General features: G+C 40.9%; 8 protein-coding genes and 1 non-coding gene across 28 annotated transcripts in view; 5 read left to right on the plus strand and 4 right to left on the minus strand.

The window, feature by feature from the left end:
* LOC117543044 (nuclear receptor coactivator 3-like) overlaps positions 1 to 17,960 on the minus strand; it is a 67,718-nt gene extending 49,758 nt beyond the window's left edge. For both annotated transcript variants that reach the window (XM_034211070.1, XM_034211069.1), the window contains exon 1: positions 17,847 to 17,960. The gene's annotated coding sequence lies outside the window, so the exon portion shown is untranslated. The remainder of the gene's footprint in view (positions 1 to 17,846) is intronic.
* Positions 17,961 to 25,304: 7,344 nt separating this feature from the next.
* On the minus strand, positions 25,305 to 33,795 carry zgc:113278 (uncharacterized protein LOC541528 homolog). Of its 2 annotated transcripts, none has more exons than XM_034211142.1 (11): positions 33,412 to 33,795; positions 32,517 to 32,577; positions 32,258 to 32,376; positions 31,476 to 31,592; positions 31,336 to 31,394; positions 30,849 to 30,924; positions 30,143 to 30,213; positions 29,509 to 29,613; positions 29,266 to 29,409; positions 28,983 to 29,143; positions 25,305 to 28,817 (listed from the first exon to the last, which is right to left on the minus strand). In XM_034211142.1, exons 1-11 carry the CDS (start codon positions 33,529 to 33,531, stop codon positions 28,744 to 28,746), a joined length of 1,107 nt encoding a protein of 368 aa, XP_034067033.1. In that variant the 5' UTR covers positions 33,532 to 33,795; the 3' UTR covers positions 25,305 to 28,743. The 2 variants fall into 2 exon arrangements, with proteins under 2 accessions (XP_034067033.1, XP_034067032.1); XM_034211141.1 differs by having other exon boundaries at positions 30,840 to 30,924.
* Positions 33,796 to 34,792: 997 nt separating this feature from the next.
* On the plus strand, positions 34,793 to 54,611 carry LOC117543002 (protein kinase C-binding protein 1-like). 17 transcript variants are annotated; one of them, XM_034210946.1, is made up of 23 exons: positions 34,793 to 35,006; positions 36,417 to 36,660; positions 36,756 to 36,991; positions 42,008 to 42,081; positions 42,671 to 42,834; positions 45,530 to 45,751; positions 46,212 to 46,325; positions 47,986 to 48,078; positions 48,214 to 48,301; positions 48,363 to 48,436; positions 48,539 to 48,616; positions 48,710 to 48,825; positions 48,945 to 49,420; positions 49,706 to 49,822; positions 49,930 to 50,103; positions 50,452 to 50,955; positions 51,505 to 51,963; positions 52,072 to 52,214; positions 52,300 to 52,380; positions 52,459 to 52,537; positions 52,648 to 52,952; positions 53,284 to 53,312; positions 53,399 to 54,611. In XM_034210946.1, exons 3-23 carry the CDS (start codon positions 36,978 to 36,980, stop codon positions 53,541 to 53,543), a joined length of 3,549 nt encoding a protein of 1,182 aa, XP_034066837.1. In that variant the 5' UTR covers positions 34,793 to 35,006; positions 36,417 to 36,660; positions 36,756 to 36,977; the 3' UTR covers positions 53,544 to 54,611. The 17 variants fall into 17 exon arrangements, with proteins under 17 accessions (XP_034066837.1, XP_034066852.1, XP_034066850.1 ...); XM_034210961.1 differs by having other exon boundaries at positions 52,648 to 52,887; XM_034210959.1 differs by having other exon boundaries at positions 51,619 to 51,963.
* trnak-cuu lies at positions 35,538 to 35,610 on the plus strand. The gene has a single exon. It is a non-coding gene; the product is annotated as a tRNA-Lys (tRNA).
* A 578-nt stretch (positions 54,612 to 55,189) lies between the features above and the next one.
* Positions 55,190 to 87,269, plus strand: si:ch73-181d5.4. Its single transcript, XM_034210937.1, has 16 exons — positions 55,190 to 55,317; positions 56,266 to 56,329; positions 56,515 to 57,673; positions 57,769 to 57,994; positions 59,479 to 59,778; positions 59,949 to 60,126; positions 74,246 to 74,783; positions 75,172 to 75,331; positions 75,485 to 75,601; positions 75,713 to 75,814; positions 75,920 to 76,088; positions 76,203 to 76,794; positions 76,918 to 77,071; positions 77,173 to 77,262; positions 77,361 to 77,556; positions 78,690 to 87,269. The coding sequence occupies exons 2-16, from the start codon at positions 56,284 to 56,286 to the stop codon at positions 86,780 to 86,782; spliced, it is 12,120 nt and encodes a 4,039-aa protein (XP_034066828.1). The 5' UTR covers positions 55,190 to 55,317; positions 56,266 to 56,283; the 3' UTR covers positions 86,783 to 87,269.
* A 2,220-nt stretch (positions 87,270 to 89,489) lies between these two features.
* On the plus strand, positions 89,490 to 96,403 carry LOC117543084 (transcription factor-like 5 protein). 2 transcript variants are annotated; one of them, XM_034211139.1, is made up of 7 exons: positions 89,490 to 89,519; positions 90,293 to 90,857; positions 90,958 to 91,084; positions 91,188 to 91,350; positions 91,443 to 91,629; positions 93,884 to 94,025; positions 94,985 to 96,403. In XM_034211139.1, exons 2-7 carry the CDS (start codon positions 90,301 to 90,303, stop codon positions 95,108 to 95,110), a joined length of 1,302 nt encoding a protein of 433 aa, XP_034067030.1. In that variant the 5' UTR covers positions 89,490 to 89,519; positions 90,293 to 90,300; the 3' UTR covers positions 95,111 to 96,403. The 2 variants fall into 2 exon arrangements, with proteins under 2 accessions (XP_034067030.1, XP_034067031.1); XM_034211140.1 differs by lacking the exon at positions 89,490 to 89,519 and adding an exon at positions 89,858 to 89,934.
* col9a3 (collagen, type IX, alpha 3) lies at positions 95,629 to 112,041 on the minus strand. Its single transcript, XM_034211137.1, has 32 exons — positions 111,718 to 112,041; positions 110,808 to 110,876; positions 109,460 to 109,495; positions 108,720 to 108,791; positions 108,474 to 108,527; positions 106,617 to 106,652; positions 105,218 to 105,241; positions 104,955 to 105,008; positions 103,844 to 103,897; positions 103,613 to 103,654; positions 103,453 to 103,509; positions 103,289 to 103,342; positions 102,882 to 102,935; positions 102,693 to 102,746; positions 102,527 to 102,580; positions 102,348 to 102,401; positions 102,216 to 102,269; positions 102,075 to 102,128; positions 101,919 to 101,972; positions 101,761 to 101,805; positions 101,618 to 101,671; positions 101,438 to 101,491; positions 100,730 to 100,783; positions 100,566 to 100,637; positions 99,700 to 99,735; positions 99,493 to 99,537; positions 98,929 to 98,961; positions 98,089 to 98,235; positions 97,931 to 97,985; positions 97,652 to 97,834; positions 97,183 to 97,260; positions 95,629 to 96,665 (listed from the first exon to the last, which is right to left on the minus strand). Exons 1-32 carry the CDS (start codon positions 111,781 to 111,783, stop codon positions 96,481 to 96,483), a joined length of 2,037 nt encoding a protein of 678 aa, XP_034067028.1. The 5' UTR covers positions 111,784 to 112,041; the 3' UTR covers positions 95,629 to 96,480.
* Positions 112,042 to 114,464: 2,423 nt separating this feature from the next.
* ogfr (opioid growth factor receptor) lies at positions 114,465 to 120,190 on the minus strand. Its single transcript, XM_034211234.1, has 7 exons — positions 119,875 to 120,190; positions 119,247 to 119,312; positions 117,831 to 117,912; positions 117,664 to 117,742; positions 117,086 to 117,152; positions 116,542 to 116,690; positions 114,465 to 116,210 (listed from the first exon to the last, which is right to left on the minus strand). The coding sequence occupies exons 1-7, from the start codon at positions 119,998 to 120,000 to the stop codon at positions 115,124 to 115,126; spliced, it is 1,656 nt and encodes a 551-aa protein (XP_034067125.1). The 5' UTR covers positions 120,001 to 120,190; the 3' UTR covers positions 114,465 to 115,123.
* Positions 120,191 to 139,136: 18,946 nt separating this feature from the next.
* Positions 139,137 to 141,674, plus strand: kcnk15 (potassium channel, subfamily K, member 15). Its single transcript, XM_034211165.1, has 2 exons — positions 139,137 to 139,646; positions 139,855 to 141,674. The coding sequence occupies exons 1-2, from the start codon at positions 139,349 to 139,351 to the stop codon at positions 140,856 to 140,858; spliced, it is 1,302 nt and encodes a 433-aa protein (XP_034067056.1). The 5' UTR covers positions 139,137 to 139,348; the 3' UTR covers positions 140,859 to 141,674.
* The last annotated feature ends 2,125 nt before the right edge of the window (positions 141,675 to 143,799 follow it).

Here is a 143,799-nt window from a genome sequence, read left to right on the forward strand (position 1 = left end):
TTTAATTTACTATATCAGTACTTTGTAGGATTATATGTACGTAATCTGTGCGACTTGTGCGTCCACATCTCCACGTGCAGTGCTGCATAAACATGGCTGAGTCAGCGATAACTTTCGAGGGGTCCCATTATTTTGAGTTCGTCCGAAGATTAGACAGGAATGTGACGGTGAGGTGCAAACTGTGTCCAGGCCAGAAGCTGTTATCCACTGCTGTAAACACCACGTCAAACCTCAACAAGCACCTGCAAAGAACACATGCTAAGGTGAAGCTAACGCACACGCTATTTGTGTTTGTTTATATCACGTAGTCTGTTCTTCTTCTCTGTCTTCCGGTTGTTGTGTGTTTTGAATGACAAATACACACTACCGCCGCCTGCTGGTAAGGAAAGTTATTGCCACTCACGCATGCGCAGTTCGTACGTGCTCGGCGAGTAATGTAACGAGTTATTTTATGTAGATAGTAACGAAGTAATGTAATATATCGGCAAAATATTTACAATAGCACATGTTTCAATGCTGATTGCTGAAATGTTACATTTATAATGTGTAGTTCAGGACCATGGACAATGCAGCTTCCTTGCATTGACAGTTCTCTGTGCTGAATTTCTGCTGAGTTTCCTTTGCCTTATTTTTTATTTTGTGACCTGTCTGGTTTAACTGAGTGTGTTGCTGTTTGATGAAGCCTAATTTGATAAAGTTTCAAATTAATTTCTGAAATATTTCGTTAATAAATATTTCATGAGTAATATAGTTGTCTTTGTCACATTTTATTTGGCATTAGTAAATAATTATGCACATTTACAGATATTTTACATGATATGAGTGATAACACGTGTTATAAGGGCTATTTTGCACAATAGGTGTGCCTTGAGATTTTTACTTGTCCTTTGGTGTGCCTTGGGCATAAAAAGTTTGGGAACCACTGCTTTAGAGGAAAACAAATACATTTAATAATCTGTGTTAAAGTCTTGCAAGAATATACAAGTTTACCCAATCTGGACATGCAAGAATGAACAGAATCATTTTTACATGATTAAGCTGCAAAAGTGTATCAAATCCTGAATGAGGGAGAGATGCCTCAGTGTTACCCCAGGGTTTAAGGTTACACTAGGTAAACGGACTGTTTGAGAAACACTTTAATTCAACTATGTCAACAGGTTGCCAATTTATCTGCTGCTTGAAATCTCTTAACCCCCATGTAACAGTAAAACCAGAAACTTTTCTTTTGTGCAGGAGAAGAAAACTAACTCTGAAGCAGATGAATGTTTGTGAACAAATCAACCTACTGTACCTCTGTACTTAACCCTTAGCCAAGACCTCGATTTGTTTTGTTGGTAAATACAAACTCTAAAAGCACTGAAAAACAAACACACCCTGCACAGTGTTTGCCGTAGAACCATAATGACACAGCAACAAGTAGCCCAACCCCTCCCCTTCACTCCAACTATATTTCTGTTCTTGTATGCAGCTGAAGTGTGTCAGGACAAAGGTTAAACTCAGCACAGTCACAAATTAGTACAGACTAGTCAAGAATTGAATATATGTGGGTGTTTCTGTGTAATGTGTTGGAAAAAGCTCAAGTACAGTGATATAATACATACAGCAGCAAAGCAAATAGTGTGAGATGATTTGCAGGTAAACTTTGTAACCAGTTTTCTCTTTACCCAGTCAAAACTTCTAAGTGTGTTTAACTATTTCACATAATACAGCCATGTCAGGCAACATTTGAGTTAACTCAAGGTGAGAGATAAACATTAACAGGATTAGTGTGTGCTACAAGTGAGTGCTTGTGCAACGCAATACTTGCAGCAGCCTTCAATTAATATTCAAAATTCAAAGTTCAGTCATTTAAAATAAACGTTATCTCACATTTCTGTCCTGTTCTACACCTGAAGTCCACTCCTGTTTACAATGTTTTAAACTGTTAAAAGTATTACAATGTTTAGTACTTTTAAACAACTAATTTCTTACAAAGTTTTATCCTATCATTACGGAAAGAGAATGTGTCAATACTTTTAGAGAGGCCTTACTTCAGGGAGGAGTAACTTGTTGGGGGAAAATGGAGACCCCTTTTTAACGAGTTGCTTGGTTTGGTTTAAATAGAGTGATTAGAATAGAGTGATCCAAAGTGATTATTTATCGATCACTGAAAGTGGTATTGAGCCATTTCCCTCCAATATTTCTCCTTGATAGTGGAGTTCTACAACTTAACCCAATAGATCAGAAACCCAGTTGAGTTCAGCTTTCAACCGCACAGTCCTCAGAGATCACTTCTCAATGTGAACCAGGTAACTTCACTTCGAGATAATCACAAGGGAGGATATTATATAAAACAAATTGTCAAGTCTACTCCCAAAAATTGTATAATCCGGTCTACCACTGTGCAGCGTTTGCCAGCTGGAAACTCATAAATCTTTTGCTTAAATCGCCCTTCCTGGATAATATTTCATCTCTCACTGGTACAGGTTTTTAATTTTTTATCGCAGTGCTATTTTGGGTCTGAACACCCGCTAAGCACACCTGGGCTCAGCGCTATGGGAACAGACCTCCAGACGGTACACAAGAGTCAGATTATGTGAAAGTTTCCCAACACAATAGAACACTTTGTTCTTTGCTAAACAACACTGACCAGAGCTAAAGGTCGTACTAGAAGTGTCCTCCAGGTAAATTATTAATGACTTGTTTTCTTTTCCTCCCTGTACCTCTCCCCTTTCTCTCGCTTTGATTGTTGTTTTCTCACTCTGGCTCGCTCTCATCCCCACCTTCTTTTTCTCCCTCTCTGTGTCCTCCCTCCCTCCTCTTCTTCTTTGTGTAAGTCTAGTGTGGAGATGGTGTTATTTTTAGCCCTGGTGAGATAGGGACAGAGATCGTGCTGGGCTAACACAAACTCTCCACAAGGCATTTACTGGAGGCCTGTCACTGACGTGTGAGAGAGGAACGGCTCTGAGTTGACACCAACTGTGTGTGTGTGTGTTTCCACCATGCATGTGTGTTTACTAGTAACTCAAAGACCAAACTAAGCCGGTTTCATTACAGTAGACGGTAAAGTCCCTGGGATAATAGACATTCACCATTTAAAGAATAGACATTGAATAGACATTCATAATTTAAAGGTACAATCTGATAAACAAAAGTGGGCAACAAAAATAACTGACAAAACAAGATTTCTGAGGAATTATGAAATTATAATGGTTTAACATATTTTTGTGGCTGAAGATGAGACGGTGATGATGTGTCGAGATGGAGATTTTGCCCGCTGGATGAGACCTCTTCAGTGTGATTGGGGTTTAAAGGTTTTATCTCTAGCTTTGATTTTCAAGATCATCAGCCTTATCTTTCACACATGCAATTTGCTTTCTGTATCACCTATGGCTGACAGTCTCTGAGCTGCTCAGACAACATAGACTTAAGTTAAAATCTTCAACAGTGTTGCTTATACGTACGACATCTTCTTTTTGATGTGTTGGACTGGTGGATGTCATTCAGCTTAGCCAAGTTTGCCAGTTTGTTAAGGGTGCATAGCATGGATGAAATGAGGGTGTTGACTTTTATTTTGCATCAGTCATTGGTGAATTTAGCAATTTCCCATTAAAGTTATGGGGTGAAAATTAAGTTAACGAAAGGACATTCACATTGGGATCAGATAACACTACATCCTTTTAATGCTGCCATTACTCTTTGTTAATGATATGAATACATATGGAATGTACAACCCACACAATTACAGATTTGGTTTCAAGTCTAGTTGAGCTAGAAATGTAATCCATACAAGCATGAAGCTGAGTCAGACGAAGGGGAAGGGAGGGGAATTGACTTTTTAACCAATAAAAAACGGTATAATACTAGAATCAGATCAGAAAAAAAACATATATACAAAATATACTTTGCATGCTTGAATTATGCTGTAAGCCCTCTTCTGTTTCCTAAGCACTACAATATATTGTAACAAGCAGATGTTACTGAAGTGTAAAAAAAAAAAGTGAAGCAGCTGCTTTGGTCAGGGACAAATTGGGTGATTTGCTGTGGTGTGGCATTTCATTCAAGTCCCAGTGACGCAGCATTTTGAGTCCATTTCACGTCTTTAATTTGTTGTGCCTTTGTCAAAACAGGATATTGAGCGGAGAGGAAATCCAATCTGACCCAACAGGAGATCTGTTACAGAGACTAAAATAGTTGTATTTATTGGAAGGGACAACAAAGCAATATTTCCAAAAATCCGGTTGAGGTATTTATTTTACTTCAAACATAATCATGCTCCTCAGTAAAAAAGGCCTGACCAGGACTTATATGTCTTTACTCATTGTATAATAGTTATAAACCGAGCTAGAAGAGTGACATTTTTCAGTTTCATTCACATCTGCCCGAGAAGATCGTTAAGAATCCAAAGGGCTGTGCCTATTTGTGCCGCAGTTTTTCAAAGAAGACTACGTAGTGTAGCAAATAGTTGGAGGGAAAGCATTTCCTTCATCACACTACAACTGAATCTAGCTGTAACATCACCATCAGTCAATCAGTCTTCCATCCGTTGGGATTGATACTCCATAAATATCACCAGCAGTCTTCTAGTCCTTCAGGCAAGCCGAGGCTGTTCACCTGAGTGGGCAGCCGGTCCAACAGGAGATGATATTTCACCCAGTGCATCGGGTCTAACTGAGACACAGGAATGTGAAGTAGAGTCTTAACACAAGCGATGCCTTCTTTTTGGATAAAGTCTGATTTGCTGAACAAGACCTACAAATACACAAACAACAGCTATACAAAGCTCCCAAAAGAGGAACAAGGGAAGAACTGGAATATTTGTCTCACATTGCATTAAATCAATATTTAAATTCTGGCCCCTTTCTCTCTAAGGAAAGCATGCAGATGTCACTGCCTGTTTACTACGACTGGGATCTCACAAGACTAACAGATTCTTTGTGAGGGAGCGAGGCGGTAGAAGAAAATGAGAAGGGTGGGGGTTAGAGAGGAAAAGCTGATTCAACCAAAGACACTGCCTGAGCTAAGGCAGATGAACGGAGGGCTTCTTCCCTCTTCAATGTTTTGCAGAAGAAAGTAACTCTGATAGTGCCCAATTTACAACAACATAAGAAATGCAGCAGTTAGAGTAAAGCCCTGCATGTCATGTGCATACTTTCAATATCTCCTTAGTCACATGTTTCACTGAGAAGTTTAAACGTCTCTTACCGAACAGTTTCGTTGGGTTAAAGACATTGATATCACCTATTGAGCCAAATTGGAATTAATCAATAGAGGGTCGGGGGCTGTAGAGAGTAGAGCTGAGAGAAAATCTACACATTACGTTTCTTACCATTGGGCAAGAATAAATTGGTAACCGGAACTAAAAATGTTAGCCGGATCAGTTCTTTATTTCTGTGGTAATGTGACTCACTGTGGAGGCTCTAGTATTTTCTCATTTGAATATATGTATTTACCTTTTGTGGTCCTGTTGTCAACTGGTTGTGCCATGCCCATGTATAAATTGTATGATAAAAAACGTTCTCTATTGAAGAATCCAGGTTGAAGGCAATAGTATAAGAGTTGCTATTACTGTGTTCATGTAAACCTGTAATAAGCATGGTTATTCACTCAGTAATATGTCTGGGAGATCATGTAGAACTGTTTATATGGAGAAAAAATATAAACAAATGCTGTTAGAACAAAGGTTGTAATCTTCAAAATTTTAAAAATGTTGACTGATGGCTTGGTGTCTTTTTTGTTGTGTGACTTTATAAGATACTCCAAAAACCAACAGAAACTTTGGGGAGGGGGGAAGTAAAAAGTCTTACGACATGAAATCATCTTTCTACTTTCCCAAATCTCCATTATTATTGAACCCTCGTGTTTCAGGCATATTCGAAATGGCTTGCCGGCTTGGCTCGAGGATGATTTAATTGATAATGCATGCTAAAATCCTTTTTATTGTTGTGTTGTTTTCAGTGGATCACAGGAAGACCAGCAACCACTTTGTGGAAGATAATGGCGATGCAAATAAAGTAGGGATTGCTAATGTTGTTATTCCTTATGCAAGGTGCTGTTGTGTACAGTGTGTTGTGGAGGTACGAATAAACAAGGCTCTGACATAACAGCACCAAAAGTGTGACCTCAGGGGGGGGAGGAGCCGCCAATCAGCGAAGCACGCTCAGCCCGGCCCGCTACTCCGCACCAAGGTGACGAGGTGGGGGTAGCAGACCTTGGAGTGCTCTCTCCTATCCTGAGATGAGTGATGCTGCTGCTGCTAGTGACACCGGAGAGCCTGGTGAATGAAGATGGTGGTGTGTATAAATGTGTGTGTGTGTGGCCACGGAAGAGTGATATAGGAGGTGTGGCGGCTGAGGGGACGGCAGGATGGGAGGGAGTTAAGTTGAGGAGGTGGTCACGTAACGGCCAGGTTCAGACAGAGTTGAAGCCACATGCTGGCTGTTCTGCAGCTGGTAACATTTACCTCAACTCCTACCCCATACATGTTTGTGTGAGCGTGTGTATGTGTGTGCAAGGGCAACTTAAGGAGCTCTAAAACACATAAACTAGGTCTGAATTTTTACAATGGAAAATAAGTTGAAAAAACAGTAGACACACACACACCCCTCTGAGGACCCCTTTAATAAGCATATATTACCTTACAGAAACGTTCTCCCTCCTCTCCCTAGAATCCAGCTCTGTTCAGCTCAGGGTTTACAAAAAGGTGACAGATTGTGTTTTTCTTACTCTCTTTTAAACAACGGCACATACATCGGCCCTAAACGATCACATCACTGACCACAAAAAGCGACATGATTCTTGACTGTTCTCCCTGGTCGGTGAAAATCCTGCTGAACTCTGTGTGCACCCTACGAAGAACAAAAAGAGAAACACAGAGAGAAAATCACCCTCCATGTTAGGCACTAGCACATGTTGCCTTTACACAATTTCATAGCAGATCAGTGGTCTTCTGCTTTCTCCCATTCATGTGCAGAGCAGCAATGCGAGGGAGATTTATAACACTGTGTGATTTTCAATGTTAACACATAAAAGTTAAAAAAATTAAGAGATAAATGTGGTTATTTATGTTGCGCTGAATTCATAAAGTTTAAATCCCACTAAGAGAATTACAGCTTGGACAACAAAAATAGGACCAAATTCTCACATTGTCATATAGCTTATAGCCAAGAATGTTGTCTCAATACTGTTATTATCCGGATAAGGAACATCTTAATCACATTAAGAGTTGTATCTGTGTTACAACATATGATTTGATTTGGCACAACTCAATAAAGATGTCTCTGCTTGCAGCGTCACTGGATGGCATTTCCACAGCTTTGGCTGCAATATCACAACAACTATTGGATAGATTTCCATGACATTTTGCACAGACATTCATGATCCCCTGAGGATAAAAAACATTGACTCGAAATCCCCTGGCTTCTGTTCTACCGCAATCGTGACATGGACATTTGAAGGTTTTAAGTGGGACGGTTAATCAACTATTAGACGGTTTGCTATGAAAATTGGTTTGAGATGTATTTAATTGTAATGACTTTGGTGAACCTGTGACTCCTTCATGTCAACTCTTTATGACCAAAACTATTCACATTGCCATCAGCCTCACGTCCAGTTTGTGCTTAACGCTAATTAGCTGATGTTGGCATATCATGCTAAACTAAGATGGTGCACAAGGTAAACATTATACCTGCATTGCTTCAGCATGTTAGCATCGTCACTGTGAGCAAGTTGCCAGTGTGGTTTACGGAGCTACAATTTTACAATTAATTAGGATTTTATTTGACTTAATTTCGCAAAGTGTAACATGAAATGTACTGGGGTCTTTAAGGTACATTGTAATGAGTCCAGTCACTGCTGGCAAACATTCAGCAGAGCCCAGAGGAGAGGAGAGTGGAGAGGAAAGGAGAGGAAAGGAGAGGAGAGGGGAGAGGAGAAGAGAGAAGAGGAGTGGAGAGGAAATGAGAGGAGAGGAAAGGAGAGGAGAAGAGAGAAGAGGAGTGGAGAGGAAATGAGAGGAGAGGAGAAGAGGAGTGGAGAGGAAATGAGAGGAGAGGAGGTGGAAGAAGCCCCAGGTAGCCTCACAGCAATGCACCATTAGAGAAAGGAAAACACAAAGCCAAGCTCTGCTGCGCGTTTCTTCTCTAGACACAGTATCCCTCTCTCTCCCACTGACCAGCTAAATATTTTATCAGCTGGCAAAATAACCTACTAGCCCCAAGGCCAGGGGTTCTTTTTTGTTTGTTTCTTTATTGAAGAAGGTAAGTGTGTGTATGTATTTCTATGTCTATGTGTGTGTGTTGGGGGGTGGGGGGGTGGGGGGCTGAGTTTGTTCACCGAACACTACGTCACAGAAGAGCTTTTGATTGGACACTTTGAAGTCGTTTTTTCTCTCGCTCTCTCTCGGTGTGCATCCTATGTGCAGCACGCTGCTCGGTTCAGAGCTGGATGAACGACCTTGAGCAGGCGCACAGGGCTGTGTTGCCATGGCAATGAAGCCTCGCACAACCAATAACAGCTGGATGCAACAGCACTCCCTGAATTTTAGCGGGAGTCGCCACGTTAATAAAACAACTCCACGTCTCCTCCCCCCGCCGCACGAGCGACCCCCGCCGGCAGCGCACACACACACACACACACACACACACACACACACACACACACACACACACACACACACACACACACACACACACACACACACACACACACACACACACACACACACACACACACACACACACACACACACACACACACACACACACACACACACACACACACACACACACACACCACACACACACACACACACACACACACACACACACACACACACACACACACACACACACACACACACACACACACACACACACACACACACACACACACCACACACACACACACACACACACACACACACACACACACACAAAAGAAGGCTGTGGTTGTACAAAGACAATATGTTTGATATTAACGCAGGAACTTGTTTAGCTTAAGTGCCATAATTTAGTAAAGAACATAAAAGACCTGGGCACCAGCTAGCTGCACACTGCAGGAAAAATAAATAAACTGTGAAGAAGAGGAAAGACGGAAATCAAGAATGAACCACAAGTGACAAAACAAAATGCAGAAATGGGAGAAGCGCACTGAGATGGGCACTTGACATTCCTTTCAAAGGAAAAAGCAGCAGAGGACATGAGCTGCACCGAGGCATTGTGGGGAAAGAAAGGAAACCGAAACCGAGGAATCACAGCAGACAGTTGTTCTGACGGTGCACCGGCTCATTCCTCTAACTCTGTTTGATATTTAGTTATTCCATTATCTCAGAAAAATATAATTAACTACTACCCAGCTCCTTAACTTTAGACAAACAAAATATGAATCCAAATATAATTGTCTACTGAAACAACAACACAAAGATCTGGAGCAGCAGAAAACAGTGACAGTAATTACTCACACTTCTCTTAGATCAATTTCAGACCAAAGCAACGACGTGACCCGTGTTTGCTGTTATTCTGAACGGGTCAGCGCCTGTAAAGTGACCTAGTTTCACAGCTCACTCGAGACCAGTGTTTAACGCAGGCCTGACATGAGCAGGATATACATATTAACTCAATAAAATGTAACAGTTATACATTTAAAGTATTATCTTTGTTCTCAATTCATCTGTAAAGAGAAAAGATAAATGGTAAAAAAAAAAAAAAGAGGGGTCAAAGATGATGTATACATTTCTTGTTTTGTCTGAGTAGCAGATTAAAATGTAAAGATATTTAATTTATAATAATAAAAAGCTTTTCCGATGCTGGGGAACATATTGGAATTGTTTGCAGGATGAACTGGACAATTACATTTATGTTTTTATTTATTTCACATATATAGCTTAATGGATAAACTCGGCTTATTTTGGTCAGGCACTTTTCATGTGAAACACGGCTGTTTGCTGATTGGTTGGTTAAACCCCTGTCATTGGTTGCTGTAGCTGTTGTCATTTCTTATACCTTAATTAAAAAGTGCAATGCAATTAATTTAGGCAGGGAAGATATTTGTCATGTTGGATGATTCATTAACCAGTTAAGCCCCGAGCCTGTTTTTCAGGTCTCAGGCTCGAAAATGACATTCCCAGAACAAATGGCTATATCTTCACTTCTAAAATGGGTTAAATGATAGAGTCCGTCCAAAAAAAAAACATTACTTATAGTGAAAACCACCCTTGAATGATGGGATCGGAGACTAAAAACTTTAGGAATCCAAACTATAACATATAATAAGTACCCTGTATCAAGATTGATGCAAAACAAGTGACATTTGACCCTTTTAAGAGAGATTTAGAAAAAATAAACACTTCTAGGGTCATTCGGGTGCATTTTCCATATCTCTGCCCCCCGTCGGTTGATTGTGATGATTGACACCTCTTTTTAATCTTTACAGCCAATAGAATCGAGGGGAAGTTCCTAAAATCCATCTAAACATTACCCATTGGTGAATGAGTGATGCGCAGCCAGAATGCCCAAAACCGGAAGCTGTCATACACTCGTAGCAGCCAATATGAAATCTCCGTTATTGACATAAATATGAAGATGGATTATCAGTAATTATTTCAAAGTGACACAGACACATTGGATTAACCTTCCGCAGCGTTTTATGCATTGTAATGCCATTGAGCATTGAACAGCAACGGTAGGACTTATTTTCCGTTTTGGTCCCGTAAAGCTACGTTGTGTGTTGTCTGGGTTTGCTTCCCCTGCCGCGAGTTTTGGTCGCTCAGTGATGATACTTATACCTAGGGATGGGTATCGTTAGGATTTTATCGATACCGATACTGCTTATCGATACTGGTATTTTTCGATACTCTTATCGATACTTTTCAATAATTTGGTGCTCAAAATTATAGACATGATTACAAGATGTGAAGATTAAACAACAGTCATTTTATTGTAATTTATTATTTAATGTAACTTTTTCAACGTCATACCAAGCAGGTATGAGTGTGTTTGACAGTGTGTCTCTGGAAGGGGGGCGGTAATTAGGGGCAGTTCATAAATCCATGTAAATATGACGTTGCGTGCGCACCTCTTAAACCGGAAGCTCCGGTTGGCTAACCATTATAATCCGTTTATTGCGTTTATTATTTATAATTGTAATTATGGATTATCAGTAATCATTTTAAAGTTACACAGAGACATTGGATTAACCGTTTTTATGAGAAAATGATGTAGAAAATATTGCTTTTGCCAGTTATGTGTTAAATTAGCCGTTAGCCCCTTTTGCTAAGTGTTGATTTAGACTCTAGAGAGGCTTCTCAATACTCAAATTTCCCCTCCTCGACTCCCCTCCTCGAGACTTAGACCCGCCCACAGGAGATGCGAGCGGAGGACCGAGGAGGGGAACCGAGGAGAGAGGAGGGGAAGCAGCAGACGTTTAAAGAAATGAGAACTCCTCTCCTCTGAGCGGTCATTTTAAAGAGACGTCCGTTCATTATTACGTGGCAACAGCTGCATCAGCTGTCGAGTGTTTTGTCATAGCGCTGTATCTCTGTTAGATCAGCTGAACATTGTTCCCCCACATATTTACTTTGAATTCATTGAGAGTGCGGTATAATGAGACAATAACAGGCTACAGATGCGGACACACACACACAAATATATTTATATAAATATATACAATTTAAAGTATGAGAGCACTCTCATAATAACGTAACACAATCAGAGACTGGATATATCCCCCCCCCCCTCTCTCTGGTCGCTGAAATGGGGAATTTAAATTACGGGCCAAAAGTTGTATTTACAAGTAGGCCTATTAAAAGTAAGCAGAGGACACCAAACCAACTGAGACCCGTCTGTCCGCCGCATTTACGCACTGTACAACACACACCTACACACTGTACCACACACACCTACAGCTCCAAAAGCATAAGCCGTTGTGCATTTTATTATGTGAAGCAATGGTCTTAGAAAAATATCGACTATTTGTTTGTAGATATCTACTAAACTAAAGCAAATAAAGAGAGTAGGCCTGTTATACTGAGGGATATATATTATATACACTGCTCTGCTTTCTGCATGGACCGTACAGCTGTTCTCTCTGGAAACATCGCGACGCGATGAGAGCAGTTTCTAAAATAATATCCAGGGGATGCATGCATAGCTGTCATTGGCTGAGATAAGTCCGGCCGTGCGTCACGCCTCCACCGTTCCCGGAAATGCATCCGTGGAGGAACCATCAGTGTATCCTCGGTTATAGCTCCTCCAGAGAGCCTCCTCGACGCTCGATGCTCGGTCCTCGGTGTGCATTTAGAGAAATGAGACGTCCTTTAAAATAGCGCGCTGAAATTCATTTCCGGGTCACTACCGGAGGACCGAGGACCGAGGAGTCGAGGAGGGGAAATTTGAGTATTGAGAAGCCTCTTAAGTGTTGGACTTCTGTTCCGTGTAGGTAAAATGGTTAATATCGTCTGTTAGCTGAGTTTTTCCCGTTAAGTGGGTATGCATCATTAATAGATTGTTAAATGTTAAGAAGCCCCGAGACGCTGTTTCTAGCAAGATGTTGCGTCTGCCCCTGCCCTGCTATGGTCTGCCCCCGGGAGTCTCACAATAATAAGAGCGCTGTTAGGAGAGATGATGAGTGGCATTCACAGTGGCAAATCAGAATGGTACTCAAACCGGATACGTCACACGGGATGACGGTTCCCAACCAACCAGAATTGTTTAAACTAAGGAAGTAGCGTAATTCATATACCGATAGCAGCACCGTTTGTCCAGCGGCTTAACGGTATACCAATACCGTCCAATCAGGTACCGGGACTGACTTAGTACCGGTTCTCGATACCCATCCCTACTTATACCCCTAGAATCTGTGGAATCTGAGTTTGCTAGCTGATATCTTGTTTGTGCAGATCCAATAAGTAAAAAGGTATCTCTACCGTGAGTTCTGTGCTAAGTGCGTTAGCATTTTTTCGCTCAGGGCTATTTCAGAGGCTTGGTATGACCCTTGTGTTTCGTTTAGCTAAAAATGGTTAATATTGTCTGATAGCTGAGTTTCTTCCAGTTAAGTGGGTATGACACATTCATTTGATGTTAATGGTCCCATGTCAGCTTTTCAGGTTATTACCCATCCCCTTGTGTGTTATGTAGGTTTTTATGCATGTCAACGGTCTGCAAAGTCACAAACCCACAAAGTACACCCTGTAGCGAGTACAACTCTAACACAGAAAATACCTTTCTATGCTGCCCCAGAACGCCTCGTTGGAGATTTCTCTTTTTCTTCCTGGGTACAGTGACGTGGCCATACCCAAATGGACCAATCCGTGGCGCTCTTCCTCCTCTTTTTCCTGGTGGTGATGTATATGAGGCACAAATGATAACAATCGAAGTGCAGTGCCAGAAGCGGTGTAGATGTGCTGTCTCATCCTGAGTAAACACAATGTTTATGTCCTTATATTATTCGTACTATATTAGACTTAAATACAACACAACCCGTAACTTCCATTTTACAAGAAAGTCTTTCATAATACAATTTTTGGTGATATTCCTCTCGTTAAATGTCTCACTTCATTTTTCTTCAAATTGCATAAACCAATAAAAATGCAAATCAGAGCAGAGACCCTTTATTTAAGCCTTTAGTCACGGTTTTTCATCCTTAATAACTGTTTGGTTAGCCACTTAAGTGTCATGTCTCTGCTAGTGCATCGGTGACAGATGAGAAATGACTCAATCCCTTTAAGATTTTTTTTAAATGTTACTTTTCTAATTATCCTTTAGGGCTTTCACACATACATTATGACTTAGGTTTTCCTGGGTGTTGGGGTAAGTTGGTTGGGTTTGTTTTGGTTTAACAGTGGAGCTTTACCCCTTGACCTGGAGAAAAAATGCTATTAAAACAGAAAAAATAGATGAACAAATGTCACGTTAAAATAAACAACAATAGCAACAATGGGTCAAACGACTATATGTAAGTTTGAAAGGGGATGCTTTTAGAGGAAAAACCCACAGTTAGCACCTTTTAATTAGTTTTTGGAGCCACAACGTTCACAGGTAAATGCTCTGATGAACTGACAGACCGCTATCTGCCTGGATAAAAGTCAGACTAGCTGGGGACCATATAGCGCAGCATTTAGCATACAGAGCCAGATATGATCTTAACGAGTTCATGAAGAACTTAAACAGAGCTAAAAAGCAGATAAAATGTGACTTATGCCATCATCAGGTGGGTATAAACATTACAAAAAATAAAATGCTACTGTTGCTCCAAATCTGCTGTTTTTCAAAAAAGCAACTGTGGCAATATGTTGGCCACATCAACTTTGTAAAGCTGTTCACACTTTGTTATGACTTTTCTGTGGACTAAAAATACCTTGCAAGGAAATCAGCGTGTCACCAACATTTCGTCTCGACTCATGAAAGCACGGGCCCCATTGATTCCAACAAACACCGCATGCACACCACTACTGACAACTTAACAGCAAAGAAAGAAAGTTACATTGGTTTTATCAAAAGTATAAATCCTATTTTTCTTCAGTTTATCTATGTAAAATACTAATGAGTGCACCTAATGGAGCAAGGGATATGGGGAAGTAATTAAGACCATCTTTAACACTTGAGGATACATTCTCATCTCTAATGTTAAACAAATACAAATTATAGCTTTAAAAAGGCGCTCTGTGAAGGGCTTTCATTGACAGTGAAGAGTAGCCTGGAGAGGAGCCAGGAAGTGCGGTTCTTTTTTTAAACGGGATGTGGGTAGTATTTCTGGTTTCAAACTGTTAGCTGTACGATTAAATAGAGCTCATTTGGGTGTCAAAGCTAAAGCCAACTCATAAATCCTCTGCCTATCTTCAATTCATTATCAGGAGAGCAGCAGCAAAAAGTATCTCTTGATAACTTTGCAGGCGGGACTGCTGGCTCTGTGGTTTCTGGCTCCAGGGAAGAGCCATAAATGTTGGTAGATAATGACTTGACATATGCAACATCATAACAGTGACATATTACAATGGTCTGAATGTGTTGTATGTTTACCCTTTAAGCTCATATAGCTGATGGGTTGACACATTGATCATTGTTTTCAAGGAAAAGAGAACAACTTGAAACCTTTTCCAAGACCAGCACATCCACTGTGGTTTGTGTCATTCTCGTTCTCAAAAGAAAAACGATTGAAAAAATTAACCCCTCCTCCACAGAGTGCAATCAATGAAAGATGGTGAAGATTAAAAGTTTAACACATCCCACATGAGAGAGGGGCCCTGACAACAATACAACAATATTTCTGCATACTTGACTGCAGTTGGGGGAAATTCAAGATTCAAAGGTTTATTGTCATAACAAATACAAAACTACGTTGTAATTATGTAATGTATTAAAAACTTAGATCGCCGGTCACTCAACAGTGCAAAATGGACTGGGAGTCAGGGGACAACAAGAGAGAGAGACATACTGCAAAGAGAAGACAGAGACAGCTATGTGGTCCAATTGAGCAAAAAATCATCCTGACTTCACTTTAGAGGTGATACAGAAAAAGAGATACAAGAAAAGAATGGCAGGTAAAATTCCAGCACGAGGCTCCACCTGAGCCCCTTCCTCCTCTACACACAGACACACACACTCAGAGCTTCCCAGGCTGGTGTGTGGTGTCCTCCCCCTCGCTCAGCCTCGTGAGCCCTGCCCCCAGTCACCAGCATCCCATGCTAACCTCTGTCCCATTTTTCCCATTCAGCAAGCATCACTGTCACCCTCTTCCTCCTCGTATTCATCCCACCATTCGCTCAGCGAAGAAGACCCCTCCCCAGTTTATGTTCCCCTCAGCTCCTTGTGAGCAGGTTGTAGACGTGTGTCGGCCTGCACGTGTGCAGAGAATCGGGCCACAGAGTTGACTGTAAATCTGTCAGTAGAGGGTTGCCATGGAATGAAACGGGTCCTCTCATCGCCATACCCCTCCACACGGGCGCAGACAGACATTCAGCCCTGGAGCTGAGACGTTTAGCCGTATTAACATTAAGTCGATCAACAGAAAAGGAATGGCTTATCATTTTGATATCAATTCAGTGTTTAATCCAATGACTAGCAGCAGCTGGTTAGATCTTCGCTCAAGAGTTGACAAATAAAAACATTTATTGAAAGAAGAAAGTAAGACAAAACCTAGTATTGTGTGACAAAATGTTGTAATAATGAAGACAGCAGTCAAATAAAAAGAGTATGCAAGAGAGAAAATACATCTGGGGGTAGATTGTTCTTGCATTGGTGAATTTGGTTCAGTACCAATTTGGGTTGGGGTTGTAAACCTTTTGGAAGAAAATAGAAAAGTGAATGTGGTTATTTTGGGTTGAGTGTCATTTTTTGGAAAGATGGTCCTTGAGATGAATCAATCAAAAACTCAGAAAACTTTCTAATCCCTCCTTCAATACAAATATTTATTATCAGATTAAATGGGTAGTTGTGATCACATACAAAGACATACATTTGTTTAGTTTTATATTTAGATACATTTGACATCACAGCTGAACACTAGTAAAAATAAACATAACTTGCTGCTTTCTTTGATTGATATCACAGTAAACAGAATAACGTTTTGGACTGTTGTTAAGAAAAAACAGGACGACGTGCATGGATAGTGCATTGATAAAACCATGAATTAAAATAAAAACAATCAACAAATAAAGACTCATTGGTAATAATACAATACAATCCTTGGCTGCAGCTACAAAGCAAACTAACCTCAACCTCACATCCCTCACCTGTCCACACACTGACACACAAAACCATCTGCATCGCTTCCATTCAACTACTGTTTACTGAAGAGCAGACTGCTATTATCCAGTGCGAGCAGGTATTGTAGTAGGGCTCTTGTGTCATATTCAAGGACATGGTGCTTTCCATGCACACACACACAAACACGCGCACACAGGCTGGCTGTTTCAGGGATCAAACCGTGGACCTTCAGGGTTACAGTACATGTAAATGCACATGGCCACGATGCTGCCCCCTGCAGAACTACAGTGAGACACATTATCAAGGATGAAGCAGATGACAGGATGGTGTATATGAAGGAGACTTAAGAGCGAATAACAGGAGCACAGCGACCATTCACTCTTTAACCTCACACATTTATAGGCAATGCGTGCCCCATTCAGTGCATCGACGTGCACACTGGAGACATACAGTAGAGTCGTTTCACTTTTTATCGCTCAGCAGTCAGGACCCGGGCAGGCTGACTGACAGACTGACAGTCAGCATCGGCAGCCTTTTCCCGGATGGCATGTTTCTAACCACAAAACCACGCCAGTGACCTCTTTATGATGCATATGACACACACAGTAGAATATGTCTGCATGCACTTGATCAACAAACATATCGGTGCTAATGTCCTCATGCTGCGACAGCGTCAGGCTCAGCTGTTGTACAGTTTCCTACCCACTATCGCGGACAGGCTGCGATAGAAATAGTTAACTATCACCAGGTCTGTGTGCGGTTAATCGTGAGGGTACGAGTGTTTAAGTCTGTGTGCTCTCCCCCAAAACTTCCCGATGCTCTGTATCTTTCTGGAAACACTTCAAGTTTGTGCGTAAAACTGGCCAGCTTTGCGTGATCAAGTTAAGTTCTTAAAAAATCTGACCCGTTTTGCAGCATAAAGCCGAGAAACAAACATGACACCTGGCTAGCACTTCATCACCGCCATGAAACAGGTTAGTACATCTTCGCTGTCATGAACCAAATGACCATGCACTGTGCCCTCCGTGCCGTATCAATGCCAATATTGTGTGTGCACTGACGCTGGGAGTAGTAACCAGCACATTTCCGTCCTCTATCGAAATGCAAACCAAATGCAAAGTCCCGGTGAATTAGCTAAATGATAGCAAACACGCTGCACGAGCTTACCTTGTGGACGTATCGCTCTACCGGGTCGATAATTTCTTCTTTACACCATTAACTATCCGCCATCTTCGGCACTGTTTGTTTAAATGGGAAACACTCCCGAAGCCCAAGTAGCCAGTTCTGTAAGTTGAGGCGTCGAGGTGGATTCTGGGTAAAGTAGTTCGTTCCAGTGGAGCGCCGTGCTTCCGGATGCTTCGTCCAACCCGGAAACGGACTACAGGCGGGCTCCACCACCACAGGGGGCGGAGGTGGTGAAGGTAGGTGGAGGTGGGGAAACAGGCGGTCTAGCAGCCTACAGACGGATGTCAGCGGCGATTGCGGAGCGGAGAGAGTTGACACTGTGTGTATTTTCTGTCAAATGAACAGCAAACATACAAATGTTTTCTTCACGGCAGACTTTGCACACAAAAAAGAGCAAAACATGTTAGGCTGGCAGGGGGAGACAGAAGTAGTAGAAGAGACAGCCTTGAAAAAACTTGAGGAAATTAGGACGCGAAGGTTTTATCCTTATCTAATAATAACGATGAGTTGGTCCACTTGGATACATAAAAGTCTTGTTAATGCGCCAGCAGGATTAGTTCCAAGACTTTAAAGGAAAATACCAGCAGTCCAATTCACTACTTATATATATATATACATCTTACACTTTAAAGCTGCAATTAAACAGTTATTATCGTTACAGATGAATCTGCCTATTAATGTCTAGATTCATTTATCTATAGTTTTGGTCTATAAAATATCAAGTCCAAGTAACCCACAAATATTCAGGTTAATATGATATATATATATAAAACAGAGGCAGGAAACCTCAATATTTGAGAGGCTGAAAAAAGCATTTTTGTTTGAAAAAATATTTATTTTAATGTTATGGATTATGCAGATGATGTGGACGTGTGACCAATGTTATGTCAACAGTAAGAGACATCATATGTTGGTCTTCAGCTGATTCACTTAATAACAGAATTCTCAATACAAATAACAATAACCAGTTAATATGACATGTGAATACAATTACAAATCTTGATTGTAGCGCTATAGTCAAAGAAATTGGGGGAAATTTCACAATATTATGTTCATAATTTTTCTGTCAAATATCAGGTTTTCCATCTTCATGAATGCTAAAATGTCCCTTTACATACTACAGGCCTTTTTTTCACAGTAGCCAGCTTTGTGTGAACTGGGTTTGTTTGACTGGAGGGACTGTGGCTCTTCAGGCCGCCTATCTCTTATAGATGAGGCCCATATGTGTGCTCCATATGTGAGCTGGCAGGGTCAGTGTGGAGCAGTGACGTCTGCGCCGGGTGGCCTATGAACTGGGACACGTCGGCACAGCGCCCCGACTGCTGCCAAGACATACAAGGCAAGGAATGATAGCACCAAAAATCCGTCTCTATGGTGATGGGTGGCGGACAGGAGCGCGCACACCCACACACACACACACACTCCTGTTGTGTCAGTGACAGTGGGAATGAAAGAAGATGAGAACAGGAAGGTGAGAGAGAAGTGAGACAAGATGATGAGATAGTCGAGTTTAGTCTAAGGCAGTTTCAGACGACGCAGAGACAAGATCACAGATAATGATAAATGGTGCCTATTGCCTGAAGAGAAGGGTAGCTGGAAAAACACATAGGTGTTAAAGAAACATAAAGTATGAAAAGGAGAGAGAAGAAACAAGAGTTGTCAGTGTGATGAAGGAGAGGAAGTGTTGTAGCTTAAAGGAACATGGAGGGAGTGAAAATAAGGTACATTTTTAACAGTTTGACATGGAAAGACATGGAGGGAGGTGTACAACACGGGGAGTGTAATGTAAGAGACTACGGAGAGTACGAAGATGTTGAAATAGGGTTTGCAGAGAAGGCTTATGGCAATTAGCCTCATGGGTCAAAGATAATTCATCAGGCAAAACTAAGAGACGCGCTAAGGAGAAGAAAATGTGATTAGAATATTATTCAGAGAGAAATGTTAATGCTCTTGGAAAGCAAATTGTCTCAATAGTAAGATCCTTCAAATTAAAGTAACTAATATTTCTGAGAAAAGACAGAGGTTGTGTGAAATAACATTACTTGAAAAGTTTTTTCACAATGTAAAACTTTTGTGCATGTCATGCACCAAGAAGACAGCTGCTCATTTTCACAAAACATCAGATCAAGCCTGTGCACTTTTCTGTAATACATTGACACACTGAGGAACATACAAGAGAATTGTTCAGCAAAGAAACATAATAAAAAATGGAAAAATGTACAAAAGAAATATGAAAAAATATTAGAAATATGTACATTGTAATCTATGTAATGCAGGAATTAACACATTTTGACAGAGGAATGTGCATAAGACTACAGCATAGAGGATCGTATGATTGAAAAGTACAAGGACTGTATGAAAGTTGGGTGATTACTTGCTCAATGTGAATGCCTGAGGCTAAAGTGACACGTGCCGACTCCATAGCGAAAGCCTTCTCTAACTCAGACTGCAACATGCTGCACAGTGTCATGTTATGGTTCAGTTATAGGCAGCATGACTAACCACACTATAAAAGGTCTTTGAAAAATACATGCAAAAAGTCTTAAGAACAACATCCTGAGTAACTGTGCGTTAATGTAACGTTTATGTAAGTATAGGTTTCCTTCAACATTAGCTGCAATTTTCTATACCGATAATTTATTTTGTTATGTATCTATACATTGGCTTAATTGGCTTCTAAACCTTGGAAAAAATACTATTTTATACTATTATACTAATAACTATTTGTTTTAATGGTTAAAGCATAAACCACCGGCATGCTCCTGTAACATCAGTTATTCTTTGGTTATTGTTATTATACTTACAACATACTATCTGACAAATAATTCCTTCAGGCCTTTGCTTACAAATAATAGCATCTGAATATATTGTTTTTAAATATTAACAGCTTTTAACAATATCTGCAAGCATTTTTCTTAAATGGCTTTGCAATGATTGCATTTTGGGGTGAAACCCTTTTAAGTCAAACAGTGGAAAATTGTTTTGATATACCCAGCTAGCTTTAGGTTGCAGTTCCACTCTATTTAAATCCACATTATTATGGTACTTATTGTCCATTATTTGGAAAATTCCATAGTGTGGCCTGAGGCTAAAAGAAAAGAGGAAATGGCAGAAAATGAAATGTAATGTGAAGAAACACAGGCACACACACCCAAATCCTACAGTCACCTAACCAGCATCAAACTCACTTTACAATTGTACTTGACCGTAATGCTTAAAGATACAACAAAGCACTCTTACTGCTTAATATCAATCTGTTATGGTTGTTAATAGTGTGGCCAGAAGATGATCTGGTTTTATTTACCAGCATGCAATTTATTGTTGAGACAGAATTTAGGGGACTGCAGAGAGAGTTGTGGGAAGGTGAGAGGAAGAGGGAAGCTTCTTAAAATTCCAAACAGGTAGGAACGAGGCTTCAGGAGGGTAGTGAAACAGCACACATACACATGCACGCACACACATGCACACAGATTTGAGACATGAGGAGAGAAAGGAGGCAACCCATATGCAGAAAATGGATGTAGGATAGAGCTGAGAGGATCAGTTGATAAAATAATTTCAGAGAATTAAACAAAGATCATTAATCGAAATAAAAACATACTGCAATATTCCCAAATATTCCCTAGTGCCAGCTTTGTCTTAAAATAACTAGATAAGTGTATAATTGAAACATTTGTTAGTTGCATCCCTATCTGTGTGTACCGTATATGTGAATGTACACACTATGAATAATGACAAGTGGATACATGTACTGTACACTCGAATGCTTCCATATGATATATTTTCTTAATACTAGTTCCCACCATCACCAGCACATTTTGGGTCTCAAGCTGGGGTGAGGAAGAGGTGACCTTGAACACACACTTCCATGTTGGGTCATTAGCATTTGCATGGATATATAATGTATCATTTTACCCAAAAGGGTAGATATTTAGATGGATTGAGGAAAAAGGAGGAAAGCTAAAACTGGAGCTGTGGGAAACAATTAGTTTTTCGAATCCACCATATGCTTCTTCCTTATTTAGCTACCTTCTGCCTCCATTTCTGTTTGTGAAACCTACCTCACCATCATCCAATGCAAAATCAATACAACATGATTGAACAGATAAAGCAAAAAACGGGAGCAGTTGTAGAATCACTGAGTGGAAAGCCTGAAGGGACGATAAAGTTGCTGTTTGGGAAAACAAAACCCTCAAAAAGGTGGAGGAGGAAATGAGTGAGAAGAGGGAGAAGATGGAGCCTGGCACTGTGTGTTTACCGTCACTGTGGAAGAGTGCACAGACTGAGTGTTACCAAGAGAGTTGAGGCAACGGAGGAACAGATGAGACTGTATAAACACACGTGATCCTGCTAGTGCTGTCAGATGTCCCACTTACAGGCTGGGCCATGTGTGTGTGCATGCACATGCGTGTAGGTGTGTAAAGAGGCTGTTCCAGATGCACAGCTTGTTGGTGCACAGCCACATGAACACAGAAACATTCCACAGTGTCTAGAGGACAAACATAAGTCATATTCTCTACACATTTTTGTTGATTTCTGTGTTGCTCAATGTGAACGCCTGAGGCTAAAGTGACACGTGCCGACTCCATGGCGGAGGTCTTCACTAGCTCACACTGCAACATGTTGCACAGTGTCTTGTTTTGGTTAGGGCAAACCTTGCTTGTTGAAAAACGTATCGTCACAATGTAGGGCATTTTATTAATTTCAAAATGATTGAGTGAGCACAGAGCTGTAATCAATCCAGTTTAGAAAAGCACACTGGAACACATTTGGAAGCTTGAAAAAGGTCTTAAGCACAACATCCCGATCTGGTGTGCACTCAGTTCAACATGTGATCTCATAATTTCCCCCCAGCAGCTCTGGCAGGATCTGTTATTTTAGAAAGACATGTGTTGGCCTTTGATGTCTTCAATATGTTTCTACGTCTGGAGACCTATAAGGAAGATAATGGACTTCTCTGGAGACATTACAAAGAGTGGAGTCACACTAGAAAGTAATGTAAACTTCATCTGCATGTCTTCACGAAAATTGGCCTTGCTAAAACTACTTAATGAATTAGTGTAGGGGTCAAGTTGAGAGCTAACAAACCAGCCAGAAACTAGCTTAGCCAATCAGAATGGCATCTTTACATTTTCTTACTTTACTCCTCAATGGTATTTTATTCTAAGGATTGCACGCCATTTCAACATGGAAGGGTTAATGAGAGTCTTTGGTCAAGTTCACCAAAGTTGTGAGTAAATGCCAGAAAGGTCACTTATCCCAACAGTTGCATTGACATGAATTGTGTGAGTGGCTTTAACACTTTGAGGTCAAATCAATTTTATTTCACTTCACCCTCAGTTTTTATTGTCGTCTCTTATTGTCATTCTGCTTCTCATCTTTCCTTCAATGTCCAATCTATAAGTATTTCACTAAGTTTTAATAGGAATTTGTTCTAAACTGATGTTGTTCCCCATCACACAGACATAATCATAAACACACTAAGTGATAGAAAGCTTAGATAGAGAGAATATTGAGTGGTGAAGGGGAAAAGCCATTAAATGAGTCGTGATGCAGGATGAAAATATACCTAATATTATCAAATTATAGATTTTCCTTTATCTCTTGTTCCTCCCATCCAATCCTTTTATCTCTCCCATTTATTTCCCTGTTGTCCCTTTTTTAACCTTTCCCCTTTAAATCAGACGTCTGTTCAAACGTGTCTTTGCTGGCTCTGACGGACACTGATAGGGCACTGGTCTCCTTTTCACAACACTCGCACACTTCCCTCCATTACTCTGCTTCGTTCTACTGTAAATCAAAGCTCCACATTGCTCTCCGTCTGGCTCTTTTCCTCTCACTTCCTTTACCATTTTATCTTCACGCCCTCCGTCTGCTTTTCATTCCCATGCCTGTGATCCCTCCAGATGTTTCCACCCTCAGTCCTTCATTGGTCCACACCTGCTCTATTGCTCACATCGCACACTCCCCTCTCGTCTGTTCGCTCACAAAAAGACGTAAGGTCACTAACGTCTTAGAAATCTCCACCGAGCATTATGGGTCCCTGTAAGTAAACCTGGCTGGTCGAGCAGCTGCTGCCCAATTTGCTCATCTGAGACAATGAATGACAATAACACTGAGGGACAGCAATACGTCCAAAAGATTACACGGACACACATGTACTAACACAAAGGCACACGCACACACATGCTCCAGTCCTGCTAATTGTTGGCTATTAGTCTGCAAGTCTGGGATTGCATGTCTTATTAAATACAGAATTTCAAATGAGCTTCGTTAAATAAGAAAGTACTCTCCTTTTAATGAAGCTAATTTATATGGAAATTGCACATAATACTGACGATTCAGCGAAAGATTTATCCTCATTGGATGAAGGGGAGGAATTAAGAGTTAAAAGAAATAAAGAGTTGAATAATGATTTTTTTCCCCCCTCGCTTTAGCAGGTCCCTGCTGTTGGACTCTTTCTGCAAGTTTGCTTTCGAAGCACACTAGAGGGTTCAGGTCATGTATGTTTGGGTTGAAGTACAGCCATCAGAGTGTGTGTGTGTGTGTGTGTGTGTGTGTGTGTGTGTGTGTGTGTGATGGAGAGCGTGTGTGTGAACCCCTGTCCTTGTGCTGACCCTGCAGAGCCTTAGCCTGCCTCTCTGGCTCCCACTGATCCATCATGCTGTCTGATTGCCCAGAGAAAACCCATTACTCTGAAACCACACAACACATTAGCAGTGAGCTGCAGGTGTCTCTCCTCGTGTTGTGCTCATACCTCACCATCCATGGACGCCGTTGTCATGTTTACAGTGCCCTTCTAGTCAAATTGCACAGTGGAGTTGAGGCATAGGTCTCTCCCATCTGAAATTCACTCACATATTAGGAAACACATAATGCAAAACATCAGTAGCTTCATTCTGTAGGTTGACTGCATACTTAAATCTGTTTAAGAGTGTTGAGCTTCATACCAAGTGATAAGACATAATGTCTGTCTTTCTTACTCCGACTAGTGATTTATTAATGCAGGTCCGTATCTCTATGGTCCGTATGCAGCTATGCTTCTGCAGACCTGCTGCAGACTGCTTCGGTCCCTCAGGCAAAAAGCTCAGCATTGCCCCCTGGTGGTAAGTAGCAAAGAAGTAGGATTTGGCTAATATTTTCTCACGTCCCCTTAAATTACATTTTTTTAAATCTAGTTTGTCTCTCAAATAAATAATTAGGTGAAATATGAGAAAAGGTGTAATGAACAAGTGAGAGGAAAGCCTCAAAAAACAATATCTAATGCACATCTCTGCTTTGTAAATGACCTTATGAAGTGGATAATTATCTACAGTGTTCATTGTGTACTTAACATTGTTTTTTTCGCATGCAATTTTTTAATACAAGGAATTTTCATGGACACAGTTCAAGTGCTCAACATGTAGGCAGCACTTAGTAGTTAACAAATATGTTCAACAGTTTTGTGTAATGAATAAAATATTTATTCAAACATGAAATAAAAAAATAGTAACAGAGAAAAACATGATCAGAACTCACGAGAAGTTGCATAAATATATACCATCAGAGCAGTTCAGGGACAACATATTTGAAAAGGAAATATATCGCAACATCAATAATCAAGCAGGAAATTAAAATAAAGGTGCATAATTAATCAATAAAACACAATACATTGGTGTCTCTGCTGTGCAGGCCTTTTTTTTCTTAAGTGGTCAAATGCGTTAAAGATTGTTGCCACCTAGAGGTTGCTCGTAGTGTTAAATCGTTGCAGCCTTTTATCGTTTTTACAAAATGCACAATTAGAAATAGAGCAACTGTAATTTGTAATTCATCGATAATAAATGCAGAAACAGCCAAAGTGAGCAGTGTTATGGTGCTCTGACATAATGCATATTATGCAAAAAAGTGCATTCCTGTGAGATTATACAGGCATGGGGGCATGAACTGCAGAGCGGCTCCTGTTTCAGAGCCTATATGTCTGCTGATTGTTGTACAGTGTGACATCTGTTGAGCAAGACACATTTACAGATGTGTTCACTCTGCAAAATGTCCATTCTGCATCCGGGCCTGTTATCACAAGCATTGAAAAATACCTGTCACAAACTGGAACGAACAAACTGACCATTTGCTCCGCTGATGATATATTTAAACTGTGTGTGGTGTACTTCACGATCATAATACATGTGAAATCTGCAGAGTACACCTGCAGCATATTGTTAACTGAGCACTGTTATACAATTGAGTTCACTTTGCTCTAATAAGGCCATGAAGTTAAATAAACCTGTAGGCTAAATAAATGTTTACAGTCATACCACAACGTATATCCACGCTAACAGTTCAGCAAGCTTCATTCTTATATAAAAAACAATTCATATCAATATGGATGCAAAACAAATATTCACACGTGTGTACTGAACAACAGTGAATTTCAACAGTTTCCCCCTCTATAAAAATAGCTTAAAAATCTGACATATTTTAGTACAGTGTAGGGTTTAGTCAGTTTTTTATCTTTTACATCTGAGACAGTTTAATAACAGGCTGGTACATAAGTCCTCTGCTACGCCTTTCCTCCTATGACACCGCCGTACCAAGACAAAGGGCTTTAAAGACTGTCAAAGTCCCGGTAACGATCGATAAAGCGCGCAAAAATGGATCGCATTTTAATCGCATCCCTGCTCTGGACTAAGACTCCAAACTCCAACTGTCCGCAGACAGGTAGCAGTCTTTGCTGCACAGAGCTTCACACGCACAGTGGTTTAGCAGTAGAGCAGGACTTCAGGTCCAACAGTACAATACGTGAGCTCAATAGCAATGTCAGGATCATTGAAAAGGTGAAGCCGGACGGACAGAACATGCCACATTTGGCAAACGGTAAACACAGAATCTCTCTCACACAGGAAAAGGGTATCTGAGGGGCAGACACATTAAACACATAAGCATTTAGTAACCCATAACCTATAGGAAATACATCAGTCCACAATAGGGCTGAACAATATATTGATTCTTTTTAATAGCAATTCAGACTTTCTCGCAAAAGACTGCAAGGGAATTTATGAGTGAGTTAAAAGAGTATCAGTAGAAATTACACAATAAAAAGGGATTTTTTATTTGTTCCTTTTGTGTTTCTATTGATATAGATAAAATGTTCTTTCATATTGTTAATTTAAATAATTTAAAATACATTTTTTACAGTATACCTTAGTATCTGTTTATTCATTGTTAGTATTGTGACCGCGATATTCAACGTCATCGCATATCACCTATTTTCCCTATACTGTGCAGCCCTAATCCACAACTCAGCAGTTCACACACAGAAGCGTGTTGGAGACTGAGACCAACAAAAGTGAACTTAAGGAAATGATTGAGAAATACAACACAGGGCAGGAGTCAATCAACGGATTGTTACATGTCATGCACTGCACACAGGCAATAATTATTTTACGAGACAAGCAATAAACCTGGTTGTCATCACCGCCATCATGATCATCATGATTCACTTTCACGCCCGGTTAAATCACATAGGCTACACAGTAGGCAAAACAATACTGTACACACATACACACGAGTAAGTGCACAGGCACACACACACCTCCCAATGCACCATGGGATGTAACTTAAACTTAAGTGGTGGATAGCGTGTCCCCTGATACCCGAGAATAAAAAAGCGAACAAAGAAGGCAAACAGAACGCAACACAAGCGGAACGAGTGATAAACCACTGACAGTATAAGGACACTTGAAGAAAGATTGTATTGTTTGGATTAACTAAACACAGTTGCTATGTACCGCCGTGTCTGCTGGTTATAGCTTGTCAAAGCATATTAAATAATAACTATTTGTCGTGTATGGCAAAAATAAATGACTAAGACCTCTTGCAGCAGTTGTTAAAAGGCCACTGAATGCTTGTGTGTGTGTGTTTGTGTGTGAGAGAGATGCAAACTCAACAGCACAGGTAGGAACTAGCCATAAAGTCTTTAGCCTTAAACTGTCATGCATTGACATTACCATATAAAGGACTGAATCACAGCCTCGGTTTCTTGCTCAAGTTTCCAATCATGCCATTATAAAGATTGAACTGTATGCATACAGTACAGCATCACAGATGACACTGCAGCTTCCTGTTGGTAAGTCACCAAACCTGGAGGAGCCCCTGGAACAGGGACAAGCTGATTACCAGGCTAGCGATAAAAGCAAACGAAAATACAGTACCTCCACCTCGTAACATGTTGGATTTCAAAGGCAGAAGCTGTCAAATAATGTCAGTAAATGATCAGAGAGTTAAGTACAAGCTTCAGTTTTGTGGCTGCAACTATGCAAAATACCTAAGTATTCTGCTGGAGCAACTTATTTAGCAGATTTTCCTGACAACAGAATATCAGAGTGCTGTCTTACAGAGAAATTATGGATATATTTTGGGACTAGAGCTAGTGGCCTGTTTTTTAAGTTTAACTGAATAAGGTCCAAACTTGAAAATGACACCCCGTACTGTAAATCCTTACATTATCACTTTGTTGACCTGAAGTTAAAATGTCTTTAAACTTCTTGAGTTACTTGACTTTAACTGATTCAATGTGAATTTAGTGGAGAGCGACTCAGCTTAAAAGTACTACTTTTACACAAAAGGACACTTTGAAATCTTTCCTCTTAAAGCATCAAACCCAGCACTGTCCTGCCAATGTCCCATCTGCAGAAAGCCCACATTAATAATAAACGTTTCTAGCAGACAGTAACACTGAACTTTTCCAAACCCCAAAAGGACAGTTGTATGATAAGGTTTCTTAGTGCGCTTAAACATTTGTTTAGGAGAGAAGTAGACAAAATTAGAAGTTGTATAGAGACATTATTTCATATTGTCAGATCTCCCTCACTCAGTTTGTCTTTTTTCTCCAATTCTTCCAGCTCTATGAAGCTTTGGCTTTTCTTGCCCGTGGCGACGTTTTATCCTCAGACTTCAAAACTCCATTGGCAGCACCTCCTGACAAGACAAGGGACTAGAATCATTCCTGATGAAAGCCATTTCAGATGTATATGTTCAATAATGAAAATATTAAAGAAACAATCTGAAACGAGACAAAAAACAGAGTATTGCATTTGATTTATTTGGTTTACTGAAAGGATGCTTAAGTTTGTGAATACTCACCCCTTGTAGGCTCCCTTTTTTGAGGCTTGCTCTTTGGGCTAACTGCCTTCTTCTTTGACGCCTGGTTCTGGCTGTGCTCCCTCCACTTTTTCAACTGGAAGTTGATGAATTTCCACATCATCCAAGCCTGTGTCAGGCAGATAGCAGCCAGACAAGTCATCCTGGTGGGAGGGTAAGATGCATTTTAAGAACTACAAAAGTTATTTCAATTGTGAACAGAAACAAAATGTTTTAGTTTGCTAGGTACGACATATTAAAACGTCTTCCTGTCATCTGCACTTGCCTTATGGTGAGCACATTGAAGTTGCCTTCTGCTAGAGAAAAGCCCTGGTTTTCTGTACGGGGCAGCCCAAAGCCAAACGTCAGAACTGAAAGAGTGAGGGTGAGGAGGCGGGCAATCACAAAGAGTAGCGCCCACAGGGTGAAACTGAGAAGAAAAAAGACAAGAGGTTGTTGAAATCAGTAAGGTGGAATTTGCTAATTTCAAAAAATGACAGCTTGATTGTAAGATGAATGAAAGCAGTACCCCTTCTGCTTGTTCTCATCACTGAAGTAGAAGAGGCGGGAAGCGTGGAACAGGAGCTCCACCAGGTAGTGAGGGACCAGCAACACCAGGCCCAGTCTGTGGAGGCTAACACAGGGGAAGAGGAGAGAGGGATGAAGACACAGAATCAACAAAGACCTCAGCGCATGAACAAAGAGAGAAGACAACACTGAACATTATCAGATATAGATACTAAACTTTAAACATACTCTTCTTACAGATAGAACAAAGAGAGAAGACAACACTGAACATTATCAGATATAGATACTAAACTTTAAACATACTCTTCTTACAGATAAGGCTGAAAACACAGTGCGACACCACATGGTTTAATTTCCCATATGGAGTCAGCCTTGGCCTAGACCTGGCCTTACGTTTAAAGATTAGGTTCATGGTGTTGTGTGAAAACAATAAAGAAGTCTAATACTGAGCAACCCGAGTCTAAAAAAACTAACAATAACTTGTGTATTCTTTTTATACACTTTCCTGCAATAGCAAAAATTAACAAAGTTTTATCACACACTGGTTTCAAATATGTATGCGAGATATAACTAGGATATGCTTCCTTATTTAATTCTCAGTGGAAGCCATGCGAACATTTAATTATTTCACTCACTTTAAGACGTAGGCACCAGTGATGTGGACAACGTAAAGGCAGATGTAATAGAGCTGGCGGGGGATGTCCTCCTATGGAAATAAAACAAAGGAGAGACAGAAGTTAGTAACAGCAGCAGCATCAGTAACCTCAGAGCACAGCTTGGTTTAAAGGATCACAAAATATTGTATGTAATAGTTTTATTTAATGTTTAGCGATTGATCTTAACACAAACAACGCTAATTAACACCCCTGTTTTTACACTATATGATACATCTTCTATGCAATTTATGCCTTAACATTTACTTGGCTCTAAAATTATGCCCATACACACATATCCCTAACAACAACAACAACAATAGAGTAGAAAAAGCTTCTTTGCCAGCTTCTGCATGCTTATTCAAACAAAAAACATTTACAGCTTGAGTATAGGTTCTGCAACAAAAGTGTTGTTTTTTTTAAAGGTATTCCTGGCTCTTACAAACTGCACATCTGCAGAGTTGTCAGCTGATTCTTCATGGAGGCACATGAAAACGCCAGCAGGGATTAGCAGCGGTTAGAGGGGACAATAACTGACTGAGGTATAAACAACTGCAGAGCCATTACACAAAATGTCTTCACCAATTCATCTGTAAAAAGGCTACACCGCAAAAACAAGACTGCTGATGTACTTAAATAAGTTGCTTTCAAGTAAAACCTTTTCTTAAACAAGTCTTACCTTCCGTACTTTTTGAAAGTATAGTTCAGGAAGTGCATGGAGCCAATAGGCAATTTGGCAAATGTAGAAGAACTTGACCTGAAAACTAGACAGAGGACAGGTTGTTCAGAGGAGAGAGTCTGGGTGTTATTTCGTCTTGGACAGAAGTTCATATCATATTAATGAACAATAGATAATAGAACAATAGATAATGCTGTGCATGGTGCATGGTGCAATGTTCTGTAACTTCTATTAAAGGGTTAGGGTTAACCCAGCGAGAGGTGCAACAAATGGCATATCAAACAACATCTATGACTTTCAGAATGTGATATGAAAGTTAGAAGAAAAAAACAGGAAGTTGTTTTTTAGATCAATTCCATTACCATCTAATTCAAAACAAGTGAAACAATACAAGTGTATAATATATTTAAAGATAAGGGCTCAAAATACTTCTAAATGGAAAAACTTCCTCAGTAGAACTCCTTTATAATTGGATAATGTGTCAGTGTGTACTTACACCATGTGAGTGTGTGGGTACCCCTCCCATAAGAATGTAGGATTTGTTGCAAAGTCCTCCTGTGGGAGAAGAGACAGGACATCAGATACAGCCTAATGCATGCTGGGACAGAGTGTTTCTTTGACTCCTGACCGCCGTACCGCTGTTAGGATGCTGCAGCCCCAGATGAAGGAGAACAGGTAGAACGCTGCCAACTGTCCAGACTCGTTGAACTTGCTGTGTTTGGTTTTTGACAAATGCAACCTCCTGTTCATTTTCTGAAAATGAACAACATATTACACAAGGTGAACACATAGATTAATCACGTTGGGGACATTTGATTCTTCCTTTTCTATCTTTGAAGGGTGCATCACTCTTTTAGTTAGTCATATCTCATTTCAAAACAAAGATATTGGTACATTACATTCCACAATTGGAAAAAGGGTTTAAGCTTATATAACTGCCTGTTACTGAGTTACAGCTGTCGTGCTTCAACATGAATATAATTAACATCAATGAAGAAGAGGAATATTTCAGCAAGCAAAACCTTCATCAAGTCAAATAATAATGATAACCACTAGGAACTGACATCAAAGATAAAAGACATCATCTTTTCAGTTATTATTGTTTATTCCGCATGCAGCTAGACGTATTGGATGTGATAACTTAAAAACGTCTATACAAGCCTTAGTCATGGATCAGAACAGAGCAAACACACGAGCGTTATTTGATGTGTTTCAAATGAAAAACTAGACCAATACATCTGACAGTGTGCAGGCTGAGAACAAAGCGGCAGAGTGATCCTTCGGCACAGTTTGCTTCCCTCATGGCATGTTAATACTCAAAGGTAAAAAGATCAAAATAATAGGTAGCTGTGTGCGAACAATAAAAAACAATGTGAGCCAATATTATGGCTGTGGAGTTTGGATATTGATGTACTCACGTCCAGAATATATTCTTGTATCAAGGCATGAAGGATGACTGCAATAAGCAAATAGAAAAACACAGTGGCCACATCTTTAGGGCCGTACTGATACAGGTTCACTGGATCACTTTTCTCATCTGAAACAAAAGAGAAACACAAAGTTAATGCCTAAACAAGCTGAGCATTTTTTCAGAATTTTTTTGCAGGAAAATGCAGTTCAATTTCAGTGATCTTAAAAAAGCTGAAATGAGTACTAGTACTGTTAAATTGAGCTCACCAAGAACTTGTGTTACATTGTACTGGACTGTGATGAACATGATGGCGAACTTGGCTGTGACCTGTGACACAAAGAAAGAAACAGGATCAGATCAAAGAGTTTCTCTCTGATCACGAAAATGTTTCATACAAAGAAATCCAAGCCTTTGGTTAGTTAACTCACACTGAAATAAACATGGGAAATAACTCTTACCTGTTTGGGAACACTACTCTTAGGTGTGATCACTTTCTTCAACATGTGCACATAATCATAAATTCATGCACATACAGATTTAGATTAGTAAGGACTGTGGTGATAGTGCAACATCCTGAATTCAATGATAACCATAAATGGGATCTGGGAACATCCAGGGGCTCTAGCAACATTAGGTATTTTGTAAAGTCACTTTCATTGTTAAAATACCTCTAACCATCAGTAATGGTATTGATAATGTATACCAAGCTTTATAACCCAGCATTATCTTACAGATAAATATTGACAATGAGTAAATCTGATCAATTTAAACAATATTTCTTTGGGTGTGTAGTGTGGACAGGTCAGTGTATTGTTCCATTTAAAGTTAGCTATACTTTATCTATCCAATCTGTCAAAAATTGCTGGTAGTTAAATGTGTAGCATGTAGGCAGATATTTAGCCTGGCTATGTTGTTGCCAAAGGCCAGATACATGTATTGATTTCCATCGGCAATGCATTAGCCTGGTAAAATGACCTGTTAGCTGTGCCAGTGGGCCTCCTCGCCATCTTCTTTGGCAATCAGTGAGACACATGAGAAGGGAAGGAGAGAGACACACTATCGCCCCCCTGTCCCTGTAGTGCTGCTGTCATGTCAGCTAACGATAGCAGCAGCCGCTAACATCACTCTGCTAACCACAGGTCCTGTCCAAGCACACAGTACCTCGAACATCAGGCCGAGGAGGATAATCATGGCCAAACACGACACCATGTCGGCGTGATTCTGGATCACAAACTCGTGGCTCAGCACCGGGGGACTCTTGTTCTTCTTGCGGAACCCCATGGCTCACCGATGCGGCTCTCCCTGCTCTGGCTCCGGGCTTCAGGCTGCGCTAGTTCCCCCTCCCGCTGCACTGCTGCTGTTGGCGGCCTCAACGGTCCCAACGGACGGCTGTTTGCTGGTCGCTGTAGTCCGGACACACAGTGAAACGCTGCTTTTAAAAACAGTCATGAAGATGCATCGCACCAAACTAAACACTACAGCACAACACCCACTTTCCCTCTGCCTGGTAAAATCAGATGACGGGTCCTCCCACTTCAGAACCCCATTCATGAACCGCCCAGTAGCATTGACGTAGAAGGAGAACCCAGGCCCGTGGTGCATTCAGGCACTCAAATTTCTATATAGAATTGTACTTTTTTATTCTATTTTCATTTTGCTACGAATAACCAGAAGCTTTAACTCAATAATTGTACCCTTGTATACATAACTATATAATCTGTAAACCAGGTAATTGAAAGCCAGATTAAAACGAGAGGTATTTAATTTCCTTTAAAAAATACAGAGAGAGCTCTCAATTCTAATATTCAGATGCAGTGCCAAAGTTAGGGGCATAACATAACAATAATTTAAAAAAACATTTTAAAAAAAACAGAGGAGAAACTAATCAAGATCTCCGATGTAGGTAAGAGCAAGGCAACTTTAAAAAGACATGCTACAGACGTGCAGTGTCTTTTCTGAACAAGTTTTAGTTTTCTTATTGACTTTTTAACTAAGTATAACAGGAATTATAGCAGTCTAAACCACTAAATACCTTCATTCAGCAACTTTCTATATCAAAAGGTCGGAAATATTAAAAAAATGAAATTCTGATGTTTTATTAACCTTGCTAAAGATGGAATTAAATCCAAGCTTAGAGTAATACATCACTCCTAGTTTTAAACTGTTTGCTAGAACTCCAAAGCATTTAGTTTAGTGCATTTCTTTTTACAGCAGGATAGGGATATATTTAATTAGGCTTTTAATATGGGTTATTGTAGTGGGATCACTGTTCATCTCTCATTGTTTTTCTGTTTTGCTTTCATAACTTGTTTTTAATTAAGTTTTTTACTCTTTATTTCTACAAATATGCTATTGTTTTTATTCTTATCTTACTCTGTAAAGCACTTTTGGCTGCAAGTTATTTTTATTATTATTACGATTTAATCCTATAGTATATTATAGGCAAAATATTAAAGTGTCTAATGTTCATAGCAAGCACCTTTGAAATGTTAAATGTATATTGCGGATAATAGGTTTTCAATTTTTCTGGATGCAGGAGATCTGGGGATCGAACCGTGGTCTCAAATTTAAAGCTCAAGATTTTATTTTGGAGGAAAAAAGAAAAAGGCCGGAAGTTTCCATTGTGTGTGTTTGGAGACCTCCCGTTTTTAACGAATTAACATGTACTTTAGTCATATGATTGTTAGTTACTTATACGGGTTTCATCTGAATGAACGGAAATTAATGGAGAAATGACGGAGATAACCAACAGTCAGGTAAGTAATGTTAACATGGCGTTGATCATACACGATCATTACTGCGAACGGCTAATGCTAGCTAGCGTTTTAGCTGTCGTCACCTTAGCTAATTAACCGTGAGTCGAAGTTTTCTTTGAAACAGGATGGTCTTTCTTTTAATAATGCACGCCAGTGAAAGTCAGTCTTTTTGTGGTTTAAGTAACTGCTGACGTATGTCTTTTGTGGCTTTACCTGGGCAGTTTAATGTCATTGTAAATATAACCCCATAGCTTTTTTTATTCGTTAATGATTTGCAGCCTAATGTTATGTCAAATACGCATTCAGGTGACACATTTTGAACACGTTTGGTTCTCTGCCGCTAGAGGTCAGTATGAGACAGGACCGAAATAGCTACACATAAGCTAACCCTCTACTTTTAAACCAGTAGTCTGAAATTTGATACAGCTTCACATAACGTAATTGCCATGTTAATATCATATAATTTGCAATAGTATCAATTATAGGATCAGTTTGAATACAAGTTGCGTAGTGTTACTAATCACTCTCACTGCCCGGCTAGCTCAGTCGGTAGAGCATGAGACTCTTAATCTCAGGGTCGTGGGTTCGAGCCCCACGTTGGGCGCACAACTTTTTCACTTTCGGTCACAAACTGGTTCGTCGTACTCGATTGCATTTTATAAACCTAGGCTATTTGTAAACCACATTTCAGATCTGCGGAGAGATGATAAGACAGTAGAAGATAATACTACATTGTAATAGCTGGTAAATTATGAATAGGTCAACAAAATTAAAGTCAAGTTAGGAAGCGATTATTCCTATTCTTATAGTCGGACGTCATTTTTAACTGCGTGTAGGAAAAACCCATTTCAGTATAATGCAGTCCAATATAACAGTATACTTTACACACCTATAGTCATTCTAGTATTGAGTCAACAATTGCTTCAGGGAAACATGTATGACAGGGTTATTATGTAGGATTTATTTACATCCTATTTGACTAATTGTGTATTTTATCACTGCTGCTGAATATCAAAGGACACAAAAAAACAGGTGCATTATTCAGCTGTGTTTAATTATTAATGATCACTGTTATAGCACAGACGTTAAAGAGGAATACACTAAGCACACTTTATACAAAGCCCCCATGGTGTATAATTGAAATGTGAGCATTCCTTCTCATAGAGGAAGGGATACATATTTAAAAATGTTTTACATTAATTCATGTTTACTGTTAACTCATCGGGTTATTACCAGTCTATGGTTATTACAAAGGCCGTTAAGTTATTCCAGTAACACCAGTAACGTGTGACATTAAAACATATTATTTACATAACTATTTTTCACTGTCCTATACAAATCATCATAAACATGTTTTCACTGTACACATTCTAATTTGAGCTGCCTTATTTTCTTATTGTTTTTTTTCAGGCTGCATGTCAAAATAGGTAAGGAGCAACAGCCTTTATTTTTCTCTTGTAACAGCCAAGAGGGAGGGAGGAGTTTAAACAAAGGCCTCTCCACATAAAAAAAAATGGAGGCTTGTGCAGAGAAGCCATGGTGTCCTGCTCTTCACAGTCTACATGCTGCCATTCATACTTCTAAAGCCTTCAAATAAGACAACTACAACCAGGGTCTACACTTGGAAACTTCAAAACAGTGTCACACAGGGTTTGTATGTCAAAAATACTTATATTAATCATGTTATTTTGTGGTTTTGTGGCCTAGTTCTATGCTTATTTTTTCTTCCCCTGTCTCTGACACTCACAGTGCTGCCCCTGCCTGCACTGAACAAAGATAATTACTCAGGAAACATTTCGGCCAATCAGAAGCGGCCTTGTATCCTGCCTGTGAGGAAGGCGACCAGTCAGGATCTGGCTAACAACACCGGGGCCTGATCGCCTTGCCTGAAGAACGGAGCCTTCCCCGGCTGAGGGCTGAGAGTGTCCTCCATGTTTTATAAGTGTTGACATAACAGTGTGTCAGGCAGCCATGCATCCACAGAGGTAAGCTCTGTCTTTTTTCATCTTAACTCTGATAATAACATGGCTTCCTTCTTGTCGTTGTGGTGACTGTTGCTTTCTCATGATGAATGTGCACACCTTAAAAATCAGTTTAGTGTGCTGCAGCAGCAGGAGGAGGAGCTGGGGTGGATTGGAGGCCTCAGCAGGCCTCTGCGCTCCACTGTGGTGAGGGTGGGGGGTTGGGTAACGACTCTCACCCTTGCTCTCTCTCTGTGTCTCAGGGTCACATGGGTGCCCCAGACAACCAGGCTGCCATACAGGAGGCAGAGTGGACCATGGCAAATCCTTTTCCTTTTTTATAATGCAAAAGAGAGTTAGATTTAAAAATGGCACCCACATTTCCCTCTCTGTTGTGGCAGTCTGTGTTGTAGCCTGGCAGAGAAAGAATGGGGGATGGGCAGTGGAGGGTGAGAAGGGGGGGTATTATGTACCCTTTGTAAGTGGATTGGCTCTGTGCTGTTTTTTTGTGTGTCATGCCAGGCCGGGGAAAAGACGTGGGGGGCAACAGATGTGCCTGTTAGGAAGACACAGAGTGAAGAGCATATCTGAATACTGGTTTTTAGTCTTGATATTACAAAAGAAAAAAAGAAACTGAATGACTTGGTACACATGAAAGGAAACTGTACTGGGCATGTAGTTTCCACTCTCCTTATGAGCCGGCACGAAACAAACCTTTTGACCAAGGGAGATCTTTCAGTTGAATCTATAAGAAATAATATGTTAGGACTCAGGGTTCTTCTTCTTTAAAGCTACAGGCCCTGCGTTTACAGCCCTGGGCTTCGTCCTCTCTACAACACTATTGTGAAACTACTTCCTCCACTCTCTGATACTCAGAAGGACAGGGGCCATTTTGTGTTTGGCTCTCCTCTAGTGCTCTCTTCACAGACCAGACAGCAGGGACAGGGAAACAACACCAGACTAAACAGGTTTTTACTGACGTGTGTGTATGTGTCTGTTTGTGTATGTGTTGCAATATTTTCCCCTCTTGGTACTCTGTGTTCTTTCTGCTTCACATACACAAGTAATGTGATATAACAGATATAAAGAAAGACGCTTGTCTTTATAGATATTTTAATGAAATATACACAAAGACAAGGTGCATGAGTAAACCTGTCACTGCTTGTTGCCCCTGATTTTTCAGAGCACAGACTGTACATTGTGTTACATAATGTATCACCAATTTAGCAATCTCTACTGCGTGGGGGGAAACAAAGGACGTTTTCTTTCTCTTGTGGCATGACACAAGATTTGTTTCATCTACACGACACAGAAAATAGTAACAAGACAATCTCTGCTCCCTTCTCTCTGTAAACCCAGAAGTTAACTTCCACTATTAAATAGAAATGAGTCCCTCCCATATATTGCATTTGCTTCTTACTGTTACTCCATAGTGCTTGATTAAGCCTGTTTGTATAAAAGCTACACCGATAGTTGGAAATGTCAGCAATGTGTAACGTCGTGTTGTTTGGACAGATTGGGTGGGCCTCCTTCTGAGTCAACGAAGCAGCTAAACAGGACGGAAGAGGTTGAATTGCAGAGTCGTGCATGACAACCACAAATACAATCTCCAAAGAAATGTCATTCTTTCAAATCCCCTCTGTTTTATTCTCTCATAACCGCGAAGGGCAAACTAAAATGCAAGGAATACAAAACGTCTTATGCAGGGGGAAATCTCTGCATTGCAGCAAAAATGCTTTTTAAGAGGAAGAGGGGAGCCTGCACACTGTGATCCGTGTGGCACAGCGCAGCCGACCAATAATGTTCCACCCTGTTGGCCCTCCAGCCAATTGCAGCTGCAGTCGAGGTTAAAGATTGACAATCAGAGGGAGAGCAGCAGGGAGAGCAAGGGCCTTCTGGAAAATTCCACAGCCATCTTTGATTCACCCTGTACAGCCTAATATAAATCCAGGTCAATTTTTTTCTTTAATACACGATGTTGTGTGCCTAGTATTGTTTAACATTGTGAAGGTGTCATGCTAAAACAGGTTTATGTGGTTAAAATAATTGTATTACATTTTAAAAAGGATCTTATTCCTTTTGCTTTAATTATGTTTATGTTGATTTCAGGAGAGAAAGCTAAACTATGCATTTCTTCATTTTTCTACATGCGGTTGTTGGTCTTGTGAAAGCTGAATGTCTCTTGTCATTTGAAGATCCTAATAACCTCTCTTGGGTTTTCTAGGGTAGCACAGGGAGTTGGATGTTTTGTAGTCACTCGTATTAATCCCAAGTGTTTTCAGTGGCAGTTCCAGAGCAAAGAGTGCAGTAATGATGTTTGCATCGAGCAGCTTTCCTGGACCGCCATAAAGAGAGGCCATTTGTTCAGATATGTGTCTGTTGATGTGTAAGTACTGCACATTCTTTAAGTATAGAGAAAAGCTCTGCCAGCATCGCAGTGTGGCTTCACAGTGATGGTCCCTCTTTCTTCAGAATGAAATCTAATTATTCTATGACAGCAGTATTCAGGCAAGGAGGCAAGCCATGATCGAAGGGGAAAAAAAGGGAGATGAGTGCCTCTCATTTTGCTGGATTTTCCTGTGTCTCCCTCTCTGTGTTCCTCCTTATCTGTGTGGTCGTCAGTGAAGGTTGGTCTTGACACAGCCGTGTTTTTTGAAATGTTGGACTGTAATCTCCACAGATCTCTCTGGTCCTCCTGCATGGATGTGCCAGTGCCTGAGTCTCGGAGTGGGGGATGGGGGAGAGGGGGGAGGGGAGCAAGCTGTGGCCTCCATTTTCTGTGACGAGAGAACCCTGCTCGTCTCTCACAGGAGTGGAATCTAAAAGGCATTGAGTCAGTGTTATTTCCTTTTTGTCCATCAGGTACTGCTTGAAGAGGGGAATACTGTGTGTTTTCTTGAACCCCGCGTCTCCCTGGAATACATCCCAGAATCTGCTGAGGATTTCTTTGCCTTGTGTGATGGATCATAGCTCCTAATCTGAAAATGTCTTTTGGATCAGCATACTTTTTCACTGTGGGTCATCCTGTCTTCCTGGTAGTAGTAGCAGCATAGCTTGTTATTAAGTGTGTATACATGATAGGGCTGTGGCACTTTGTGCAGCAGCTCTCCCCGCTGAAGGCGAGTGTCTCTCTTTTCAGGGCTGAGGTACACGTAGCAGAGCGGCTTGGCTAACGTTGTCTTATTTTCATGTGGGCCTCGTTTGTTCACTCTGTCCGGAACAGGAAGGCCCCGGAGGGGTTGGGGTTTCTCAGTGTGTGTGTGTGGGGGTGTGTGTGTGTGTGTGTGTGTGTGTGCGCGCGTGGCTGTTGACAGGAAGAAACAAGATACCCATATGCCATATTTCAAAAGAAACTTGGCTCTTTTCAGGCGAAGCAGGTTATGATGCATTTATTTTCTTGAGTTTCACTTTGATAAGCTCTCTGTGATAAGCATACTGAGAGAACAATGAATGCTTTTAGAATAGCCTTGATGATTGTGAATTGTTTACTTAGTCACATTATCTGGAATTTTGACTAGCAGAAAGAGGATGTTTTAATCATTTTTAAACCTGAGTTGTGAAGCAAACATTAAGGATGACTTAGTGTTTAAATGGGTATTGATGTGATAGCTGATGTGATCCGATCTAATCTCTCCCTGAGTCGTTAAACCTTTTAGGATATGTGTAGTAACCTCCTTATGCCTCTCAGAGAACTGACATTTGATCAACTTTGTGAGGAATGTCTCTTTAAGAATGGAGGAGGGGACTTGAACAGCATTCCTTTACTTTCAGAAGAAGAAAAAAGAGGCTTATCCCACAATTGTGGTTGACCTTTGAGTCGTAGCCTGTAAACCCGTCATCCTATCTGGAAACCAGAGCTGCAAGCAAGCTATGAACTGGTCAAGTGTGTGACCTGTCAGGGGTCTTTGGGAGGGTTTTCTTCTTGGAGCTTGAGAATAAAGGCGACATCCTTGGAACAGGGCCCTCTGTTTCTCTGACAAAGGAGGAGCCAAATACTCAGAGACTTGTATTTATCACCAGAACCCTTTTATTTACACCCCCTTTGACTCTATCCTTGGAGGAAAAGAGATGAGAGCAGGACATTAGACCTCGGAAATCAGGTTTTCCTGTACTTTATGTGCATGTGGGCAATTATATTCTTCTCTTTTTGATTGATTCATAACTTGAGATTTAATTTATCTATGATAATAATACCCTGATTACACAAGCTTTGTAAACACAGCAGGATAAAAAGCTGATTTTAAAAGAAACCATACAAAATGCTTAGTGTACATGTATGTAACTACAAGTATGTGTGTGAATATTTTCTTAATGGAAAATGCATGGGTCCAAATTTAAGAATTCACTGATTGCAGTGATGCATTTGTCTAAGAAAGCTGCTTTTAAATATATATGCGGTGAAGCTTTAGGCCAACCTTTTTTAGATATACTTCTCTTGAAGCTTGTGAAGCGAATCTCTTGCTATCTGTTGCCAAGAATGGGCCAAAATTCTCCTGGGCCACCCTGTTGTTACTGAAGGGGCTCGAGGGGTAGCAGAAACATATACTGTTATTATCATGAGACACTGTCCATCCATTAGTAAGGACCTACTCTCTGACTTTCCTTACTAATTTTCTTTTGATCATTTGTTATCAAGATAGTACCGCAAAGATCAGGAACTAATTTGGCTACAATCTATTGCTGTTGAAGGACGTAGGGTCGTATGTGTTGTTGTGAATATTAATTCACGGAGGAGCGTTGCCATGGCAATTGTTACAATTTCTTGCAGTGTAAAAGCTTATTTGGACTCGTTCTTCACTGATGTAGAAATAATTTGAACTTGGAAGCACAATGTCAGAGATGTGCTTAAATTAAGTGAAATTTAAAATGAATAACAATGGTAACCTGGAGTAGTCCCTATTGACAGATCCTTTGGGACCTGGGTGCCTTAGGTGGTTTTCCACTTGTTTACTGTTATGCTGCTGTGGCTTCTGAACACCCTTTCTGACTTTGTGTTTGCCTCTCTTTCTCTGTTTCTGTGTGCTCTTGTGTGCTGCTCAGCAGTCTGGCTGAGGAGGAGATAAAGACAGAGTCTGATGTGGTAGAGGGGATGGATGCATCCGTACGATCCAAAGGTAAGTCTCCAAATGCCGAGCACCTCTCATTAAGAGTCAAACATCTTAGGCATTTTAGTTCCTCAATAATGTAGAGGTTATTAACTGTAAGTTATGAGAGCTGTGTAATGCATCTTCGGTCTCCTAGGATTGCAAAGATAATGCATCATGCCTGGCTGCCTGCCTGTTTAGAATTAGTCAGGTATCAACGCAGGGTTTTGTTAGTTCAGTGGGAGCCCTTGAACTATTTGTTCCTATAATGTGGTAATATAATATGTACAAGAGGCATCCTTAGTAATAATGAGATCAGTGAGACTTCTGTTAGCAGTAGATATTTATTTACCATGTTGTTGTAAACGCTAAGCATCTGACCATTTAATATCTCAGCTGAAATAAAATGTGTATTTCCTTGCTAAACTCTAAGATTGGGGAATGCTGGGAAGGATATATTTCTGTTAATTATGTTTTCCCCCATCTTGACTTTTTCTAAGAGTAGCTTAATAACTGTCATGGCACCTGTGTTTTAATCTTCTTACGTTTCTGTATTGTGCAGTGAACAGAACGAGTCTTTTTCCCATTGTGTGATGATTTGATGTCTTTCCTCTTCCAGTCCCTGATCCACCAGGGTCAGCAGAACGGCTCGTGGCACCACAGAAGAGAAAGGTGTCCAGTCCCACACATTCCTCCAATGGACACTCTCCCTCGGACACCTCTCCCAGCCCTCTCAAGAAAAAGAAGAAGCCTGGGGCCATTCACAGTGGCAGCAAAGACCAGGTAAGTGCTCCAGTGAGCTCATTTCGAGATCTGGCGTGTTCTCCAAGGCTATGGACGACGGTTTACTCGCTCAACTGGAGGCCTTTCCTTCAGTTAGCAAAGGAGATAGCACCACAAATAATCCAAAACAAATGCCCCATATCAAATGCACTGTTAAGTTCAATTCAACTCTCTTTTGGTACCAGGTGTTTCTCTTTTTTTCTTTCCAATATGGATAAAACCCCTTCAGCACTGACGGGATTGTCAGCTGATTGTCATAGAGGCACCATGTGAAATTGTCTTGACATAATTTCCAATGCAATGTGATAAAGCCTTTATTTTTCAACCTAACAAAAAAATGTAGTTTTGCAGGCTGCTGCCTTTGAATATCGGGGTCATATAAGACTAATATTGATTTTTAAGTAGCTTGAGTATTTATTTTACTATCCACAACTTTTGCTAATGGAACACCCAAAAAAGAGTTTTATAAAAAGTCTTTAGTAGAGCCATGCAGTGGAAATGTGGTGAACTAAAACATGAGTTTGGAGGGCTTTGTTTTCCAGCAAAGTTCCAAAGCTTTAAACACCAATGAGCTGACAGAATATTTACTCATAAGTATTGTATCTAATATTTACATGTACTAACTACAGTATTTTTTTTGCCAAATACATTTACACATACGATGAATTTGACTTGTCGTACATACATACGTTTAGTTACAGATGGTAGAAAAATAAGAAAAACAACCATAAAAACAACATTGTTTAAGTACAAATACTATTTTATGTACTTATATTGCATTGTTTGAGGAACCTGTGATCCAAGTTTTTAAAAGAGAAATACATATCGTAGTGTCAGAGCACGTCAGTATTGAGTTTTATCTGTAGTACACTCAGTTTAAAGATAGATTTGTATGGACATAACATGCATGGATGTAACCTGCTGTAACGTTGGAGATGTCTTGCTGTAATAGATGTGTTGTGTAGGTTTAGAGCACTGCCATGAATGCATGGTCAGCTCACAGTTTATTATCAGACATTTTGCATTTTTTTTTATAAATGACCTCTGGTCATTTATACTCTGTGGTTATGCGGAATTTAAGTGAATGTATTTTGATGATAAATATTATCTTAACTGCTTGCCAATTATTGCGGTGCCGAGTGAGTCCCTTTTGCCCTTCAGTCCTCTGTTTAACTTACTTTAAACTGACAGACAATTCTAGGGCCGAACAATTACTCCTTATTTTAAAGTAAATGTAATATGGCTTTTTTCAAATGGCATTAGATACATTATTTGTTATAGGTGAAATGTGTCAACAAATATTTTAAATTGCTCAAGTAATATTTAATAGACTAGAGACTTAAAGGTGGGGTAGGTAAGTTTGAGAAACCGGCTCGAGATACACATTTTGTTATATTCCATGGAATGCTCTTAACATCCCGATAAAATGAATATCTGAAGTGCTTTGACAAAAAATCCATAAAAAAATGTCATCTGTGGAAGCCGTGGCGCTGTAAAAAGCACGACCAATCATTTTAGCCGGCCCGGCTAAAATAACTGGATGGCCTACCTGCCTGTCAGCCTTCCACCTGTGCACACACTTATCTCGTGCCCTCATTGGTCATGTGCGTGTTTGTGTGTGTTGGAGGAGGGGCTCTGTAAGGAAGTGGCAGATTTGTTCCGGCTGTGTATTTTCAAATTCTAGTGCACTCGAGCTGGTTTCTCCAAAATTACCTACCCCACCTTTTAAGCTAAAGATAATTTTGACTGTGAATCAGCAAAGTACAAGTTTGGTTTTTTATAACCACAATGCTAACTTTGTTGACTATAATAACTGAAATACAACAGCTCTCATACTAGGGCTGCACAATTTTGGGAAAAAAATCGAATTGCGATTTTTCTGACAAATATTGCGATTCGAATTGCGATATTTATTTTTAAGCGACCCAACGGAAGTTTATTGTAAAATGCGGCCATAACTCCGGCTAGAAAGGTCGTATCAACGTACTCCCGTCTCTAGCACCCACACAGCCCGAGCTACGAGTGAAAGAACTAAACTTACATGAAACTTCCGTTGGGTTGCTTTAAAGTCAAGCTTCAGTTTAAGATTCAGCCTGTAATAGATGTAGACCATGTGATGGAGCATCACTAATCTGACTCAGATGCTTTGTTTCACCAAACCATCTAGGAAAGCTCCATTGGAAGCCATTTGGAAAGGGCAGGCACTTTCAAAAATACTTGGCAGCTGATTGGATCAATCTGTCTATCACCTTCTATCATGGGCCACTTCTGATTGATTAACAATGGCTGGTACATGTGGAGCATAGCACTTCTGATTGGTGTGGATGATTGACACAAGAAGAAAAAAAAAAGTTTAAAAAAAATCGCAGGCTTTGCGATTTGATAATCGCATCATTTCAAATCGCGATTTCGATTTAAAATCTATTAATCGTTCAGCCCTATCTCCTACTCAAGCTCACGCCCTTAAACCTGTTTGGTTAGTCTTGATTCACTCGGTGAAATGTTCAGATAATTTAACTATTTACTTAATTAATTATTTAATTATTTTGTTGGGTTTATGAACTGTTATGCCCTATATGCTGCTTTCCCTGCTTACCCATCCATATTGCTGTCTTGTTTTTGTTGCACTGCACCTTTTTTGTGTTCCTGCGTGTTTTTGAAACCTGCCCCCTTGTTTTTCTTACCTGCATTTCAGTCAGAGCTAAGACATGGTCCCTTTTACTATATGAAGCAGCCAGCACTCACCACAGACCCTGTTGATGTTGTACCGCAGGACGGCAGGAATGACTTCTACTGCTGGCTGTGCCACCGCGAGGGCCAGGTGCTCTGCTGTGAGCTCTGCCCCAGGGTGTACCACGCCAAGTGCCTCAAACTACCAGCTGAGCCCGAGGGCGACTGGTTCTGTCCAGAGTGTGAGGTATCTCGCAGAAGATGTGTATGTGTGTGGCTGTACAAAAACGATTGTGGCAAGGCACAATCTTGCTTGCTTAGTAGACAAAACGGGTGTCAGACTATGTACCATGAGCAGCTTCAGGGGCACAAGAACAAATTGGTGAAATAACTGCCTTTGTTTTGGCTGATTCAAAAAACCTTAGCCCTACATGACACATGGTGTGACACCCAGCAAGCTTATTGCTCACACTGCAAGTTTTAACGATTTTAGATATTGAACATTTTGATCAGCTTCTTAATATTCAGGCAAATTTACTATGCTCTTCTTTTAATTGGAACAATCTAAAAATCAAAATATACAAGCTAAATCAAAATAAAACATCTAAATCAGACTGTTTATTGGTATCTTGTTCTTGTAATTGGTGTTTGATGATTTCATGATGTGTTCTTTGTATCATTATTAAAAAAAGTTTATTTTGTTGCAGAAAATAACGGTTGCTGAATGCATCGAAACCCAGAGCAAGGCAATGACATTGCTCACAATAGAACAACTCTCCTATTTGCTCAAATTCGCACTTCAAAAGATTAAACAGCCTGGGGTAAGACCTGTAAAGATCCATTGCATGCTGCTTTAATATATGGGCTCAGAACAGTCTCATAATACACACATGCACACAGAAGGATTCAAACTTGTATTTCCGGATCCATACTTGTGTTTTTCAATGCACACACAAATGTATTCGGTTTCATATACATGTAAATAAAATCCAAACACAGAAAAAAGTTTTATATATGTATTTTTGATCCTCACTTATTAGTTTCCCGTTTAAATCCCCTGCACCTGCAAACACAAACCGCTTTCTGTGCACGGATCGCTTTGCATTCGTGTGTGGTTTTTTTGAGACTCCCCTGACGGTCAGCCGATTCGTACTTTAAATGTGTTCTATCTATAGCCAATCAGATGTCTCCTTCATTCTAAGCCAATCACATGAGCGCGCCCCCACGAGGGTAAGATTACTTCATATAAGCATTTTGCGCAGGCAGGTCAGCTCGCTAAACAGAGGGCGGAGCATCAGGTGATCATGCAGAGCAGCAGTGTCTCCATCAGACTCAGCAGCTGATCTGATCTCTCTCTTCGCGTCCGGTTATACTTCACTCGCGTTTATGTCCATATCGATCAGATCCAGCTCTCCTGGTCGGCCTTTATAGAGAGCACCGATCAAACTATTAAGAGTGAATATCGGCCGATAATGACCGGCGGGGCTCCCCCCCGTTAACAGGTCACTGTCTAGCACTGGCTTCGTAGTGCACTGATCGATTAGGCTAAGCTAACCTGTAGCTGCTCCCTCCACACTCACAACAACTTCATACAGACATAAATAAAGCAGCTGTATTCGCCATACAGGAAACACACATTTAAAACGGTTTTGCCTGCCGTTTTTGTGTACACAAGCATTCATCAATGGTTTGGAAAGTGGCGCTGTACCTTAATAATATAAAGGCTTGTATTTGCGTGCATTTCCTGTTCGGAAAGTGGCGCTGTACTGAGAGTGGAGGGTGTCCTGACATTAGCGCCTGCAGGCAGGCTCCATGGAGCTGTCAGCTCCATGGAGCTGTCAGCTCCGGACTGCGCAAAATGCGTACATGAAGCGCTACGTCATGAACGCAAGAAATCTACCCTCGTGGGGGCGCGCTCATGTGATTGGCTTAGAATTGAGGAGACATCTGATTGGCTATAGATAGAAAAAATTACAAGTACGAATCGGCTGACCGTCAGGGGAGTCTCAAAAAACCCACACACGAATGCACAGCGATCCGTGCACAGAAAGCTGTTTGTGTTTGCAGGTGCAGAGGTTTTAAACGGAAAACAAATATGAGGATCAAAAATACATATGTAAAACTTTTTTCTGTATTTGGATTTTATTTACATGCATATGAAACGGAATACATTTGTGTATGCATTGAAAAACACAAGTGTGGATCCGGAAATACAAGTGTGAATCCTTCTGTGTGCATGTGTGTATTATGAGACTGTTCTGAGCCCATATTAGTAAGCCTCTTATAATCTTCCTTTGTCTAAGAATGTGTTTTTTATAAAGCCCCTGAGGCAAATCTGTGATATTGTTAGATAAAAATATAAATGACTTGACTTTAAGTGACATTTATATTCAAACACAAAAGTCCAGGACATGCATTCAGAACATCAGACATCTAACATTGGCTAATGCATGTGTCTCTTTTTTTGTCCACGGTGAGCAGACTGAACCTTTTCTGAAGCCTGTGTCTCTGGAACAGCACCCGGATTATGCAGAGTACATTTTCCACGCCATGGACCTGTCAACTTTAGAAAAGGTAACTTTGAATTGAATTGAATTTAAAACAAACATAGAACCATTCTTAGGAGCAAGGTCTGCTGCTCCGATTTTTTAATGAATACTTATTTTCTTTAAAGTGTCTTTAATTTTGTTTTTTTTCTCTTTTTAATAGAATATCAAAAAGAAAATGTATGGCTGCACTGAAGCCTTTCTTGCTGACATGAAATGGATTTTACACAACTGCATAATCTATAACGGAGGTAAGCTAATTACATATACCAAGAATCACCCTATTCAACAAATTTAAACCATTAAATTAAGATGGTGATTTGATTCCAGGCAATCACAAATTAACAGCAACTGCTAAAGTCATCATCAAGATTTGTGAACATGAGGTAAGGAGCTTCACTAATTTAATAGTTGCAAATATTCCATAAATATTTGTACTTTAATCATTAATTGCATATCTGTTTTCCATTGTATACATATTTTTTTAGATGAATGAGATTGAGGTGTGTCCAGAGTGCTACCTGTCTTCATGCCAAAAAAGAGACAACTGGTTTTGTGAGCCATGTGTAGGTCCTTACATCTTCAGCAGTATATTAATACAGTTAAGTTCTGAATTTAGAGATGTCAGGCACTGACTTATCCTGCTTTGTCCCCAATAGAGTCCACCCCACCCTCTGGTCTGGGCTAAGCTAAAGGGCTTTCCCTTCTGGCCAGCAAAAGCACTTAGAGAAAAGGACGGGCAGGTAGACGCACGTTTCTTCGGGCAACATGACAGGTAAGAGAAGCGTTTCAGCATTGTTGGGGAAATGTGCTCTATGTATATGAATTTGGGAAACGTCTAAAGCCCAGATAAACATCCCGGTTATTCTAATTTTGTATTGTGCTTGTATGTAGGGCCTGGGTACCCATCAACAACTGCTACCTCATGTCCAAAGAGATCCCTTTCTCTGTAAAGAAGACAAAGAGCATTTTCAACAGTGCCATGCAAGAGATGGAAGTCTATGTGGAAAACATTAGCAAGAAATTTGGGGTCTTCAACTATGCACCCTTCCGGACTCCCTACACGCCCAACAACCAGCTACAGATGCTGCTGGACCCCTCCAACCCCAGTGCTGGGACAGTGAAGACAGAGAAACAAGACAAACTCCGCTTCAACTTCGATATAACTGCGTCTCCTAAAATGGTCCTGGGCAAGAGTTCCACACCCAGTGGCATGAGCCGGAGGGTCTCAATGACAGACATGCCTCGGTCTCCCATGAGCACCAACTCCTCGGTTCACACTGGGTCGGATGGGGAGCAGGAAATGGAAAAGCACAGCAGGAATCCCGGCTTCCACTACAGCACTGGAGAGGAGTCAATGGACTGTACTGGTAAATACATGTTAAAGGGACTATAATCTATTTTTTTATATGAGCAATTTATCAAAGATATTTAAAAACAGCGTGTTGGTAGCAAGATACTACAAATCTCCAAAATAAATGCATTCATCAGGTGGCTAGAAACACATCTTAGAATGGATGATGATGTTGCTCCATAACTGCTGTGATTATTAACCTGACAAGCCATGAAGAACAAATTCAAATGTTCAATAAGCAACTCTTTGTCATAAGTGGAATGATGGCATTTTTTAAACAATTTAACATTTGTAATTACAGCATCTCCTATGTCAGGGAAGATGGGTCCTGCAGGCAGCCCGAAGCCCTTTAACCCTGGACTAGTGCCCAAGCAGGAGAGGACTGCAGGTACAGGCGGTATCCTCAATCTAAACCTGGGTCAGTACCAACAGTAACTAATCATGTTCTCATGAAGACCAATATTAAACGCATCATTATTGCGCTCATGTTGTGCTTAAACTGAACATTTACCTCTGTCTCCTCAGACCGGGTGAAGGCTGAGATGGATCTGAAGGAGCTGAGTGAGACCGTGCAACAACAACAACAGCAGCAACAGCAGCAGCAGCAACAACAACAGGGGGGCTCAGCTTCCCTCCCCACCCCAAAGAGGTCCATCAGGAGCCTGGACAAGACCATTGAGAGTTGCAAGGCACAGCTCGGTACATACACAATTACCTTTGGGATATTTTAAGCACAGAACTTTATTCTTTTACTCAACAAGAACAATATTTCAGTTTTTGTGTAGTCTATTAGCAAGAAGAATGTTTTATTTATAGTTTTAATATGATATATGCAATATTTCATGGGATACATTTGGGAGGATTTACCCAAAAAACATAAAACAAGAATCTTTCAGAGATACTGTGACTGCTACAGATTTAGTACTGGTGTCAGGCTACTACCAAAGAAAAGGATCTTATATTCTTTATTACACAGTCTGACAGACAAAGTAAACCGTTGTTTGCTATACTTTTAAAGTAATTAAGAATATACGCTTCTCCATACAGGTATAGATGAGGTCTCTGAAGACGTATACAAAGGTGTGGATCACAGCGACTCAGAGGACTCTGAGAAATCTGACTCAAGTGACAGCGAGTATCTCAGCGACGAGGAACACAAGCCAAAGATCTCCGCCCAGGACGACAAGGACAAGGACAAAGCAGAGAGAAAAAGGCCCAAAGCAAGCGCCGATGGAGAGAGCAAGGAGGGAGTTACAAGGACAGCGGATAAAGCCACTCCTGAACCCATGCTCAAAGACAAGCACGGTAACAACGGCCTAGTGAGGGACCTCCAGGAGAAGCCCAGAACGCTTCAGCCTCTCGCTGACAAACCCAAAGCCCCAGAGGAGGGCAGAGGAGCTGCTGCCACATCATCAGCTGAGCAGGACTCTGACTCTGAAAGAGAGCTGGTGATCGACCTGGGAGACGAACATGGAGGCCGCGACTCAAAGAGGGCGAGGAGAGAGCCAGGAGCCAAAACTCTCAAAGAGCCCAATGTCGCCAAGCTGGAAGGTGAGGCCTTACAGATAGCTATCTTTTCCTCAGGCTAGTGTCTGAGCCGGTTGTTCCTGTTTTCTTATGTATACATTCCGTGGATTAGTGATGTGTGTTTGGCAAATTACAATATATAACATATTATGGTCCCCCTTTTCTTAAAAATACTATTTATAAAACGTCTTTATTCTCAAACAAACAACCTTTATCAGAAATATAAATTGTCACATTACGAAATTTGCACAAATCTGGCAAACGGTTAACCTTTCCGAAATTCATGAAACATACGTTTTAAATACTAAAAGTATTCTGTTATCTCTCAGTGCAGCTCATGTTGGAGCCACAAAGGCTTTATCCAACAATCTTTACACATGGACATTGAAAATGTACACGGGAACTCTTATCTACTTTACTCATTACCAAAAAAATCCTGTTAATTTAATTATTTGTCTTCAAAAGTGGCTCCAAGTCTAGTTCCTCAATTAACCCTGTTGGGTTTAAATTGACCACAGTAGAAATCCATAATGCCTCACACTTATGGCGAAATATTATGTTATTTTTGCTCAGGTAAACTGTCTTCATCAGCTGCAGCATCTGCTCCATCACGGGAGGCCGCCTCTAACCTAAAAGACTCTTTACAACCGGCCATCACAGCAGCCCTCAACCTTGTTTCCACTGCAGCTTCTGGTCAGCCCAGTGCTGCCACAGCCTCCAGTGGATCCACCAGTGCACCCTCTCCTGCCACCTCGGCCTCCACAACATCGCCAGTACCTGCAGCTGTAAAGAAACAGCGCCCTCTACTGCCTAAAGAGGCCGCTCAGGCCGTGCAGAAGGCGGTGGTTTGGAATCCAACCAAGTTCCAGACGTCCTCTCAGAAGTGGCACATGCAGAAGGTTCAGAGGCAGCAGCAGCATGAGGAGCCGGCAGCCGTGCAGTCCCCGGCTCAGAGTCCGGGGCAAACACAAAGCCCACAGCAGCTGCAGAACTCCTCAAGTACCCGCTATCAGACCCGACAGGCAGCCAAGGGTATATACACCAGCATAATCATTCACCTGAACATTACACCAAAAATAATGAGATATAAGAGGATACAAAGATGATTGATTTCCATTTTTTATCCTCTACTCCCTACAGGGCAAAAGGACGTACCTCAGAGTACTTCCTCGTCGACAGCTGCCCAGGTCACAGGGAACTCCTCTTCTTTCAGTTCAGGAGACGTGCAGATCCCTACAGGCTCAGCCGATGTGGCTGCTGACATAACCAAATACACAAACAAAGTAATTTTGACAATTTTACTTCATATTAATAATATAACTTCACTTTAACTGTGTACTAATATCAAAATGTTCCTAAATCTTGCAGATGATGGATTCGATAAAAGGGACAATGACTGAAATCTACAACGATCTTTCCAAAAGCACATCAGGAAACACCATTGCTGAGGTAAATTCACGGCATATACACCAATGCTTGTCATGCAAATACTTGGCAAATTTTAATCTCTGTTTATTTTTGCCACAGATCCGGCGGTTAAGAATAGAGATTGAGAAGCTGCAGTGGCTGCATCAACAAGAGTTGTCTGAGATGAAACACAATCTTGGTAAGATTCTAGCAATATGTCGTCACACCTCTGAGAGTGGATTTACTACTGAATCAGTCTTTTCATAAATATTTTATGAATACTGTTTTTTGTGTCTTTCTTAAATGTAGAACTGACAATGGCAGAGATGAGGCAGAGTCTCGAGCAGGAAAGAGAACGTTTGGTGGCGGAGGTAAAAAAGCAGACAGAGTTGGAAAAGCAGCAAGCGGTGGACGAGACCAAAAAGAAACAGTGGTGCGCTAACTGCAGGAAGGAGGCCATCTTCTACTGCTGCTGGAACACCAGTTACTGCGATTACCCCTGCCAGCAAGCACACTGGCCTGAACACATGAAGTCCTGCACGCAGTCAGGTAGGCAAGCATGGATGATCCAAAATGGAAGTTTCAGCCACAAACACAATACGGACGGTGTTAAAGTAAGAGATTTAATATCAGTAAACACAATAAAATCAGAAATATAATGCACATTCAAGTTTTGTCTAACCTTTTAAAAAGTACTGGTAATAATAATCAACATATATATTTTTAGAATCGTACTTCAATGGCCCTCATTGGAACTTCTATTTTATCTCTGTCATTCTTTCTAAAAACTATTCACAAATTGTCACGTATTCACCAATTCCTATCATCCTGAGCTCATCCTGAGCACTCATTAGTTAAAAGACCTTTCAAACCTACTGAAAAGAGTACAGTGTCGGCTTGCAATAACAAATACAGATAGCTTACCTCATGATTATTTTTTTATAGACAGTCTTGCCACTGACGCAAGCTGTGGGGTAAGAGGCAAATTCTGCAGACATCACAAACACATATACAGTACATTGTCAATGTTCTCATTTTTATATTTTATTTTTTCTTCCAGCCTCAGCTTCTCAGCAGGAACCAGAAGCAGAGTCAAACTCCATCCCTCCAGTGAAATCCACAGGCCAATCTCCTCCTGCCACACAGACCCTGACCCCAGGAGCAGGATCCATATCGGACAAAAGCAACTCTCCCACACTTATTGACAAGAGCAAAGACAGTGCTGGCGTTACTGTGACCTAACTGCTACACTACAGATACTCTCGCACACCTTGCATTAACGCTGTGGGGCTTTTTACGTCAGACATGTAGCGTCAAACTTGGTGCTGGAAGGCCTCTGTGACAAATCACTTTGATTTTTCAATTCCCATGTGTACATCTGCTTGGTGGACTTTTTTTTATGTTTGGTTCATCTCTCATTCACAGTTTCCATAAGTCGGTGATCAGGTGGATTCACCATGTGAAAGTAGTCTGTCTTGAGAACTAAAATGTGAGGTTATACGTTTTCATACTGTAGTTATGTTATAGCTCTGTTACCACTTTGTTTCAACTCTGAACAAGATTGTATCAACCAGCAGAATATTTACACTTCTCAATGCTGCTCTTAGTATTTCACAGCTGTTGTATTTCTTTGAATGGTCTTCATATAATGAGACAAACACAGCTATTGATAGATATTCATTAATCATTGTGCCATCACAGGTATTTTGAGTTATGCAAGTTCCACCTTTGTTTTAAACCATGTCCGCTTCATGTCAGTTAAGATTTTTTGATTAATGCAATGGTAAACATTATATTTGCAACTATGTCCTCTTCACGTCAGCTGGGGCATTTTTGGCTCATACCAATTTTGTATTGTTGTTCCACATTGTATAGAAAACCTACATAAAAATATCTGTGATTTATTAAAAAAAAAACTAAGACGTGTAAACTGTACAAAGTTTTGTAAGAAAGTACCTGGACAATATTTATAGTGTTATATGTTTTTATAGTATGTTTAAGGAAATCACATTTCTATGTGTCTAAAAAAAAAAGTTATTTGAAAATAAATTACTTCATAATATGAATGTCAGCTCTGAGCGAAGCCTCTGTTTATAACTGATTATCTAAAGCTGATCAGACTGTCTATAAGAAGGTGGAAAGATAGAAACTGCATTTGGCTGGATATTATTTCCTGTGAGCATGTCTGTTTTGGGCTTGTGTTCGTGTTTACATATTGTACATAAAATAAATGGACTTGTGAAGAAAAAATAAAAGTGCTCTGATCAACCTAACATGTGCCCCTTGATAATTTAAAACTCTTTATATGGACATTTATATTCCAAACATTCAATCAATTGAAACATTCGCTGATTGACTTTTGAGTCTTAAAAAAACTGTTAATAATTCAATTATATGAATAATCAGTGGTATTTTATTCAAACATATACTTTCTATATAGGCCTATCTATACAAGCAAATGATTGGATAAACAATAATTTAAATAAAGTAATACAAAACATGTTGGGGGGGTAAATGAATAGAAAGTAACAAGTAAAACAAGTCGAACGTTTCTGTCCCAATATTTCACTATTTTTGTTTATTTAAAAAAAACTCAAGGTGAGTTTCACATGTGTTAATTAATGTTAATATATCTAATATAAATTGAGTAGCAGTTGAAATGTTTTGGCTCTATGAAACCTGATGTACTTATATGATTCTGTTTTCTTCAAGTTTGTGTCTTCTTGGTCGAACGCACTTATTGTAAATCGCTTTGGATAAAAGCGTCAGCTAAATGCAATGTAATGTAATGTAAATAATCTAACTGGTGGGATTTAAGTTTTTGAGACAAACTGGACAGGAAACCACGAGGCTTTACGCCTGTGAGTAGTTCTCGCGAGATTACGAAACAACAAGGCAAAGAAAATGGAAGGCTGTGCTAGCTAGCTGTAAAGCTGAGCGAATCCAATAATAACTGGAAACAAAACGTTCATATGCAAGGTACGAATTCAGTTTTAGTGACGGTGTTCATTTACTTTCGTACAACATGTGACTCTTGTGTGGGCAGCGTTGGAGACACTTAACTCCGTAGCGTGTCATAGCTCACAGTGTAGGACCTAGCTTCTAGCTAGCTAAATGAGGTGCAAGAGAACAATGTCAGGAACTCTGGAGTAACTCTGGAGTCTTTGCATCGTTGCACAAGAAGGACGTTTCATTTATACACTTCCACAGCTGCCTGAGATCTAGTAGTGACTAGTGAGGGTGGTTGTTTCGTTTCTTACAGTACATTCAGAGTATTTGGACCCTGTGGACTGCACACATAATTATCACTCCTGTTCACGAGTCTTTGCAAAAATGCACACCAGCACTGCATTTGCACCAGACATATTATGGGTACAATCCTAATGTCCTCCTAACACACCTGCCAACCGTGAAATAGTTTTCAATACATACAAACATTATTTGTAAATAACGCAGCTGGATAAGGCATTTAGTAATCGCTCAATTGAGGATTTACATTTACTAGTAACACGCGGTCTACAGCATATTTAAGACCATATTGCAAAAACAGAGCATTATAACCTTTTTGATGTATGGCTGTTGTATTTGACCATATTTGTTTTAGTTCACTGGCCCGAATGAAACGTTGATTAAATGCATGTTGTATGAAGTAGATGTACAAGCTTTTCTAGTAACTTTCCATGTGGAATGGATGGCCATTTTGCATTTTCATGTAGCAGTTGTTGATAATATTATAAAATAAAAAAGGTCAAAAGGAAAAGCCTACTATTTACTCATAAACTAATGTGGATGATTTGGTGAAAATTAGGCTTTGGCAGCCATTTCCTCATTGCTTGCAAAAGTACATATGTGTTCTGCATTTATTCATCGTCTTACTTGCAAAATGTTGAATATGTACTAACAAATTACATCCTATGTTTTTCGTAGCTACCAACACATGTCAATATGGATCCAATGGAAGATAACGACATCATCAATGATTATCATTATGGTAAAATACATACTTTTTTCCATTTATATATCTGTTTTTGTTAAGCACTTTGGGTTGAAGCTTGCTTTTTAAAGTGCTATATGCATGAAACTTGATGAGTTTCTTAGATGGGCTGACTGGTGCTAAAGGTACACATGAAAACGTTTTGAGCTCTGTTAACCCCTTTTGTCTCTGTCTTTCTTTAGAAGAACAGCCAGAAGAGGCTGGTTCGAGTGTTAGGCCGACCATGTCTCAGGTTAAAAAGTCCTGGGGCTTCAGACGGACAACAATCGCCAAAAGGGAGTTCTTGGATGAAGTTGGAGACCTAACAACCAGTCCTCAATCCGTACGCAGAGTCAGAGGTCGTAGATCCAACCCAACACCCCAGCCCTCTCCAGAAACCCAGAGAGTTTCCCGTGGAACCAGGAGTGTAATAGATGATCTCGAGTGGTCTGCCCCATCGTCACCGGTATCAGAGGAGAGCAAGCCCGTCTCCGAAGCCTCAGCAGGAGGGAGCCTTGACCCCAGCTCATGGCAAGATTGCGGGTCTGCCTTCCACACTGCTTTCTCACTGCTTGGTGGAGGTGAGGGTTTGTCACTGGACATGTCAGACACACTGGCAATCCCTGACATTTTGGAAGTCACTGACTCCCTTGAAGCCTCGCCACCCCAACTCATAGAAGAAACGGAGGTGCCTGATGATAATGAATCTACTGATGAGATGGAAATCTCGCAGCCTGTTGCACCTGACAATGTGGCAGGAGGAGAAAATGATGACGTTGTTCTGATATCTAGTCAGGAAGAGGACAGTGATTATATGTCTCTGATGCAGATGAAGGAGCAGATAGCTTCAAAAGGCAGACAGGGAGACACAAGAGGTAGAGGGGGGAGAGGTGGAAGAGGAAAGGCCAGAGGAAGGGGGAGAGGCAGAGGAAGAGGTAAGGGAAGAGGTAGAGGACGGGGCAGAGGGAGAAGCAAGGCAGTTCAATCAAGGATTATTGATGAAGAGGACAACGACAATGAGCTGGTGGTAGTTAACCCCGCTGATCAGATGCTGCAGCAATTTCAAGACGAAGACAAAGAAAATGATCCACAAGACCCTGCTGAAATAGTGATATCCTCTGCTAACTCTGACATCACTCTGAGTCCCACTCAGCAATCTAGCTCAGACTGCATAATCATAGACACTGATTTAGACCACATTACTGATATGACTTCTGGCCAGTACGCTGATGCACCAGAAGAGGAGGAGATGGAGGAGAAGAAAGAATATACTGACGTAGAAGAGTTTTCACGAATATTAGATGCAGACGGCTCAGATTCCAATGCTCTGTACTGCATCTGTCGGCAGAAGCAAGATAAAAGGTATATTATGGTAACAACCTCTCTGGGGCATTGGGGGTTTGCATACCTCAACCATCTGTCGGTTTCACTTCCTGATCTCTGCTGTTTTCTTCTAGGTTCATGATCTGCTGTGACATTTGCCAGGATTGGTTTCATGGCGACTGTGTTGGTATCAGTGCAACACAGGGTCGTAAGATGGAGAAGGAAGGGCAAGAGTACGTGTGCCCCCCTTGTACTACAAGGAAGCAGATCCAACTCCAACCAGAGCCTGAGCTTAGCTTTCCTGAATGCTTGATGCTAAGTCCACCCAGTGAAGAACAGGAGGAGCAGAAAGAACTCAAGGTTAGAGTTTCATTTTGATTGTGACTGATCTCCAGATGGCTCGTTATTAGGGATGTAACGATATACCGAATATCGCGGTAAATAAACGTCCCAATACCGTCGTGAGACTGACAAAATCTACCGCGATTTTTTTATATATATATATTTTTTTTCTAACACTTTTTTTTGTTTTAAACCTTTATTTAACCAGGTGGTCCCATTGAGATCATCGATCTCTTTTTCAAGAGAGACCTGTCCAACATGGCAGCAAGTGGTTTACAACATGAACATAAAACAACAGAACACAAAAGGACATCGTATTTACAGTGCTACATGTACATACCTAGAGACATTGACAAGTACCAACAGTATATTTATATCTCTGTCAATGAGCCTCACCTTCTTGGCAACAACGGTATTGTTTTTGAAGTGGTGGAGAGACAATAAACAGTTTTACCCACTGCTGTCACCCATGGCCAAAGCATATCTCTCCGTCCCACTGAGGTGGCGTTAGACTTTTTCGCTGTCCGTCATTTTGACAGACAGGATCGTAAAATGTCCGTCATAATCCCTTATTACCCGTCAGGTCTGAACTGTTCACAAGAGAGCACGCTCGTGAACTGTCAACGGGGGGGGGGCGGTGTTATGCTGTGTGTGCATGCACCTCGCGGGAGCGCACACAGCGTAAAGCAAAACCTCCCAGACATGTGTTGATCTGTACGGCAAAGTACGGTTTGGAAACTATATCATTTCCTTTTGGAGGGCATGCATACCACGGCATAACACCAGAGCCTGCGGTTGGTGCTGTTCCCAGTTTGTTCTAATCTGTCAAAATGACAGACTGCTTTCAGATTTTTCCGTCATTGATAAATAACCTATTCGGTTAACGCGACCACTGCTGTCCCAGCAACATCAGTACCAAGCGAGAGAGTTTTTTCCAGAGCAGGGGATATTGTAAATGCCCAAACATCCCAGCTTATAAATACCTGGAAATGTGGACATTCTCATATTCCTAAAAACCTGTCTGATGATGCTGAGTGAGTGACTAGTGAGTTTGAGTTGAGTTACGTGAAAAACTAAAGTGAAACTTGATTTATTTTATTGCAGGGTCTGATTATTAAATGTCCTTGTTTATTTGTGAGATGCAGTGGCACAAAGAAAATGCCTACTTTGTTTGGTAGTACTATAGGTACAAAAACACTGGTTTTCTTGTTCCAGTCTGTTACTGTCACTTTGTTTTTGACACTTTAAAATACTGCTATCCGACTAAAATGCTGAACAAATCAGATTTATTATTTAATAAAGAAACATTTTTCGATTTTTCTTTTTTTCTTTATTATTCAATATCGCGATAAATACCGTACCGTGGACTTGTCATCGCGATATTATCGTACCGTGAGTTTTTGGTATCGTTACATCCCTGCTCGTTATCCTTATGCAGTGTTCACACCTACACAACCAAGGGAGTTATTACATTGCTTACTCACACAAGTCTCTGGTTTCAGGAGACTTTGTCTGCGGTTGAGGAGCAGCAGCAGCAGGAGAAGGAAAAGGAAAAGGAGGACGCGGCTCCTGTGATGATGGCAAAGCTTGAGCCCGATGCTGAGATGGAGACAGGCAGCTCTCTTCCTCTGTGCATGGGACCCAAATGCTCCAAACAAGCCCTACAAGACTCTGTTTACTGTGGCAATGACTGCATCCTGCAGCACGCCGCCTTAACTATGAAGACTCTTTGTGTTCCTAAAGTGCCCCAGCTCAGAGGACGGCCTCAGAGAAAAGCTGCCACTGCCAAACCCAACCCAACGGTAAATTCTTTATATCATGGACACAGAGAAATTGAGATAGACTTTAAAGGTGTATAGTAAATAGTTTTCTTATTTAGTCTTTTCTAATTTCTGTCTGATTTAATGTAAATATTTGTTATAGTATGAACTACCTTTTTATTTTTTAACCTAAGCCAATATATTCCTCACAGGGTCAGAGGTCGGGTCGGATGTCAAAGAGATTAGCAGTAAATGCTGAGGAACCTGAAGAGGAGGATGTGAAGGAAGATGATGGAGGGCAAGAGGAGGCTGTGTCTCACTTAGCCTGCGACCCCAGTCTCACAGAAGTTCAGGCCACTTCCATACCATCGTCTAAGTTTTACACAGCGTGTATGTACCGTTCGCTACTCATACACATTCAGATCACACAGCAGTTTATACACCATGCACAAAAGGCCTCTTTGGCGTTTCAGATTTTCCTCCCTATTTGAATCCTAGCACTACGTAACACAATCACACACGATCATACACACACAAACACACACACACACACACAAACACACACACACACACAGTTTCTCTCTCTCTCTGTGATGACTGATAAGTAGCAGGGGTCAGCATTGGGGTAAGTATGCTCACTTTTACAGTTATTCTTTTGACTCTAAATGCCCAAAATGTGTCTCAACAATGTCAGGATTCAAGGATTCACATAAACCTGTCTCATAACTGGTTTAACTAGTAACTACAACACAAAGCGAATGTGTTTCGGGGAGTTCTGGGTAGGCAGGGTGATTTCCCACAATTTGGTATCATTTTATTGAAACACTGCTCTGATGTTCATTCCGATGGACTTTGCAAAGGTCTAGCAAACTCAAAAGGTTCACACTGAAGAATATGTGCTGCAGAAGTCCTTCACTGAATGATGCAAACCAGCTGGAAAGAGCTTAAGTTGGTAAAAAGGAAGTCATTTCACATCAACACACTTGGCAACAGTCTATTACTTCAGAAACATGCCTCGCACTGTGACATAAGCTGCTGGTGTTTGACCGTATGAAGAATGATTTAGACTCAAGGTTTTGGATGTGTTCATCACTATAACCTGCCGTGCACATAAAGCACAGTGTGTTTTCGCATTCTTATGCATGAAGATGCTCACATACACAACATTATTCATTGTTTGAAATGTTGAACCCCATCATGCCACACATTATATTCTCTTAAAATCAATTTTGACAACTTCAATATCTGATTATAAAAATAAGTTGGACAACCTTAAGTCCTATCTCAGATGTGTAGACACTTAAAAACCTTTTTAATCGATTTTTCGTCCAACATTAAAAACGTATATTATAATTTAGTTGTTTTTTTTCCTAAATGTAATCCAACACAACTTTGCGCACTAGGATCTGCATTCTCCATTTTATTACAGACTGCATGCTTAAGAGTTCGAAGTGTGTATTTATTTTTCAATATGTAAGAAATTAATTCCATTATTGTTTTAGAGCAAAGAATTTCTTAACGTCTCTAAATATAATAGCCATCTCCAGACGTGTTTTTCAAACCCCCATGTTCAATCACCAGCCATTTCTCCCGATTTGTCAGCATAATTATTAGTAGTCCTATGCCTCGATGAGGCAAGATCCTTTTTGTTTTGTTTTGCAATTGGAATAAGTTGCATTTCACAATTTTCCTTGTCTCTCTGTCATGCTCAAACAACTTTCCACGGATCAGAGAAAACGTTTGCATCATATTACAACTTACAGTGCCTTAACCATCAACACCAACAAGCAAACAGAAACACTGTGATTTCAGAAACAAACAGAAACACTGACATTAGCTGGGATAGGATTTTGAATGAAAAAGAACTGGGCATCTGGTGAGGAGGAGGAGGAGGAGGAGGAAGAGGAGGATGAATTGAGTCCTCCAGAGACTCAGGGGGGACTGGAGGATTCATCAGTGCAGGTGCTTGGAGGAAGTTTCACCTGGACTTCACCAAACAGCTGATGGGAGATTGTGTCACATTTCCATGAAGATGATTTGGAAGTGTCAGCCTGCCTTGTGCTGCACTCCTCCGAGCCTCTGAGAAAAACCTGGCCCCCTCCTGCAAATGAAGAAAGAGAACAGTTGAATTCACATGCAAGCTAGAGATTAGGGAAAGACATCATTTCGGTCAATGAGTGTGGGTATAGTGGTTAAATAACCCTTTGTGGGTTTTATTAAGTCAGATTTTATTCCATTAATAGCTTGAAAATAATATAATACATGTATGCTATAGTTGGAACCCCTTCGTTTTTCGTTTACACTCGCATATGCATCCATTTATATTCATACCAACAGCAGGGAACAACATCTCTGTCTTCTAAAACACATTTCTTTGCTTTTCTTTTGAATGCTGACCTGGGGTCAGCTTCTTCTTCCTTCTCCCACTACTGTAGAATTTACAAACTGAACAAAAGCCATCAAACCTTACACTTACAAATACACTTCACAAACAAATGTATTCAATATAAAGGAACCTAAAGAAGACCGAAGGTCTATATCAGAATCCGCTTTACTTGCCAGCTCTGTGTACATATAAGGAATTTGACTCGTGCCGATTTTGATGTTGCTCTTATTGTAATTTCACACAGTTCCAACTATATAGAAATAGAATAAAAACAAAGCCAAACAAAGATAGGAAAAATAAACACTAGTTCCAACAGTTATCTACTAACAAATAGGTCAGAATAGAAAATGTATATACATTTGTATAGTTTACTGATACAGAGATTTACGCATTAACACATTGGTTTAAAAGGCCATAGCCAAAGGACTATAGTTTTTTTTGATAGAAATATCAAGATGTTAGGAACTTTAGTACGTTTGGATCAATACTTGGACATGAATCACAACACACCACCACTACCACTACTACTACTACTACTACTACTACTACTATAATAGAAATACAAATGATAACAGGAAGACTACTTAAATGAGAAATCCATTTATAAAGGTCCAGCAGTCCATCTTGGTGATCACCTGTTGCATTCACTCCTGCTTGACGCCTCAATGATCCTCTGAATGTGGAGCTGTGGGCGCTGCCACATCTCCAGAGAAGGTCCTAGAGCTGCTCGACTCACTGCAGGCAGAGGTCCCGTCTCCAGCTGTTGGGTTGCAGGTTGTCTCACATGTTCACAATGGGTTTGAGATCAGGATCCAACGAGCAGTCCTCAGGGCAGGTGTTGCCTGATGAATGGTGGTGTTTTTTGAGTTGCTGCACAATTTCATCCCTGCATCACTTGACATCATGGATAAAGTGACCCAAACTTAAAGATATGGCTTTTTGAAGAAGACAATGTGTTTATTGCTCCTGAGGCACCTCAAAGTCATCCTCAGGGAGAACGTCAAGTAGCAAGTCTTGGTGTCTTACTGTAATGCAGGTGGTAGTTTAAGTCAAAAAGTAGTTTTCTCCACCCTGGTCGATAGTTTACAACATTTCCACGTCCTTGATAACAGATTTCCTTCAAATCCATCCAACAAAAGAAAGCAAAGTCTGACCTTAAAATATGAACATTTACAGTACGTTTAAAGAACATGATCAGTATGAGATTACTAGTCATTGGAAGAGTGGGTTTGGGGATTGAATCATAGTTTAATTTCAATTTCTGCTCGACACTCCAAGGACCCATAAGCACAAGGCTGGACGACACACACAGTCTAGCGCTGGAGTTGCCTTCAATGATAACCCGGTCTCAGTTGCCCCACGTCTGTTTGTTTAGTTAACCTTCCACTTGGGACTGTGATCTATTCCATAGAGCAGCATGCCTTCTTTTTTCAAGTATATTAAAGGGCCCATGTCATGGCCATTTCTACTGATCATAATTCCATTGTTGAGGTCTACTAAAATAGATTTATATTGTGCAATTTTCCAAACTCACATTGGTTTCTCAAACAGCATCTCTGTAAAGTATGTGTATTCACTCTCTGTCCTAAACGGCTTGTTGGAGCTCCTGCCCCCTCCCCCATCCCTGTGAGCCCAGTGTGCTCTGATTGGTCGGGACGTTGCAAGGCTCGCTGCTCAATGATCTGGCTTACTGGTGTGGTTTCCGGGTCGACGATACAGCGGGACAGCGCAAAACTCATCCTGAGCACACACAAACACTCACAGCCGAAGTAAAAATAATAAGTGTGGCTTGATATTGAGTAAGAAAAAGGTTTATAAACGCTGTGAGAATGGATCTGCGGAGAGCATTTCTCTGCGATCCCAACTCGTCTATTACCAACCAGGGAGCTCTATGCAAGTCAATGGGACTCCCTGTTAGTTTACATGCATAAAAACCTTCATAACGCACAAGGGGACAGGTAATAACCAGAAAAGCATGACATGGGACCTTTAAATATATCAAAACACAACTAGTTAGAGGGAATTGCAATTGAACCTTTTTACTAAAATTGTTTAAAATGAATCAATTATGAAACTAAAGCTACGGAGTAAAAGAACATGTTGGTCCTTAAAGTTAGAAGTAAATGTTTTACCATGGTAGCTGTAAATACCATGGAATACTCATTGAGTTGCAACAATGAGGCGTCATTCGTAAAAGTCTAGCGAATACATAATACTCATCACCTCTCAATGTTTGAATTACGGGCAAGTGAGTAGGTTTCATTTTCACACGTACATCACTTTGCAACATGGTTGTAATTGCCGTCAGTCATTCTTCATCCAAAAATGGCAGAATATGCGTTTGAAAACTCTTACATCGATTGATTTCCTGCCTTTCCCAGTTTCTTGTCATATTCAAGTGAATATCTTTGGGTTTTGTACTGATGCAACATGACATGTATTCAAGACATCACTTTAGACTTTTGAGAAAGAAGGATTGACATTTTTCACTATTTTCTTATATTTCAGGCTAAATGGAAAACATTGTAGATTAATCCTTAATCAAATTGAAAATAATAATTAGTTTCAGCCCATCAGAATATTAAAAAAAATTGTTTGAAAGTCAGAATCATTAAAAGTGGGGTAGGTAATTCACTTCAGAAACACTTGTTATATTCCATGGAATGCTCTTAACATCCCGATAGCAATGAATACATTAAATGCTTTGACAATAAATACATTACAAAAAAAATCTCTGTGGAAGCCGTGGCGCTGTAAAAAGCACGACCAATCATCTGGGCCGGCCCGGCTAAAGTAACTGGATGGCCTACCTGCCTGTCAGCCTTCCATCTCGTGCACACACTTATCTCGTGCCCTCATTGGTCATGTGCGCGTTCGAGTGTGTTGGAGGAGGGGCTCTGTGAGGAAAGGGAAGATTTTTTTCGGCTGGGTAGTTTGAAATTCTAACTTACTCAAGCTGGTTTCTCCAAAATTACCTACCCTACCTTTAAGGGCTCCAGACACAAAACAGAAATGCTTTAATCTTATCCTCTAAGTCACAGTTTCCTCACCTTTGTGGTTAAGTGCAAACTTTTATAGATTCACAGAAGAAACAGAGTGGGAGATGATGACTGGGGGACCAACAGTACATTCTTTCACTGGTACCCGATCTCATTCATTTAGAAAAGTTTTCATTTATTTGCCTTCATGTATATCGCTCTACGGGGAGGGACGCAACACGTTTAAAAAATACTTAGTGTTTTAAATGTTTACATGTAATGTGTTGTTTATCGGCTCAAAAGATTTGAGCTGACAACAGCTAAATCTACACATTTAAATGAATGTAGCAGTGAGTGAAATTAGTTATGTTCCTTTCTTCTCGCCCCCAACTTTCAGTGGGAGCTGCTGTTGCAACGAGCCACTTCTTTCTGCTTCATTGTCTTCCACTTGTGACTTTAGCTGAACTCTAAATGGTTATTGAAATGAAACTTGAGTCATAATCGGTTTCATTCAAGAAAAAACACACACAATGAAACCCAACCGAGCAACAAAGTATTCCCATCATGGACACTTTGAAACTGACCAGCAGGCCCATTGAACTGTTTTTCTTTTCAAACTGTTACCTGATTTATGAAACCCACAGGTGGCTTTTTGAACACTCAAAACTCTTGGGTGCATTCACATAAAGCCAATGTATTTTTACATGGGTGTGATGGTATGATTGTATTAGATAAAACCATTTGACAGGGTTAGATCGAAGCTCCCTGAGGCCTTTTGATCTATTTCGAGCTGTTTTAACAGAATGATTAATCCACTCATATAATGCTTGGTGTGAAGTTCTGTCATGGTCAATCAAGATAAGATCTACCCATTCACGTATGTCAGTATTGGTAAATTCCTTAATAGGACACTAGTTTTCTTAGTAGTGACACAAAATGCGCTATTTAATTTATTCTTGATTAAATAATGTCTTTCTTATTGCATTATTTACACTGTACAGTTTAGACTTTGAGTGCAGTGAGCATGTGGTACAACAGACATGGGAGAGGCATGTGATATCTGTTAGTTTCAGTGACTCAAGTAAGAGCTCCCTTTTGGATAGTGTTATTTGTTTCACTGTCAGCGCTCACATAATAGCATGTGTATGTTTTAGGATTCTCAGCCAACATTTATTTTCATTTCTCCTCCTTTGCAGGTGTTTATCTCTTTAAAACTCCATTACTACAGTTGCTTCATAACGTGCTCTCAAAGCTTGTATCTCCTATGCATATTTCCGACAGATTAATCATTTCAATACCTCAGTATTTAATTGTGAAACACAAGCACCCTCTACTGGCCAAACAAATAATGTGCAACCACAAAGAAAACGACTGACATTCCCAGCATTACACCACAGATTCTAAGATACCAACTCATTTTAGTGCAGCTCTTGACAGGCACACTCTTCAACTTGGAACAACAACCAATACAAATGGTATTGTGTTTTCGAATCCAACCATACAGTGAATTGTCCCTGAAGTGAAATGTGTTGTGAACCATGCAGCACGGTGTCATGAAAGATCTAATCATTGCTTCCACTTTCAGTTGATACGAGACTGACCCCATCGTGTTGCCTTTATGTTTCCTTAAGTGAGCCTTATAGTGATTTTATTGACTGACTTTCTTCTGCATCACCATGAACACATTTTTAGTAAGGGTGACAAGATGGAGAGTCAACATAAATCCAAACAGTCATTTTTATAAAAGGGGAATTCCTATATCTTCGCCCACAGACACGTCAACCAAAAGTATTTGACAGTGAGCTTTACTCGCTAGTGAAATAGACATGTAGGACATAATGTTACCAAAGGTAAAGGAAACTAAATAATTTTTGGGGAAAAGTGCTAATTTGTCCTTCTCAGTGGAAGTTACATGAGAAGATTGATACCACTGTCAATGTGTAGCAAGCAGCAAGTTAGCTCGGTGCTTCAGGAGATTAACGTTATCCAATGTATCGTAAATGACTGAATGGGTTATCCCAAAAAGATTAATTAGTGAGCTTTTTGGGCACATGTTGTTGCATTAAGACACTGTTTTTTAGTATTGACTGGTGAGCTAGGATAACATTACATAATCCTGTCTCCAGCTTCATATTTGCAGACATGATCAAATGATGAAACAAAAACGTGTATAGAGTGCTACAGGAGTGAGCCCTAAATCCTGGAATAAAGCAAGGATTTCAGCGCTTTCAGTTCTCTGGCCTCAAAGAAAATGGGATTTTTGAATGCCTGAAAAAAGGTCTATGGCAACACGACATTCTGACATTCTGTTCCTATAATACAGCAGTACATATTTTTATTTGTCAATTTATTGAACATGTTAGAAACAAAACAGACACTAATAATTATTATTATAACAAAGAGAAGCAAAATATAAAAAAATGTTCAATGTATATAAAAAATAAATTCTCAAATAGTTTCCGTCATGTTCAAAATGTTGAAGCGTTTACGTGTCTTAAAGAAGGCAGTTGCTAACACTGGTCCACCATTAGCTCAATGGGAGTTACATGAGTTATGCAACCGTAATAGTTTTCCTTATAGTAGCTTTTGACTTCTGGTGATTGAATTTACGCCTTATATTATTTCTAATAATGATAATCGTCATTATCATAATGATTATATTTCTGAGCTCGTTATCCACGGGGGGGGCGTTCACTTTGGGAGTGTGCTTTTCCCGAATATTTGACTGTCTTAAATGTTTTGTAGATTCTATTTTAAGAGTGTATTTTTAGCTGCTCTAATGAAGTGGCTATAGATGGCAATGACAGTCTGTTAGTCAGTGACTCAACCACTTTGGTCCTGACTGAAACATCTCAGCAATTATTGGATTGGATTTAGACAAATTTGTGAGATGGACTTTAAAGGTAAAGACAGTTTGTAAATGTAATCTGTAGCTTTGAATGTTTAAAAACAAACATGTGGCATTGTTAGGCTATTCACACACTAGTCATTGCCATTTTAGAGAAAATATAAAATGTTCACACATGAAAGCAAGTGACCAAATGCAGAGCTAAAGCGAGGGAAGTGGAAACCTACTGTTCCTGGCAAATTTGATTTGGGCAAATTAATTTGTTAAAGTGGAAATGTGTTTTATCTGCAAATGGAGGCCTGTAAAGGTTAATACTACAGATCAGAACACGACGAGTTCTGATCTGTAGATTTGTTAGTATCTAAATGACTGACTATAAAACTGAATTTATATTTATTTCGCTTAACAAATAAAAGATGGGAGCAGAAATTCAAAGGTCTGAAACCAGGCTTTGTACCTATACTCAACACAAGGAAATTAATATGTTAAATGCTTGAGAACAAGTTCAAGATGTAAGATGTTTCAATGTTGTTGTCATTTTATTCTTAGGCAAGGCAAGTAGATGTAGCACCTTTCAACACAAGGTCATTCAAAGTGCTTTACAAAAATGAAAGTCATTAAGAAAATGGCATTTAAAAACAGTCATTAAAAAGCAAAGATAATAAAATAAACATTAAAAGAAAATACATGAATAAAAGTTACCGTGCAGTCTAAGATATGAATAGTTCAATTAAAAGCAGCGACAAAAAGAAAAGTCTTCAGCCTGGATTTAAAAGTAGTCAGAGTTGCAGCGGACCTGCAGGTTTCTGGGAGTTTGTTCCAGATATTTGGAGCATAATAACTGAACGCTGCTTCTCCATGTTTAGTTCTGACTCTGGGGACAGAAAGCTGACCAGTCCCTGAAGACCTGAGAGATCTGGATGGTTCATAATTTAGCAGGAGGTCAGAAATGTATTTTGGGCCTAAACCATTCAGTGCTTTATAAACCAGCAGCAGTATCACAGAAAACGCCAAAGCATCCAAATCTCAGAGGTTATATTCTGCAAGAAGGGTCTCCTCTTCAAATATATGTACGTTTTTACTCCATCAAATCTTTCATTGTGAACAGTAACTCATAAAAGAGACGATGGCTTTTTATGGAGCTGCTCAAAATGTATACTTAAAGAGAACAATAATAATAATAATAATATATAATATTTTTATAGCGCCTTTCAGGAAACCCAAGGTCGCTTTACAAGTCGGGTAGGGGGGGGGGAGTAGGGGAAAAAAGGCAGACAGGTTAAGGGGGTGGGGGGGGAAGTAGCGGAAAAATAAACCTATTAAACTAACTATACAGTGGCGAAAGCCTTGGTAAAAAGGTGCGTTTTGAGAACAGTGCTTTGATAAAAGATACATGCTGTTGGGAGTAGAGTTATGTCATAATTTACTCAACATCTTGAGTACAATCCTACGGAGCCCCCCTGGTGACATTGGTGAGAAAAATATTAATTCGTGGCCACGTATTAATAATGCGTGGCCACGAATTAGTTATTATGTTCCCACGAATTAGTAATGCGTTGCCACACAATAATTATTGAGCTCTGTCGGGACCCTGATCTGCCTGACGAGGCTCCATTAAAATATATATATTTTTAGTGAATTACTGAATTTAGGCACGTTAATAACGTTTTAATGAAGTTGACTACAGTATATTCATATTTGTCAGTGCTTTCATGTCAATTCGGCGAACATAAACATAAATGATCGTGGTGAAGATGATGATTAAATTAGAATTAAAAATCGAGCCGGCGGGCTTCCTGATATTTTTTGTACAGTAGTTGTGGACTAACCAACATTATTTTGTTAAATAAAAACATGGTGATGTTTTGTAGCCTAAATGATTACATGTCTCTTATTTAGCACATAGTATGATCCTATCCGTGACATATGGATCTTAACAAAGATCCGCCATACAGCCTACCAGACATAAATCTACCGTACTATATCAGAGTCCATGATCCATTGCAGCTGGCTTCATTATAATTAAATGTATTTATCAAGGGGGCGGTCTCAATTCACGCTGGAGGTTTTCCTTTGAGCGAGGGCAGACCCCGTGCCGGCCACGGCCCTCGCGTTTCAAACTGTCTGAAATTAGGTGCTACATCTGTAGTGTTGTCCCTCAGTCATCAGTTTCTATAGACTATCTGGATTTAGTTATTGCGTAATAATTATTGTGTTCCCACGGATTACTAATGCGTGGGAACATAATAACTAATTCGTGGCCACGCATTATTAATACGTGGCCACGAATTAATATTTTTCTCACCAATGTCACCAGGGGGGCTCCGTACAATCCAGCAAAACACGAAAACACAATTGATGTGTACATTGAATATATTTTCAAACAGAGCGATCCGTTTGGGATGTAACAGTATTTAATATCAGTGTTTATTAGAGTTAGCAACAGAGAACAGTTTTGCTGTTTGGACTCGATCGATGCCTGGCTTCTTCATTAATCGTAGGCCTATATGATGAGAGATACATCAGGATACCAGGAGTGGAAAGGCTGCTGGCGGTGGTGGAGTAAAGCCAGCAGGTGGTTAATGAAATCTCAGTTGAATCACTTCGAGGTGATGGCGAGATGGTGGGCTGCACAGTAGTAGGTCTGACAGAATTGCTGTGATATTTAAAGAACAGCATCTAAGGACTGATTGGCTGCAAGAAAGATCATGGTGTCTAACCATGGTGACGTCAGGGTAGTGAATGACGTGTCACAGAAGATTAGAGTGAGAGGAACTGGCAGAAATTCACCCTCAGAGGAAAAAATGCAAAGAATGAAAGAAAAATATCTTCCGAGTTGAAGCATCATTACTGAAGACCTAAACGAAGAAAATGCATGTCATCATGTGAGAACTGCATTAATATAAATGATTTAGTTTGACTTTAGTTTGTTAATGTAAATATGAATTGAAAATGTATTTTTGAAGAGTATACCGTAGTTTCATTGGTATGTGTGTGCCGAGATTTTTCACACATTGAACAATTGCTTGAATAAAAAGAGTATAATATATATATATATACATATAGTAAAATATATCGTATTTATATATATTTAGTATAAACAACTTGAAACCACACATTTGTTACTTGACACACACACACACACACACACACTCTCAAATCAGAATCATGCACAACTAAAGATTCTTAATTATTTTACTTTTTAACTGATTTTAATATATTTGAGCTTATTTACTCAGTTTTCCATTGGTTTAGTTGGTCTACCGGCCCACGGATGATGAACTAAAACATGATCATTCAATCTCTTCCTGTTTCCGGATCCATGAAAGGATGTGTCCCTGTTTTTCTTTTTACTACAATGCACTTTACATAATTAGTCCTTTTTGAATGGACAGCTTGTCACTGCCCAAGTGCCTTTTAGGCATGCTATAAAGTGACAAAGAGGCGGCTTTCTTCCTACTATGATAGTTATCTGAGCACTTACATTCAAAGAGGTTCAGCCCACACCACAGTTTACCTCATTTCATCTGAATGCACAATCCTCAAGTTCTCATGAATCAAAAACAGGATTAATTTAATACTTTTAATAAAGTATGATTTATTTTAGGTATACGCATAGGTGGAATAAATAATTAGATTATTTATTTAATTAAAACACTTATACCAAGTTGTAAAAATACTCCATTGCAAGTACAATTTTAGTTTTGTATAGTAAGTACAATTTGTTGAGTATAAGTGCAAGTATAAAAAGTACTAAATGCAAAAGATTGGCTCTTGGGAGTGTTATATTTGTAAATATTTGGGATTTTAAATTTCATTTGTAGCTGGTTGAGATCAACCTGTTTTTATTTTGTAATAATTATTCATATTTGTACTATTTTGTATAAATCACTACAGTAATATCTTTCAAATGAAAGGCAGTTAATTCCTTAATTTGTGAAGCTTCAAATATGGATGTTTTTACACGTCTAAACAATTATAAACATATTTGCTAAATAATTACGAAAAAGGATTAATCAACTTTTAATTTGAGCTGTACTTGTTCTTTTCATATATTTTGTGTGCAAAGATCAACCCCTGTAAAGTAACTAGCTTTCAATAGGAGAATGGAAAATGACAGGAAAATGCTCAAGTGAAGTAGAAGTACCTCAACTTTGTATTTAAGTAAAGTATTTGAGTAAATGCACACCTCGGTATATGTTTAGGCTTTACCCTGCCATCTTCCTCCTCACTGCTGACCCTTTCTTTAACAAATCCAACAGGGAGAAAACCATTATCTGCTATTTAAACATCTTTATTTCTTTCTTCTTATTTCTATCTACTTCAAACCTTTAGAAAACACATAGGGGGAACACGCTTTAATTGGTGCTGAAGTAAATAAAATGTATAAAGTCAATAGTCATTTATCAATTAAGGAAGGTGGGGTAGGTAATTCACTTCAGAAACATGGAATGCTCTTAACATCCCGATAGCAATGAATACATTAAATGCTTTGACAATAAATCCATAAAAAAATGTCATCTGTGGAAGCCGTGGCGCTGTAAAAAGCCGGGCCGGCTTAAATAACTGGATGGCCTACCATGTCGTGCACAAACTTATCTCGTGCCCTCATTGGTCATGCGTGCTCGTGTGTGTTGGAGGAGGGGCTCTGTGAGGAAGTCTGAAGGAAGGGGCAGATTTTTTTCGGCTGTGTACTTTCAAATTCTAGCGCACTCGAGCTGGTTTCTCCATTCTTACCTACCCTACCTTTAAGGAAGAAAACATATCAATATATATAAAACAATTTAATTTAAAAGCAATGACAGTTAGGTCAAGAAGATAAGCAATTGAATCAATCAATTGTCTCAGCAGTTATATAAAAAATAAGGACAACTTAAGACTTTTGTTGAAGCATATTCAATGTATGTATGTATGTGTGTATGTATGTATGTATGTATGTATGTATGTATGTATGTATGTATGTATGTATGTATGTATGTATGTATGTATGTATGTATGTCTAAGGATAGAGGGTGTCGTTTTTCTCATACTGATATTCTGAACAATCTGTGCTGTTGTATTTGCTGTAAAGTGTCTCTACTGTAGGCTATTTTTATTATATGTACAGCACTTTGGCTCGACCAAAAATCGCTTATAAATGTGCTATATAAATAAAACTTGATTTGATTTGATGTAGGGACAAATAGGGAAAAGTTGATATTTTTATCGCTAGGATTTTCTATCACCTCCAATGTGAGCCATGGAGTTATATAAATATGGACAGGAAATGGAGAAACAGCTTGTTAAACTATTCAAGTACATTCAAGTCAAAGCATCTCCTTGCTGACTTGGATTTGGTGCTTCACATGAATTCTATTCATCTCAAAAACAGACAATAGATCCCATTTATCCATTTATTTGTAATCAAATATGCAATTTTCCTCATATGTATACAAATGACCTTACTAATGTCATATTTATCACAGGTTTGAGAACCAGAGAATACTTGTCATAAATGTCAAATGCATTCAACTATTATTCATATCCTTCAAATGGCCTTTACCTACTGCAAACAAAGAAGGATATTGCCAAGCAGGTGAATGTTGTTGCATCCTATGAGAGAACTGTGGAAGAAGATAAACATTTTAGTGATATTTCAAAATTGAAAGTCACTAGAGGACACAAGGAATAACTGCGAGAGTGCTTCCATAAACCGCACATTCGAGCCTTCACTGTAGGCGTGTTGTCTTTGAGATTTTTCCATAAGGGGATATTGATATTTATCTTTTACCCCTGAAACCCTTTGGTGAGTGAGGGTCTGTCAAATGTTTTACTGAGCTTTCTCATGAATATTGTTGGGACCTTTAAAGCACTTTAGCATGTAAAATAGGCCTAAAAGGTCATATTAACAAAGCCTTGATTTGAGAAATTAAACTTCGCAAAAACTTGAAGAAAAATGAAAACAGATTATTATTTTAGGAAAGTTAATTTGCACATTGCATGAAGCAAAAATAGAAAAATCTGTTTCTGCTGCATCTATGTGTCTGTAACCATCAACATGACTGAAAGAATACCCCTTCCTACACCTTGGTATTGCCTGGTTGCCCAGGCTTTACCACGCCCCTCTCCCAATGTCAGCCCATAGCCCTGGAAAGGATAAGTCCCTTTTTAAATGGAAAGATAATTGTTTTAATTATAGCCATCCGATTTTTCAATACATTTCTAAAAACAACTTTTCTTGCACAAGTTGGTTTACATCACAAAGGTTAGATAGTCCTTCATATTTACACGATGCCTTGCTTTTCTTTTTTCTAACAGCTATAAAGGACAATGAACAGGTAGAGGCAGACAGTGAGGTTGCAACTTCTATCAAACCACCTGCAGATGAGACCTCGACTGATGTTGCCCCCTCTTCCCAGCCTGCCGCTGAGACACCATCGACACAGAGCCACTCTGAAGAACAGGCAAAGCAGCCAATCACCAGTGCAGTGCCTCAGCAGCAATCTGCATATTCAGATCCCTCTATACTACCAAACCCAACAAAAACGAGTGTACCTCCTGCCCCACAATCCCCCTCCACCTCAGCTCCCAGACATCATGAAACAGGGGCTCTTATGGTCACTAAGACCGCGTACGTCATACCAAAGAAGCACCCTGCCCCCCAGGCTCCATCCAGCCACCTGTCAGCCTCAACGTCGGGCCAAAAGCCTTCTTCTGCCCCAACGCTGATGAACGAAACCAGAAATCTGCTGGTGCCCCCTGCACCCAGTGCTCCTCCCTCCTCCAGACCCTCCCAGCCCAATACCCAGGTCAGACAGAGCATCCAGCGCTCCCTCATCAGCATCCTGTTAAAAAGGTGAGAACTGTGTAAGATTTGTGTAAAAGTCCTATTATTTACACTTACAACATTTTACAAATATGACCTATTGCTGAGGGTTAATGCTGTGAATAGTTTTAGTATGTATAAAAAAAAATTGTATTTGATAAGCATGCCGGGTTGGGTCAGATTACTTTATAATGTAGTCAGTTATTGAAACACAACCCTCTGCACTTTTATAATTAGCAATTTAATCAATTTTTTAACAGATAAAACGTAATCAGGATATACTGTATATGTATTACTTACCTGAAAATGCTGCACTTTATAAAAAATATGAATATAGCCCAATATATATGTTTCACTTAAAACTACATTTGAGTGCAATGATACAATTTTCTTTACTAACTGCGTTTGAATTTTTAAGGGTGTGTGATTGTGAGGACTTGGAGATGTCAGAGAGTGACATAGCAAAGCTTGTCTCAAGCATTGAGATGGAGATGTTCGACATATTTCGCAACACAGACAGCAAATACATGAACAAGTACAGAACTATTATGTTCAACCTGAAAGACCCGAAAAACAAGGTTTGTGTAATGTTGATAAAACCCATTTCTGTTTTGTGATCTCTATTCTACTTGCAATACAGCAAACATTTGCTAAGAGACGTGTTTTTTTAAGTCATGTTATAGATAATTATGTTTTTAGAAAACTGACAGTCAGTTTTGGGTTTTCCTTAGGGCTTGTTGTATCGTGTCGTACGTGGAGAGATCAGTCCCTTCAGACTGGCCAGAATGAGCCAGAAGGATATGCAGGCTACCAAAGCATCAGAGCCAAGTGCAAAAGAAACTACAGAGGTAAAGTGTTATAGATATTAAACACAACAACCAAGACAGAATCAGGTATTGTGCTTCAACTTAAAGGATCAAGTTTTCAGAAGTGGTTATCTTTTGCTTTTTTGTATCTAGGTTAAGAATGCAGCTGCTAAAGCGACAAGTTTGCCGCAAAAGCCTGAGGCAGTGAAGGTGGATTTGCCCAGTTTGAATCCCACTAGACCTGCTAGAAGCACGGTGTGTACCTTTTCCTTGTTACTTCTGCACCTTATAAAAATGAATCCTGAAAGTACATGGATGTTATGATATCTTTGTGATTTAATTCTATTTGTGTCTGTAAAGTTTGCGTTCCAGGAACAAAAGAAACACCTTCCTGCTCTTGCTCCCAAGACCAGAACAAGCCAGCCGAACCAGGGCAGTGCTGTACCAGATATTCTCTCCTGCATGCTGAAGGACACAACATCAGAGCACAAAGCTCATCTCTTTGACCTGAAATGCAAAATATGCACAGGTGAATTAAAAAGTGATTTCACTATTGCTATACAAAACTTTGTAGAAATGATTTTCCAATGGCCACTTATTGTTACATTAAGTGTTTTAAATGCATTCTTATTTTTTCCTGAAGGTCAAATGCTCGCTGGGGAAGACGAGGAACCGGCAAAGAAAAAACCCAAGATTTCTGAGACAAGAGATAAATATGAACGCTCTTGGAGAAAATGTGCCGGAGATGACTCTCCTCTGAGGGCCCCGCCTGACTCACCTGACATGGATTCTCCAACATCCCTAATGGATTATTCACCCCGTCTTATCATTGACGCTCCAGCGCTGACTATCGTTGAATCCCCAGCGTCCCCTATAATGGACTCTCCAGCCTCCCCTGTCATGGAATCCCCTGCTTCCCCAACTCCAGACACTCCTAAAACTACTACACAAAAGAGATCCTACACACCAGTTGTGATCCCAGCAGTCTCCACAGTTACTATCACAAGGCGTGACCCCCGCACTGCCGCAAACAGGTCTTCTTCGTCTAGAGGCACATCCAGTCCAAGTAACACAACCAATAACCAATCAGTATCTTATTCTATTCGTCAAGAGACTACCTCTGCTTCGCCCTCAGCACCAACGTACTTGGGACCACCAACAAAACCATTACCCAAGTCGATCTTAATGAAGCCATCATCCTCTGCTGATCCCAGACTCTATGGGACATCCTCAAGGTGGTTAAATAACATTATAATAGAATAACTCTTATTTTCTTTGTCAGGTGGTTTACATTTGAGACAAAATCAGCATCATGCGTGAATATGATTATCATTATGCTGTTGTGTTTTGTGTCCCAGGACTGTGATCTCTGAATCCCCAGCTGATGGTGAAACTTCCCAGTTCTTGGCTAAGCATGAGATAGTGTGGAAAGGCTTCCTAAACATGCTCTCTGTGGCCAAGTTTGTCACCAAAGGATATATGGTTTCAGGAACGGCTGAAAATCTCAAAGCGGTATAGTGGTGCACGATAATACATGTTGTATTGAAAAAGATCTGACATTATCAACAGTTGAGTTAAAGAAAATATATTTGCTTTTATTCCCTTGTGTTTAGGATCTACCTGATACCATACAAATAGCAGGACGAATCCTGCCTCAAACAGTGTGGGACTATGTTGCAAAACTAAAGACCTCTGTTACAAAGGCAAGCAGTCGTTTTTCGATTCCTTTTGGTGTCTTGTACAATAGCACTGGATACCTATCAATATATCACGTTTATTATTTTTGTTTTCTGTTTATTAGGAGTTATGTGTGATCCGGTTTCACCCTGCAACAGAGGAGGAAGAGGTGGCCTATGTCTCCCTATTTTCCTACTTCAACAGCAGAGGTCGTTATGGTGTGGTCGCCAATGGCAGCCGTTCCATCAAAGATGTATACCTTGTCCCACTAAGTGCAAAGGAATCAATCCCAACCATACTCCAACCTCTTGACGGACCAGGTGTGATAATCCTTTACATCTTAAAGTGTTTGAGGATAACCTTCGGTATTTTTGGGCTATGTCAACACCTTCAATTACGAAAAACAACAGCTTTCAGGCTGCTATAGCCCCATAAATGAATACATTTCCTGTTTTAATTATTTAAAGGTCTCCTATCATGCTTTTATACATAAATATGTGTCCCCGGTGTGTCAGGAAACTCACAAAGTGTCAGAAACTATTTTCCTCCATACCCAAATCGCTAAAAACTGGGGTACAACGGTGCTGATCCAAATTTGCTGCCGATATGACGTAATATCGGAAATGTGGGCTGGCTTTAGACCGACAGCCCTATCAGAAACGTTGCTATCAGAAACAATGCACGATGTGTTTTGGACGTAATATGATCTTTGTTTACATTAGCAAGCATCGCTAACACTCAGAGCTAACCTGTACTGCAGAGAGTATGTGTAAAAAAGCAGGAAATAAAAAAAGGAACTCACCTTGTGGTTAACCCGCAAGAGAAAAAGCATTTGAGCTCCATATCATTTCAGATATAATCCTTGATGTGGTTTGGAACATGATATGGCATTTAATCACGGCAGCATTTAGCTGTATCTGCTGGTAGAAATCTCTATCTTCCCTCTGCAGCTCACAGCTTGCCTTGACGTGCTCAAAAGGGGGCGGGGCCAGCAGCTACAGTCACAGAATCAGCAGTTCTCTAACAGGGCTGAAATAGAGGGATATGAGGGATGTCTAAAATGCATGATCGGTTTGGTATTTTGAGTAAAAAACATCATGGACATGTTTTTTATATATTTGTATATATCTGAGACCCATAATATATGCCTAAAAATAGCATGATAGGAGATCTTTAAGGGGTCTGAATGTGGAACAGCAGGGGCTGTTCCATCTCCTGAACAAAATGTTAACATATGCTATCCCTAATAAGGAGAAAATTGCTCACTTCCCTCTCTTATGATTCGTTTTTGGTGTCAGATAATTTCATTATTGGTTCCCGAACCTTTTCTTTTGTGAATCTGAACTGTTTTACCTTTCTGGCAAAAGTAAAACAAAAAATCAATAATGGGAAGCCCATTGTTAGTTCTTAACCTGTTCTAATTCTATATTTGTACTTTTTGTTCATTTCACAGGTTTTGAAAAAAACCGGCCAAATCTTCTTCTGGGTCTGGCTGTCATCCAAAAGACAAAACGTCCAGGAAGCTTGCCTCAGGAAATTGAAGAGAAGAGACCCAAAGTTAATATGTCCAAAGACCCTATGTGGATCCCAAAACCCCCAGTCCTTTATGGTTCTGACAAATTGGAAATATTTCAACCCTACGATCCTGAGACTCCTGCTAACACCTCCCCTCCTGGCTCACCACTTTGCCCTGGGTCACCATCAGGCTTGTCCTCTTCTGGATCAGTTGCCCTACCATCTTGTTATAATTCTTTTAGAACAAACCCTCCTTTCTCTACCTCAGCTGCAGTTGCTGCCACCCAGTCCACCTCTGAGAGTGACAAAAATGCCACAGCAGCATCCAGTAATAAATCACCACTGCAGACCATCTTGAAAAGTTTGTTTGGCAATAAGCAAACTGACTCCGTTGTCTCTTCTGACGTACAATCTTCAACAGCAACAGTTCATGTTAAGAAGGTCCCAGTGTTTTCTAAGGTGTCTCGATCAATGGTGGATCCAATTGTCCAACAATATGGACAGAAATCAAAAGTTAAAAAAATAGAAGAAGAAAATGACTTTGACCGACCATATGACCCAGAAGAGGAGTATGATTCAGCAATGGGATATGGAATGGTTGCTCCTCAGAACATTGAGAAAATGAAGACAGAGGGTCCTGCAGTATCAGGCTGTGTAGACGATGATGTGGCCTATGATCCAGAAGACGACACTATCTTTGCAGATATGCAAAGGGAAATTGCTGTGACAAAGCCCCCTGCTCAAACTCAAACGTCAGGTACTCCATCATGCCAAACCCCAATATCCACCCAGATTAAAACACCAACTCCCAACTCCACTGCTGTGCAATCCTCTACCCAAGCTGTAATAATGCAGAACATTCCTACAGGCACTGTGGTTGTCTCAGCTGCAACACTAACTGAACAACAACGAATGCTTGAGGATCTCAATAGGCAGATTGAAGAGCAAAAGCAGCAATTGAAGGAGCAGGAAGAGGCCCTACGTCAACAGAGAGAGGCTGTTGGTATCTTTATGGCTCGTTTTTCTGTTTCTGATTCCCTGATGTCTCCCCCACAAAAAGCTTTGCCTCTCAGTCAACTGTCAGAATCAACAGACAAGACCAGCAACCTTACAGAGACTGAGGACAGTTCAAATGTAGATTCACAAACTGTTAAACAAGACACAACTGCCACACCTAATGTAGAAATTGATGCAGAAACAGTTACAGAGCAAGATAAAACACAGGCTGATGTTAAAGAAAGTGACAAATATTCCTCTGCGGGTGAGATTGAAGACTCTGATGTAGCTTATGATCCTGAAGACGAATCACTTTTTGATGTTTTTCAAGATGATGTTTTTCAAGGAGGCAGTATAAAGACCCGTGATTTATCTTTGTCGAGAATAGGGCATAGTGCCTCTCACAAGGGCAGTCCTCTGAGTTCACACCACAGCAGAAAGAGAAGGTTATCACCAAAGAGGCGGAGTCATCATGAAAGGAGCCGCCATGGAAGTCCTTCTAAAAGATCACAGCGACGTTCTCCTTCACATTCCCGGAGACATAGAGAAAAGGATAGACACAGAAAAAGTGAAAGGGACAGGTCAAGGCATAGAGCCAGAGACCAGTCTGACCGCCAAGGTCGCCAATGTAAAGAGCATACCCCACGGCAGCATTCTCATGGGCGTAGAAGATCCCCATGTTCTCCTAGAAAAACAGATTCTGGGTCCATATCGCCAAAATGGAACAGAGATCCTTCACCTCAAGTCCTTGAGATATCAAAGCCTTTAACTGTTCTGTGTAATGCTCCAGACTCTTTAGACTCTATTGATGGAACATTTTTAGAGAGTAACCAATCATCATCCAGTTCAGTTACTATTAAAAGTTACCCTCCTGTTGGACATCAGCTAAAAAGTCATCTTGTTAAGAGTGTTGATGAAGGCTTTTCTCCCTCTTCACATGAACTTCTTCACAATTTCAAGCTCAATACTTTAAAAGATCCAAAGTCCCAAGAGCCTCAAAACACGTCTGTCAGTGGCGACACAGATAGTGGTTCCTCTAACCAGGTGAATATACCCTCTCAACTTGAAACTCTGTTTAGCAAATTTGAAATTCCAGTCCCTCTACGTGAAACTGATCCGCCCATTCGAGATTCTCCTCAGAGCCCTGATCCAGAGCCACAGTTTGTAAAACCTATTCGCACAGAAAAGAGGGGGCCTAAAATTGAGGAAATCAGAGATCCTCAGACCCTTACCAGTGTCTCAATGCCACATGATAAAGTTGAAAGTATTTGTTTGCCTATTGGTGGTCAAGCTACAATGTCCAAAATACTGTGGCCAACCGGTCGAGGTGCCTTAGTTCTAGAGGGGCAAGGGGTCAAAGATGAGGTTATAAAAGAGGCAGACAAACAGATAGAAATGGGACATCCAGGCTTAAAACATCCTAAAATATTGGGTCAAGGGGAGGGGGATTCAATTCGAGCTATAGGCTCAGATATTCAGGCCTCAGGAACTGAAAAAGATCCTGTGACAAAACAGCCAGGACCTGGACATATTGAACCACAGATAGATCTTAGAGTAACAGAAACTGGATTCCCAGGCCCCAATAGGAGAGGTCCAGACATGCAAGGAAAAGGTACCACCATTTGGGGTCCTGGATCACATACACAACACGTATCTAGTATGCAAGGCTTGAACCTAGAACTCACAGCTCCAGCTCCTGATATGATGCACAGTGAGACAGAAGTGAGTGGACAAATGCTTGTACCAGCTGTTATAAATTCATGTGGGGAAGGATCAGATCTACAGAACAAGAGTAGAGATCTATTCATAAAGGGCCCTTCGTCACATATAACTGAAGCTGATATAAGGGGCACAAGAGAGCCTTTATTTGCTCATGAGAGGTGGGGTCCACAAAAAGGGCGAAATGTACCCATGAGAGGACCAGGGCCAAACATTAATTATGAAAGTGGTGGTTCTAACATACCCTTCTTTGGAGAAGACAGTGGGCCTAGAGAACCTTTTAAGAAGACAAATCTCGGTATGACAGCTGGAAAGAGTGTGCATGGCACTGACATGAAAGAATCAGAAACTATTTGTGAATTAAGAAGGCCAAATATGACACAAAGAGGAAGTTACATGAGGCCTAGTCAAGATATTGGTAGTATGGGTGGCTCAGATACAAGGGGCGATGGCATGCTTAACATTAAAACTCCTGATTGGAGTGGTCCAGGTCCCGTTGCTGGTCCCGATATAAGGGGTCAAACGAGTCAAAATATAGGCCTGGGTCTACATATGAGAGGTATAGATTGTGGTGACCCAGGAACAGTCATAAGAGATGATTGCAGAGGTACAGATATGAGAGGATCAGGTCCACTCAGAGAAGGGCCATTTATACAAGATGAATGGAGAGTCCCTCCGCCTAACAGTAGAGGTCCACACCTGGAGAACCAGGTACCTAACAGAAGAGGGGTTGGAGACCTAGACTTTAGAGGACCAGCATCTGAAATGAGCTGTGGACTGATAGAGGACATTAGGCCTGACAGGAAAAGATTAGTGGGTCCCAATTTCATGGCACCAGGGGGTCCAGAATTTGTGAGACCAGGACTTGAAATGAATGATCAGGATAGGATGGGTCATGGGCCTAACAGGAGAGAACCTGGAGGGCCAGATGTTAGGGGACCAGGGCCTGTAAGCAGAGGCTTATCTATGGAAGGACCTGGGCCTGACAGGAGAGGACCTAGAGGGCCAGATTTTAGGGGACCAGGACATGAAAAGAGAGGTCCAGCCATGGAGGGCCCTGGGTCTGACAGGGGAGTACCTAGAGGTCCAGTTTATAGGGGAGAAGGGCCAGAAAGCAGAGGCTCATCAATAGAGGGTCCTGAGCCTGACCGAAGAGGGCCCGGAGGTCCAGATTTCCAAGGACCAGGAACTGAAAGAAGAGGTCCAGCTATGGAAGGCCCCTGGCCTGACAGGAGACGGCCTGGAGGTCCAGATTTTAAAGGACCAGGACCTGAAAGTAGAGGTCCAGCTATGGAGGGTCCCTGGCCTGACAGGAGACGGCCTGGAGGTCCAGATTTCAAGGGACCAGGTTCTGAAATTAGGGGTCTCGCTATAGAGGGTCATGGACCTGAAAGGAGAGGGCCCGAAGGTCCAGATTTCAAAGGATCAGCTCCTGAAAGGAGGGGTAAAGCTATGGAGGGTCCTGGGCCTGAAAAGAGAGGGCCCGAAGGTCCAGATTACAGGGTGCCAGGGCCTGAGAGGAGTGGTCAAGCTATGGAGGGTCCTGGGCCTGAAAGGAGAGGGCCAGAAGGTCCAGATTTCAAAGGACCAGCTCCTGAAAGGAGGGGTCAAGCTATGGAGGGTCCTGGGCCTGACAGGAGGGGACCTGGAGGTCCAGATTTCCAAGGACCAGGAACTGAAAGAAGAGGTCCAGCTATGGAGGGTCCCTGGCCTGACAGGAGACGGCCTGGAGGTCCAGATTTTAAAGGACCAGGACCTGAAAGTAGAGGTCCAGCTATGGATGGTCCCTGGCCTGAAAGGAGAGGGCCAGGAGGGCCAGATTTCAGGGGACAAGGTTCTGAAATTAGGGGTCTCGCTATAGAGGGTCCTGGGCCTGAAAGGAGAGGGCCCGAAGGTCCAGATTTCAAAGGACCAGCTCCTGAAAGGAGGGGTCAAGCTATGGAGGGTCCTGGGCCTGACAGGAGGGGACCTGGAGGTCCAGATTTCCAAGGACCAGGAACTGAAAGAAGAGGTCCAGCTATGGATGGCCCCTGGCCTGACAGAAGAGGGCCTGGAGGTCCAGATTTCAAAGGACCAGGACCTGAAAGTAAAGGTCCAGCTATGGATGGTCCCTGGCATGACAGGAGAGGGCCAGGAGGTCCAGATTTCAGAGGACCAGGACCTGAAAGTAGAGGTCCAGCTACGGAGGGTCCTGGGCCTGACAGGAGAGAGCCCAGAGGTCCAGATTACAGGGTGCCAGGGCCTGAGAGGAGTGGTCGAGCTTTTGATGGTCCTGGGCCTGACTGGAAAGGACCTGGAGGTCCAGATTTCAGAGGACCAGGAGCTGAAAGGAGAGGTCCAGCTATGGAGGATCCTGGGCCCGACAGGAGAGGACCTGGAGGTCCAGATTTCATAGATCTAGGAACTGGAAAAAGAAGTCAAGCTATGGATGCTCTTAGACCCGACAGGGGACCTGGATGTCCAGATTTCAGGGGGCCAAGGCCTGAAAGCAGAGACTTTTCTATGGAGGGTAATGGGTCTGACAGGAGAGGACCTGGAGGTCCAGTTTTCGGAGGTCCAAGGCCTGAGAGAAGAAGTTTATCTATGGAGCGTTTTGGGCCTGACAGAAGAGGAACTAGTGGTCAAGATTTCAGAGAGCCAGAACCTGAAAGAAAAGGTCCAGCTATGGAGGGTCCTGGGCCTGACATGAGAGTCTCCGGCGGTCAAGATTTTAAAGGACCAGGGCCTGAAATCAGAAGCTTATCTATGGAGGGGCCTGGGCGTGACAGGAGAGGACCTCAAGGTCAGAATTTCCGGGTACCGTGGTCTGAATGCAGAGACTTCTCTATGGAGGGTCCTGGGCCTGACAGGAGAGGTACTAGAGGTCCAGGTTTCAGAGAACCAGGACCTGAGAGAAGAAGCCTATCTATGGAGGCTCCAGGACCTGGCAGAAGAGGACCAGGAGGTCCAGATTTCAGTGGACCAGGATCCAATATAAGAGGTCTTGGTATCACTGGTTTGGGGCCTTACACAGGAGAATCAGAAGTTCCAGACTTTAGTGGTCCAGGTATAGAAGGTCCAGGGCCTCGAGTTAGAGGACAGGAAGTAGTACCTGATGGTCCACATTTCAGAAGACCTGGGTCTGAAAGGAGAAGTTCATCTTTGGAGCGACCTGGGCCTGACATTAGAGGTCCTGGCAGTCCAGATTTCAGCGAACCAGGACTTTTAACTAGAAATCAAGCAATGGAAGGTTCTGGGCCTGACATGAGAGGACCTGGAGCTCCAAACAACAGGGGACAACAAGGTTTTGGTATGGAGGGTCCAGATTTCAACAGGACAATGTCAGATGGTCCAGACATGAGGAAACCAGGGCATTCAGATCCAAACAAAGAGAGCCCAAGGCCTGAGAGGAGAGAAGGTCAACATTTTAGAGGTCGTGGTCCAAATAGAAGGCTTCCAGAGACGGAGGAAAACTCTGACAGCAGGGACTTTCCAGGTGGCCAACACTTTAGGGCTCCTGAGTTAGAAAGAAGACCTTCAGACATAGTGGGCCCAGGGTCTGATAGAAGAAATCCGCACTCAAGAGGAGTTAGGCCTGAAAGAAATGTTATGGAGGTTCAAGGGCTCAATAGTCCATGTCCAAGAGGTCTAGATTTTAAAGGTCCAGACATTGAGTGCCCAGGGCCTGAAAGACAAGGACCAGGAGACTCAGGCTTCAAAGAGCCTGGACTTGAAAAGAGGAGTACAGATTTTGAGGGCCAAGGACCAGATTGGAGAAGACCAGGTAGTCATGACTTTAGGGACCCAGGAATCAGGCACAGAAGTCCAAAAAGAGAAGGTATGAGACAAAGAAGAGATGGCTGGGGAGAGGCTGACTATGGAGGATCAGAACCTATCCAAGAACCTATATCTCGAAACGTAAGGGGTTCAAGGCCTATCAGGGGAAACATAAGAGGGCATGGGCCAGATATGAGAAGTTTCAGGGGCTCTGCACCTGATATGAGAGGCCCAGACAGAGTGGAACAATGGTCAGATAGAAGAGGGCCCAATATGGAGGCTGTAGGAAATGAAATAGAATGTTCAGGAGATGATTGGAATAGACATGACAACAGGGGTCCAGGCCCCAACCAAGGTCCAGTTGAGCATGCTCAAGCACATACTAGGCAAGGTCCTCGAAGGGGATGGAGTGGCCCTGAAAGTATTGGGCCAAGGCCCATACAAGAAAGACAAAATATGCCATTTCCCGGGCCTTTGAGAGGTCCAGGAGATGATGGTCCTGGTTATAGGGGTCCAGATCCTGTCGAGGGTGACCCAGATATGAAATGCCTAGGGCCCAGTAGGGGAGGACGTGGGAGGAGAGAGCCTGATCGAGGGTTTGGGCCCAACAGAAGGAGGCCTGGGCCATTTTTCAGTAGGCAAAGAGATACAGAAAACAGTGGACAAGGCCATGATATAAGAGATCCAGGCATGAGAGAACCAGGATCCGATATGAGATGGGGTCAAGATATGGGGGATGACTGTAGGAAGCCAGACTTCAGGGGTATTAAGAGAGGGCGAAACATGGAAGGACCTGAGACTGATGGGAGATTTTCAGATTGTGGGGGACTAGGATCTGAAAGGCAGGTAGACATGGAAAAACCTGGAACAGATAGACAAGGATTTCAGCATGATTTTAGGAGGGAAATGAGGGGTCCAGACATGAGAAGAATAGGACATGGTAACACCAATAGGGAGCCAGCACCTGGAAGTTCAGATGTCAGACCTGGGAGGTGGCCTACAGAAACTGAGGGCCCTGGGTCTGATAGGAGGGGTCCAGGCATAATGGGCCCAGGGTTAGATTTAAGGGGATCTAAACCCCCCATAAACATAGACATGCAAGGATCAGATATAAGGGGAACCTCGCCTCATTTCAATAGTCTTCATCCAAGTACTAGATCTCAAGGCCCTAGTGATCCACATTCTGAATCAAACATAGGTGCAACTAAAAACAGTGGAGGACAACCACACAGAGTTGCCCTACTTCCTACCCCAACAGGTCTTGTGCGCTTTCCAAATCGTATAATTAACCATCCTGATGTTTTTAGCCTAAATCAAAAACAAATGGGTAGCCCAACTGAAAGAGAGTGTAGACCAGTAGTTAGACCATTGACTCAAGAAAAAGAGTTGGTTAAAGGGCCAAGCCAGGAGCAGGAAAAAGGTCCTGCTTGTAAAATAAGCAAAACTGAAGATGCAAGCACAGGGGTAAGAGATGACAAAATGGAAGTGGGGAATGAAAAAAAGCAATGTCCAGCCAAGTTAGACAGGCTAAAAGCATTGACTCCTCAGGACAGTAAGTAAGAACTAGTCCTGCGGAAAGGCTTAGTATCATCTCATTAAATCACAAAGAGACTGAGAGCTTAACACATTTTGAATGTATTACTCCTACAGACAAGCAATGCAAAAAAATCTGGCATTGTAGCTTGATAATGACATTCTAAGAGATATTTGAGTAAACTAGGTGTTGATTTGTCTTGTTGGCTGGGAATTTATTTGTGTAATATGTGCTGATTAAATGCTACTTAAATTTAACCGATCACTTGTAAATTCAACTTCATGCTAAGTCTAGTTGGAAACAGTCAGAAATGTTTTGTACAGAAAATGTAAAAATTTTGTTTTTTTTTGTTTTTTAACAAGCCACGTTTTTATTTTATTATTATTATTATTTTTTCATCATGGCCATAGTGTCAGTACAGTAGCCTTAATGTTCTGTTGTTTAAAGTAATCCATTTCATTGTACTTTCGAAATGCATAAAGTCAATAAAATAAAATGCCTTTTTTAAATGTGTATTTACTCTGATTTTATCATCAATATTTGGAATTGATGATTGCTATGTAGCGCATACACTGGCTACAAGGTACAATTAAAAAGTCCCTTTTACAGAGGTTCATATGTGTTTAATTTACAAATAGTTGTGAACGTGAAAAGGTAATTGGAGAATCTGCCTGTAGCAATTTTGTATAACCCTCCATATCCACCTGCAAGTCTCATGTCTTACCAAACGGGAGCGACAGCATTCAATTGAATCTTCATTAGCCTACCTATAAAATAGTTGTTGATTTTTTTTAATTAACATTTCTGTGAGTGTAAACACATTGACTCCAGTACTGTACTTATTGTCTAGCAGGAAGGTCCCTCAGATTTTGAGATACCCCAGAACAAAACACAACAATGATTTTTCTTATCTTTTAGGTTCTCCCGTTAATGAAATTGATTGTTGTCAAATTTTATTTTGGGGGGAAAAAAATTGTTTGGGTTGTTCTTTAGAACAACTAGTAACTAAGTAGATTTACTCAAGTACTGTACTTAAGTACAATTTTGAGATACTTGTACTTTACTTGAGTATTTCCATCTTATGCTACTTTGTGCTTCTACCCCACTACAAATCAGAGGTAAATCGTGTACTTTTATTCTACTACATTTGTTCCACTACATTTATTCTATAGGTCTACCTTTATTAACTTTGAGATTTGTATGATAATAATGTGAAATATAAACAACACTTAAATAAGACTTTACTGGAGTAAATTCACAACAATGTAATTAAAACTAGCTACTTTTACTTTTGGTACTTTAAGAATATGTTGAGGCTAATACTTTTGTACTTTTACTTGAGTAACATTTTGAATACTATACTTTTACTTATAACAGAGTATTCCTACACTCTTGTACTTCTACTTTTACTCAAGTACAAGATATAAGTAGCCTACTTATCCCACCTCTGTGTATGTAGAAAGCTTGTAAATATTGAATCTTACATAGCCTAACGTACAGTAGACTATAGTAGGGTGACCAGACGTCCCCGTTTTCCGGGGACAGTCCCCGTTTGTATTGGCCTGTCCCCGGTTGAAACTGATCTACACACCACACATATTCATATTGGAGCTTAAATTAAGAAATATGTACTATATAATGTGATCAATAATACTTTAAAACAAACTACGTATAACTACCACATTATAACTGAGTGAATGTAAAATGTAAGTATAGTTATGAAGACATTGACATTTCCACTGGGTGACTAATTTCAATTGATGTTGACACCATCTCACAACACTCCTAAAATAACATTACTTTCTGAAGCACAATTTAAAATGTATGCTGTTTAAAATCTCAAATTAGATCTATTTTCCATCTATATTTTGATTATTATTTAATGGAAACCGTCCTTAATCAAAGAGTCATTCGAAGTCAATCAAATACTTATTTCACTTCAGGGTGATAGCAGGAGACCCCATCTAGTCAATCAGAGAGAATCAGGACAATCTGATGTAGAGTTTCAAAATAAAAGACCTTTGAAGTCTCATATATGAGCTATCATCCCTCTGTTTTTAGATAAGAATAAAAACAAAAACTGTCCAGTATCAAAGACTTATTTCACTTCAGGGTGATAGCAGGAGACCCCATCTAGTCACTCAGAGAGAATCTGGACAATCTGATGTACAGTTTCAAAATAAAAGACCTTTGAAGTCTCATGAGCTATCTTCCTTCTGTTTGTATCCAACAGTTCAAATGTTCGAATTACATTAAACCAGAATTGTCCCCCTTTTTCTTTAACAGTGATGAAAATTGGATATGTTAATGATATATTGACCGCAAAACTCAAAATGTCCCCGGTTTTAATTTAGAAAATCTGGTCACCTTAGACTATAGTGCCTCGTATTATAGACAATTAATTTATGTTGTTGGTTCTTGTTAATTTCTTTATTTATAAACAACATATCTTGACAAAAAATATGTTTGAAAGAGTAAGAGAGTGCAATATTTGCCACCTTGACATGTAGTTGAGTAGTAGCATAATGGACTGGAAATACTAGGCCTTCCGTTACTGGCGCTCAAAGTAATTAATTAAGTTTTCATCAATGCTTGTACACAATTGGGTTTTAGCACTACGGATATTGACACAGTCTTTTTCGTCTGCAAAATATATAATACATACCAAATAAATAAACCGAGGCTTCAGCCATGACAGCCTCACAGTGTAAAGAGGTCCTTACTACCCAGCGTCCATCGGTCAAGTAAGGAGTTGGCATTGAAGTAAGTAAAGGCCCAATAATAAGGCAAATAGAGTTTAATAATATTTCTTAGCTCGTTATACATTTAACGACTTGTTAGTGGACTTTTAAACATGTTTGTAATGATGTATTGTTATTTACCTCGATTGTAAACGTATTTTCAAATGTAACGTTAGCCTATAGCCAACGTCTTGTCAAATTTAAGGTTAGCTTACTAGCTTAAAGTTCCTCGTATGCTAATTTAATGTCACGTAGTATTTCACTGCTAGCGGAATTTTTTTTACACCACTGTTTACTTGAAGATGTGGATTAGTTGTTTAATGTCAGTATATATACAGTATGTCGTGTTAATATGTTTACGTTACAATGTTCGTTTCTTATTAGGATAAACGTTAATACTCTGGACAAGGCCGCTTACAGGGCGACATTAAGTTAAGGTCGGTTGATAACAATATATTAATAATTATAATATTAATAAGCTTAATTTATTCAAAGTACTTCACAGTAGAGAATTACAATCTCATAAAATAGTCACAAAAGATTGATATCACATCGAATACAGAGCCACTAAAATGCATACAATTATACAAATGTACCATTGAATTAACTGAACCAGTGTATTAATAGGTGTTCACCACAATACAAAACTAATTTCAATTTAAGATAATATAATGGTGCTTTAAAAGGAAGATAGTGCAAATTTACCATGGACTGTTAACATGGACTGTAGCTACTATAAAAAGCCTGTTCTGGTATAACTGAACGTTTTTTTTCTGCTCTTCATCCCAACTCTAGAGTGAAGTATGTCTTCCCTTTATGTATCACCTTCATCCAGAGAACACACCTTTGACCCTGTTGGGGTGATTTTGAGCCAAGGTGGATGTTTGACACATGATCATGGGCCCATGATGGGACCTGAGCTCGGCATGATGGAGTTGTCAGAGGTTGAATATACAAACTTTCAGCACCTTATCCAGGCACATGTGGAGGCACACATTACCCCTTTAGATTTGCCTTATGCCAAATCTCATCCAAGTGCTACAGTGATGGTTAAAGACACCACTGGATCCACAGCACAATCCCCCTTAGCAACCACTCAAGCTATTGACCTTTCGACTTCAACTGATGACCACAGTCTGATGCCAGGAGAAAAGACACCAGCTTCTTATGGAGAGGTCCCAGGTTTTGTGCTGGCCAGAGTCAGAGGAGAAGACAGCCAGAGTGAACCTTACTCCAACAGCAGCTCATTTTCACAGAAAAAATCTGTATCTGCTGCTAGAGTTTGTTTGGAGAAGAGGTTTAACACCATGTCTGCTGACACCCCAAGACATCAAGATATCAAGTCGGCAGTTCTTAGCAAGTAGGCATTCCTATTAATCTGTATTACTACGTGTTAAGTAACAGAACCCCATAATGCTAAATTTAATGGAAATTACCAGATCTTTGTTGTTGTGTTTCAGTTTTCTGACAATGCTGCAGCAGTCTGCTGAGGCTCAAGATGCAGTCAAACACCCTCAAATGCGGTTTGATGTTTCCAGCCCATTTGTTGGGGGTGTATTTACCCCAATACCCAACATGTGTGAACAAGTATGAAACAAATATATTAAAATGCAATTTACTACAGCTTTAAGGGCATCACAGGCAGAATTAATTGATCAATATGTTTTTCTTCTTCCTGTTTGGACCTCAGGTGATTGGCCATATTCCTCACATGATTGAACCTAATAAGCACCAGGGTTTAATCATCCCAAAGAGTTTCTCGATTAATTTCTGCCCAGAGAGGGTTGGTACAAAATCTCAGTTCACCGGTGGCTGCAACTCAACAGAGGACCAGCTGTTGTTCAACATAGAAAGTAATAATCAGGACTCTTAACCTTGTCTTGTCAAAACAAATGTTATTGTTTGTGTTCTATTTACATCTTATACACCGTGGTGTTTTCCATAGATGATGTGGTGACACGTACTGCCTTCAGGAAGCTTGGTAGTACCCAAAGCTCTCAACCTACAAAGGTTGCTTCGACTGACCCAGACTTCGCCGGAAAATCAGGGAGCAGCACTAGGAAAAGAGCTCGACCCCACATGTCACATATCCAGCGCAGGGAGAGACACAACATTAAGGAGAGGGAACGCAGGTGAGCACCCATAACCAAAAGCTGAAAGTGTTTCTGCACCATCATACATTTTTGATGAGGTTTAATTAAATATAATTTCAAAGGTGTATATGCCTTACTCAGCTTTCCCTACAGACTGTGTCCGGAATGAGTTCCTTGTTTATTCCCAATATTTCAGCGATTTAAGGCAAGGCAAGGCAAGGCAAGGCAAGTTTATTTATATAGCACTTTTCAACACAAGGCAATTCAAAGTGCTTTACAAAAAATGAAAGAGATTAAGAAAATGGCATTTAAAATCAGTCATTAAAAAGAAAAGCTAATAAAATAAACATTAAAAGAAAAAATACATGGATAAAAGGTAGTCAACAAAATGATATATGAACACGGTGAAAGAGAGAGTACTGCCAGTGCATATTGAATTAAGACAATACAATTATCATGTTAAACAACAAACATTTCAAACAATTTTTTCTAATTTTCATAATACATATATAAATGTTAACTATATAAAATGTCAAACTCTGTCCTTGCTCAACGTGGTACAGTCCCATCTACTATAAAGCCTATTGGATGCTCTCACTTCCTGTTTGGCATTTTGACCCATGACAAGCAGGTAATAGGGATTGGAGCTCTATAACAAAACATTCTGATCAATTGAGGTCACAATAACCAATATATACATTTGAAATAATTCTGTATTAATTGAGTGGATGTGTAATTAACACTGCTAATGATGATAGTATGTATACTCAAATGAGTTTGGCATGCTATACCCACATTAGGGCTGGGCAATTTGGCCTATAAATAAAATCGCGATTTTTTTCTAACTAATGGACAATTTTAGATTTAAACCTCGATTTTTTTCTGTTTTTTTCTAAACAAACCAGACCAAGACAAAATGTAAATACATATTTTCTTTGCAAAAAATGCGTAAAAAGGAGGGTTTCTGCCCCATTACTTCTCTTCTTACTTCTATAAGAATAAAACACGGTGAGGTGTAAAATGTGTTTTAATATCATAAATGTTACGCATACCGTCAGTTTAAATGCTGTTTTATACTGAAAAACTAGAAGTTCTTGTGCACAACCAGTTTTATTCTGAAAATCCTTCATCTCCGGACGGTTAGCATTTAGCATGTGGCTAATATACCATTTACTATAGAGGTGAATTTAGTAGCGATATGACACGGAGTGTTGCACACCGAAACATACTGATTTCAACACTACAACTATAGACGTGGAGATATTATTATTGCTGAATATTAAATGAAGGTACAGTTTATTTGAATACGTTTGTTTACAGACGTGGGTAGTAGTATGAGACAACATCCGGAACTACCGTAAATGAAACCAGCCGTGAAGTATTTCCTGTATTTTTGGAGTATTGATTACAGCGTTTAAAATGTATTAAATGAAAAGTCATGAAAGAGATAAGGAGGAGAACAGGCGTGTTTAGTTATATATTTAATGTACAATGTCGGAGTCCTCTGTTATGCTCAACAACGAACATTGGAGACGTGGAGGGCCGGCTCCCAGCGCCAACCGGCCCACGGCGAGCCAGCGGAGGAGATATATCAGCTGGAGAGGTGGAGCTCGCTCTCTTCCCTTCGCTCACGAGAGCTTTTTTAATTAAAGCACCATTTGAACCTTCTCAGAGACTCCATTTAGTCTCCTTTTAAAGCTTCTCTCCTGGACGCGAGAATAACGAACACAGCATAACAACAGCAGATCGGGCAGAGCTGCAGATCGGGTAGTCACAGGCAATGTGGCTGAATTTTGGGCGCGTTCTGGAAAGTGAGAGAGTAAGCTACTACGGAGTCCCTTAAAGCAAAAACAAATCTGCGGAGTCTAGAAATGTTTTTAAATCGCGATTTTTCGGTTCAGCCATTTCACAAACCGTAGGAAAGTAAAAATGCAAATTAATCGTGAAAACCGAAAAAATCGCCCAGCCCTAACCCACATGTGTTTTACTATGCTAACAATGCTCAGCCACAGAGGCTAAGCTACACAACTAGGAATAAAGATTGGTTGTGCTGGCAGGATGGAATAAATAAATAACTGCAGAAACTAGAATATGCTTTGTCAGTCTGCAACTGGCTCTTCCAGTCGATTTTGATAAATGTTCAATTCAATTCAAGCACCTATCCCAAACATTCCCTGGTTTTAGGTTCTCTACTGGGAAGTTCCCAACTGATTTTGGTTTTAGAATTTCTTTGGCCAAACGACAAATGTATTAATTAGAGAGATTATAAACATTTGTATTGTTTTCTGCACAGGAAGAGGATCCGTTTGTACTGTGATGAGCTGAACATGCTGGTGCCATTCTGTGAGTCGGATACAGACAAAGTCACCACCCTGCAGATGACCACTGCCTTCCTTAAATACATCTATAAAACATATGGAGACACCTTCAAAGAGGTACATTTGTGTTCAGTTAAATAGCATTATTCATTTGCTTGATATAACTTAAAGTTCAAATCTTATTCTTCTGAGTTTTAAAGTTTAAAATAATTAACTTGATTATTTTACTGTGTGGGAATGATCTAGTTCTGTAGTTTCTGTCAGACAGTGACAGTGTGAGGCTAAGGCTGCCTACATTTTCCTTATATGACATAAGCCTGTTTTAGTGTTCCTTTGCAATGCGTCTTATAGATGGATTCTCTGTAATAAAGCACATAGAGGTTACGAATGCTTTGTTGTTAAGAAGAGGCAAGTGGTCATGCAACGCACGGAGATGTTGAAGAGAACGCGCTCCAAGGTGTGGTTAAACTTTACCCGTCTCGATGTGGACAATGCTCGTTACCAAAAGTGCAATAAGAGTTAAGCATGTAAGGCGGTAACACGAGCAATTTGTCCAAACATCTTGGAAAAGTGCTCCACATTCAGACGGAGGAATGCACCGTTTTCCACTGTCTTTCTAGCAGCTCTGTAGCCCCATCCACGAGTAACGTTTCCACGTCAGGTGTTATGTATGCTAGCAGCAACACAGGAGTTAACTCCATTATACAAACATGGGTTAATGATTAGAGGAAACTGAGAGTTATTTATTTAGTTAAAGTTTCAGCTATTCTGTTTACAGTTCTGTCATCAGATTATTTAATATGATTTGTTAAAACATTGTTGTTTCTTTTGATGTGAAATATTATTTATTTAATTTATTTTGTTTAGATCATTTACCTTTTTTTTTTATTAAAAGAACCGATAAAAATACCGTTCGAGGACCGGATCGATAAAAGTAGTATTACCGTTAAAACCTTAACGATACCCATCCCTAACGAGTAGTAGAATGTTTCACCAGCACGGTCCCTTTTTGGAAAGCTTTACTATTAATACTTGCTCTCATTAACCAGAAAGATGTGCTACTCTCCCCCCAACAGGAGTTTCAGAGGGCTTTCACTGAGGGCAAAGAACACTTTCTGAAATCCAGCCCTTCTTCAGGCAAGAACCCGATCCAGCGGGAGATGGACACGGTGCTGAGCATCCCTCTTGGGGTAGAGCAATGACCCTTTCCATACTTGATCTAATCAGGGCTGGTTTTTTTCTGCAGCATCTTAAGACAACACATGAATGATTGTCATGTCATACATACTGTAGGTGGCGCTGTTTCCCTTTGCAAACAGCAGATAGTTCTGGATGGACTAGATTTTCAACTCTTCAGCGATGAATTTAGTTTAAACTATCCGAGCACCTTTTCATATTCAACTGTATTTTCATTGAATTAATTTAAATTTCTAAATGTTCATAGAGTATGTTCAGTTCAGTTTTCTTGTCGACATTTATTCTTAAATCATATATTTAAATGCACTTAAAATTCATCTGCTCCTAATTTAAAGTTCTGTAAATGAATGGGATAACTTGATATTCATTTCTGTTAGCATATTCCTCTGACATGCAGACTGTTCATTTGATGCAGAGAAGAGTAATCCTTTACTGAAAAGTGGCTTTATTTGTTCTTTCTTACAACATGTCGCTGTAGCATCTTACTGTACATACAACAGTCACCCACAAATAATAAATAGTATTTAAGGTCATGTATATTTAATAGTTACAGCACCGGTAGTACATAGTGGATGTTGTCATTGTAGATTACCCAAAAAAAAAGACTGCTCCTAAGGTTCTTACATTTATTTTACAATGTCTGATTTATGCATCCACAAGTATTGTTGTTGTTGATTCTCAAAGCTAAAGAATCATTTAAAAATACAAACAAAGAAGCTGTAGAAAAAAAAACAAGACTATCAAAAGGTAAAAGTTTTTGCATTAATCTACACAATTTCTGGGCACCTGGGTATTTGTGTTTTTTTTATTCCTTTTACAATACACACACAGCTCCTTGACAGAGGTTGTTTTGCCTCTGCCACCTGTTTCCATATTTTACACTGTTAGCTTGAATGTTGAGGTAACACCTGTGATTGACATGAATGGGCAATGATACATGCACATTCACCTCAGAGCCAGTCACTGTTGTTTTTAGAGTCATCTGCAGAACATTTTTAACCAAGGTAATGGGGGCATGTACAAAGTTTGTATACACAAAAGGACTCGTCGTTCTCTTCCAGTTGTCAAGTCTTGTTATGTGATACTGTAGTATTTGGAGCATTGCTGTTGTTCTCTGGGACTCTTCTTGGCCTCGGTCCACTTTGTTTCTGGATGTCATCTTGATGTTTTGTCTCTCAGTTGCTCTGGTTTTCATCTCACTCCTCGGATGTTCCTCCTCTCAAAATATCACACCTGTTTGATGTTACTCTTCCCATCTTGTGATAAAGTTATTTTAATAAAGAGGACATTTTTTGTGATCACTCTCTTCCTTCATTCCTCCCTTCCCTCTCGTATCACCCTTCCTCCTCGAGGGAGGCACCAGGTTTCAGGATGTTTAATGGTTTTTGGGGTTGGAGGATTTTCCAGCGACTGATGCTCCCTGGCAGGCTGATGTGTCACAGATTCCAGGTGTTCCCTGGTGCCCAGTCCTACCCACCCTGCCTGACTCTCCAGGCTCACCTGGATCTCCTGGAGATCCATCACGCCCGTCTTTGACAATTCCAGCTACTCCAGGAACACCTGTGGAAAAGCATAGAAGGAATGAGCCAGAGACAAATGGAAGCGGTTGTTTTCTATGATATGTAACTGACCTATTAGGGCCACAGTAGGTACAAAATAATAATAATGATATAGCCTGGGAGGAGGGTAAACTCTGAATTTACCAGATTAAGTGTTACATTTAGAGGAACTACATCGCCTCAAAGGTCATTCACCTCAGGCACAATACACGGCAAGCAGTGGCGCCTGTGGTGTGATGAGGTTGATGAAACTTGCGAAGTGAGGCGATGGGGTTCCTTAACAAAACTCCCCACCATATCTTTCTTGTTTGATTTCAATGCCAACAGTTCAAATTACACAATAGATTCACATTGTCTCATTTTGATTTATCACCAATAGCAGTGGTGTAGCTAATCCCATTTATGATGACTATGTTCCATTTGCGCCAGTAAATTATTCAGTATTTACTGACTTTAATAAGAGCTTAAGCTACAACGTTGTTAACTACAAATTAGATTGAAAGTTTCAGGCCACATACCTTGGTATCCTTGGTCTCCAGTTGGCCCATCAATAGCTTTACCAAGTAATCCCTTATCTCCTTGCTCTCCAATATTACCTGTAGTGAAAACAGAACAATTTAATCAATGGTGTAAAGTGCATTTCCCCAAGTACTGTTCTCCACTTGAGTACTTTATTTTTACACGTTTAATCTGTATTTCAGAAATGTTATTTTTATTTTTTTATTTGACAAGAGGTATTCCTCATTGTGAGCAGTTCCATTAAGGGGGATCGGCCCCTGTTAGTGATCAAATGGTTTCATTTAAATAACTGATCAAGGCCCACTGACCATTATCCCCAAAAAACCAAGAATCAGAGAGAACTTCAAAACCATATGCCCATTTGTTTGGCTTTTCCTTTCCCATCCCATTAATCATCTCATCACCCTCAGGTTTATCTTGTGATACTTTTTCAATAGATCAGTCCATACTGATTTTAATGTTTCACACCTCTTGTTCCTGGGTTTCCAAGTTCTCCTGACAGGCCTCTGTACCCTGGGGGTCCACGGGAACCTGGATGCCCGATAGAGCCAGCATCTCCTGGCTCTCCTACAGGTCCTGCAGGTCCGGGGCGGCCCACCATCCCAGGGGCCAGGGGTCTTCGAAGGTTAGCCGCCAGCTGAGCAATCTGGTCTGTATGATAGAAAACACCATAGGGTTTATTATCCAGTTTAGATTGTATCCTACACTGGAGTAAATCACAGAACAAGGTCAATTAAGAAGTCTCACCATCGACCATTAAGCCACACAGCTCTCTGATGTGCTGCTCACTCGCCAGTATACCCTGAAACACAAGTAAATACCCCATGTTTTCAGGCAGTTCATAAAATAAAAAACGTATGCGTCAATCAATCAGAAGCTCCTTAAAGATTTACAAAACCACTCACGGGTACACCTGTCTTTCCGGCAATTCCAGGCAGACCCTGCTCCCCTTGGAAGCCCATCAGTCCTGTCTTCCCAGGAGGCCCTCTTGCTCCGAGCTCTCCTTGAGGACCAGACACGCCCTTAGGTCCCAGTTCACCCCGCTTTCCTGACTATAATCACAGAGTATTATTCGTAAATAACTCGGTACATTTTTGCAAAAATAAAGAAATGAATTTGTTCCAAAGTGGAGCTAAAAACATCCATAAGCCTCTGATTTGATCGTTTAATAAACACAATCCAAGGAGCACACAGGTCTGTTGAGACAATGTGGGGGTGGATTAATATGGCGTCTCTAATTACATAAATTGTGCTGCTCTTAATGTGACTCGTCTCCCTTGTGGCGGTAGCAGCGAACAGGTCATTAAAGCTCAAGCAAAAATACCTATCTCTAATTAATCCTATTAAACCTGGAATGTGAAGCACAACTCGACAAGTGGGCAGCAGCTCGGAGCTAGGCTCCATTTTAATGATGAGTAAGGGAGCCGACACAAAGGGAGTTTGGAAACAAACTTGTGCTGCTAATTACACCCACACACACACACACACACAACATTGAAACTAACTAAGTTAAGTGCTAATAGAGGTTCAGCTATTGCATCTTTAAAATATTTTAAGTGATCAGGTCCATGAAGGTGTATAAAACACTATACAAGTATCAGAGTAAACACAAGTAACAAAATAGCGATTAAATTCAAAACACTTTTTAGTCCCTGGGTAATTCGTAGAGACAGTACAGTAACACAAAATAACAAAAGATGAACACATATTCAAGCAGAAAGATGTATAACATTGATGTCGCTCACCTCTCCTTTTTGTCCAACTGGGCCGAAAGGACCCTGAAAATAGAAACATCCTGTGTGTTTAGTTAAACATTGGCGAAATGACTTTACATTATTGAGCGTTACACAGCAAACAAACTTAATCTGTATGGCAGTTTTCAAGTCAGTGCGATCCAAAGATTTCAATAAATTATACAAATGATCAAACCAATAAAATAGACAAAACATTTTAGAACATAAATGCATCGATTTAATTTAAATAATGGCCATAATACATTCTTATAAAAACACAACAGATGTTTTGCTCTGATATCCTTTGGCAGCAAAAATACTAAAGGCTGTTTAAAAAAAAAAAGAGGACAAAATTGACTTGTGCAACAAAATGAAGTACTTCCTAAATAAGTATGAGAAAATATCAATTACAACTGATGGGAGACCAATGTGAAGATTTTCAAATATGTCATGTTTAATGTGTTTACTCCTGCTAAACCAATTATATAACTGATAGCTGACAAAGAAATGTGTCTCTTGGACATTCACACTGTGTGTTTGGATTCTGATTGAACAGTGGAAAAAATATATACTTACAGGTTCCCCGTTCTCTCCTGGTAAACCGTCACTTCCTGCCACACCCTAGAGAACACAACAGATAACTCAAAGTTAAATTTAGTTTTTTACTATGAGTTTTCTTTAAATTTGAACAACCTGACTAAGAAACGTCCGATCTCTTGTGTCTCTTTGGACACACAGGAAGTCATTCTGTATTTTAGCTTGAACTCGGACTTGAATATTTACCATGTCTCCTTTAGCTCCATAAGCTCCAACTGGACCCTAAAAGGTTGAAAAAGTAGAGAGAATAAATATAGAGATATTTGTGGAAGCCGGCTGTGCAGAAGGAAGGGGGATGAACGGGAAGTAAGGTGGGCTTGACGAGGGGAACCAGGAGCGGCATAAAGACCGGCTTTGTTCTGTCCTCAGACTCTGAACAGGAGGCCTTTTTGTGTTTGAGTTTCTCCTGGCTGCCGTCTGAGTTCATACCACTAAGACTGAGGAGGGGATGACCTGAGTATTGACATGCTGTACCTGGACAGTTACATATCTGTCTGCGATATGCTGGTGTGCAGAGACGTTTGGTTTTATGTCTGTCCTTTTAATGTAGATTTCTTTGAGGGATTGTACCTACTGTGTTTGAGCTGGTGCTATAAGTGAAATGATGATTGAAGATTAATCAACAATATGTCAACGTATTGAGAATAAATAAATAATTCAGTTGTTTCAGCGATCAATATTTTCTGAATATAAAGACCATGATAAAGACCTTGAGTTAATGCACATTGTTTGGTCATATTTCCTATATTCGTGTAGAAAAAATGTATAATATAATATGAAGATGTTTTTTTCCATAGTTGTCTGCATCACCAGCAAGATGTTTATTTATTTTCTTGGTCTTCTATGATAGCTAACTGATAATCTGTAGGTCATTACGAACGACGTGTTATGTTTAAAACATAATTTAATCCAAGAAAATAACAATTGATAATAATGAGAGAATATATTTGTATTACTGTAAGAAAGTCACAGCCATATAAGGTATCATGGATTACACTAGATGACGTTAAGACCTAGGGCAATTTTCATATCGTCACATACGTCACACTCACCCTTTCGCCAAACTCTCCACGGATTCCAGTTGGACCTGGAAGACCGGGATCACCCAGGGACCCGCTTACCCCCTGTAGTTCATGACAGAGACACACAGCCAGTGAGTTTACCCAAAAGATATACAAAATAACCTGATAATAGTCGATAATGTCGTACAACTGACCTGGAAACCTTTCACTCCCTGGGATCCAGCGTTGCCCACTGGTCCAATTCCTCCCTGTTAGACACAGATGTAGTCATGTCATGAAACCATGAAGAGCTTACAGTAGTAAAACTAAATGGATATTAATGTATATTCAGAGAATCAGAACTGAAAAACATTGGCACAAAGGTTGAGGGCAGCATGATTTATTATGCAGTGCCGTGTTCGAGAGAAGTGTAATTCCTATGTTGTTTTATCTCATTTTTTCTTCGCCACAGGGTTGGATGTGAAAAACAATGACCTCCCTGTTTATAAATTCCTCTATTATGAATACCTGCTCTCATCACTGGCCCTTCATTACTAGCAAGCAACTGTATCAGCTGCAGTGGAATATATTTAACCCTGAAGGGCAGTAGTTTATTATCCTGCTTTTTTCTACTTTTATCTTAGCTGAATGCTGCTATGCATTGTGGTCTAAAATAGATGCTCTTTATATTCACGCTGGTTATTAGCACAGTGCACTTCGAAATGTTGGAAAGTCTATAAATTGGTTGAATTCAGCAGACCATCTGTGCAGCAGCAAGTCTAATGAATTGGCTCCCAAATGAAGCAAACATATTATTTATAAATTCCATGGAGTAGATGCTTATGAGTTATTTCTAGCTAAATAAGCAGTGCAGCAATTTGACAACACATACACCTTAGTCTGTAGTGTGGACATTAACTTACAGCCACTCCTCTGGCTCCTGATAACCCCCTCTCTCCTGGGATGCCGATGTCACCCTAAAGGAGAGGACAGATGGTGAGGAAGGTTTAGAGTCCAGACGCAACATTGTGGGGTTAAGTGACATGTCAAAGACACTGTGACCTGATAATACCCCCCCCCAAAGAAGCCCATCAGATACATACAGGAATACCTGGCTCTCCAGAGGGTCCCGTCTCACCGCCTTTCCCTGCGTCACCCTGATTTAAAAGAAGGGAGAAATTAAAGTTGTCCTGCATGGTCCTCTAGTCAGTTTACACTCTTGTTTCTACTTTGTTGTAATACTCACAACTCCTCCTTTAGACCCCTTTGTTCCAGCCCTTCCTTGAAGACCCTGTAAGAGAAGAATCAAACTGCTACTTAGACTGGAGAATCAGACATCTGACTCAACTATTCTCTTAATTGTAATTCATCAGGGAACATCCAAGTCTATTTCAAAATGCTCACAGGAAGTCCATTTGGTCCTTTTTCTCCAACAACCCCATGGCGACCAGCATCACCCTATCAGCACAAAAACATTGACATCAGTTTCAATCACACAATCACTTGATTTGGATTTTCCACAAAGCCTAAAGAAAACAGAAAGAAATTGGTGCAATTTACCTTCTCGCCATCTAATCCTTGAGAACCATCTTTGCCATCTCTGCCAGGAATACCCTGTAGAAAACATCAAATATGATCCTCGTGTTACTGAGAGGTGGTGTGTATTAGAAATGTATAATTTATAGACAGATATACACTCACAGGCTCTCCTTTGGGTCCGGATCCTCCAGGGCCTCCTTTGGGACCAATTTTACCCTGTTGAAAGATACATTAACGTGTCATTTATAATTCTTTGTATATACTTGTGAAGCTTAATTAAAGTCTTCTTCTTACAATTCCTCCTTTGGGTCCTCTGAATCCCTGAGGTCCGCTTTCTCCGACATCACCCTGGAGACATCAGATGAAACACAAACAGCTATTCATTGATGGGACCAGCCGTGTATCCTGGCTGTTAATTACCACCAAAGACTTTTTTTTGTTTTCAGATGTGGTACAAACAAGGAGAGACTCACTGTCTTTCCAATGACGCCGACAATGCCGTGTTTTCCTCTGAAACCAGGCAGGCCCTAGAGACAAAGAGAGGTCAAAGGAATCCAACTGTAAGTACACATATTTTAGGTGGCTGCATTGTGACTGATAAGAAGCTGAATAAGGTGGTCATTCTAAAAAATAACTTACTCTGCCTCCTACAGATCCCATTATGCCTTGTAAACCTCTGAGACCACGTGGACCCTGAAACACAACATCAGAGGCATTTTAAAACATCATAAACAACTCCTGGGTAAGCTGTACTAAATATACTGATGGACCAAACTTCTTTGTAGGCAATGCATGAAAAATGTTGTGAATAATCTTTATGTAACTCACCTGCAGACCCACGGTGCCAGGAATACCTGGTGGGCCGGATGGTCCAGCGTCACCCTAGAGACAGAGGAAGACATTTAGGATAAGTGGTTCAGTAACTAGAAGGGCACTCGATGAGAGAAGACCTTTGCCAAGCCCATGCCCTATATGTTAATGTTAACTAAAGTTAAACATAATTTCTGTAACTACCCCATGATTAGGATCGATACAAACACCTTCCACCATGTTTAATTCAAGCTAACAGTTTTTTCCCTCTAGAGAAACGTACAAACAAACCAAATCGGACCGAAAAACTGACCTCCTCAGCTGATGTAGAAAAAACAATCCTGTGCACACGGCTGGTTCCATTCTTTTATAACCTATATTACTGATAGCAGACAACATATATATTTGTTGCATAATGAACTCACCTTCTCTCCAGTTTTCCCAAACTCTCCCTTGTCACCTTTGTGCCCTGTGTGACCCTATAAGAGCAGAATAGAATACAGACATGATGAGTGTAAAAGAAGACATGTGTTGTGAGACTGCAAGGTGACAACGATCAAACAACAACCATGACAGAAAGTGTATTTACCTTGAATCCTGGCATACCAGAAGGACCAGAGGGACCAGAGGGGCAGATAGCAGGACACTGCAGAGGACAGAGAAGACACATTGAGCAACTTAACTCATCGTATGCTTCTTCAGCTTGCGCTCATTATGATGCTCTCACAGGTGCATGATTGAAAACTTACCAGAAGGTCCCCGCTAAGATCCTGAAGAGTACCAGGAAGACCCTGAAGAGAGGGAGGATTAACAACACACATTAACATTTGAAACATTTTGACACATCCCTGCCTCTGTGTGTGAAGAACAGACATTCATTCCAAATTGGGAAAATCTTGTGTAACAGCAAACAGCAGGATATCAGACTCAATGATCACATAGTACCAGCAGCACCAGTGATTAATGATAGCTGCACTTACTGGTGGTCCATCAGGACCAGATGGTCCGGGAAGACCTGGAAGACCCTCGGGACCCTGAGAATCAGATAGATAGCACCAAGATGAGTTGATAGACAACTTTCATCTTTTCATTTATCAAAGTCTCAGCTGAGCAAGGTCATCTGGTCGCAGTTATAACAATCAGTTGTACTTTGAGAGTGACACTTCGCCATCCACCTAAAAAGGTGACAATCGAACGCCTTTTCTAAAATTAAAAAAGTGGTAAAGTTTCTCTGTGCTCCCCTTAAATCTGAGTTTATAACTTGTAGCTCTGAGCAGTTTAGTGACACTGCAACTTGTAATGGTATGCAAATTAAAGACTTCAAGCACACTGACAGCAGACTTTTCAGGGAAGTAGGATATATCTTGTTGTTAGTAAAGCTTTTAAATCAAAAATATGTGCATATTGATTCTGAATTCCTCAACAGGGGAGACAAAGTTACAGTATAATGTTTAACAAGGCTGTTGTGTGGGAAAACACACATCAAACACAAATTATTATTCCAAGCATGTCTTTACATCTTTGGAGGGGAACTCTAAACTTCTTAAATTACAAATCACATTACAAAAGGTGTTATATATTTGTTATATCTCTGTATAGTATAGTATTATACCTGTTTTGGTGACTGTATTTCTAATGCTAACCCCGATTTGAAGATTAATTCTGACCCAGACAATAAAATAATTTCACACTACTGCAAATAATACTTTAGCATCTACGGAAATTGAGCAAGTATAAGCATTTATTGATCAAAATAAAGTATGATCCAGTAGAAACATGAGTCGAGCCGAGCCTAACTCTTCAGTGGTTTATCTTATTGTCTTGTTATGTAATTTAGTAATTTAGGGTAATGTTTAGCTGAGATAAAAAAAACACCTGGATCTCAATCACTATCACCTCTACTGTTTTTACCGCGGAGGATTGTGTATGTTTATTGCTGCACATTTTCACCTAAATTAAGTTTTCTGTAGCAAATCAGGTATCGAATTATATATGCATTAATAATATATAACACAAATAATTGTTCCATCTCATTGAAAAGGATGTGACTCCTCCAGGAAATGTAATTATAGAGATCAGACAGGTACTCACCGCTGGACCGTGGGGTCCGACTCCGCCTGACAACCCGTTGGTTCCAGGAAGTCCCTGAAAACAAAAGACACAGTGTTGGCATGACATCAAAGTATACGATGTATCACACAATCAGAGTGACAGGATTTTGTAATATTATGTATAAGAATACTTTTCCAGGATGCAAATAAGCTATTGTTTTATGTAAAGACGATACAAATACATCACAATCTCCATCTTTCTGCACATAGGAGTGATATCAAAAGAGAGTAATGTGTACTCACTGCAGCGCCTGGTCTCCCTCTGCCCTACGGAAGACACAGGAAGGCAAATTAAGTCACAAACACCAAGGGGATCATTAGATTTACTCACAGCATCAATATCCACCACGTGATGAGTTGCTGCATTGAATCCGCTTTGAAGGTTACCTCAGGTTATTGCTGTGAGCTAGATATGCGCTTTTACAGTCCATGTGGATCAGAGCAAACTGCAGATTATATATAATGTGTCCTTGTGATGACCGTGGTGTCATCTGGAGTTTAACTTGTTGATAACCTGTGTCTCTACTCACCCTGTAGACAAAGGTTTGTTTATAATATTTAGTTAAATCTGAATTTTCCCCACCAATATCTGAGCAAAATGTATTTAAAGAGATCTGCGAGATGTGCGTTGTAGCCCCTCCAATCCTGTCTGAACCCAGTCCATTTCCCTTATGGCCTGCACTGCAGCAAACCTTTATTTGGAAATTGGTAATATAGAAAAAATGGTAGGCCATTGTAGTGGTTGATCTATCAATGTGTAAATAATTGATTTCCCTGTAGATACAGGTGTTAAAATACAATGTTGTTGTTGTTATGTCCCTACCGATGTTAGGCCCTCGTCTGCAGCTCACTGATTATCTAAACCTATTTGCAACACTGGCACACACACATTTTCCACTATGCACCAAACATGCTACTGATTCCAACAGCACAGTACAAATATTATTGTCAGCTTACAATCTGTTCTAAATTGGTTTCATTTTATGAAATGTAGCTGTTTTTTTCTAATATTCATTTGAAGTGTCTCCCTTTTGTTACGGCCAAGTGGTTGTAACAAAGCCTCACCATGTGCTGCAGGTCGGTGCAGGTGTTGGTTGTTTGGCTGATAAGTTGAAGTGTTGCAGCTGTGTGCTGGTTCAGCTGCACGCTTTGTTTCCAGAGCTGCTATTCTTGGGTCTGGTTGACCTTTTTTTTGGAAGATTCACCATGACTTTTTTTGAAGGAAGTGGTTTCTGACCTGGGCTCAGATTGTTGTGTGCTATTCAGACGGTAAGTGTCAAGTGTATATAATTCGGGGGCTACATGAACCTCGTTTATATCAGGCCTGATTTTACAAAGAAATGATCGTGTTATTTATTACTGCTATCATCATAGTTAACACCACACACATTAAATGTTGTTCTTGGTTCACATCCAACAATTGTGTGCGTGGTTTAATGGTTTTTAATCTGTTGTATGCCAGAGTTTGGATGACTTAGAGGGTGAGCTTTGTTAATCATCCTAAAACATTAGCAGGCACTCTTATTTGAAATAAATATAATATGGTCACTGTAACTATGTTACACATCAGAGGAATTAAGGAGCAACTGCTGAGAATCTCTGTGATGTTTATTAGGTGATGCATAGTATGTGGGGTACTTACAGGAGCTCCAGTTGGCCCGGCAGGTCCAGCGTCACCCTGGAGAGAACAAGGCAAAATCTCACAATGAACCTCTCGGACACAATCAAACCAAAAGGGAACCTTGAAATGTATAACTCTTTGAACATGATGCTGATTCATGTGTGGATGTAACATTAAATAAAATATATATATTTTAGGCAAAGAGTAGCCTATGTGGAGACATTGTTTGCTTCGTACAATTAAAACTATAGTTGACGGATTAAAAATGAGTTTGAGATTTGTTTTGCACGACTTCAGCCTACCAATCAGGGCTTTCATTTAACGGCATTATTTGGTTTTTGTCAGGGTTTTTTCTATGAGGCTTTGCATATGATAGGCGTGTGTTGTGCCTGACACAACTACTAGTTCCGCCTAAAGACACAATAAGAGAAAAGGAGTTGTTGCATTATATTACGCTATCTTGTGTTCTATAAAGACCTTAACATAGGTTTAAAGTCAGTCAGTGCTGGAAAACGTGTAATATCAAATGGCGTTTTGCCATTAAATTAATAAAGGTAATAATCAATTAATGAAAAATTGGAAGCTTGGACTTCTGCTGTAGCTCATAAATAAGCGGAAGATCACAAATATTTGGCAAATATTACAATCAATTAAAACATAATTTGTCTTTCCCTTAAAGAAACTTCTCGTTACACATCAAGTTATCAGGCAATCTCCAAGGATTTTTGCTCGGATACTTGTTCGGTGTACATCTTCTTCTTTCCTTTCCTAATTTCAGTTAATGTTCCATGAATTATTTCTGTCAGTAAAAACAAACGACTCCTACTAAATCGTTCCTAGAAAAAACTATTATATTGTGGTTTCGTGTGAGCCCCTTACTCTCCAGACTAACCCACCCATGACCATTTATCTTGCTTCTGTATCTCTTTGTTTACCTCCTTCACAGCTGTATTTGTGCTGTCTCAGAGGTGAGAGGGCAAAAGAAAACAGTCCTAACGCAGTGGTGTTATTCTTTCTCTGCATTCCTCAGTGTGCAAACTAGACAACAAAGTACACTGAGGCACACAAATGACAAATTACAAACAAATGGATGTGAGGTAGCCTGAAATGACCTGGAATACATGACCTAATCTGAAAATGAACAGTCATTGTTGTTGGCTGATTACTGCTTAGAACCAGTTTATGCTCCGTCTCAAACAACTCTTCCACTGTGATCCTGCACCATGAACCAGCCGTGACACTGCAGTAATCTGAGTAACTACGGACACTGGTTGACGCCAGTTTTCTCATTAGGTTGGATAATTAGTTGAGAAGCCAGGGGCGTTATCTGTCTTGACAGTGAGTTTTCAGCTTTACAGCAGAAGTCCCTCAATATTTATACTTGTATAACTTGATATTTTATGTGAGAAATAAAAGTCCTGTTGGTGCACTTGTATATGTTGTATATGTTGTAATTCTGTCTTTGTTTGTGTCTCTCAGGTGAAACAACCACCCTCACTCAGCGTCGGAGTGGCAGATCTTCCCCTACAGTCTCACAGGTTGGTGGGAAACATTTGGCATTCCAGGCCGGATTAGGGAAGCAGCAAGGACTAAATCAGATTGTGATCCCTCATTAAAAATAATCCCACCAGGAGGGAGAACCGTCTCGACAAATCAGTGCTGAAACACTGGTCTTGTCCCTGTTAGACACCCCCTATAAACAGCTTCATACAGTAGCATCAAATACACATGTTTCTGCACACATGTATCTTACTCGTGGCTGACTTCAACTGGTTGATTAATGGGGGGGGCAGGCTAAAGTGGATAAGCGCTTAAAAACTCAATTGGGTGCAACCTTAGGTGTATCCTCGGCAAGATCAAAAGACTGAACACACTTACTGCTTCCCCATGGGGTCCATCCTTCCCAGCAGGGCCATCAGGACCTGTCAAACCCTGAAGAGCAAGAAAATATCTCTGTAAACATCACTGCCTCGTGCTCTGCTCGTGTTATTTTAAACATCAATCGATAGTCATTTCACTTTAAGACTAGTAGGCATTTCATCCTTAAATGGACTGACATGGACAAAAGGTGGTGTGTTGGTGGTATAAGGGCTGTCTGTGTGTTTGTGTGAATTAAACACTTACGTCCACTCCTGGTAGTCCTGGCAGGCCTGGTTTTCCTGCTTCCCCTGATATTCCTGCTTTCCCTTTGGGACCCTACACAGATATATATTTAAAGATTAGTGCACAAGAAATCAGTTATCCAGCCAACTGAACAATTGGGTTTTTTTTAATATGAAGAACATGAAATGCTCCCTTAAAAGAAAAAGCACTTTATGGGAGTGTTTTCTTATCAGAATAAAGATTAAAGGATTGAAGGTTTGGAGAAATGTGTGGGTCTTTTGGCTACATAAAGGGACTGTACAGAAAATTGTCAGGGGGGAGAATGAGTCAGAAAAGGGGGAGGGTATTGTAATCATACCTGTCCGAAGGCAGGGTAGTAGTGGGAGAGCAGAGCAGTGGGGAATATTGTGTTTTTCTTATTTTGTCTTGTACTTTTTTTTCTGGATTTCATTATTTCTATTGTATATTATATTTTCATAGAATACACACCTTTCCCTTGTGCCCTGGTTCATTGCAATGCACTTTGCTATGTGTGGAAGACAACAATCTGTATCAGGGTTTTATTAATGTGTACACTGCTGGTGAAGGTTTTTTTTTAATCTTGGCACACTGATACAGGTTGCACTTATTAAACACTGTTATTTTCTAAGTCAAGAGGATTGTTCAACTACAATATAAATAGCGTTATGCGGTTGACATTACTTTAATTATTTAAATACAGTAACTAAATAAAACTGACTTGACTAGTTGGTTAAACTTACGGCTTTCCCCGGCAGTCCAGCAGGTCCATCTTTGCCCTGTTAATGAAAAAGGAAAGAATATGTAGTATAGCCTGACAAAACGGGCATTATATTCATTCATTCATTCAACCAAATACTTCCAGAGACGACAGTGTTCAACTGTAAAGACAGAGTTCAACTGTAAAGACAGAGTTTTTTGGATAAAATCCCTCAATAGCTTCAGTGTTATACCAACAACACAACCTAAAGCAGTGAGCCTAAGTAAAAAGGATATGCTGTTTAGCTTCTGCAGCGACTGGGGGAAGAACAAACACCACTAAACCGCTCACATGATGAAGGCTTCAGTTTGGTTTGTGCAGGGGGCTGAGGAGCGGGGAGGAGGTGTGAGGAGCAACTCTAGAGGGTCTCACCGGGTTGGGGAATGTATGAATGGGCCCTCTGTGTGCCCAAACTTTAGAGCAGTCACAAAAATAATCACAACTAAAGACTTCCTGAAAAGGCTATACAATATTTACAAATGTCGCTCTTCATTTAACTGAAAAGGTTTGACAAAAATCAAAGATATTAATGTCATGGATATAAAGGGTTTACCTTGTTAACAAAGTTTTCTTTTCACTTGGCTAACCCATAATTACATTTCCTTTCATCACCTAAATTGTTAACCATATACCAACACCCTTTATAACAGCTAACTTTGTTTAACAGTAATATCCCTTGCATTTCATTTGATTGTTACTGTATTGTCCGCATTAATTGACAAGACACATGTTTGACTACAGAAATCAGGCTCACTGATATGATACTGTCTGAGTTAATATGGCCAAATAAGGAAGAAGCAAAGCCATCCCCTTTATGATTACAATCTAAGCTTTTTTTCAATTCCTTTCAACCATACATGTTGATTTAGTTGACACACTTAAACCCTGCCTACCTGTTATGCATGGTTATGATTGAATGCATGTAGGAGGGGCTTTGGGGGAGGAGTCAATGAGATAAAAAGTAACATCGAGAGACATTTCAGCCACATTTATGCACAATGAAAACACTTGGTCTCCAGTAGTAACTGGGGGGATTGTTCTTAATACTACAAGACAAAGATGTGAAGCACAACTCAGTGCAAACTGTAACTTTAGAGACTGTGGCGCAGATTTACAAATACTTTTAAAACGTTTTGATATGTAACTCGACATCCAATTTTTTCATAAAATAAGACCAAGTTAATTAATCACAAAAGAAAACCCCCACTTAAAAGAGGTGATACACATTTGTTTGATCTACTCACAGGAGTTGGTTTAATCTCAATGAAGCAGACATTATAGGGCACATTCATTTAAAGTAAACATAAGCTTTTGCAATCTAGTCAACTCACATCGGTGCCATCCTTTCCGTCCGGCCCTGGGGATCCTTGTGGCCCGGTGGCTCCTCTGGGGCCCGGTCTCTGCAAGAAAACAATTTATCAAAATCATGCATCCTCTCCATGTCAAAAATACTGTATAAATGACAGGGTTAGTGGTGGTGTGACATAACATAGAGAAGATGAGGAATTGTTGATGTACTTTCGCATCAACCATGATAATAAAATGTGTTAATATTTCTAAAAAAGTAACTAGAGATCTTCAATTCAATGCAAACCATGATAAACATAGCCAAGTGTACCTAAGCTTTACATCTCTACTTATCCACTAAAAGAAGGCTAAAGTACATTTATAATACTACTTTTTGATGATGATTCAAATAAATCAGTAATAATTGTCATCTAAACAAAAATAAACTTGTTATTTTTTGCTGAGGTCCTTCCAATTGAGCCCCTGCTCCAGGGAGCCTGAGTGAACAGAGGTGGCATTGTACGCAGGGGCACTGATCTCCAATTCGTGCATTCCACAGGTTCAGGGGAAAACAGAACCCCAACTTCACCAAACAGTGCGAAAGTTACAGCCACCTGCACACAATTAGGCTGATATGGGATAGAGAAAAATAGGCCTGCAAAACCTGAGAGACAAAATACCACTAACATCCACTCAAAGATAATTGTACAAGAGTAGCTACTAAATATCAGAGCAAGCATCAGGTTTTATGTTGGAAAGTTTCAAGCATGCAGGTCAAGGCTTGAACAGCTGTAAAAGAGAGCGACTGTCATCACCATCAACACATGAATTATCAATATATGGGCCCACAGGTGACAGTTCTGCAAGTTAATGAACATTAAACGGTACCAACATAAGCAAACATCACCAATAGGATAAAATGCAGCCAGCTAAATGAAAGGATGCAATCCTTACCTGGGCTGAGGATGATGATAAAAGCTGGCACAGTAAGAGCACCCAAAGCGCAGAGAACACCGCCATGGCTCCTCAATAAACCCGAGATTAGGCAGAAAATGTCAAATCCCCGGTAACCGTTCCTCTCTCTCCCCCCCTGTGACGGCACGGATCCTCTCTTTACCTCGCGGTGCAAAGCTCCTGAATGGCTTCCTCCTTGCGTCCAGATAAACCCGAGCCTCCAGCCGAAGGGGCTGAACTCAATGTGGAGCACTGACTGCACACAGGGGTGAGGAGGTGAGGAGGAGAGTGAGGGAGACACACAGCTCAGGAAAACAAATTTCGGGCACCTAGAAAGTGGGCTGAGCTAAAAACGTTAGAAATATGCAGGGGTCCATGCTTTGACCAATTAGAAAGTGCCAAAAACTCAGAATTAGAATTCGTTAGGGGTACTGTGTGGATTCAAGGAGTTAAAGGGCTACTCCCATAATGAAAAAGACTATTATACAGACCAGGCCAAACAAGCTCAAACTCTCAAGAAAGCAGGATCCTACATTTCCCATAATGCAATTCAACATCATGTCTTCATCAGATCCCCCTACCAGGTGACCACTGTAGATTATCTGGAGTCTAGTTTATGACATCCCAGGAAACACTGAAAAAGTACAATGTCTCACAAGTTCAGTCCAAGGGGAAGTCAGATAAACTGTCAATACCTATAGTTTACCGTCACATAAAATAAGTCATCACAATAAATTAGCTCCTTTGACAATGGAATATCGTATTGTGCTAAAAAAATTATATATTTTCTATCAATCGACAAAGTGATTACCACAGATTAGGCACATCATCCTACTTTTGAGGCACATGTGCAAATGTTTTGTCCAAAGAAAACTACATAAAAGAGGAATAGTTTATCTAACCATATATATATATATATATATATATATATATATAGACTCAAAATGCAAGAAACTTAATCTCAGTATTCTTAATCTAATAATAAAAAAAAAAATCAATATAAAGTGTTAAACATTGATTTATGGTCCTCCGTACAGGAAGTGGGTAGAGCTATAGATAGATAGGAAGGAACAGTGCATCAAACAGCAACAGTATTTATATTTTACTGTCCTTACTCACACCCTGACTCGACTGACCCAGAGAACTGAACAAACTGTTCTGCGACTAAACTTCTTCCCTCTTCTGTGCGTCATATGATGCTTGGTCTGTTTGCTGGTAAGAAAGTGATATGTATGTCTTTGCTGACTGCTGCTTCTGCATGGGAGATCAAGGAAGAGACTCAGGAATAGGAGCATAAGATTATACAGTGTTATCCTGAAAATGGCTATTTAATACATTATCATGAGAATCAGACTTTGGGTAAACACAGACACAATTCATAAAAGCTTCAAAATATAGTATAACTTTATTCTGCTTTTTAACAGCCAGGAATTTAATTGGGCAAAAAAAGTCATTATATAAAGAATTTGTTTGTAGTTAGTTATTACCATATCATTATAGAAATATCATAAGTTCAATAGCTAATAGTGAAAATGAAGTGCAGATATAAAAGATGCCTCCATATGCTCATCCTGGCTTATTCATTTTCATGGACTTCACTCATGTCAGATTAACACACAGTGGACGTTAAATTATAGCTTTATCAGTTCTGCCACAAAAAAACATTATACAATCAACCAGTCTTATCACATTTTTGGCAATGCTCTCAATTGTTCAAATAAAAAGTTAACTTCCCAAATCTGCATGAACACATACAGATGGTGCAACATTAATGAAATATAACCTTAGAAAATTCATTCTTAAATCTATTTGATCAACGGGATCCAGCAGAAACACAAACAGAATATTTTTACTCAGCCCATAAAAACAGCCCACAGAGAAAAAAAGCTTTTCCAATTAATCATTTTTTAGTGCAAAAGAAAGTTAAATTGTGAAATGATTAAGGTGTCAAAAATGCTGACACCATCATTTAATTGATATACATTAATAATAGTGCGTTGTTTTCTGTAGAGATATCAAATATCAGCCATGTACATTACTACCTTAAATTATAATCCTGGTAATATTCAATGTTTGTTATTGCCGACAAATCCCGTGAAAAAACCAAAGGATGGTTTTGAATGTGCATTTAGAGCGTCATATACAGTAGCTTACTCCTGTTACACATTATTCTATTCTTTCACACAGTGACGTCACAAGCTACCCACAATGCAACATGCGCCATATATATCTATATATAAATACGCCATTTTCATGGAGGTGCAAATATCCTGGAAGTGCAAATATAAACAGCTAGCTAACGTAGCAAGGCAGAGCGCACTAGGTTTTTTTTCTGAATTAACGACAGAAGAAATCGCTGCATGTCTTCGGATTACATCTCTGGACTTGAGGGGTGTGCTCTAGGTCGTTACCAGCGTAAACTAGAGCTGTGTGGGTTGTCGGATTGCCCTTACAGACTGCGTCGATTTTGGCTGCATCTACGTCTAATTTCTGGAAACACCAGGTGAATACCCCACTTGTCACAATAATATTATCATGCCATTGCATATATGTGGTATTTTAGAGTTGACTAGATATTGATTAAGGCAATAGACTATGATATTCAGTACAGGAAGCTCAGCAACACCTAGACGGTGTACGGCTAAACCCTTGGCCTGCTTGCACCTCGCGTAAAACGGCGGATACCGGAAGTACGGTGTCGCCCTCGGCCCAATACCCGTATGTGTGTGTGAAAGAATTGTCCAAAAACGGTTGCAATAAACACTGACACTACATTTTATTTTCAGTCAACCTCACATGCACCGTCCTGCTACTGTCAATACTCACAAAACTGAAATAGTCCTCAACAAAACACAATTTAGTCCCGTTCAGTAATTTTTTACTAAAACGCGTCACGTGTTGGTCCAATTACTTAGCTCTTTAAAAAGGATTCATGTTTCGAAGACCCAATATGCTTGGAGCTGACAGGAGGTGGAGGAGTCAAAGTATATAGAGACTGTTGGTTTGGTGGAGATTCAACAGCAGTTACGACCTGTAAGGCCACAGAGCAGCTGGGCTAGCACCAGCAAGCTAACAATGCTAACACGTTTACTGCCTCCGCTGCTTTCAAGGTTTTGACGTTTCCATGGAATTTGTTGGCAATAACAAAATAATAGAATACCACCAGCCTTCCCCTTTAATATTGTCTGATGGCCACCTGGAAACCGAGTAACATCCAGCCCACATTCAGCAACTAGTGGGTTCATATCATAGGTTCATATACTCCTTCAAAGTGAAAAGAATCAATATCTAAACATCAAATATAGTAGAAATAAGGCCTAGGAAGTTTTTTTAACGTAATACTCTGTCCCTATATTACATTTAATTTCAAGGTAAAATTAAAGAACTCCTCCTTTACCCAGTTTATTCATGTACTCCCCATATTTTGATCTGAACACACCGGGTTTGATTCCATTTCTACATCCTCCATCTCCTTTGTCCGCTCAGACACACCTTTGTCGGCGCTCGTCACTGACCCATTTGTTGCAGACACATTTGACGTTTCTTCCTCTTCCTTCTTATCTGGCACTTGATTAAAATCAGTCCTTGGGATTTTCTCCTCTATCCCAGAGGAGAGAGAGGGGGAATGTTTAGCAGTCTTAGGGGGGGCTTGGGCTGAGGTTTGACCGGTGGCTTTATTAGCACCAGCTTTCTCCTCCATCTGCTCGCTGGCAGAGTCCCCAGCAGAGCCGTTGCTTGGCAGCACCTTGTCATCTTCTCTCTTCTTCTTCTGTGTTTCTTTAGTGTCTGTATCCTCATCCGTTTGCATAATGACATCTGGTTCCTGGATGGGGTCCTTTGAGTCGTTGGTTAATGTTTCCTCGCTGTCTGCACATGGCTCTGCCTTTGCCGTCGCAGAGTCGGGACTGGACGACTGATCCATTTCATCAACATCATCCGTGGAGTCATTTCCATTCTCCACAATCTCATCATTAGGCTCGGCCTCTGTGTTTCCATTTCCGACGTTCTCTGCTTCTGGTTTTGTTTTCTCAGGGGACGCCTCTGACAGTTTGTTTTTGTCTTTACTTGGCGTTTTATCAGTGTCTTTCAGAGCCTTTGTATTATTATCCAGTCCATCCTCTTTTTGCACAACTGCTTCTCCATCTTTGCTTTTACTCCGTGAAATGGACTCATCTTTTCCATCTCCATTCCCTACACCATCAGATCGTTTCTCTGCCTTCCTGAATTGTTTCTGGATCTTTCTGGGACACCACACAAACTTATCCTTTGGCTCAAAGTGAAGGTAGGCAAAGCGCAGAAGCTCCTGACGTTTCTGCTTTTCCAGGACAGCAAACAGGAAGTAGTCAAGCACGCTGCGCTTCATACTGCTGAGGGTCTTCTTGACTAATGTCTCTTCTAGAAAGAAGCGCACCAGTGGGGCCTGGAAGTGCTCGAAGCCCAGCTCTCCGAGGCTCTTCAGGATGCGAGTGATGCGCAGGTTGTTGTGCATATTCCTGCAAGAGAGCAGAAATTCATAAAAGAAAAGTACACATTGGCAATTTTATTTATACAAGATTATTTCTTGTTCTCTTATTATTATTTTTTTCCCCTTAAACTGTGGATTTTCTCTGGAAGTTTTTCCTTGTACGATGTGAGGGTCTAAGGACAGAGGGTGTCGTTGTTCTCATACTGATATTCTGAACAATCTGTGCTGTTGTATTTGCTGTAAAGTGTCTCTACTGTAGGCTATTTTTATTATATGTACAGCACTTTGGCTCGACCAAAAATCGTTTATAAATGTGCTATATAAATAAAACTTGATTTGATATTATTTCTTGTATTTACCTTTCCAGGTTTCCGTATCGCTCCTTCCAATTATCTGCTCGTTTCATTTCACCCGTCTCTTTGTTGACCAAACGCATCCCGTAGAAGCCCAACATGAGTTCATAGGACTCGACTAGTTTATTTTTGGCCTCTTCATTCTTCTTGAAGGCCTGGTGAGCATATACAATAAATGCCAAATATAACAAACAACTTGTAGGACACATTTTTTGATTGCATGCAACATTGCAATATTGATCCAAAAGTTTAGACAAACTCATGATATTCAACATGGTGTACATTAAAAAGGATATCCAAACGGTTTGCATTTCAACCTGGATAGTTTATAGTACTGTTTTGGGGGGAAAAAAACGATAAAGTTATCTTTATGTCTATCCGTTTGTTCACATGAAGAGCTTGATGTTAAAGTACACTTTTTTTGGTGATTTAAAATGCAGCTTGAAACTAATCCAACAAAATGCATCACTGTTGATAAAGAAATAATGCACAATTAACTGTTTGGTAGAGTGTTAATTTAAAGACTTGTTGTTTCCGAGGATACACTTACCTCAATTTCCTTCTTGGTAAGTTCTGAAGCCATGTAATTAACCCCCGGCTCTCGCAGTGGAAACAGCCTGAGAGAAACGACACAAACCATTTAACACTTAATAAACTCTACTCTTATTCAGGCAAGACCATGAAAACATCAGATACAGCTCTAAAGCACTATGATTCGACAACATAAATCTAAATGATTAGACTTGGATCAGAAAGCTATCATCAACATGAGTTTAATCTTGGTACTACTGGAACATAAGGTCTACTAAATAATAGTCTTTCTTGTCAAATCTTTGACAAAAGTAATGGCCTGAACCTTGATTATTTTATTGAGAATAAATAGCTTGATTAAGATACTTAACAACGCATGAATGTATGCTAATCTACTACTAAAATAGCTTTAAACGGGTACTAAGCTACTGACTTTTAATTTTGCTATTCAGGAGGACCCTTTACTTTCCGTTTCATCATTATGGTCTTGCTTAAAATAGTGCGACAGGTTTCCAAAGGTCATCCGAATCAGATGACATTGGCTCTGTAACATCAGACTGAACGTAGCCCCCATCAAAAGGCGTGGACAATACATACCACTGAATGTACGAGTGAACTCTCTCCAGTCTTTTGTAGTCATTTTTCCATTCTTTATGAAATGATTCAATGTAGACATCTGTACAAACAAATAAAAGCACCATGTCACTGCACACAGACTTTAAAATACTGAACATATATCGTAAGAGAATTCAAATATATATTACCATCAGGTGAGGAGGGAAATTTATTGAGATAAAACTGCAAATTGTTCATTTTGTCTTCTGAGCACTCGTCATCTGTAAGATTCTGTCAAAACAGAAAAAACACACATTTTGAGATCTCCTTAAATGTGGTTCACAAGATGTTGTTTTTGCAGTGGTGTAAAGTAACTAAGTAGATTTAATCAAATACTTTACTTAAGTTGAAGGGACTTTGAGTATTTTAATTGTTTGCTACTTTTTACTCTTGCCCCACTACAGTCCAGAAGTAAATCATGTACTTTTACTCCACTACATTTTCTTAGTACCTTTAGTTACTTTACAGATTTTGTTTAATAATGTGAAATATAATCATCACTTAAATAAGACTTTAGTTGCATCTGGAGTCAATTCAAAAACTATCCTGCATAATACAAAGTAATTAAAGGTCCCATGTCATGCTTTTCCGGTTATTACCCGTCCCCTTGTGTGTTATGAAGCTTTTTATGCATGTAAACGGTCTGCAGAGTCACAAACCCTCAAAGTACACCCTGTAGCGAGTAAAACTCGAACACAGAAAAGACCGGTCTATGCTGCCCCAGAACGCCTCGTTGGAGATTTCTCTTTTTCCATTGTGTACTTCTTGGGTATAGTGACGTATTTGGTTATAGTGACGTATTTGGGTATAGTGACGTATTTGGGTATAGTGATGTAACGTAACGTCCGCGGAGCCGTTACGTTTGGACCAATCCGCGGACTTCCTCACACACACACACACACACACACTCGGCTGGACTTTGCGAGGCTCGCTGCTGCGAGGAGCGGGACAGTGTGAGCTGGCTCACTGGTGTGGGGTCGGCGAGACACCGCGGAACTCAGCCTGAGCACACACAAACTCCCAGCCAGGCTGCGGGTGTGTGTGTGTTTCGGGCTGGGTTTCGCTGTGTCTCGCAGACGGCCACTGGGTTCACAGGGAGGGGAGGGAGGGGAGGGGGGGGAGGGGGGGGGGGGGGGGGGGCAGGAGCTCCAACAAGCCGTTTAGGACAGATTGAATACACATACTATACTGAGATGCTGTATGAGAAACCAATGTGAGTTTGGAAAATTGAACAATATTTTAGTAGACCTCAACAATGGAATTATGATCAGTAGAAATGGCCATGACATGGAACCTTTCAAATTAGCTGCACCTTTAACAGCTTTTCACAACACTTTAATACATCAATAACATATCATTTATATTATTCTGAAATTGGCCAATCTGCATAATTAGTACTTTAAGTATATTTCGATGCGAATACTTTTGTACTTTTATTTGAGTAACATTGCAGGACTCTTGTATACAGTGTCATTCCCTTTGGTACTTCTGCTTTTACTTAAGTGCAAGATCTGAGTATTTCTTCCCCCTGTGTTTTTGGTTCAGATATTTTTGCTGTCACTTACTGGATATCCTCTCCTGTAGTTCTGCATGTCCTTTGCTGCTCTCATGTTCCTGGGCGCGTGATGCCACTAAAAATAAAAGCGAAAGTGAAATTGACATGCATACCGTTGCACTATGATATGCATTTGTATAATTCACATGTGATTCAACCTACGTTGCTTCATCATTACAAATAACACCACGACATGGTGGTTTCTAATGACAGTATAACATTTATAACATTATTACGTACACTACAAGTTGACATAATATGTCAACTTGTAGTGTACGTAATAATGTTAATAAGGCCAAGCTAATCCATTTCCTATTCCCGCAGAAGGGCTTAACACCTATTTAACATATAGTAACTGTGCATACAAATTACACACGATTCACACGAACAACTATTAGCAGGATAACATATTTAAACCTAACACCAGCGACTTGTAACCCCTCTGAGTAAGCTACCGTCAGAGGCTAGCTAGGCTAGTTAGCATCCTGCAGCAGAGGCTATCATTAGCTTTCCAGCCGTGGTAATACTGGCAAACGGCTGGCCAGGTGCAGGCAATGAGTTACAAGTAAACATACTACACTGTAACATAGGATGGAGGTACACTTTGGTTTTTGCTGAATAATATTTAAATCACGTACTAAATTCCAGGCGGATTTGTTTTTGTCTTGGCAGGACCGTCGGGTCTGGCTCTCTCCGGCCGGGTCGTCTCCATCACTCTCCGAGTCCCAGGTCGAGTCGTACTCGCAAACACAGTCGTCCTCCATGACTACAAAATTATCCTTCTGTGACTAGCTAAGGCTATGTATACGTGTAGCCTGATTAAGCACTATATAAATACGGGGCATGCATGAAGTCACACTCGCATTTTCAGGTTAGTCGAGGACGGTCAGCCCTAACCATCCGTCTCTCAGGTCGTCAGACAGCGGCGCCGACGGCGGCTGCAGTACTGATGCTGCCTTCAGGGGCCTCCCTATCTGAATAGGAATTATCGGTGCTCTCATAGCTTGACACACACAAAATCATAATTTGGAATTTGATTTATTTAGCCAAATATTTTATCCACAAAGTTCGCCTCCTCAAAATATCCCCAGTATTTACTGGATTTCTTAATGTTTTGGCACACAAAGAAATCAAAGAAATGTTGCAAAAGTAAAAAAGCCCAACCATTTGACCAATTTCTACACACCTTCATTCCTGGTTGACCAATTGTGTTTAGTTTTTCATTTTAATTCTGTTTTTTGTTCATAATGCCCTCAGTTTGAATTCATTTAATAGACACTGATGTCACATGTAATGAAAACAATGATATGAATAATAATTCCACTTCATTGTGATGTCATTTGTCATTTAATGCAGTTGTGAATGTGCTGTCTAATAAATTGTTCAATTTCCGACGGACTCTGAAGGCAGCACACAGTAATAAAAACAGCAACCGTCTGATATGAGTCAGACAGACTCTCTTTGAGGCTATTTAGCAAAACTATTCCACTTGACTGTTATATCACAAACAGTAATGATATACTAGAAGCATTGCTAACTCTTCAACTGACAAACAATGATAGCACTATATCATTTCCCTGGGGATAAATAGTATCCAATCCATCTATCCATCAGTCAAGATGTGTACATGAAGTCATACTTTTTGCATAGGGATAGCCGTTGCAAAATATTTTGATTCAGATCAGCAGTTCAGTTAAAAAGATCAATAAAAAGCCCTCCTCACAATACTTGGTGACCTGTCATCAACCTGATATATGTATTGAATATGTATTATATGACATATTTTCGACAGCTTAATTAATCCGTTTCCGTGTGAATAATAAGATGATTTATCCTTTTTTAATTATTGGACTTTGTTTCAAGAGTGGTAGTGTCTTTGAAAGTTAGAAAGAATGCATACAGAATTGCCTAAGTATGAATATTGACAGAATAGAACAAATTAATAGAAATCTATTCATGCACATTTCAAATGTACCTACATTTTAATATAGACAATAATATAAACATATATGTATACATATAAAAGGACTGATGTAGATTAAGCAGGTCAGTTTTACATCTTCATTTTTTGTCAGAAACAAACAAACAGTCCAGCAAGAATTCAGCCTCCTTTTATTTACGCCAGAAAGACTTTTAGTTTTGTAGCTGTCTATTTGGGAATTTTGGGAAGAAGTGTTGGTATCTGACACACTAATCCTTCCTGAGTGTCTGTGTAATTTCTTTAGTATTCATGTGTCATCATTTGTATGCACCAGCAGCACAAAGGGGTGTGAGGATCATCATCATTCGACCATGATTCCATCCTCTGACAGTAATTGGACAGTAGCATTTATACAAGGCAGTATCTCGCCATCAAAAGGTATAAATAGACTCGTGTATTATCACAGGGGGATTCAATTTCGAATGGCCGCTGGTGTGGGTTTCTATTTCTGGTGTTAGTTACTGTGGAAACCAGCGGGCTCTGCAGGCATCCAGTATTTGCTGTAGCTATTTAGTGTCTGCTTTATAAAATGAATTCCCTGTTCTCTTGTTCTCAGAGACTTTCATGCAGATGGAACGATTTGTAAATATGTAAAGAGATTTTAAAATGATGTAATCCCAGTCTGACTGCATTTGTATGAGATTGAAATAATGTAGTGACTTTTCCTCTCTACATCCCCCCTTGTAACTGCGTGGAGTCGAGGGTCATGTGGGGGAAATGGGTTACAGCAGCTATTTGTCAAATACAGTACCTGTTTGTGTTTAAAGTCCTTCCCAAGTTCTTAGAACCTACTAGCTGGTTTCAAACTGATTTATTAAACTGAGGCTCGTAATCTTTTCCTATAGGAAACATCTGTACCGCTACCAAATCGATAGCAACCGAACACAAAGGCACTGAAGCATAACAAGCTGTAACACAGTTTAATTACCCATAATAACCATTTTAGTCAGACAACTCACGTGTTTCTTTAACATGTTTATTAGAAGCAGCATATAGTTGAGTTTGGCGTCTAGGCTCGGGCCTCATCACTCCATAGATATACATAGCACGATGAGTCATGATTAAATAACTAACCCCCGAGTCTACAGGTGGAAGCTGGGGTGGTGGTGGTGGTGGAGCAGGCAAGCAGCAGCGACGTAGAGGTAGCTGCAGCAATAGCAGCATCAAGCAATGCATAGAGAGAGATCTGGCAGGTTAAATAGAGCGGCATATTAAGGAGACTCTGTTTGGTTGGTTGTAGAGTGGCAAGGGGGCGTTATGTATGAATGCAGCATAAGTGCTCGAGTTGACTGCCTGAACTAGCTCGCAGGCTTCGCCCCATTTTAGGTAGCCAAACCGTATAATAAAATGAATCGCCATTTCTATGTGAATGTAAGATATACTTTGTTTAATTTGTATTTGCACAGAATAGAGAAATGTTTTAGTAGTTGTACATACATTAGTGGAAAGTAGATGCTAACCTAGAAAGTAACAACGTCAGTTGACTCAAACACTGCTCAGTTCAAGTGAAGATATCAACATTTGTTTTTTCTCTTATGCTTGATGAGACACTCAACCTTTATATCAAGTTTGCATGTTTACTATTTGAAGACAGCTTTCCAGAAGCTTTAAGTACTATTTTAAAGGTAGCCTTTAATTACTTTTAATTTTAAACTTTTGTAAACTCATCTAGAGACTCTGCACCGTGCTCTGACGCTGTTGCTTTATGCTTTATGAATGGGGACAACAGAGAAACATATTCCTCATGACCAAAGTTGGAATTGAAATAAAAAAGGAAAGTGAAACTGCTCCTCACCCTCTCCCTCCGGTCCACATTAATACAAATGATCCCAATACGTATGATTGTATGAACTATGAAAAGATCTTAAAATCAATACAAATGTATTTATTATAAACGTAAGTCCTTAACATCTATCACTGTGTATATCACCATTCAAACATCTTTTAAAAGTTGAACAAACCCCACACAGCTCAGTAAAGACTGTGAGATGTTGACTTTATTTGATCATTTCAGTAAAAACTAACGTTCATATTTCTCTTTTTGATTATAATACTGATGAACGTTCAGAACAAAGCACTTTGGCAACTTACCACATACGTTTTAAAATGCTTAATAAGCATCGTAACTTTCATGATATAATTTCTCGGTCATAATCGGTTGTTTCCGTGCACGGCCGACTGTTGAGTGACGGCAAATGCTGCGGCTGCAATGCATTGTGGGGCAGTATTTTCTCCTCTCCTTTCGGTTAGGGAGGTCCAGTGGTTCCTAAGCTAAAGGAGGTTATAAAGGAAGTTTGAAACCTCCTTTCCTTTCATTTGGAGAATTGGAACGGCACTTATCATGGCTGCCAGTGAGGGACTTCCGGGTCATTTCACTCCGTTAGGAAGGTTCCTAAGCTAAATGGACTATTGGAACGCAACCTAGTTTTAAGAGCATAAATAAATAATAAATATAAATAAATTATCATTACACCTGGGTAAAACAGAGTCCATTCTCTTCGGTTCGAAACATAATCTCAGCAAATCCGACGACTTCTCAGTTGCAGTGGGCGACATTATTGTCACAAGTAAGAAGGAAATTACATACCTAGGATCTATTCTTGAGGCAAACCTCTCCTGTGACAAAATGGCATCCAATGTAATAAAAAAAGTCAATCAAAGAACTAGATTCCTATACCGGATCTCCTCTCTGGTAAACAAAAACACCCTGAAAACTCTGGCAGGAGCACTCATTCAAGGGTACTATGACTATGCTTGCACGTCATTGTACCATAGCACCTCCAAGGCGCTAAAAATAAAACTTCAAACATCGCAAAATAAACTGGTCAGACTACTGCTTGACCTTTCATCTAGAACCCACCTCACCTCTGCCCACTTTGACAACCTAGGATGGCTTAGAGTAGACGACAGAGTACAGCTACTTGCAATGGGACTGGTCTACAAGATCCACTACACCTCTATGGTACCCATGTACATGTCAAAATTCTTCCCAAAGGTCAAGGAATACCATGATCATAACACCAGAGGGAGCTCCACAAATCATGTGAAACCCAGATTTGGCACAAAAAAGGGGGAATACACGTTTCGCAATTATGCCACATCAAGGTGGAACGCTCTTCCCACAACTGTAAAGGAAAGTAAAACTATACTTACCTTCAAAACCTCTCTTAAAGAGCACCTTCGGGGGAGAGCATTGCAAAACTGGCCCCGGTAATGGTACAAATCTCAACCTGTCGTTCAATGGACAGCTTCCCCCCCCCCCCATCTATGTATATACTCGCATTTTAGACTCTGTTACTAACTGTATATCTGTAGACTTGGTATGTCTTAAATGTCCGGTTAGGATGTATTAGAACGAAATCTAAAATGAAAATTGTAAATAAGCAATCTGTATGTAAAAAACCACCTGTATGTAAATTGTAAATAAGCCATCTGTATGTCAAATATGTCTTATATGTCTTAAATGACATGATGAATTGGAAATGGGGGACCCTGATGTAAACAAGATGAAAGTCTTTCTCTGGTCTGCATCCCCTTAACAATTGTATGTTTTGAGCTGTACTGTACTGTACCCAATATACAAGCTGTTAATAAACTTTTCAATCAATCAATCAATCAAGCAATGGGACGTCCTTTCCTCCGGAGCGTCATGTGAAGCGACATCCGTTTGTGATGACGCTGCACAGCTGATAGTCTGACAGCAGCCAGCTCTGTCCCCGTTATTTCCACACACACGCCTCTGTTAGTACACATTTACTGACACAAATATTTGTATCATCTGTTGTAGACCCAAATAAATAAAATCAAATAAGAACTCATTCTAAAAGACCTCATGAAAGACGATACAAGAGGATACCCGGCCCGGAGGAAGCCCGGGGTCCCCTTCTGGAGCCAGGCCCAGAAGGAGGACTCGTCGGCGAGCGTCTGGTGGCTGGGCTTGCCATGGAGCCCGGCCGGGCCCAGCCCGAAAAGGCAACGTGGGCAACACCTCCGCTTCTCCGTCCCGCGGGCCCACCACCTACGGGAAACAGTGATGGGGTCGGGTGCGCTGCCAGAAGGGTGGCAGTGAAAGCGGAGGGTCTCGACGGACCAGACCCAGGCGACAGAAGCTGGCTTTGGGGACGTGGAACGTCACCTCTCTGGGGGGGAAGGAGCCGGAGCTTGTGCGGGAGGTGGAGCGTTACCAGTTGGATCTGGTTGGGCTCACCTCTACGCACAGCGTCGGCTCTGGAACCTTACTTCTGGATAGGGGTTGGACTCTATTCTTCTCCGGTGTTGCTCAAGGTGTGAGGCGCCGGGCGGGTGTGGGGATACTCACAAGTCCCCGGTTAGGTGCTTCGTTGTTGGAGTTTACCCCAGTGGACGAGAGGGTCGCCTCCCTACGCCTGCGGGTTATGGGGGGGGAAAACTCTGACTGTTGTGTGTGCTTATGCACCCAACAGCAGTTCAGAGTATACGGCCTTCTTGGAGACCCTGGAAAGAGTCCTGTATGGGGCTCCTGAAGGGGACTCTTTAATCTTGCTGGGAGACTTCAACGCACATGTGGGCAATGATGGAGACACTTGGAGGGGCGTGATTGGGAGGAACGGCCCCCCTGATCTGAACCGGAGTGGTGGTTTGTTACTGGACTTCTGTGCTAGTCATGGATTGGCCATAACAAACACCATGTTCGAACATAAGGATGCTCATAAGTGTACGTGGTACCAGAGCATCCTAGGCAGAAGGTCCATGATCGATTTCGTTATCGTATCATCGGACCTGAGGCCGTATGTTTTGGACACTCGGGTAAAGAGAGGGGCGGAGTTGTCAACTGATCACCATCTGGTGGTGAGTTGGGTCGAGTGGCGGGGGAAGCCTCTGGATAGACCTGATAAGCCCAAACGTGTAGTTCGGGTGAACTGGGAACGTCTGGAGGAGGCCCAAGTTCAGGAGGCCTTCAACTCACACCTCCGGCGGAGCTTTTCGGGCATTCCTGTGGAGGTTGGGGACATTGAACCAGAGTGGTCGGTGTTCAAAGCCTCTATTGCCGAAGCCGCGGCGGAGAGCTGTGGTCTCAAGGTCCTAGGTGCCTCAAGGGGCGGTAACCCTCGAACCTCCTGGTGGACACCGGTGGTCAGGGAAGCCGTCCGACTGAAGAAGGAGGCCTTCAGGGATTTGTTATCCTGGGGGACTCCCGAGGCAGTTGCAAGGTACCGACAGGCACGAAGGGCAGCAGCCTCATCCGTGGCCGAGGCAAAGCAGCGGGTGTGGGAGAAGTTCGGAGAAGACATGGAGAAGGACTTTCGGGCGGCACCAAAGTTGTTCTGGAAAACTGTCCGACACCTCAGGAGGGGGAAGCAGGGAACCATCCAAGCTGTGTACAGTAAGGATGGGACGTTGTTGACCTCAACTGATGGAGTGTTAGGGCGTTGGAAGGAACACTTTGAGGAACTCCTGAACCCGACAACTCCGCCCTCTATGTTAGAGGCAGAGCTGGAGTATGACGGGGGATCAACACCAATCTCCCGGGGGGAGGTCACTGAGGTCGTCAAACAACTCCACAGTGGCAAAGCCCCGGGAGTGGATGAGATCCGCCCGGAAATGCTGAAGGCTCTGGGTGTTGAGGGACTGTCATGGTTGACACGTCTCATCAACGTTGCGTGGAAGTCGGAAACAGTACCGAAGGAGTGGCAAACCGGGGTGGTGGTTCCCCTTTTTAAAAAGGGGGATCAGAGGGTGTGTGCCAATTACAGAGGCATCACACTACTCAGCCTCCCCGGGAAAGTTTACTCTAAGGTACTCGAAAGGAGGGTCAGGCCGATTGTCGAACCTCAGATTGAGGAGGAACAATGCGGATTCCGTCCTGGTTGTGGAACGACGGATCAGCTTTTTACTTTCGCAAGGATCCTGGAGGGGGCCTGGGAGTACGCTTATCCGGTCTACATGTGTTTTGTAGACTTGGAGAAGGCGTATGACCCAGAGTTCCCGTTAGAATATTTTTTCGCCGGTCAACATGTCCGTTAAAGTTGAAATCTTCCGGACAAAATGAGAAAAGTGCCGGTCAAAGGTCTTCTTTGTTATTTATTGTGCTTTAAAACAAATTGATATGATTCGATATTCAACAAACTAATTATAGTAGATTAACTACATTATTCAAAAGTGTACAGTAATTTACAATAACACGGGAATAATAAACGGAGCGCTCTCCCTCTCCTGACAGCCCGTCAGTATCATGCAGCTCGCGGATCCAGTAATGAGTGACCCGACAGTAAAACTAAACATATCTATAACTAGTTACGGTATTGAGAGGTAATTAAAATAGCTACGTGTGATATTCTAACCTGGTGTGTGTTTTGTTCCGCTCACCACTGCATGTGATTATGCAGAGCTGCGTGTCGACTCGTCAGCAGCAGCTGATCTCTCTCTCCCGTCAGATTAGACTTCACTCGCGTTTATGTCCATATCGATCAGATCTAGCTAGTTCTAGCTAATGATATGACTACCTGCTTATCAAAAGACACCTACACAATAAGGGTCGCTATGCAACTGGGTGAGGCCACAAAGTATAGCGCAGCATTATGCATTTGTTTACATGCCCACCGGAACCCCGAGGCATTACCAACAGATCAACGCACAATCAACCCATACAGGACATCTCTTTCTCCACATTACGTGTTAGACACAGGTTAGACATTAGAATTGACTATTCTTGTCTGTCACATACTCTTTTGTCTGTCACATAAATGGCGCAAATTGCGCAACTGATGTGGTATTGCGCTAATCGGAAATTATTTTGAACGGAGACTTTGACCGGAGAGATTTAGATTTGCCGGTCTTCAGCATATTTTACCGGTCGTAGTCCGGTAATTACCGGCTAACGGGAACTCTGGTATGACCGAGTTCCCAGGGAGTTACTGTGGGAGGTGCTGCCGGAGTATGGGGTGAGGGGGTCTCTACTCAGGGCCATCCAATCTCTGTACTCCCAAAGCGAGAGCTGTGTCCGGGTCCTCGGCAGTAAATCGGACCCATTTCCGGTGAGGGTTGGCCTCCGCCAGGGCTGCGCTTTGTCACCAATCCTGTGTGTAATATACATGGATCGGATTTCGAGGCGTAGTCGTGGGGGAGGGGGTCTGCAGTTCGGTGGACTAAGGATTGCACCACTGCTTTTTGCAGATGATGTGGTTCTAATGGCTTCATCGGTCTGCGACCTTCAGCACTCACTGGATCGGTTCGCAACCAAGTGTGAAGCGGCTGGGATGAGGATCAGCACCTCCAAATCTGAGGCCATGGTTCTCAGCAGGCAACCGATGGACTGTCCACTCCAAGTAGGGAATGAGTCCTTACCCCAAGTGAAGGAGTTCAAGTATCTCGGGGTCTTGTTCTCGAGTGAGGGAACAATGGAGTGTGAGATGGGCCGGAGAATCGGAGCAGCGGGAGCGGTACTGCAGTCGCTTTACCGCACCGTTGTGACGAAAAGGGAGCTGAGCCAGAAGGCAAAGCTCTCTGTCTACCGGGCCATTTTCGTTCCTACCCTCACCTATGGTCATGAAGGATGGGTCATGACCGAAAGAACGAGATCGCGGATACAAGCGGCCTAGATGGGTTTTCTCCGCAGGGTTCCTGGTGTCTCCCTTAGGGATAAGGTGAGAAGTTCGGTCATCAGGGAGGGACTCGGAGTTGAGCCGCTCCTCCTTCGCGTCGAAAGGAGCCAGTTGAGGTGGTTCGGGCACCTAGTTAGGATGCCACCTGGGCGCCTCCCTGGGGAGGTGTTTCAGGCACGTCCAGCTGGGAAGAGACCAAGGGGTAGACCCAGTGCTGGAATTGGGCCGGTACTCACCGGTACGCAGTACCGGCACTTCTGGTTCTGACCCATGGAGTACCGGCACTTCTTGCTCAGTACCGGCATGCTGGCGGTACTCCGGTACTCATGCACCGTGCCAGTACTCAACACTCTCCCGCCGTTCTTATTATACATCCATATATATATATACAGCCGCCCGGTACTCAGTAGATGCGTCATGAGGTGCCGAACGGACATTCTCATCGCTCTAACCGCTGGAGTTTCACAGCGGCTGTCAGCTGTTTACTCCTGTCATTCAAACAGAACGTGCTGGAGAGGGGGCGGGGCTTATCTTCTCCATGTAAATACTGTGGTGGAAACGACTATGTCAAAATTAACCTATTTGACCGTGATTTAATAGTAATACACGTTTCAAAATAATAATAATAATAATAATGCCGAAGTAACAACATACTGAAAACTGTTAGTAAAACCATGTTTTAATGCTTTACAATTTACATACCTAGATGCACGTGTGTTGTGTTTATGCAGTGCAACTCCCACCCAATGGGTGGCTATGTAGAGTGATAGAACAGAGCAGGCACGCCCCCGAGAGAAGGAAAGCAAGTCACGTCACAAATTAGCATTTCTAAAATGTTAGCGTGGATTAATAAAAGTGCAAAAAGACAGCGGTTGTCGCCGGAAGAAACTTCAAATACAGAGAATGCTGTGCCTGTGTTGGAAATTGTGTCTGATGGGGAGCTTTCTTTGGTTGATCCTCCTGCTCCAAGTTCTAGTGCATTAGCATTAGCACTAGCTCCGCCGCCTCCTCCAGAGCCTCTAACGTTAGCTGCTGCTGGCGCAACTGCCACCACCAACACCGGGCAAAGCGATGCACCTGACTGCTGGACAACGGACCAGGTGCAATATTTTTGCAAGACCAATGCATGGCTCCTTCTTAAAGATAATAAGCTAGGATGTCGGATATGCAGAGATGTCAAATCTTTGGGAATACACACTGGACAAGGACTGAAACTGTCAACTGAATGGGGTGAGTGTGCAGTGTCTCATTTCGGTGTTGACAAGGGCAAACAACAAGCTAGCCTGAGAAAAAAAATCAAAGAACATAAAGAATCACAAGCCCATGTAAAAGCTGCTGACATCCTTACATCTGCTTCACGTGAAACTATTCAACATCAAGTGCAGTCTATGCATAAATCTGAATTAGACACCACTATCAGAGTTTTTCGAACGGCATATAAAATTGGCAAACATAGCCGGCCATTCACAGACATGCCAATTGATTTGAATGTACAGAAACTGAATGGGCTGAACGTGGGCAGGGTTTTGCACTCCAATAAAACCTGTGGCGAAATCATCGACCACATAGCTCATGAGCTGAAGAAAAAAATGGCAAAAGACATTACAGAAAACCAAAGAAAACTCTGTGTTTTGGTCGCTTAATCTACCACTATTAGTGGTAAAACGGTGCTTGTTGTGTGTCTACGCTCAGCATTAGCTGATGCTGAGCCCGAAACGTTTTTTTTGGGAGCTGATCGAGTTGGATGGAACAACGGCTGATGACATCACAAAGGCGTTAATGGAGTGTCTTGGAAGAGATTTTAACGAGGACTTTTTAGGTCAGTGTTTCGTTTCTTTTGCATGTGATGGGGCTTCAGTCATGCTAGGGAAGAGAACAGGCGTTGCTACCCAGTTGTGTAGTAAATTCCCAAGCCTGTTTGTGTGGCACTGCTCCAATCATCGTCTAGAGCTGGCAGTTGGGGATGTGGTCAAGGAGGTCTCAGGGCTCAATCATTTCCAGATCTTTTTTGACAAACTCTATTCCTTGTTCCATGCCTCCCCCAAAATCAGAGGCAGTTAGCGCAGTGTGCGCAAGCAGTCGGACAGCGTCTCCTGGTGATAGGGCGTGTTTTGTCCATCCGCTGGGTGGCTTCAAGTGAAAGGAGCGTCAGAGCAGTCTGGGAAAACTACCGAGTGCTTCATGATCACTTCACAAATGCTGCAAACGACACGAGCAGGGATTCCAGAGACAGAGCAAAGTACAAGGGCCTGGATGATGTGCTCACATCTGCAACGTTTGTCAGCAATCTGGGACTGATGTACGATGCGCTCACAGAGCTCAGCGACCTCTCTCGGCAACTCCAAAAAAGAGAGATGACACTGCCTACAGCAGATAGGCTCTTAACTCGAGAAATACGAGTTTTTGAATCCATGGTCACCATGCCTGGCCCACACATGACTACAGTTCATACAGCTCTAGCTGAGAAGTCCTTCAAGGGTGTTGCCCTGCGTGAGAATGGTAGGCTTGTACAGATTCATGCAGGTCAGTTTTTCCGCAGTATGGTAGAGAATCTGAGACACAGAATGACTTCCACAACCTCCTCTCATGTCAGCACAAGAGAAATCCCATTACATGGCCGGGAGGCCCGGGACAATCAGCTAATCCAGGACATGAAAGTTATCCATCCTGGAAGTTGGCCTGAAGAGGAGTTAGACGTACAGTATGGGGACGTAGAGGTGCTACGTTTGTGCGAAGTGCTGAAAGTGGACAGAAGAGAGACTGTTCAGGGCTTTCGCGAATACAAGGAAACCAGGGCATCCCGTACACCTGCTGCCATGGAGCCTCTACTGAAAGCAGTCCGAACCATCGCTGTCTCCACTAGTGAGTGTGAGCGGGCATTCAGCTGCATGAACGATATCCTTACTGCAAAAAGGAATGCTCTCTCTGTCAGCCGACTGTCCAGCCTGGTTTTCATTAAATGTAATGGACCATCACTAGGACAGTTCAATCCGGAACAGTATGTGAGGTCCTGGCTGGCAAAGGGAAGGAGAAGTGCTGATGAAAGAGCCTGTCCAGCTCCAGCCCCTGATACTGATGTCCCCAAGGCCTTCTGGAGCCTTTTCTAACAATGTGAAGTATATTGCAAAGCAGCTCACCCAGTGAGAAGACTTTTGGCATAATGTGCCGATTTGTACAGATCCTGGAGATAGAAGGACTTCAGACCAACCAGGGAGTTATCTGATCAGCTTGGTGTTCAATGTAACTCTTTACCATGGCTCAGACTTTGTTACTTGCAGTTACAGTTTCTCATTTTAGATTGTGCAAATTTTGCATTTGTTTTTACATGTTCTTTGTTCATGCTCTTTATCATTTTTCTGAGTTGGAAAGTTAGATTGCATCATAGTTTACTTTATACATATTTGTATTCTTCAGTGGTGAAGTATATTGCAAAGCAGCTCAGCCATGTGAGAAGACTTTTGGCACTTTTTCGTTTTTCGTTTTCTGAGTTGGAAAGTTAGATTGCATTCAAAATGTACAGAAATACTTAATTTTGTTAAAGCTTTTTATAAAAAATGCTTCTGACCAGAGCTTTGTTTCCTTGTCATTAATGTTGAACACCACCAGAGGGGCTCTCACCTGAAAGGTCTCTGCTTCATGTGTCTTCAGCAGAAGATCTAGACTTTGATTGCTATATTTTCAGTTAATATTGACCTTACTGAGCTTTAGCCATATCCGCTGCCTATCATAAAAAATGTTAAGTACAGTGAACCTTTCTAAAATATACAGTAGTAAAGAGACAAACCCACCAGCATTATAGTAGCCAAATTCTTGTTTGTGGGCTGTATATATAAAATTGACTTGAAAAAGTTGCTGATTTTAGAGTACTGGCACCTTTTTCATTCCAATTCAAGCACTGGGTAGACCTAGGACCAGGTGGAGGGATTATATCTCTTCGCTGGCCTGGGAGCGCCTTGGGATCCCCCAGTCAGAACTGGTTGATGTCGCCAGGGAAAATAAAGTTTGGGGCTCTCTGCTGGAACTGCAGAGAGCCCCGCGACCCGACCACGGATAAGCGGGAGAAGATGGATGGATGGATGGAAGAACTCATTCTCAAAAAAGATAAACGCCATTCTTAAAATGTATAGGCTAAACGAAAAAAGCGATCATGAAAATGTTTCCAATAAATGAAGAAAATGATTTTTGACCACTTTGTTGTTCAGATATCACATATTTGTAACTAAATGATATATGAATTGAAACAAAACACAGTATAAACTGAGGAGGGAGTCCCGTGAGGTTCATGTATTTTCTTCACTCCGCTGGGAAACTGCTCTCATGTCAAGAAGCATCAGATCAGTGCATGCACTGCATCGTCCAATCAGTGAGCGATACACAGTAAGGGGGCGGGGCGAGTGTCTGAGGATTTCATCGGAGGATGGTCTGGTGGTTCCTCGGTTATAGCTCCTCTATTATCGCTCCTCGCTCCTCGGTCCTCCGGCAAAAATAAGGCCATTGGGACGCTACTCAAGATGGCTGTTGTGCACCGTCAAAAGTGCTAGTCAATCATGTTTCATGTTTATTTTGTATTGTTTTTCACTTCCTGTTTTGTGTTTGTCACATCTCATTTCAGGTCCCTTGACTCCCTTTCCTCATGTGTTCTCCCGCCCTCATCAGTATCAGCCCCGCCCCTGATTGTGTTCACCTGTGTCTTGTTGTTGAGTGTTTAAATTCCCCAGTCTCCCAGCGTTCAGTGTCAGTTCGTCTTGTCCTTTCCCCATGACAGAGCTATGCTCTTCAGCTCGTTTTGATTCAAAGCCTATGTGGGCTCCTGAAACTTATTATAAGTTTAGTTCCTCACGTTGTGAGTGATTTTCTGTTTTGCCTTGCTCAAACCTTTTTTTTTTCTCTTAAGAGTGATCTTCTTTTGTTACCTTTTTTGTGCAAATAAAATAATCTTAATTGTACTTTACCTTTGGCTCCCGGGTCGTGCATTTGAGTCCTTATCCTTGTGTAACGAAGTTCATAACAATGGCGCAGACAAATCAACTTCAGGTGAGACCGAGGAGCGAGGAAATGAAAAATAAGAGAAGTGAGAAGGGCCCAATAAAACTATCACAAGCTGTGATGTCATGCGATCAAAATCACATGACTTCTCAAATGTCCAATCACAGATCAGGGTGGGAAAACATTCAAACAGGAAGTACCCTGTGTGAAGACCACCCAAAAGGTCAGTGACGTAGTGTTTTGACAAATGTAATGTTAAGGTTTTAAATTTCGTTTAAATAAAACAATCTTGGAAGTTTTTATCAGGATGTGTTTATGATATGTTTGTTCATCAGAACATAATATAATATGGTGTAAATATACTCTATATTTTTTATTTCAATCAAATGTTCCATCGTCCCATGGAAACATGTTTCGCAAAGTGGGACAGTATGATTTGCCTAATGTGGGACAGTTCTTCAGTTAGGCAAAAATGTGTGGAGGGGCATGGATTGTGCAAGAGCAATGGTTATTTACAGGGTTTTAGTCTTCTAATGCATTTTTTAGATATTTAAGGTGATGGGCAAATTCTATTAAATAATTGGGGGTCTGTTAAAATGGTATGACAAAGTCAGGGAGAATGTTAGGGATAAATGTCTGAGTTTAGAAGATGGCAATGAATTTAAGCCCAAATATTCATAGTAATTTAACAAATCCTTCCAACACACGTTTTATTCTGTGCATATTAATAATGAATTGAATGCATTTTAGATCACATTGGCAAAGGAGAGAAATAAGACAGGGAGAGAATCGCAGACACAGAAAAAGTCAAAGCAGGCAAAGAATAATGGAGGAAAGGCAGGTCAGGGAAGGAAACTGAATCAGTGGAGGAAGGACAGGATGAGGGCAGCCATAGAAGAGTATTGACAGATCATTGAGGATGGTGGGGTTCCTCAGCTGAGGCTGTTGGCCAGGGCCTGGACCGTTCCTAAATCCACTCTCCAGCGCAGGGTAAAAGGCAATGGTCACTTTCATCATACGATTGGAAGAAAGCCATTCATTCATGAGAAGGATGAAGCAGAACTGGAGGAGATGATTGCAACCCGAAAACGTGGATTCCCCCTGAGGTTGGACGACAACAGAGGAATGGCCTTTTCAGTTTGCCGAAAAAAAAGGAATAAAAGGCTTCAGTCAAATCACAAAAAAGGCTGGCTATAGATGGTTGAGCATGCACAAACCAGGGGCGCTCTCAGCGGCAAGAGCAGCAGGGTTCAACCCCACTGTTGTGAAGAAGTGGTTTGAAAAGTATAAGGACACGATTGAGACCCTGGGGTTGAAAAATGTCCCAGGCCACATCTGGAATTGTGACGAAACAGGGCTCCAGGATCACTTCCTGTCCACCAGGGTGGTTGCAGAAGTTGGGGCACCCTGTTTTGAGGTCACTGGTGGAGAGAAAGGTCAAACCACCACCTGTCTGGCGTGCATCAATGCTGCTGGTGGGTATGGACCCACAATGATTATTTTCAAAGGCAAGCGGATGAAGGCAGAATGGCTCTTCGGGGCTCCGAAGAATACCTTCGTAAAGATGTCCGATAATGGCTGGATGAATAGTGACTTGTTCACAGAATGGGGGAATAGGTTTCTGCAAAGCCTTCCAAAAAAGTATCCACGACCCCATCTGCTCCTTGTTGATGGTCACACCTCGATGTGTACAACATCGACTTTTTGAATTTGATGAGAGAGAACAACGTCACTGTATTTAGCCTACCCCCTCACACAACTCACTATCTGCAGCCAGCAGACAGAGAGTGGAGGGAAACGGCTTGACAGGGCATTGTTCATGCCACTGTTTTCAAAGGCCTGGATGAAAGCTGCTACACCACTGAATGGCCAGGCTGGCTTTCGAGGGTCAGGGATATACCCATTCAACCCTGCCAAGATCAATGAGAATCTGTTCATGCCATCTCAAACATCTGAGAGATGCTTTCAAGAGACTCCAGTGGCCCCAGATGAGATGCTCTTTCTTGCACCAGCAACCCCGTGTCATCCTCCACATGATGATGATGATGTTGATTCCTGCCATCCACACATGTGGGAACTTCTGGAGCAGACCCCATGCCACCCTCTGCATGATGCTGTTCAGCCAGCAATCTCCCCTCCTCAGCGCTCTCCACCATTGTCCCCCATTGTAACCCCACCACCTTTGGCAGAGGAGGTTGAAGTAGTGACACAGCTAGAGGTCTCCTTCAAATCTCTGATTACACTTCCAGTAAGAGAACGCCCAAGCACCAGCCGCCAGAGGGCCAAACCTCCTTCCTATAGTTTGACTAGCGACAGCCATTTTGCTTTCATCAAAGAGAAAGGGGGAAAGAAAAAGGAGAAAAAGCAAAAACCTAAGGAGAAGAACACTGCACAAGTGATCCAAGAAGCGTGTGCAATCTGCCAGCATTCATATGGGGACAGAAAGGACCCCAAGTCCACAGAGAAATGGCTTTCGTTTGCAGTCTGTTTCCAGTGGTTCCATGAAAGCTGTGCAGAGGATAATGGGGTTTTGGATGATGATGGCTCCTTGACATGCAAGGACTGCTTGCTTCCAGACATGTAATGTTGTAAGCAATTGTTTGAGGCAGGTTCATGTTTGTGTGTGTTGTGTTGCCTTCAAATATAGGCTACCTGTTAAAGGTGTATGTGTTCCCTGTGAAATAAATTGTAATGATTTTAGATTTTGATAACATTTTAACTTTTGTAATTAACAGCAGCATGTTGTAAGCAATTGTTTTACGCAGGTTTAGGTTTTATGTGTTGCCTCAATGTTTGATATGTTGCCTTCAAATACACCTGCAGTTGTATGTGTTCCCTGTGAAATACAATGATTTTTGAAAACTATTAGAATCTATTGTTGTTTGATGATGTTTGATTCTCACAACAAAAAAAATAAGTTAACATCCACACATATAAGCCTAAATGTTGTAACAGCAATAACATTATAAATAATAAAATAGCTGAACATGGTATTGCACATTTAGCTCAGTGTTACTGACCTGAGATGTTTTATTACAATAATAAATAAAAAAATATGTATTAATTAAGGTGACTGAGGCTTTTCAACATTTCAGTGTCCCACATTTTGCACAGAACTGTCCCACATTAGGAAAAGCAGATTGTCTGAGACAACTTGGCACTAAGAGTACTGATATGTCCACCATTTATTTTACGAGTGTAATATCTGCATTTTCTCTTTTGGTTTGATTAGGACACATCCTGGGGATTTCAGAATGGTACTGGATGTTGATTTATTGTATTGGCTTCATATCGCAATATATTCCAGAAGTCTGAAATGCAAAAAATGTCCCACATTAGGGCAATTCACCCTAAGTTCACAACTGTCCACATATCTTTGTGTCTTCAGGTCCTCAACCTGTTTCACTCACTGCTCTGACAACAGGTGTGTGCACACACACACTGTCTGTACGTTTCTCCTGTCCCTGTCAAAGCACAGCTACTAAACACCACCTTTCAATCCTTAAAGTTGAGCTTCTACAGAGGAGCTTAATTTCTATAAGCCTTTCTCCTGCATTTGGTGACATTTGCATTTCCCCCCCTGCAGAATTGGCAGATGGGTTTTATTTAGTAGAGAAATATGCCTTCAGGCTGAGAGGTTTTCTTGTTCTCTGCATGATACTGGGCATCTTTAAAAATGTTTTTATACCATCTGCATTTTGTCCGCATCACAACAGAGACTGAGGATAAAAAGCCATTTTAAAATGACAAAATGAGAGCAATAGATAAAATGACTAAAAGATAACCACAAAGAGAAACAAAACAACAGAGAGGTGCTTAATGACAACACGTGGTAGGGCTTTTTGAATGTCCTTGTCTCATAATCTGCCAGAAGTCAATATTATAAATAAGAAAAAAAACCATGAGGCATTGTGAGCGATTATGTGGACAGTTGATGGCATAAACCTCTTCATTTGTTTCATTGTTCCTTGTAAATGACCTGCTAATGTGTTTGTGTGAAGATGAAATGTAAAGGAAAGAGCCGAGAAAACAGAGCGAGCAAAAACAAAATCAATGAAGCATCTCTTTGAATCTAAATACTTATCCTTGAGCCCGGGCCTGATGGGGATTGATGGGCCTCCTCACTTTGTTCCAGGTCCTGGGGCTTTGAAAGGATGTGAATGCATGCTGTGTGGATTGATGGGCGGCTGTTAGGGCTTCAGGTTCCTCTCTTATCAGCCGAGATGTAATTGATTTATGGAGAGCTGGTTTGAATCACAACAGGGATGCAAGTGTGCTGATTTAGCCACTTAACACAGAAACAGGGCCGCTGAGAGCAGGTTGCTCTGTTTTAGAACAGAAGAAAACAAAGTAATCCACCTACCATGTGCTATACCAAATGTGACATAAGGGTGATGCTTTTATTCACTTTAATATGTGGTTATTTATTTTTCTATGTTTGTCTTGGAACAGAAATCTTGCCGGAATAATGACTTGTGACTTGATGCTGTGATGTAATGACAACATAATTCACACAACGAGGGCCCATATCATTACACTTAACATATTAGCTCCAGTTTAAGTCTGCTTCTAGTATGAGTAACCATGGCAACGGGCATTATCTACAGTACAGTAGGTTTCCAGAAGCATCTAGTGTAGCTATGTGACACACACACACACACACACACACACACACACACACACACACACACACACACACACACACACACACACACACACACACACACACACACACACACACACACACACTTAATATCTTCACTGGTCACTTGCTTTTTTTACTAACAATGACCTGTCTTTATTATTTGTATTTACTTAATTTTCTAAAATGTGAAATGATTATAATTCACACCAGATTACATCATTACTTGAAATGGCCTTTTCCTTTATGCCTTGAGCTCATAATTGGTATTAACCCAGAATTAACCATTTTAAATGTACTCATAAATCAAGTAACATCAGTTTTACTATGTCATTATTTCTGGTGCTTTGTTATTTTGGGCAAGAAAACACAATATAACACAGGCCATCAGTATTTGAGCTTCACATCTGAGAACTTCAGTCATGGTGTGCGTAGCTGCATTGAACCTGGTTGTCGTGTTTCTCAGCCGCTGGATATCTCCAGCTTTGGATGCGCAGTTTAAGTTCACGCAGTCCATGGTGCTGAACCCCCCTCCTCATGTTGGATTGGTATCTGCCGGGTCGAGTCGGGACCTCACTTGTTGCACACAGCTGATAAGACTGAACATTGGTGCAAAAGCTTACATTACATTACACACAGCTTTTTTTATTTTGGACCTGCTTGCGCATGCGAAGAAGAAAGCTGATGCCACTTGCTTAAACAGATGACTGTGTTGAGGGTATCGATCGCTCTCAATGCGCACAGCAGGTTATGCGCGTTTTCCCATAAACATCTGAACCTAGTAAGACACATTTCGTAGTTTTTTATTTTCCCGCACGCCTCTCCTGCTACTACGTTTTACGCAACAGGCTTTCAGCACCAATGTGAAGTGCACGCTGAGTAGCAGTACCACCTGTAACTGTGCCCGTCTAACCCCCACTTTCATGCCGACACCGAGGATGAAGAAGCAAAACATCCGGACCCTGTCGCTCATCCTCTGCATGTTCTCCTACCTGCTCGTGGGCGCCGCGGTGTTTGACGCGCTGGAGTCCGAGTCGGAGAGCTCCCGCAGACGCATCTTGGAGCAGAAGCGCAACGAGATGAAGAAGAAGTACCGCTTCTCCGAGGACGACTACTACGAAATCGAGCGGGTGGTGCTGCAAGCTGAGCCCCATCGAGCCGGGAGACAGTGGAAATTTGCTGGCTCTTTTTACTTTGCCATTACAGTCATCACCACCATTGGTAAGTGGATATAATTCTTATGTCTTTAGAGATGAGAGGTACTGATTTAATCTGTTGCTACAGTTGAGAATTTAAAATTGTTTCTCCATAAATGCAACATTAAAGGTTTGTTTAAATTGCACGCTAATACAACAACAACAAAATCGATCTATGCCTTGCTATATTATTCCTCACAGTGTTCCTCTCATTTCCACCTCTCTGCATTAAGGTTATGGACATGCAGCTCCAGGCACAGATGCAGGGAAGGTCTTCTGCATGTTCTACGCTGTGCTGGGCATTCCTCTCACTTTGGTCATGTTCCAGAGCCTGGGAGAAAGGATGAACACATTTGTCCGCTATCTGCTCCATAAGGTGAAGCAGTGCCTGGGCTGTCGCCGCACCGAGGTGTCCATGGAGAACATGGTGCTGGTGGGCTTCCTGTCCTGCATTGGAACACTGTGTGTTGGGGCTGCAGCCTTCTCACACTTTGAGAGATGGAGCTTCTTCCACGCTTACTACTATTGCTTCATCACACTCACCACCATTGGCTTTGGGGACTTTGTGGCCCTGCAGAAGAAGGAGGACCTCCAGGAGAAAACCCCCTACGTGGCATTCAGCTTCATGTACATCCTGGTGGGGCTGACTGTCATCGGGGCCTTCCTGAACTTGGTGGTGCTTCGCTTCCTCACCATGAACACTGAGGATGAGCGGAGAGATGCTCAGGAGAGGGCCTCGCTGAAGAGGGACAGAGGCCTTATAGATGGCTCTCTGAGTCTTCATGTTGTAGAACAGAGCAGAGGCAACTACAGAGAGAGGAACAGGAGCAACGCGGTGCAAAGTCGAAGCCACAGTACGCTCTTCCTCCCGATGGAGGAAGGAACCAGCCGCACTAACCTCATTGCTACCCCAGCGGAGGACCAGGAGAGAAGAAGCCCCTGCAGACACAGGCTGCGTTTTCAGATCAAGGCAGGCAGAGACAGGCCGGAGTCGAGCCTCAGCTCCCTCTGCTCCTGTGTGTGCTACCGTTTGGGGATTTGTGATAGTCCTCTTTTGTCCCACGGTGAACACCACGGCTGCCATCTCAACTCTGTGTATTATAACTCAGTGTCCTACAGGATCCAGGGCTGCTCACCGGGCTCCAGGAACAACACTGGACTCTCTTCCCCAGGAAGCACGCTCTCTCCTGGGCACAGCTTCCGCGAGTTCTCTCGTTTGAGGAGAAAGTCGATGTAAAGAGCACCACAGTGTTTGCACAGACTATATATACAGTATTTTCAATGAACCTTCATTTTGTGTCACACCTTGTTGCATGTCAGAAGACACGGGTTCTGTTAAACGAATAAGTTGTCTTTTGTGGCTATTGAAGATATTTATTTTGTTAGGCAAAGGTTACATTTCTTATCTTCCTTAACCATCAGATTATTTATGTTAGTGATTCTGCTGTGTTCCTGGCATGCTAGGGGAAGTAAAGTGCATGCTAAAGAGAATGTCAAGCACACAATGTGAATGCATGAGTGCTATAGATGCAAACAGATGGGCTTTTAAACTACAGTTTTAACAACGGTTTTTGGATTTAGTGTTTATTAATGACTGTATTACCTGTTCAGTTCTGGTATGTAAAATATCCTCAGTGGACTGCGCTCCTGCATCAGAAAACATCACTTTTCATGCCATAGCTAGAAGATGTCATTTTACTTTTATATAAAAAAAGCCTTAAATATCTTTCACCAAGCACATGAGATATGTGGCTTCTTAGCTCAGTGAATTTATAAATCTTTTATGACCTATTATTGAAGGGGGGCAGAATAACTTTAACGTGCATTATTCAGCATTAATGCACTCTATGAAGAGATTATGATTGTTAAATGACTGATTCTTATGTGATGGATGTAGCACAAAACCCATATGTAGCAGATTGCAAGTAAACTTCCAACAATTCTGGAAACAATTGTCACTTTCCGACGAGGGAGGTGTTCCCATGCATTTAGTTTGTAGTCAGATTTGATGTGACTCTCTTATAGCATTGTTTTATTAAACAGAAGGAAAGTACCATTGTGTGGTTTTATTTGAATCATTAGGCCAAAGGATTTAACAGCAAACCTGTATGAGGTTGTTTGTCTTGTTTTCTCTGTTGTCTTCTGTTATGTCTGTGCTTTAATCAACTGGATTATTTAGTAAAGAAAACATAGGACTGATACAGATAGAGAGAGCAGGAAAGTCACTGATGATTACCCATTGATTTGGGGATTTACACGTTCAAATTCGAGATGTGAAGGGCCAAATGTGGTTGAAAAGAGAATGTTTTTAGACATTATTTAGCATAAAACTGTTGTTTTAACCACATATTTATATATAATTAAGACATGCTTCGCACTTAAATGTAGTTGTTGATATGCTGTTGAAACAATGTTTATATATAACCACGTTTGACCATGAAGTTTGACATTTTTTTATATGCAACTCAGCAAATCAGTGCTTATTGCAAAAGCACCAGTGGTGGGGTGTAACAAAGTACATTTACTCAAGTATTGTGTTTGAGTAAAAACTTGGGATACCTGTACTTTACTTAAATATTTCCATTACATGCCTTTTTCTTTTCGACTGATATTACTATAATTCAGAGGTAAATATTGTACTTTATGACAATGACTGCATTTATCTAAACAATGTTGTCACTTCTTACTTTACAGATTCAGATGAACAAAAAAACGAAGCTTCTCATAACATATGTTGGTTGTTAGAATAAACTACTCAGCAGTATATAAAGTAGGTCAACTTATCTGCATCTTGACCAAAAGTAAAATGCTCTTTAAACATAAATGCATCAGAAATATTTATTTAAAACATTGTAACGCTGAGTGCTTTCACATGTGATGTTTTCAGTGCATTTCGCTAATAATACTTTTCCTTTGGTGAGATAATCAACGAAATTCGAGTGTATCATCACTGAAGTATTGCTACTACTTATTGCAGTATAAGGACCTGCATATGATCTGCACTATTGGAGACTGATTTCACTCTGGGATGTGGGCTATACAGGAACCTCTGTTTGATCTAAAACTAAATAATACAATGGCCATAGAGGGAACAAAAAGAAATACCTCCATTCTCAAGTGTAGCAAACACTATTTCAAGCCATTACACATGACACCTTCTCTACAGTCACAAGAGGAAATCACATCATTTGACTTTTAGCGTCCGCACATTGCCTCCAATTTCCTATTTCAAAATCTGTTTTTTGGTTGAAATGAGAAAAGGAAATCATGAAGTCTTTAAGTGTCCCATAGCATACCTTTCCAGCCATCTGTTGATCAGCTGGAATAGTAAGCTACTTTACATATAAATGTAAAACTGATTGGGCAATAGAATCTGAAAAGGTGATTGGATAGGAAATGCCATCTGCTGTGGCTGCTTGGGGACTGAATGTTTCCTCTCTTCCTGTCACATCACATGCTCCTAATTGTGTGCAACAAGTCAGGTTATTCAAAGTGTTTCTTATATACTGGGTTTGCATCAACCTGTGTGACCGCGTCACAGAGAAAAAGTAGAATTAAGTTACAATAACTTTGGAAAGGGGGCCCTCTACAGGTGAGAGCACTATTTGGGGAAATGTGAGAAACTGAAAGTCAAAAAGACTGATGTAAAACATTTAGCCACTAGAGGGCAGTATGTGCCCATTCAGAAACAGTTAGCGTACTATTATTCATCCCTGTGTTCATCTGTAAAAATCTGATTTGATTCAGAAACAATGAACAGTACTTTTATATATTAATGGACATCGTTGCCTTCCACCCTCTCTGAGCAGGAATAATTGGTCCATCAGAGTCTAAATCTGCAGCCTCATGTTGGCAGTGACCTGTTGATCTCAAGTCATTACCAAACTAGTTCACACATAATGATCACGAGAAAGCAGACTTAAAGTCAAGTTAATTATATTTATAAAGCCTCATCATGACACCTTCTTTCTCTAGACCTACAATTCAGACAAAAACCCAATTACCAGGAAACAAGAACTGAAAGATACCTCCGGAAGAACAGTGCAGGAATTTATTTAACATCAATTGCATAACAGATGTAAATCATTTTGATGGTCGTAAGAAAAACAACAATGTGCAGGGATGAGAGAGGGACAAAGAGTTTACATTTAACACAGCGATAAGGCCTTCATTCATGG

This window comes from Gymnodraco acuticeps, unplaced genomic scaffold (genome assembly GCF_902827175.1).
Source record: "Gymnodraco acuticeps unplaced genomic scaffold, fGymAcu1.1, whole genome shotgun sequence".
In the NCBI taxonomy this organism is placed as follows: Eukaryota; Metazoa; Chordata; class Actinopteri; order Perciformes; family Bathydraconidae; genus Gymnodraco; species Gymnodraco acuticeps.

Excerpts from the sequence above, each read along its gene's own strand:
- LOC117543002 (XM_034210946.1), top strand. Across the intron at positions 48,617-48,709 it reads ACTGGTTTTGTGAGCCATGT|AGTCCACCCCACCCTCTGGT; the intron begins GTAGGTCCTTAC and ends TGTCCCCAATAG. Across the intron at positions 50,956-51,504 it reads CAATGTCGCCAAGCTGGAAG|GTAAACTGTCTTCATCAGCT; the intron begins GTGAGGCCTTAC and ends ATTTTTGCTCAG.
- ogfr (XM_034211234.1), bottom strand. The coding sequence starts at position 120,000 with ATGGAGGACGACTGTGTTTGCGAGTACGACTCGACCTGGGACTCGGAG. Across the intron at positions 117,153-117,663 it reads GTTCACTCGTACATTCAGTG|GCTGTTTCCACTGCGAGAGC; the intron begins GTATGTATTGTC and ends CGTTTCTCTCAG. Across the intron at positions 116,691-117,085 it reads TTACCAAGAAGGAAATTGAG|GCCTTCAAGAAGAATGAAGA; the intron begins GTAAGTGTATCC and ends TATGCTCACCAG.
- col9a3 (XM_034211137.1), bottom strand. The coding sequence starts at position 111,783 with ATGGCGGTGTTCTCTGCGCTTTGGGTGCTCTTACTGTGCCAGCTTTTA. Across the intron at positions 102,936-103,288 it reads TTGGGAAAACTGGAGAGAAG|GGTGACGCTGGACCATCCGG; the intron begins GTGAGTTCATTA and ends CTCTGTCTCTAG. Across the intron at positions 98,962-99,492 it reads CAGGAGAGAACGGGGAACCT|GGTCCTTTCGGCCCAGTTGG; the intron begins GTAAGTATATAT and ends TTCTATTTTCAG.
- LOC117543084 (XM_034211139.1), top strand. The coding sequence starts at position 90,301 with ATGTCTTCCCTTTATGTATCACCTTCATCCAGAGAACACACCTTTGAC. Across the intron at positions 91,085-91,187 it reads TACCCAACATGTGTGAACAA|GTGATTGGCCATATTCCTCA; the intron begins GTATGAAACAAA and ends TTTGGACCTCAG. Across the intron at positions 91,351-91,442 it reads GCTGTTGTTCAACATAGAAA|ATGATGTGGTGACACGTACT; the intron begins GTAATAATCAGG and ends TGTTTTCCATAG.
- kcnk15 (XM_034211165.1), top strand. The coding sequence starts at position 139,349 with ATGCCGACACCGAGGATGAAGAAGCAAAACATCCGGACCCTGTCGCTC. Across the intron at positions 139,647-139,854 it reads TACAGTCATCACCACCATTG|GTTATGGACATGCAGCTCCA; the intron begins GTAAGTGGATAT and ends CTCTGCATTAAG.
- si:ch73-181d5.4 (XM_034210937.1), top strand. The coding sequence starts at position 56,284 with ATGGATCCAATGGAAGATAACGACATCATCAATGATTATCATTATG. Across the intron at positions 57,674-57,768 it reads CGGCAGAAGCAAGATAAAAG|GTTCATGATCTGCTGTGACA; the intron begins GTATATTATGGT and ends GTTTTCTTCTAG. Across the intron at positions 77,072-77,172 it reads CGGCTGAAAATCTCAAAGCG|GATCTACCTGATACCATACA; the intron begins GTATAGTGGTGC and ends CCTTGTGTTTAG.
- zgc:113278 (XM_034211141.1), bottom strand. The coding sequence starts at position 33,531 with ATGGGGTTCCGCAAGAAGAACAAGAGTCCCCCGGTGCTGAGCCACGAG. Across the intron at positions 32,578-33,411 it reads TCCTCGGCCTGATGTTCGAG|GTCACAGCCAAGTTCGCCAT; the intron begins GTACTGTGTGCT and ends TTTGTGTCACAG. Across the intron at positions 29,410-29,508 it reads GATGAGAACAAGCAGAAGGG|TTTCACCCTGTGGGCGCTAC; the intron begins GTACTGCTTTCA and ends TTTTCTTCTCAG.